This window comes from Anser cygnoides, chromosome 4 (assembly GCF_040182565.1).
Source record: "Anser cygnoides isolate HZ-2024a breed goose chromosome 4, Taihu_goose_T2T_genome, whole genome shotgun sequence".
NCBI classification, from domain to species: domain Eukaryota; kingdom Metazoa; phylum Chordata; class Aves; order Anseriformes; family Anatidae; genus Anser; species Anser cygnoides.
Window position 1 is genome coordinate 26,891,104 of NC_089876.1, and position 121,957 is coordinate 27,013,060.

Here is a 121,957-nt window from a genome sequence, read left to right on the forward strand (position 1 = left end):
CTTTATATATAAATATTTATACAACACAAATCACCACAGCTCCTTTAAGTAGGATGGATCATTACCCGGTGTCACTTCCCTTTCCCCATCTTTTAAATGTCCTTTTAAGTCAGTCCTTCAAAACTTCAGTGTTAACCCCATTCTTTTCCAATGGACTATGCCTATGCACTCTAGATGTCTGAAAAACAAACCAGTGCCCAGGAGTCCCTCAGGGTGGTGTGTTTTACCACAAATGCACTCACAGCTTTTGGACTACTTTGAACTAGCCTCTACGAGGTAGCTTCATGAAGTTCCCTCACTTGGGTTTTTTCTGTTTTTGCCAGAGAGAGGAAAAAATAAAAAAAAAAAAACTCAAAAACAATGGTGTTATCTGGCACAAATCAAGAGTGGCCGCCCTAACATTGGGCAATCACCAGAGACCATTTGGGTGCTTCATTTCACCTCAGTACAAACAACAGAAAGGATGCGAACAGTACAGAACACTGTATGTGTTTCACCTAAAACTCACAGTTCCTCTGAGACTCTGATGTTTTGCTCATACAACACACATTAAAGCAACATGACTGCAGGAGATAAAGAAAAGTATGCATACAGTTAATCCTTATAATCAGGAAGGATATAAAGAGTATTCTCTTAGTTTTCTCTTAAACTTCTGGAGTGCTTAATGCCCCCTGTCTGGCAGACATACCAACTTTGAAATTACTGAGACAGATCTGACATGCTTGTATAAAGAAATGATGTTCTAACAAGGCAACTATCAGCATAAATAGCTGTTAAATAAGAAAAAACTTTGTATTATCTTCAATAATGGATTATTTGGCTGTTTAAAATTGCTGTATTCAATTTTTGTGTGTCACCTTACTTCTATTTTCTAAGGTAAAGTAGCAATGAAAGGAAATGTTGCCATGTAGAAAAACTTCTCATTTCAAGGCATGTAAGGAAATATTTAATTTTGTGGCAAAAATTTATTGCAAAGCCATAATATGTGAAAGGGAAACAAGTTGCTTTGCACTACTGCTTGGCTAAATTGCATCTGGTAGCAGTGCCACACCTACCTGGGGCTAATGCCTGTAACTCACTTGGTGTCACAGCACATCCGTACCTTCCTGACACTGCCTTTCCACAATAGGAATTTATTTCTGATGGGATACTTACATGACATATAAAACCTTCACACTAAGCGCTGACATTTGGATAAAGCAAAACATTCAAACTCCAATCTGAATAGAAAGCAACTCTGGGAACATTAAACAAAATTTAAAAAGCATAAATTCTGTGCAGATTAAATTCTTTAATTTGTGCTGACACACAAATGTATTTAAGTAAGTTATACATGTATAAATCAATTAACTTTTTACTCACACAGGAAATATTTTTTTTCTTTTTTTTCCTTTTTTTTCCTTTTTTTCTTTTTTTTTTCTTTTTTTTTTTCTTTTCTTTTTTTCTTTTTTTAAGAGATTGTTAGTGGCTGGAGATGAACAATGAAATCAAGTAGACAAATCACTTGACTCATAAATTGCATGTAATAGCTGCTTTAAAATATGTCAAAGGGATATAATAATTCAGGAACCATTTCAGAGAATTTACGTCAGTTTTAAACTGGCCACTAGCAATGAAATCAGAAAACCAAAAGTATATCCACTTTTATGATGAATTTCATTTTAGAACCATCTGCATGAATACCTTCACCAATGCTGGTGGACTGTGATTAGCTTATTAAGAATCTTTAACTAATTTCTGCAACCTCTCTGGGACACCTTACATCACCCTATTAATCTTATACATTTTGACTTGCCACAAGAGTCATGCCCACAAGAGCACTCAAGCACACATGGTAAGCAAAAATGTGAGTCAATTAAAAAAAAAAAAAAAGTCCTGCTTATGTAAGGATGTAGCACATTGAGTTTTGCTGAGCTAAGGTCTTACCTGTCATAGGTGACAACACTCATTTGAAGTACATGATCAGTAGACTTCAATAATGATACCAAATGTGATTATTTTGTTCATATAATTCCCATTCTTTTGATTCTGATTTTTTCTTTGCACTCTGTTGTGGTAAACTTTCTCATTAATTTCATGGGTGTAGCTCTTGAAGAGCAGTTGCTCATGTGGTTAGATTTTGATTGCTTTCTCAGTGAAATGAAATATTCAAACTAATTAAAGAAATTAATATGTAATCTTTCTTCTAGCAGAACCAAAAGGGAATTCACTGTCTTAGCCATAAACCAAAGAGTACTCATTCTAAAGGAACGGAAATAATTCTGGAACGAACTTTTTTTAGATTTTGCATTGTTTGACATCCTTTGTTAAAACAAACATACAAAAAAACGGTTTATTTTGAAGAAAAAAAAAAGGCATTCACATTTTCACATTGTGGTACTATGGCTCGTATCATGTATGGAACATTTGGTAGGAGCTTTATTATAAGCATTCCAGAAACAGTCATAAATCTAAAAGTTATTTGCTCAAAACACAAATAGTACAAACAAGAGTGCCTTCTCATGATAAAGGGCACATCACTCTTGTAAAGGTAGCAGCACATTACAGATATAGCTTGTCAAAAAGGAAGGCTTATCCTTACACTTTAGAAGGGGATCTGCCTGTATATGAGATGGATATTGAACAGATAGCAACCACACAAACAGAAATAATGCTTATGGTGTTTTTTATAAACTAAGAACCATGTCACCTGCCTTTCTCATATCCATCTTTTTGGCAGGAAGAGAGGACAAGAAGTGTTACATCTTACCTCTAGAATTATATCTGTGATATGTTTAAAAAACAAATAAAAAAGCATAGTTCACGTTTTTACTGAAATAGGAGTGTCTGTTTTTTCTCAAACATTAAATGATCTACCTTATTTTACAATGTTTATAATATTATTTCTCTAAAAGCTTTCTTACAATTGCATGAGACCTTGGCTACATAAATGGTAAAATGTTGTACATACTAGTGTAATATCTCATAGTTCAGTGACATGTTAAACAGTTTTTAAATACAATTAAGTACAAGATTCATCTATGTTTAGTAAATAAATATATAAATGAGAGCCTAAAAAATAAATTAGCAAATATAAATAAAAACAGAAGTAAAACCAAAATTTTGTCACAAGGAATGAATGTTACCAGTAAATGTAGGATGAATTCATCAATTCAGAAAAAAAAATAAAATAAACCTTAAAGTATCTTATATCTTACTTATTTCTAAATAAGATAACTGGGAAAGGACCAAAATAATGTAAAAAGGAAAAAAAATCACATTTGAAAAATTTTGAAAGTACATGTAATTTAGAAAGAAAAACAATAAATAAAAATGGCAACTAATCAAAATGGATTATTTTTTGGTTAGGTTTCAAGAGTTTGAGATTGTCTTAAGGTTCAAGCCTTTCCTCATTTCATTCAGAGTTTTTTTTCAAGCAAAACTGAATGATATTTGCCTGCTCCCCTCTCCATCTTACAGTCACTGTGGTGCAGAAGGGGAACTCTTCACTCTGATAGATTGATAAAATAGTTCCCTAAGAAAAGGATGGAATAAGACTATTGCAAAAGTGAAAGGGATTACACCTTCACTGCATTAGCAGCACTGAATATGCATTTTTATGACCTGCCCTCTGCACTGAGTTCAGATAAAGTTCACAAGACACCAAGTTGTTCTCATCTTGAATAATCTGTCACACAATGCTTCACATCATACAGAATGTATGCAAGATAAAATCATTAATGTGTGAGCTACTTAGAAACTGTAATGACAAATGAAGTCCAGTCAAAAAACATGAGCAGTTTCAAGTACTATTACTCTGATATAAAACAACTCCAGTTAGTTTATAGGTAAAAATTTTAATACCATAATTCTCAGATTCCAGTTTTGTGCTTCTACAGTATTTTTATGGTCAGGTAATACCGCGCCTGACCTAATGTGTGTGTGTGTATATATATATATATATATAAATGGAAGAGACCTTTTTTCCTAGATGCATTCTCTATTGATAATAAATACAATATAATCTGCACAATGTCCAGTATTTCTCTACCCTAATAACCTGCGCAAGAATTAACATGACATTAAATTTCTCCTTTTCCAGATGCACCCTACAGTTGCTGAGGATATTTTAATTATGTTTAATTAAATTCCTCCTCCCCCCACAACAACAACAACAAAAAATACTAAAAATCTCTTCAAGAGAGAACTGTACTTGGCTGAACCAATCAGTGTGTCATTTTTGGAGTTTTTTTAAGCTAGAATTTTACCTTTTAAAAATTCTATATCAGTATCTTGCTAATTTTAGCATTTTCTCATATATATTAAGATAAGAGCAAGAAACTCGCATATCCTGTTTAAATAATGTTTGAATTTTGTTTGACACCACTTTAACCCTTGCAAGCAAAGATAATAAGGTTAAAAAACCCTATTGATTCTTCCTTACACATAGGAGACAACAGTTTGAAGGCAGTCCATGAAATATAAGGAAAAAATATCAAAAATCTCCAGTGTATGAAAGTCATTATATGGAGAGAAATCAAAAGCAAAGTTTTATGGAAAAGAAAAATTAATTTGACATCAATTCAAGGAAATAAACACCAATAAATCACAGAGGTAGTGACATAAATATGAAGCATACACTTCCCCAGTTTCCCCAATTAAAGTTGTAGGAGTCTTTTGACTCAGTTTCCCCATCTACTGATATGACTATCCAATATTAAACACCTCTGGTCCCATGGTTCCTTCCCACTCTCCACAAACACCTGGCACACCAGCAGTGGTCAGTGAAGTTTCAGACCCAGGCACCACCCTACTAGTCCCTCAGCTCGTGCATTCGAGAAGTGCATTCGTGGAGAGGTGCCTGTTGCTCACATGGCATTGCTTCTGGCTGTATCATGGCTCCTATGCATGGTCCTCCTCATCTGCTCCAGGTCTTCTGCCTTTAACAAAGGGCTAGAAAAGTCATTTTGTGCTCTCAAACTGCATAACAATCACTGTTTTACAAGCACTATGGTCCCTATGCCAGCCCTTTTATTATAGTTCACTGCATATTTCATTGTCAAAAGCCCCAGACTTCTTTTTACCTTCCCCCTACATCTCTGGGGCATGTGAACTCCCATACCCCACAGTCCTTGGTTATACTGAACTCTTGCTTGCCCTTCATCAAATGCAATTTATCCTTACTAACTGAATAAACAAATAGCTCTTTATTACCTCTTTAAACAAAGCTTAAAGATAGCATTAACAATAACGACCAAAGCACTTGCACAGACATTTATGACTGTTAGCTGCACCACGGCAGTCTGACTCAGACTGTCCTTTCCGTGGGTTTATCAATAGATGGCAGCAAGAAGCTCCTTCTTTCCTGAGTGTCAGGAAAGAAAGATGCATCCCGGTAAGAAGGTAGGACCGGCTTTCCACGAGAGTTTAGATACTAGATGATAACAGCCCGGTATTATAGCTTGTTCGGCGATGATTCTGTATATGCTGTAGCAACATGGAGTTAACATTTTAGTAAAGTGTCCTGCCACATTTGCAGAACACATCAACAACAGGAATTAAAATATGCATTCCAGTCCAGTTCACTTGTATCTTAACTGGTATGGGTTACAATCCTAAAATAAAGTGTAACAATCACTAAAAACAGTAGCCAAGCCAGGTCAGGATATCATCTCCACTGAAACAAAAGCTTTGGGGGCTGCAAATCACAGGCAGTGAGGTTTTTGTAACAGCCCACTACACCATTTGACCAGCTTGTGTATTTAGACATGAGGCACAATTTACATTACACACACCAAAATCTGGATCTGGATGCATGTTAAAAACAGTACTTCTTTTCCTAGTGAGAATGTGTCTTTCAGAAATCTCAAAACTACTTCATCCTCCTTCTTGAGTTCTATTTGACTTTTTTTTTTCTTTTATTTAAGCAGAGCATTAACAAGTTGTCAGACAAAGGACTTTTCAACTTAATTTTCTGAGCCAATAGCATCCAATAAAAGAGGAAATTATACCCTCTTTGAAATATTCAGACAAAACCTCTAAATATCTTGAATTTCATTTTTCAGTGTTTATATTAAAAAGATTCAGATCATCACTTGCAAGACTTTGTTTTCTGCATCATGCTACATGCTTTGAAAAAGTAATTAAAAATAAAAACTAATATTTGGTATTCTCTTCAGTAGCAGATCACTTCTGTTTAAGGCTTTCCAATTTATGGAGCAATTAATTTCTTACACAGCTATTGACTAAGAGATCAAATGCAAACCACTCTACAGAATCACTTGTGGATGCTTAAAATCAGCCCTAATGTCAACAACAGGGGCAGTGCCATGAACCTGAGAACATCTGTGTACCCATCAAAGTTCTTTCCATCTTCTGCATGACTAAGCAGAAAAGGCAGGGGGCCCCAATGGCAGTTAAAATTATATTAAACTCTAGCTTCTTGAAAAAACACTGTAATACCATCCAAGACCAGTGGTGTGATAAGCTGAGCTGGAGAAAGGTGGCTATATTTGAGGATTTTCTAACATTTTGTGGTGATGGCTGGGGGATTGTCATTAGTATTGGGCTGGCTGAGTGCCTTAGCACATCACCGTGCTATCGCTTGTTGGTTTTATTTGTTTGTTTGTTTGTTTAAATTATCTTTGAGGAAAACTTACCTTTACCACAGATTGTGACCTTTTACATCCAATATCATCTCATCTTTAAATTTAAGCTAAATGACACATCAAGTTGGTTTTACTTGCAGCCTTTTGTTTCCAGACTTTTACCTGAGAGCCAAACCTTCACAATTACCACAGGGGTCTTTCATTGTTTTTACTATTGGCATATCCAAAAATCCAACAAGTATTCTTACAGGCATCTCAGAGTGTGTTCAGCAAAACTTCAGGCTGTGGAGCACTTTCTGCCAAGTTAAAAAGAGGCAGAGCAGAGTCGTGAGCTTAGGTAGAAAGAGTTTCCCTGGGAGGGTGAAAACTAGCAGTCTACCTGTGAGGTTCAGATAACTGTGAGACAGCCCAAGGCTCCAGCAGAGGCAAAAGCCCTCATGGTTGTTAATTTATTCTCCCTTTCTAAGCCACAGGGATTATTGCAGAGAGGTGTGGCTGAGGAGATATGAATTTCTGAAGTTAATTTGTGGTACAAAATTTTATTTCAACTTATCAAACACATGCAGAGGAGTGAAGTGACACCTACACTTTCAGCCAGAGGGTGGCCGTAGATCTATTTCTGCTGCACTGGAAGCTGCATCCCCCTCTCCTGTCATGATTATTTGCACATCCACAACACAGCCAAAGTACAACCACATCCTAGCTATGTGGCAACAATCATGGGATTATAGCATGGAAAGGAGGCAAACCAGCTAGCTGATGCATTCCTCTTTGCAGGTTGTGGATGTCGCAGGGCCCACATCTGACACACATTGAAAGAGGCATTGCTTTTCACAGGATGGGCATGTTACTAGTCACAGCAGAAGCGTGAGCAGCATGCCTGACATGCTGCCTGCATTTTGGCTCCCCACGTTTGAGCATGGGGCACAGTCCCCAGATGCACCAGGATGGGTGTAACAGGAGCATGATACTAAAGGGAAGAATATCATCATGAAGTTTACCTGACACATGGGCCATATCTCAGCTGATGCTGGTTTGAAGAACAAAGGACCAGTCAGATTATTTTCCTATTTTATCAGGCAATGTAACTAAAGGAAAGGAGAGTTATAGCAATGATGAACACAAATAAAGCGTAAAGCCTCCTCTGAAAACTAATCCACTAAATAACATGGACTGTATAGCCTCCAAGAAAATATTTTCCTTCATGGAAAGTCTTTTCTACACAAGTTATGACAACATTTGGCAAGGCACAAACAAGTTCTGTCCTGGTATACTGCAGATAATTTAAAAATGAAAATAAAAATCAACATTTAAGGCTTGAAGTGGTCATAGTATAGGTGAAAACTCTGTTTTGTTATAATTACAAATGGGCATCAATGTTATATTTTGGTTATTCCTTAATCAAAGTAAATATTTATTACTTAAAAGATTCCATTCTTACAGTGACCCGAATGAAATAATGTATTAATATTTTTAATGTTCATATTAATCAGATCTCATACACACACAGACCAATTTCCATATAATTTCCTTGGTAATTCTTCTGCAAACTATACCTCACCTGAGGCTCCTAATCCTTCATTGATCTTCTTGCTGCTATTTGTTCTCTCCTAATGACACACAGGAGAATCTAAGGAGAGACTGCCATAAGTGGAAGGGATGGCCTTTCCCACTGCAGTTCATACAAGGCTTATTCCTATCTCTTAATTTCACTTCAGTGGCAAAAGTACAAGCCCACCTTTCAAGAATCATATGACTTACAAGTAATCATACCTATATCCCGCACCATATCTGAGATGCTGTAACACTCCCTCACTAAGTTACTGCTGTTCAGGCACCTTTTTCCTCAAGTAATGAGACTCTGCAAACAGGATAGACACAACTTAAGAGGAGGCAGCTGTTGCTTATTGTCTAATGCATGCACCAGGAGGCTAGGACTGGTGAGCCAGCAGGCTATGCTCACCATCTTCTGTGGTGTACCAGCCAGCCAGAGGTCAGAGAAAAGGTCAATCTCCATTGCAGCTCTGTTACTCAGTGTTGCTAGTCTGTTATCTTCTGGACTGCTAACTATTACCATCTCAAAAGTGACACTTCAGCTTGTGCTTTTACCTCTCTTATCTTGCATGAGTTTAACTCTCACTTTCTTACACCTTGCCACAATTTCCTGAGTAAAGCCAAGCCAAGGTTGCACACCTGTGCTTCATCAAACCAAGCCTTGGAACACAGGCAGTTAAATCATTTCATTGTTGTTTACAGGATGGCTATTGTAATGTCTTCAGGACATTAATCAGTGCTCCATTAGAGCTGTTTATGCCCCAGTATATTAATTTGGTGGGTCTGAGGCTCAGACATCTTTTGCTAGTTTCAACATTGTGTAGATTTACTACATTTTTTCCCTGAAGCAGTTCCTCACTCACCTAGCAGGATCACTGGCAGTTACTCTGTACAGATTTTACATACTAAAGACAGGATGTATGCCGTCTGAAATATTACAGGAAAAATAAATAAATAAATAAAAATCATCCCCCACACAAAAATACCCAGTTTTTTTTATTTTTGATGGAAGGAGAAAGGTAATGTCTCTCACTATACCTTTCTAAATCACAGATATTTTTAATGGCTTTGAAGGTTGATGGCTTTGGATTGTTCATAAAGGACATTTGAAACCAAGAGATTGTTCGATCCTTCCCCTGGCAGCGGAGAAGTATTCAAAATGGTCTTTTCTTGAAAGAGGGAGAAAAGGAAAGGTCATTTCATGACTTAGTTTACTGTTCGGGAATACAATCAAGCATTTATAAAATGCAATTAAAGAACTCGGTCAAATGCTTTATATCACCACTGAATTACCATAACACTTAAACATCTCTTTCAAAACACAGTATAATAGAAACAGAATATGATATTAAAGCAAAACAGATCTTCATAAAAATATTACAGAGCTTCATAAAAAATTCTTTGCAAACAGAGGTGGCATTTTCCTCCTTCAAACTGTAGAAAGAACAGTGGCAGAGAACAAAAAGTTTCCTAGGAATTTCCCCAACTAGCTTCACATTTCATAATTACTTAAGTATTAAATTTTGAACTATCACATTTTCCAAGTGTCGCAATATAAAACTAATATTTCTCTTCAGCCTTGGAAAAATCAAACATACATTTGTGGTAATACAACACATTCTAATAACTCAGTTGCTATTTTAAATTAATATTAGTCATTTCTTTATGGTACGTGGGAATACATGATTGTAAATACATATTATTTCCCCTATTTGAGGAGTAGTAATCGTAAAACTGATAAAGAAATTGTTTCCAAAAATTGAAAAAAAAATTAAGGTAATGTGAACAGTGAGGAATGTAAGCATTTAAAAGTTAGTCCTGGTAGACATAAAACTTTTATTTTTTCAATAAATCAGTTTGTTGTTAAGAGTCAGGCATGCATACAAGTGAATCATGGCTTAATGTTTTCATTTTGTATTATTCAGACATGTTTAATGACAAACCACTGAGGATGATTGGTGTCCCTGTGCAACTCACTTAGAAAGCCAGAGTTGCTGTATATTCTTGCTGTAGTATTGGGATCCAGGTAGTTTTTCTTTGGGATGTCCCCTACAGTGTTCAGTCTGGGTCAAAATCAACTTCCCATTTTATATGTCATGTAGCCTTCTGCTTTCTGCAGAAATTTCAAGTACTTTTCAATGGTTCTAGGAAATAACAGATTTTATGTCTACATTTATTATTTACTTTACATATTAACTTTGTGTTCTATGTTCTGATATCAAGGCCTTTTTTTTTTCCCCCTCTCAAACCTAGAACCAAAACCTTTGCAAGCTTCTTTAATCATGCATTTCAATTGAAAGCTTAGATTGGTAAGCTAAGTATTACTTTATTTATTTAAAAATATTTTAAGCAGCACAGTGATTGCTCTGATATACATAGCTTCCCTTTCCAACCGTTTCTTGCCTGGAGACAGTATGAACATTTAATTTTGCAGAGTCATACATACAGGGTAGATATAGAAGGCTTCACAAGTCATCAAGCTTCGTTTGATCTTCAGTTCAGCTAATTTCACGTAGCAATACTATCACATGTAGTTTACTTTGTTCTGAGATTTAACTCAGTTTTTTCCCTACAGTACTATAAATTTGTCTTTGTAAGGAAGCCAGACAATTAAGGATGTGGTCAGTGGCAAGACATGGAAGCTGGCTCCTCAGAAATATACGAGATGATAAGAGAGAATGTAATTAGCCCTGAAAAAAAAAAAAAAAAAAAACAAAAAACCTACGTGGGAAAAAGTTCATCTGGTGTATTTACAAAGAAAAAAAAAAAAATATATATATATATATATATAATCAAAATCTCACAGTTCTTAGGGAATGAAAAAGCAGGAAGCAGGATGGAAAGGAAAACAGTGACCTTTCAAATCTATGATGTAGGAATGGGGCCTGTGCAATATTCAATGAAGTAACGTGGAAAGGTTGTACTCACCATTTCCAAACAAACACATGCAACTTTTTGAGGAAAATTAAGTTTAAGAGTCTGGATGGGAGGAAAGATAAGAATTTAGATGACAAGATAAGTTTTATTTTGCATTATGGAGTTACATTTACCTAGTACAGAAATCCACAAACTGCAACACTCACTATTACAATGCCTAAAATTTTCCATTCAGTTTAATGAGCAAGATCTGCATCACTGCCTTTTCTGAAGGTCTTCACATCTTTCTAAAATCCCATATTTCATTGTCAGCTTTTGAATCCTTCAAAAAGAAGTGTGCATTCTCAACCCTGTTACCATTTCGCATTGTGCAGTGCAGTTGAGGTAAGTCAAGTCATTATAAACATATTTTCCCTGCTCAGAATTTTACTTATAATGCTAAGAAAGTTTAATTTATTATTTGTTTCCCCTAGAATTAGAACAGATGTAAGACTGCAAAATATGACCTATACAAGGTTTTTCAAAGACCAAGATAAAGATTAACAATTCCATCACTTGGTTTACACTAACCTTTTACACGTAGGGAAAAAAAAAAAAAAGAACCTCAGCAACTTCACTTTTTCCCCCTTCTTGTCTGGAAACCATAGAAACCAAAATGAAAGTACAGCCAAATGACGAACTTCTTGGCTATCTCTGGCTGATCTCCATGGAAACATTTCACTTTTTGTTGAAATGAAAGATTTTCAAATCAGACAAATGGCCACAGTCTGATGGTTTATGATATCTTTGGGAAAAATTTAAAGAACAAAAACACTGTCAAGTGTTTCTGCTTTACATATTCCTATTACATTTCTAGTTTATGTTATTCATGACTATTTTATTTCATTATAATAACAGCTTTTCTTTCAGTTATGTTATCAAACAAGACATTGAGTTTGGGAAAAAAATAGCTATACCCTGCATACAAACCAGGGTCTGTTCACTCTGGCATCCAACTCGGGTATAATTTGCTGTAAATTATATAGGTCACCCAATACTTTTTTTGCATGCTTTGCCTGGAAGATGGAATAGAGGCACTGAGTGCATAATAATAACTAAGACAGAGAGCTGAGAAAACATTCAACATGGCAAGTCACACTTCTCAGAGCTATTGTTTAAGGAACCCTGCAGACCTAGGAAGGTAGTTCTGTTTGCTTCCCATCCTCTTCACATTTTAATATTTATTACAACTACAATAAGAACAGGAAAACTGGGGGGAAGAAAATGTTATACAGAGAACTGATACAAAATCCACTTCCATGTGACGCAAGGCTTTTAATTATTCCAGGGAGGTACTTCAGCACTTGGAGTACAGGTCCACAAGCACAATTCTGACAGAAGGTGGAGTGACCTTCAGAGGAGGATCCTTCAAAGGCTTTGGAGTGCAAGTTGCTGCCGCTCAGCAGCTATTTCACCAAATTCCCTCCTCAGACACCTATATCCTCTTTATGATCAAACCTATAAGGTGAAAAAGTGCTATCGTTCAGCTGAACATTTCTGCTATTCACATGCATTTCTTTTACTATTTAGAATCTTCGATAAGAAGTAATCACTTAACAAAAAGAGCATAAAACATAAGTAGAATTCTTCCATTGGTAGGATGTGGGTAAGCTTTGCAGACACCCTGCTGAACTACACATTCAGCAGTGGAGATTAAAAATACATGTTATGAAGTGATCTGAGGCACATAATTAAAGGTATTTGTTCTTATACAAATCCAAGTCATTGTTGCAGCTATACAACTTCCATAAATTTTCATTTTCTCCTTTTAGAGGTAGCACTCCCAGTCCAGGTGAGAAAGCTTTTTTTTTTTTTTTTCCCCTAATATAAATACCTGCGTAAGCTCCACTCCAGGAAAGCTTAGACAACAGAAGACAGAAAATACTGATGCTATCTTAGCCCATAAATATGTATATAATCCATAATCACCCTAGCATTACTCAATATTATTCTCAATATGTTTATCAACATATATAGCAAAACAAACTACAATGCATATGAGATATGACTTACAGTCTTAAAAATCTCTCTAGGTTTCTCTGACTCATTCTGCAATGAAGATTGTTTCCAACATCAACATTATTGTATCAGGTGTGATTAGCTAATGCTTAGGATGGCACGTTATTACACTGCTCCTATCAGTGGTCTGCAAAGAAATAGTGATAACAGAGATTAATGTAATGGAAATATTGCCAGTGATGAAAAGACATCATCTGAATTCAGCTGCAGACAAACTGTCACTGAACAAAAGAGTGAAAATTTGCTGATGCTTCCTGAAATTTGAAAGAATGTCAAAAAGATTGCAATGAATTATAGAGACAGAAGTAAACAGAGCAGCAAACTCAAGGAAGTCATGAAAGAACATTCATAAAGAGAAAGTGACAGGCAAGATATGACTGCTGAAAGTTTTATCTAACATCCAAAGTAAAATAATAGCCCAGAGACAAAAGGAAGAAAAAGGTCACATCTGCCTTAGTTAGAAGAATTTACTTTAGAAACAAGAATAAAATCTTGCATGGAAAATGGTGGCAGAGTTTGGTCCACATTATTCAAATCTGCTTAAGAAATATTCTAAATACTTTGGCCCCATCTGGTTTCTCTGTACCTGCAAATTTCAACATTTACCATCTGGGAGATTAGTTGTAAGATATCATTTCTATTAAAAATCTTTCAATACCAAACATAATAAAGTACCAGTTGTGCAGGAGCAATTGTACAGTATAAAGGCAACAGTAGTACAGATTTTTGCAAACAAGTATGGTGAAGATATCAGTTCTTTAGACCACTTGATCTGTAACTACGCTAGAAGGAAGGCTGTATATTATTTTAACTTCACAGGTATAAAGGACTGATATTTTCCAGCTTGATTTTATTGCAATCTTGTTTTTTGGGTTTGTTTTGGTTTTGTTTTTTAATTAATTCTTGAGAACTCAAAATAAATCTCAACATATTTGTTAAATGATAGTGGGGAAGACAAATTTGTGGTTCTTATTTGTGCTTAGAATGGATCAACTCCCCAGACAAGAAGGAAGGTGATCACCTGAACAGTATCCAACAACACCAATTCTGAAAAGCTATCTGTGTCCCAGTGTATTAAAAGAAGGGTTAGATGCAAGGCTTCCAACCTGGTCTGCTCAGCACTGCTGATGAATTAGCAGAGCTACATTCCACAGAGTATCAGCTTCAACAAATCCATGGATCAGCTGGAAACAATCCAGAAGAAAACAAGAATAATAATCAGAGAGCTATGAAATGTCCTATAGGGGTAGTTTGAATCAATTGCAGCTACTTAGTTTAGAGAGGAGAAAGCTACAGGGAGACCAAGTCTTGTAATATGCAAAAGCTCCTTGTAACGAGAAGAAATTAATCTGTTTTCTGTGTCCACTGCAGGGAGGTCAAAGAATAATGGACTTTAACTGCAACTGGGGAGATCTGAGCTAGAGAACAAGTGAGAAGTTTTTCCAGCATTAAACATTGTGATAGATTTTCTTATACAAGTAGTGAACTATCCATCAGTAGCAGTTTTTAAGAGCACTTCATGCAAACATCTGTCTGGAAGTATTTATATGTAATCAATTCTGCTTGGGGCAGAATTTGGCTAAATTAGAGTTTATCTGCTTCATTCCCAAGGTCTGAGCCACAAGCCCCAATAACAGCAATCGAGGCACAGGGCAAGCTCCCATCCTTTCCTTAGCCTGGTAAGTGAGAGAGGAACTAACCAATTAGGTGGCCAAATTATTTTAGCTATGATAGACTGGACAAACTCCCCAGGTTCCTCAGCCTTGTTTCCAGCAGTTTTTCAATAAGGGGAAGTTGGAGCAGTAGAAACAGAGCACACAACAAAGCAACAACAGTTTAAAACCTAAGTTCTAAAATGTGACTCTGGGGAATCTGGTGAAAACTGATTTTGATTAAATAAATTTAATGAACATTTAATCGTCCCAGCTGGGACAGCATTTGGAAGGTTTAAAAACTTCATCTGGGTATTTGTAACTTTTTCATAGAAAAGGTAAAGCCCGTTGCATGCAAGTGTATATAGCTGGAATCTTCAGCTTATCATATTTTAATTTCTATGTGAGACCTCTTTCATATGATGCTGATGTAGGAAATCTTTCCAAAGGCTTCAGTGACAGATTTTAGCAATTTTATTGGTTCATTTTTAAACAGTGCCATCTCTACACATGGCATCTCTCACCCTTGTTATACTCAGATACTCTTTGTATGAGCTAGCCTGAGTTAGCAACTTGAAAGAATTTATATGTTTCCAGAATAGAAGATAACAAATTGTACTACCCCAGATTTATCAGGCCAGAGTGTATTTTACACTCTAATTTTGATGCTCTTGTCTATGCTAGTGAATTGAAATAAGAAATTCAACTTCAGACACAAGAAGGCTACAAAAGCAGGCAAGCTGCCTGTGCTGCAGGGTCAATGCAGCCCTGCACCTACCCTCTGCCTGCAGTATCTCCCCAGCCCTACTCAGCCAGTATACTTCCATTCCTCTCCCCTCATCCTGATCTACTTTGTGGCTACTAAGATCGTCCTCACATCAAGAGCTTCTTTGCTTCAATGCAAAAATACAAAAAAAAAAATCCCTTTGACTTCTCTTAGTAAAGCTTGTAATAAATCTGCATCTGGAAACACTGTACCATATTCTTACACTATTTTACAGCAGGAACTGCTAAGTACTTTGGCTCACTTACAAATTCCTCAAATCATGAAAATATAATTGCACTGTGATTCATGCCTTTGCTAAATCTATGCAAGTTGTGGGCATGATTATTAACATCATATTAAACCCTAGAGCTAAAAAGATTAACAAACAGATTTTTTTTTTTTCTTGGACATTGACACTTAGCAGATAAATTACACTGTCAAAATGTTTAAGGAAAACAAAGCACAGTTATGACAGGAATAATTTTATTTTACAAACTGCTCTACTTTAAAGAGTTTAGCGATAGTTATGTACATGCTATTGTTCTATAGCACAATTTCAATATTTCTTTATCCATGGAATATCACAAACACAGCATAAAATAACATTAAGTGTTCAATTCAGGAACTTACTCTGATTTCTTAATTTCAATAGAATTTGTCAGTTGGGATGTCATTAACCTCTGTAGTGACATGTAGTGGCATAAATATGCCACTGGATGCCACCTAGTGATTTGTATGGAGGGCATCATATATCTGAACTACAGCCATTGGGCCACAAATGGGCCCACTGACTTCATTTCAAGTTTAATGTTTGCTTAGCTTCAGACCAAAACTATTGCCTTTTCTTGTGTGCTTCTCTGTTGACCTCTGTCCAATGCAAGTATGCATCAGCTACGATCAAAAAGACTATTCAGCTAAACTGAAAAAATATATCATTTCATATCTCTAGACATTATTTTCCACCTCCTCAAATAGGTTTGACGCAGTAGATGTGGTTTTTAGGAGACTGCAGGCTTTCTAAGGAAAATAGATGAGGGGAAAAATAGGAAACTCTAGGCCAGGGTAGAAGGGGTGAACTTTAATATCACATACCATTGACTTCAGGTGACAGAAGGATATTGTTGCTGCCTCTCAGAAATCCCTCTTAACCCTCTAGAAGTCCTCTAGAAAACTTCAAGAAAGTTCAGCAAGAAATAAAAGTTCTTATATTCTTAATGACCAAAAAGATGATGAAGATGTCTTGCCAAGACAGCTGACACTGACCTCCTCTTTAAATAGGTTTGAGGTTCTTTTATGTCTTTTCTCAGCAAGGTCAGCGTAGTGAATTGTGCTGGAGGAACTGTGGTTAGGGAAAGTATACCACTATAAGCATCATCCATCACTAGAAATCTATGATAATATGACAATACAAGCAGTACAAGCTAAAGTTTAAGAGTCTGCTGTATTTATCATCATTTGTTTTATCACATGCATATAACAGATTAAAAAGAATGTATTTATCTGTAAAAGCAATCAGGAAACCTACCTTATTAACAGTGTCATTAAGTTCAGAACAAGTGCTGTTTCTCTTACCCCTTTTACAATTAAATCCTATTTCTTGAAAACTAAATGATTATAAAAATGTCAGTGTTTCTAGTCATTAATTCCTCACATCTAGCAGCCATCTTGTGACAATTTATTCTAGTGGCAATTACACACTAGGATATTTTCAGACACAATGTGTTAAAATACTTTTAGCAAAGAACAAAGGAGCTGAAAATATTTTGTTGTCATTGCTGTGAGAAAACTGACACATCAAGACCACACACAATTTTGTTGTCTGTTCATAGGTGCAGATCAAGGCCTACTCCTTATAAGGCAAAATTATATTGCCCTTCAGATTTTTATATCATCCAGCAAGACCCAGGAGTACACATTTTCCATAAGTCTGACCTCAGCAGGCAGACATCATCTCATTCCATGGGTGGAAGACAGAGAAGTCAACATGCCTAATGCTCAGAGCCAGGTTACTCAACATATTAACAGAATGGATTTCATCATGATAGCATTGATGCCATTCACATAAACTGTCTAGCAATCAAAGAACTACTAGAATAGTAATGCCTTGACTGACCTTCATAAGACTTTAAAAAGAGGAGCCTGAGTAGAAATCTCAAGCCTAGGCAGTCTGCAGTTGCCTAACAATCTTCTAGGAGGGGAGAAGCACTTCTACCCATACTTTCACCTAGTTCAATCTGACTTTATGCTAAAATGTTTTAAGTAAAGACTTAAAGCAATGCAAAATATTGACCTTCATAGCCACATACTAGCCAAACTACAACAGAAGAAAGAGTCATAAACTACAGGGTTACAAGCAGTAGCAAAGTAGCTGAAGGATTACGAGTGAAAAAAATAATCTCATTTTGAATAAAGATAGGTAAGAATAATTACCAGCTATATATATTTCCTCTCCACTCCCCCTGTCAATGTGCCCATCCCAACCCTCAGTCATGTTCATTATGACAACAGGCCTAATGGTTGTGACACTTCACAGCTGGGAACATGACAAGATTTTCATGACCATTTTCTTCTACAAATGTTGCTGTCAAAAAGAAGAGGACACAGCAGACAATGAACAATTTCTTGCTTCGTTTGTAACAATTCTCTTGTTAGCCACAGGGCTCAGTTTAATTACAGTCACAAGCATTGGGTCAGCTGATTTCTTGCCTCTGATAACTTTGCAATTGTTCATGTCTTCCTTTATCCAGTGCTATCATTAGCAAAAGCGCACAGCACTGAGCCTGACGTCATCTTCTAACATCTAAGCCCCAAGAAAGAGATTTATTAATGGTTTTTGTTTGTTTGCTTTAAAAGTAATGACTGTAGCCCAGGAGACTCGTCTAATTAACTTTCTGAAAGAGTAACTCATTAAGCTGATAATTAACAAATACACATCTCTCAGTCTCTATGATTATTACAATACCAGGCAATGTCTATGAGCAAAAGAGATAATTAGAGATGCTTTCTAATTTATCTTTTTAAAGGCAATCTAAACAAAGTTGCTTGTGGAAGGGAATGTGATACAGAGCTTGTCAAAGCAAGCACTGCAAGCCCCATTTAAGCACCGTTTTTTCTGCTTTTAATTATTTAGAGTTGAGGTAGCGCTTTTGCTTTTCACAAGCAAATAACAGGAAAACTCTGAACCACTAATATATTAATTTCTCCTCTCCTGGAAATAATCTTTGCTCCAGCTGTGATTCACTCTGTGTGCCTTGCTTTAAATCAGACTGAAAGAGGCAATAAGCAGTTTATTGTTGGTGGTGACTGCAGATTAAGTGCATACAAGCACCTGTTTAAGGGCTACAGAAGCACAGTTCTTCTGTGAAAAGCTCTCTTTTAATCAGGTGTTGATGCACCAATTTTATTTTAGTTTTACTCCCCAGTCATAGGTAAAATTTGTAGTTAAACACGAGAGCAACAAATACTGTGCGTCCCTACTGCACTGATCATATATACTTGAAAAGTCTAAAAGTTATGAGTGTGATTATGAAGCTATGATTAGGAAGTACTATTACCCTCTTACATTCCTTTAAATGGATATTATTTCAAATGTAACTGATTTAGTTAAATAAGTTTAACCTGATACTATGGTACAATTACATAAAGTAAAATGATGACCGTTTTAATACAGTTGAGGGGCAAGGAAATAGTACTGGCATATTCATACTTTTGGCCATAGAAGTGAGACTCCTGGGCTAGTTTTCAATAAGTGCACATATCTAGAGCAAATAACTATAGTGTGTATGTATCTTGTACCTCTTAATGCAGCATAACAGCATACACAAGTGTGGGGCAATATGATTCTCCTAGGTGTCCAGGGGACATTCTGATTTTCATTAAAACATAAATTTGAACATTAAATGCAGCAGGTAATTCAAAATAGCTATTCATATAAAAGTAACTTTAAAAAAGTGTAATGTTTATCTGAACAAGTTCACCAATTCCTCAATTTAAACACTTAAACAAGTTACTTTTATTTTTAATATTATTTAATTTGCATACACATGCATATTTTAGCTGCAAATTATCCTTATTGTATTAATCATTGTAGCTAACAGGGTTCATCTTATTAGTTGCTCTAAAGCTTATTTGTTTTTTATATCACAGATATTACCAAGAACACAAACCGACAAACAGGTACTTGAAAGTATCCTGAAAAATAGGGCTTGACTTTACTAATACCATACAAGAAAGTTTGATGTTCAAATGTGTTTGTTACCTACTTTATAAACATATATATTTTAAACATAATAAATAAATGCAAAATAGGGTTAATGTGCAGTTCATATTGAACTGTTATATAGTTTGTTCATTCTTATTTCTAAGAACTTGGTAAGCTTATATTTGCTTAAAAATAAATAAAAAAGTAGGTTTCTTTCATCACTACAGTTTTCTAGTAATACATCTCTTACATCATTAAGAAAATTAATACTGCCTTTACAGGACTACTGCTCTTCATACTTTAATATTTTTCTCTTCTTATTATCTGCCAGTTTTTCACTTGTTCTTTTTACATTTTATTCAGTAAAATGATATTTAATTTGTTCCTCTACTTTATCTGTTCTCTTATATTCTCTGTATTTTATCATATATGAATATCTGAAGCTCCATCAACCATCCTTTCAAGATACGTAATGATTTAAATGTTTTCTACAATTTTTCGAAATTTTCTTTCTAAAAGGGAAAAGAGAAGACTTTTGAAATTCTTTTCTTTTTACCTCAAATCTCATTAGATTGTTAAGGAACTAATTAAGCATTTTATGTGAGGACAGAATACAGTATATGCTTCAGATCATATCATACCAAATAAATTGTAACAATAATATGTAAGAAAAGCTAGCGAAGGACTTGTGGCCTGAAAATTATTTTCCAATATTTGAATGTGTGAAGTGAAGCAAATCTTTTAGTACATCATAGAAACATATTCCAGAAACCAAGCACAATTCCAAAGAGGACATTAATGAAGAACCAAAATAATAAAATCTTCATGCATTTTTGAGTGATGTTGGTTGACTGCCCTGCTGCACAAGAACATTTTGTTTCTGTTTACTCATTTACTTTCCAGTCACCTTCTGGGATGAAGATGAGTAGTTAGCCTTTACCACATACACATGTGATCTGGGTTTTATTAGTATAGTCCCCATGTGGAGTTCCCCAACTGGAGACCATATGAATGGGCTTGGGCAAAGAATGAAATAGCAGATCCCTGTTTCCTTTTCTGCATTCCTCCCCTCTTGGATTTAAACTCTTTGCTTTTCCATAGCTCACTGCTTCAGTCCCCTCCACTGTTGTGCACCCACGTGGTTTAGTCAAAAGTAAGGGCAGGTAGACAGTGTATATTTTTCTACTTTGGGTAATCCATCATTTACAGCTACCCAGTCAGAAGCAGTGCACCTGTGACTCTTCCCATCTATTCTGAAGTATTCCATCACTGTTGTAGCTGCACGGCCTGCAGCCTCGGTAGTTACGCTACTAAAATCCAAGAGCAACTTTCTGTGAAAATATTCTTTAATAAACCTCTGCCACTTTCACGGCTCCTCACATAAAACTGTTTCATTTTCTTTCCTTCTCCGAAATAGGCACGTCTCAATTCTCAATCTTCAAAATTTCAATTTAAACTTGCTTCTGGCCTATTATAGCATCTTTTCAGGTGTGAATGCTTTTTCGTTCCCAAGGATATTCTGATTTCATGCTGTGAAATCCATATTTCCCAAGGCCTTCCCTGACACAGCCTTTGCTTCTGCTGCTGCTTGTTCACTGTTATGTCAATCTGAGGTGAACATTTCTATTACTTCAGAAATCAGTTATCAGAAAATTCATTCTGGGTTACACCTGGCAAAGGAGTTACTAGCATAAGCATACACTTTGTTTTTGTTTTAAGATAATGGCATCTAATGTTAAAAGCTGCAAGTGAAGAACAAGCTATTACTGCACAGGAAAACTTTGGTTTCCTATGGACTTTATTCATATATTTCTAGAACAAACCTAACTCTTGTCTGCTCACACTATGCCCTCTGTACCTTCACTCTGACACAAAACTGCTCTTGATCTCCTCCCGATCTACAAACCCTCTTCTACCACACTCATGATCTCTGTGCTCAGCACAAGGACCAGTACTCCCAAGGTTCTGGTTTTGGTCAGATTTTCCTGCTTTGGAAATGGGAATTTGAGGAGGAAAATATGGAATGAGATTTTCCAAAACATACACTGCAGCCTTCCATCTATTTGAGAGATTTCCATAACCTGAAGTTGTATTCTCCTCAGTTCTCTACCCCTTGCTGCTCCCTTGTACTTCATGGAGAAAGAAGCAGACCCTGCTTATGTTATTTCTGAGAATTGCCCTGGGCAATCAATACACAAAGCAGAAGGTAAAAGTCCAGAGTTCAGAAACTACAGACTTTCAGATAGTGCACTAAATCCCTCATTTCACACCAGCCACCTACAAAACTAAAAGGAATTACATATCTTTGAGATCTCTACCCTTATGTCATGTTCAGTGGGCTCAAAAGTTATAACACCATTTGGAAAGTGGGGAGGGAGGAAAGAATTAAAGTTAACAACATTGTGGAAACCCACAGCTCACAGAGAGTCCGTTTTTCAGTTCCCACAGGAGCTGTGTTACTGCACAAGTGTACAACAGGCAGAAGTTCTGGGTTTGAATGTGTGCTGCCTCCCACTTTGCAAAGAAGCAGTGATGGTGGAGGTCATCTGAGCTTTTCTAGCTGAGCTGCAGCAATGGCAAACAGAGCAGCACCCCAGCAGGGCCAAGGGACTACAAATAACAACCAAGGCTCAAAATAGTTTCCAAGGATTCTGCCCAAAACTGGAGCTTTTCATAGCTGTTAAAGTTCTCTGACTGCAGTAAGAGTAAAGCAAAGGCAAATTGTTCTGATTTAATGAATAGTCAGCAATGGTCAGAAACTAACATTAAATATGGTCGAGAACAGGTATGGAGGAATGTTATAACTCTGGAAAAGAGTTATGGTCAAGATTCTCCTTAGAATCTAACAAGTTGTGTATTTGCAGTGTAAAAAATGAGACTCTTGAAGGGTATTTTAAGTTCTTGACTCCATTAAGTTCTTGTTTCCATCTGAATGTGATGGTTATTTAAGAGTGAGGGCTGACTGTTGTTTGAAAGAGTACTGAAAGAAAAGGTTGAAGGTGAGAAGAAATAAAATACTAGAAACTGAATTGTGCTTTGGTCAAGATAATCCAAGGACAAGTCCTATACATACATGCTGCTGAAACATTTATGCTAGAGACACCTGGATAAAAGCTTTAAGATACTGCTGTAAAAACTGCTAGTTTCCTATTTACTGTGTTATTACGGCACATGACCTTTGGAGATTGAGACAACATTTTTTTTTTTTCCCCCACAGGCTACCAAGACTAACTACTTTTAGTCATTATTCAACTGAACCAAATACAATTCACTGTTAAATTGTCTGTATGTCATTAATAGAATCATAGAATATCCTGAGTTCCAGTGCCTGAACACCCTCTCAGTGAAGAACCTTTTCCTGATATCCAGCCTGAACCACCCTTGTCACAGATTCAAGCCATTTCCTTGGGTCTTAATCATCTTAAAAATAAAAATAAAATAAAAATAAATAAATTTAAAAATAAATAAAATAAAAATAAAATAAAAAATTCAATGGTCTGTTTTAGATTATTCAGAAATAATGTAAAGTTCCGAAGAATAGTGACACTATGTAAATAATTTAAAACACTCCTAAATAATGAAATTTTGAATGCCTTTTCAAATTTACCTTTGCCTAGGAAAGGCCAAAAGTAGGACCTCTAGCATTTAGTCTTGGTTTGCAGAATAGCAATGTGAAAACTCCCATGCCCCACCAGTGTTCAGATGTCAGGCAGAATCATTACACTCAGCACAGCTTTAGCTCCTCTTTGCTCAGCTTACATTCCCTGTCCATTTCCTTCCCAATCAATCCATCCGTCTATCCATCTACTTGACCATCCATCCATTTTCTGAGCGATCCTCAAGCCAGACAGGTCCCAAGATGCAAACACCTTTGTGCATAAGTAGCAGTATGAATCACATCACTGCAGTCTTTCACCATGTTGGTGAAAGATCTTGGAGTTAAGCTTATATTGAGTGTTCTAAGCTTGAAAGTGTAACTTTACCAGGCTCAAGGGCAATCCTCACATATCCTGTCTAACCCATCGTGCATGCTGTACAGTGATCTAGTATTAAGCAGAGTCCATTGTGCAAGCAAGTATCTAGGGACCATGGCCGGCAGCAAATACATACATAAATAATTAATTAAATAAAATGAAAGGAAACAATCAAAAAAGCAATTCACAGAAAATGAGGCTGGAAAACAAAAAAATATATATTTTATTTTTGAAGACTCTTTTGATGATGTAAATAGCAAGCTACATTGCAATCCCTAAGTCTAATTAAGTTGGAGAATAAAGACAGTAAAACTAGGTTAGAAATTCTGCAAAAGTCTGTTTTTAGTGGAAGAAAAATAGTATGATTCAGTCCCAAAGGTATAACTACAGATGTCAAGGCTGACTAGCTGATCCATAATAACATTGCTCAAAGTATTCCTTTTCCACATGCACCCAGTCACAACAAAAGCCACTCCCATTCCCAGTTTCAAAAGGCAGAAGTTGCATAAATACAAAACCACTTTTTGGTGTCAGGTATGCAAAAGTTAAAGATCTGTCAGAATATTGTACTGAAAGGAATGTCACCACCATACCACTTTACGTGCACAAGACATTTGGCATGATCTCAGCCAGAGCAGAAGTTGCTCACTTGTTCATTGACTGGTCTGAAGTGGGAAAAAATAGACAGTAAATTCACACAGTATAAAAAAGAAAATACAGTGAAGTCCTCTATGAAAAGTAAAGCAGAAAACAGGGGATATCTGTCATTTATATATTCTGAAACACACAGGAAGTATTGTTCCATTTCGAAGACAAAAGAGGAAACAGTGACCGAAATTATGGGCATCATTGTAGGACTAGGTAGGCTTTAAGATTTCTCTGTTATAAAAGTGTGTAGAAACGTATTTGATCATTGCTGGCATTTCAGTTTCTATAACACCACCTCACTGACATGAACAAAGGACCCTTTATTGATGGACTTCATCTGAAATTTGACCTCCGTAATGCTAATGGAAATATTGCTGGTAAGTGGTTTCATTATCAGCAATAAATGTGAGGACTTGCTATTTGGCAATAACAATGTTTTGAACAACAACAAAAAAAAAACATGTTAAGATCTGATGACTAGAAGTTTTCAGGCTTTCTAGATAAAGATCCTTAAAATGTGGGATTTGGAAATATCTCCTAAGGCTTTAGGTGTAGCTCACATTTGCTTTTTAATTTCAGTACTTACCAGAAGACTTTGGACAGTTTGAGGATGATGAATACTGTAAGCCTAGATCTGACCTTCTTGGAAGGGAGAACGTTTGCCAGCAATTTGTCTTTCAAATTTATGTTTGATCATATCATCTGGTTAAATGTTAAGTCATTTCATTCTTAGTAGAAGCATAGTATCATGCATTAATGCAGCTGTGAGGATGTGAAGTGAGTGCAGGGGAACAGGTTAATGGCATTGCTGACCTAAGAGAGATTATAAACTGACTCTGATAAAGGTGATAGAATTTCTGAGACAGACTCTATTTACTCAATTTTAAAATGTTATTAGTATTTTATTAGAAAGAAGCAGCTGAAATAAAACATATAATGTTTTAGAGAATGGAAATATACACAGAGATACGAGTATTCTTAAATATTAACACAATTCCTGAGTCATTAAGGCATTACTTTTCCATTAGTCAAGAAGAAAAAAAGTGATTAAAAATGATGGATGATAGCTATTTATATGGGTGAATTCACCCATCTGTCTTGCTAATCACAGATGAACTCAGTTTCTCGCTGTCCATCTATGTGTGTGTATGCAAATGCATATATATATGCATATTGGACATTTATTTACAAGGAGCCTCTTTAGTTAGAGGAAGAGCTGTACAAACAAGTAAAAATGGATTGAAATCTTTGTAACCGAGTGGGTTAATGTGAGGTGGGTAGTGGTTCATATATGCAGTGGTTACTATAGTTACAGCCTCTCTCTCTGGCCCTTTAATAAGGAACTAATCACTTTATTTTCTGTCCAAGACATCACATTTCACATGTTTGTCTCTTCACCCACACCTGACATTATTTTCTCCCCAAGGGAAGGCAGAAAGATATTAACCCTCCAAAGATGAAGTTTCTCTAACTAGCTAATCCCAAAAACTGAGGGGAAAAAAATAGGACTTTCACATGATTTCTGTGGTTAATAATCGGCAGAAAACTGCCATGGCATGGCAGTGAATAATACTTCCCACCTCACAACAGCTCCCAGAAAGCCTTAAAGGCTGCCAAGGTCTGTATCATACACTTCTATTGACACCTGTCCTTGAATTAAATATCAGACATGGAAAAAATAAATAAAATTTACAACTGTTTAATGAAGAGCTTGAAACAAGACCCCCAAAATTAGTTGTTCCTAAGATTAAAGACACCCACGGGCTCTACATGCACACATGGTAGCTTTTTTCCCCTCTGAAATTATGTCTTAAAGTTGTAAGAGATGAATTGTAACCCGAAAACAGGAAGGGACTGGGGGGCTCACATCCAACCTTTAGGCTGCTGTGCCTCTCAAAATATCTGCCAGCTGCCATTGGTAACTCACCTCACAGATCTGTTCAGCTCTTCTCTTTAGGTAAAAAGGATAAAATTCAGGGACATAAATATAGGTGCCAAGTGCCCTTCTAGGCACAGCTGTGTTTCTGAAACCAGGTCTCATCCTTTCAAAATCTCACCTGGTAGGCAGAAATACCTCAGCATCCTGAGCAAGTGCTCCTTCATGAAAGGGCCAACAAGGGAAATTTGGGGTTATCTACTTTCACAGTACTTTTTATCTCTCTAAAGAATAGAACACTCTCCCAAGAGGTGGAATAGTCTGTTATCAATTGCTCGTGGGTAAGAGTCACCTGAAGAACGATGAAAGTATTAGAATAATCACTTACTGGTTGTTTAATATCACTAAGTAAATGTGGTAAGACATCTTTTCAGTTTCTATCATTGTGTGTTACAAACAATAAACATCAGTGGCACTTGTCAGCTTTGACAGCATGCTTTACTGAGAGCAGGCCCAAGATGAAAATTAACCAACAATAGCAAATGTAATTTACTGCCCCCAAACATCATGCATATCTATTACTTCTCTAAGCTACATCTTTTATCCTTTTCAGATGAACTTATAGCCAGGCTTAATGTTGATGAAAAAAGGACTGAATTAAGCTTCATCACAGATTTTCTTCAACTTAACTGACAAGCTGAAATTACCCATACTTGGTCTTTGCCTCAAGGAAATGACATTTAAATTCACCAAGAATTCAAGACTCTGTGTGAATATGTATGTTTGCCTGTACCTCTGCATGCTCCTCTTCTTCCTCTTTACTGTTGAACCCGGTGCCATTTGACAGATGGAAATGTGAAGATACTGTCTTTGGTACCATAAAGATATTAAGATTTATCTTGCCTTTAACACCTTATTACCTTTATATTTTTAATTGTATCTTGCCATTTTTCAGTAGCTTAATGGTGATGCTAAATTCTGTAAATATACATGGCCAGATAGAAAAGGAAAATTGTGCAAGTGCTGAGGCAAAGATTGTGTTATGATCTCAATCCACAGGCAGCAGAGAATCCAGACACAAGACACAAGAAAAGTGATTTAATAGGTTTCAACAATGAAAAACATTTTACTGAAACACTAAGAAGCAAACAAAGAGAAAAACAGTTTTATTATTTTAGATGTAAGACAGTGAAAGTATCATTATCAGTTTAGATTTCTCTTAACATATCTTTCAATTTTTGGAGAAATATATTTTAATTGAATATGTTAATATTTGGACATAACCAGTGGCATCATAAAACCTGTCAAAGATTTGACTAGCTTGTCAATGCAAAAATTCATTGCATTCCATGGGAATTTTTACATCTTTTGGGATCAGCATTGTAGAACAGAGTTTTTGGACGCAATACAGACAAAATAAAAGCTTCTCTTCTGTTTTACCTTCAACCTCCTTATTCCTTGTAATAAATAAATAAATAAATTCTAATTTATGCTAACATTGTTGAGGGTGAACTTCAGGTTAGTCAGTTCAATTTGGAGGCCTGCAGTCTAAGTGCTGAGTCGTCCTCCTTGGACTGACAATTAGAATACATACAATAAAAGGATATAATAAATGTTGATAGGAGCTGAGTTGGGGAGATACTACTGCTTGACCTTTTCTTTTTCCTTTTTTGTTTTTTTTTCTAGTTTCTTTGTCAGTTTGTAATTGGTCTAATTCTGCACAGTGGAGAAGGAAGCAAATAGCTGATAAGGAAAAAAGTACTATGCAAACAGGAGACTGAGGCAACACTTGGCTTCTTGTAGAAATGTTCTCTTAAAAGATCATTTTCCCTTCCCTTAAGATCTTTCTTCTTTTAGCAAATCAATAAAATAGAGAGGGGGAAAAAAAAAAAAAGTTTTTCAGACCATAAAGTGATACAGGCACATTAGCCAGGGTGACAGGCAGTTACATGAGCATAGGAAGAAAAAATATTTTAAGAAAACGTTAGCATCATTAATTCCTGTGACCTCTAAATATGTCCACCTTTACTCAAAGGCCCTTGTTGATGGCTGCAATTAATTGAAAACAATATTAAGTACACTCCATACATAGATACACAGATAGTGAACATAGTGATAAAGCAGGTGGCATCATCCCAGGGCTAGGCATTCTCTATCTAGTGAATTAAAAATTCCACAGAAAGATCTACATTGTACATACTATATCTGTTTCTCTGAATTTCAGTTAGGTAAGAGTATGAACTCTAAACTGCAATAACAGTTATCTTTGCAAAACCCTACTTAGAAAAATTCCCTGCAGTCTGAGGATGACATTTTGCTGAACTCTACTAACAAGGCAGCTAATAAGTTCCCCTCTGAGCTGCAAAACAGTTAATAACACCAGCAGTTGTCCATTTGCATATGAAAGACAAAAAGCAACAATTAAAATAATCTCCAGAAGAACAATTATTTCTTCGTTCCAGTTCTACATATAATTTGTCATATCATATTAGCTTTTCTTTTTTAAAATGTTGTTCAAAGCATAACCATTTCTTCCTGACACATCTTTCTGTGAGGAGAATGAACAAATAATATTTTTAAACACTTCTCCTCTATATAAAATAGGAAGTGGGTCACTGGGTTTGCAGATAGCACATTTAATTCTGAATTCTCCTGTACTTCTTGTTATCAGGATGAACATTAGGTGGTACTAAATCAAATGATGGTGCAAACAGACAACTATGTACCATGGCATGCTGCAAGGGATAGCAAGAACTGCTCACCCTTCCAACACCCCCACTTCCAAGCTAGCAGATTGACAAACCACAGGAATATGCAGTCCTTTTTCCTTCTTTTCTGCCTTTACAGAAGGATTGTTATCACAGCTAATCACTACAGTTGAGGTCTCCCATTTCAAACACCAGTGTTCCCACTCCTCTGCAAGCAGGTTGAGCATCTGAGCCGCTGAGGAATGGGTACATTTCCTCCTCCATGCCTCTTCTACCACAGGGATGGTGACATCAGGGCAGTTTACAAGGGCTGGTAGCATTAGAGCTAGCTCTTACTTTTGAAAGATCTGGTGCTTTCCATCTGAAAATAGAAAATTCTGCATTTTATGCAAATTCTCAACCTGGAAGTTAAAGCAATGGAGAATCAAGTCTCAGAACCCTTTTTTCCTCAAAGTCTTCATTACCAACCATCTGTTTCTTCTGGAGGAAAGCATGAACATATTCTACCCTAAAACACCCCACACAACAGAAATAAACAGGAGTAGCCTTTACTCCAATTTTGGCCATCCCCATTAAAACCAGTGATTTTTCTGACCCTATTTCCATATCCAGTGGCCAGGAGGAAGGGACATCCTGCCTCATGGAAGAATAGTTTATCAGGAAGTTATATCTCACTGATAAACCTGATCAATTTGCAAACCAATAATCTCATCAAAACCAGTGGTTATGATACCAACAGCAAAGTCAGTACTCAGCAGCCTCAAGGTAGGCAAGGAGAGACAGCACCCACAGAGGTGGCTGCACAGTAGAGCAGCAGCTGCAAGAGGGTCCCAGCACTGAAACAAGCATCTGATGTTCCTTCTCAGTTTATCACTTATTCACTAGAAACTTGGCAGATACACATCCCACCATTCTGAAAAAGAGGCAACTGTGGGGCAAGGGAGATGTTTAAAACATTTATAATGCCTCTACACCCTTACATGCAGATAATTAAATCCCTATCCTGATGTCAAACAAGGATGAGCATGAACAAGACCAGGATTGGAATGAGTTCTCAGTCTCCCAACCTAAGTGACATTTCTCAATCTAGGCAGAAGATGATAGTTTCAGAAAGGGGAGGAAGATGGAAATCTCCACTCCTGTAATCTTGTAACGTTATAAAAATGGGCACAGTACTGGCTACACAATTGACTAAAGCCACTATTTGCCAAATGAGGAGTTTTAGATAAAGAATTTAGTTTTGTATTAAAAACTGAAATCCTTGTTAGTGCTGCCTAATATTTCTTGGAGCATCTAGTTTTGCTGGAAAAAGCTATATTAATATCAGCAAAATTTCATTAAATTGTATTATATTGGTTAGTTTCCTCTTCCTCATCTTACAAAGGAAAAATAAAATAAGTGAGAAGGAATTTGGATTTAAAAACTTAATGTGCTTTCCTTTTTTTTTTTTTTTTTCCTGTATAGACATGCAGTTTTTATAAAAAGAGAAAGGGAGAGGTACAGAGCAAAAGTATTTTATTATTCTTGGGGTTTTTGCCATCTGGGTGTTCTGCAAGGTCATATTTCTGTGATGCCAATATAGTGCAAGACAGTGATAAACTGGGCAGCTATTAAGCTATCTTGTAAGTTCTTACACCCTTTATTTTTTGATATCTTGAATATAGCAAGAAGCTATGCAAAATATTATAAAGCTGAAGCAGGGTCAATAAGAAGCTGCTAGTCTAATAAAGATGGCTTCGTAACTCTACCTTTTCAACAGCTATGAAGAGGAAAAAAAGGACAACAAAATAAAACATGAAGCTTTTTCATGGATGGCTGGATTTGAAATTAGCTGCTGTCATTCCTTTATTGACTCAGCACCTTCACACAATGCTCTTAGATCACTCTCAGCTTGTGAATATGTAGTTGGCTTCATGCATATGCAGCATTTTTCTAAATGTCTTTATTTTTATAGCAGAGAATTTTTACAGCATCTTCAAAGGTTACTTTTTCTTTCATTGCTCCCTTTTGTGAAATACCTTTTTACTCTTATCAGGGTTTAATATCAATTAAAGTTCTGTTTCAAATCAGTGCAAACAAGCTTATCTTTTACACCAAGGTCTATCAACTCTCCAAACTGTCTTTTAAATTTGATTAATAAGTTTGAAGAGTCCTTACGCTTAAATAGTAATTTAAAAAGTCATTTTCCTTTCCCATTAGCAGTCTCTGGAAAGGCAGCTCCTGCTATAAGAAAGTTGCTTGGTCTGTGACAGATTGTCCATCCAAGTGACCATAAATATTCTCTTCTCAAATAATTTGTTACTTTGGATGACAGCTGACATACTATATATACACCATCTCACTACTCAAATACAGTGTTGAAAGTGAATTATCTGGTGGATTATGTTAAGACGAATAACATTTGCACCTACACGTCAGGAGGCAGCTAAAGTATTTGAAGGTGAGCTTCATTGACATAAGAAGCAGAATATATGAGATAGAAATTTTCTCACCTTCAAATTGTGTCTTTCTTAAAATTTGGAGATTCTAGACAAGAAAATATTTTCTGAAATGAAATTATTATTTCCTCTGTAGAAGAGTTTGAAGTAATGTCCTAGTCACCTCCAGGTACTAGTAGAGATTAGACTCTGCTCTACCTCATATGCATATCACTGTAGAGATCAGAACACTGGGGTAGGTTTTGTTTAAACAAGGAGCCCTCTAAATTCCCCCATAAAAGCAAATTAAGGAAAATATTGTGACTAGCAATAGGTGCCACATGCATTTTGGAGCTGTTCTGGCTTAAACACCTGCCAGAGTGGGGATATTCTACATTGCTATTTTTAATGTGGATGGCTCAGTAGATCTTACCTTAATCCTTCTGACAAAACCCTGATTCTTTTCATCCAGATCCTCAGGAAGACATGAATAGTATCTCAGGAATAAAGCCAGGTGCTCAGATGGATGTGCATCAGCAAAATTTACAGAAGAAACACATCTATCTAGGAATTCGGATATGCATCTATCCATCAGGATCAGTCCTGTATCTTTCTGAGCGATATATCATCTGTGTATTTAAACTTAATTAAACACATGAATTTTAATTTTTAGAACTGTCAAATGGTATGAAAACAGATTTGAGGAAAGTGTCTGTTAGAAAAACACAGCCTAAAACAAACAAACAAACAAAAAAAACCTTGAAATTGCTGACCAATTACAGCTTCTTTGACTATCTTTAACGAGCTTGGAGACATAGGGGCAATAAAGAGTCTGATAGTCTCATAAGTGCAGTCTGAAAAAACATATTTCTCAAATACAGAAAATAACAGATTTTTATTCATAGTTTGATTTTTAAATAGGTGTTACTTTCTCTAGGTGTAAACTAATTAAAAGGAGCATGGGGTATTACTTATATAGAATAAGAAAAGTATGGACAACTGTCTTTTCACTGGTAGTTTTCTATACTTGGGCACTTGTATCTGCCCAATGTAAGTGTAAATTAGCACCCCTAGGGTAAGAAAGAATCAGACTGTGATGTAAGTGTTTGAAACAGACTTCACTTTTTTTTACACACAAAGGAGAAAAGAAACCAGATCTCTATATTTCAAGGAATAAATAAATAAATAATGCTATTATTTAGTGGCAAGTTTTCTTTTCTGGAATACAGAGGAGTTTAAAGAAAGCCCCTATCTCCTTTTTGGTTTCCAAGTACAGTCACTGAACTGGAATTATAAAGAAAAAAAGAAAATAATGTTATCAAATTTAGCAGAAAGTGAACCAGGACCAAAAACAACCAGTCACTTACTTTCTCTTTCACCTGGTATTTAATCTCCCATGTATCAGATACAAATTACATTACCAGATAGCAGCTGTCTTTCAGCTTTAATCTGGCTGGGCCACATAAGCAGAGCTTCTCTCATAAAAAAGGCTCTTAGCCCCCTAGCCACCCTTGCAATCATACCATGCACCAGATATGCTTCAAATTTAACTTTCCTCAATGCAGGTGACCAAAATCACTTTGATCCTTCCTTCCCGCAGATGAAGTCCAAACAGTTTCTCATACAGTGGTATTACCAGCCTTTTATGCTAAATTCATTTACAAACCTAGGAGAACTAGGAGAGATATTCACCTGTTTTAATCAGCTTATTAAAGCTCTGAGAAGTTATTCAATCAGCTGAATCACCCAAACTGCATCTCTTTATCCAGTTAGTACAGCTATAGAGAAGGAAGCTATGCATAGCCTGGCATTACTTAGCTTTGCTCCATGAGAGGTTTCACAGGTGCAAATATTTTAGTCCTGCTTTTATCTGCAATTACTTGTGGCAAGCCTAGAATAATGTATTACTCTTTTATCCATTGTCACTTTTTGAACTTTAAGGTTTGGCTCCATAAAGACCTCTCTTGGAATTGAAAAAACAGGACTCCTGAATCTTGGACATTGCTATGTTAGAAGAACATTGGAATAAAACAGAAGTATCAACAAATGAACTGAAGATCAGAAGTTTGTTTCAATGTCTGCATAGATCCTGAGCCTTTGGTCTATACAACTAATGTAGATGAGATATAGCCTCACGGATAATGTATATGTCTGGAATTACATATGGTATTTGAGGAGATGTCACATGACATTTCAGCTGCTGAACACAGAGAAATTACAGTGAGGTTGAATGAGCATTTAAATATTTCTTAGACTTCCCCAATAGCCTTTTAAAGTTCCCGAGTTCAGAGACTGGAATCTTTTCCTGGTTGTATGATGCTGATGCAGCATAACTTAGTATACCACAGCAATATATGAGACTATGAGCCTGTCACGAGCCTTTTGTCTTGATGGCTGCTCAAGCAATTACTTAGTAGCACTGAAGATGAGATTAACCAAACTAAATTAGGCAAACACTCATATATTTAACTTCCATTCACCACCAATAATTGCCAGTCAAATTTAAATGTTCACATTCTGAATGATAAAGTAAAAATGTCTTTAGTGGAAGTATTTGACTACTTATCAACTCAAAGGGAAAATTGGGCTATTTATGGAATGTTAACACTCAGACCATTTGAAAAGAAAAGCACATATTAATCTTTTACATGTTAGGATTTCCGCTGTTTTACAAAAATGTATAAATCTAAAAGAAAAAATGAAAATGAAAATATCTACTAAATATACAATAATTTTATGTCCTCAATTGATCACGGAAGAGAAATAAGGCGATATACTGTATGAGCTATCTCTCAGTGAAGACACAAGGTCTTGGAATGCAACTCTGCAATAGCTTTATTTTTAAAAGTTAGGGTTATATAATGAGCAAAAATCAATTTGCAGTCAATGTACAGCATGTGATGTGACCTGGAGACAAGTAATTATCTTATAAAACTATAAATACTTGAAAGCTCTATAGCATAGGCATATATGCTGCTCACCATGAGCAGCAAAAAGGGAAGCTCAAAGTGTTTATTGCCACTGCGTGGCTTTGTTTATGCTGGGATCAATCCAAATTTTGTATGATTTGCGTGATGCAGACGAAGGAGAAGAGATACAAAACCACAAATAAGCTTGCTGACTGGAACCCAGTGCCTTCCTCTGACATCCCAAAGCTGGGTGTCCTCATTCTTCAACCAGTGTACCTGCCTGCTCTGTCGGTGGGTTGGACGTTGTCTAGTTGCATTGGAGTGGCAGTGGGCCCAATCTAATAAATCCTGCCCTTCAGATTACTTACTAGCCTGGTATTAGCAGTCTGCTATCTACACAGCTTTGGCTTAGAGTTTGCTCACATTCAGCCAGAATGAAGCCTGGAGAGAAACACCTCACTTCTACTTGCAAAACACTGAGTAGATACACCAAAAGACAAACAATTCATTTCTCTCTGCTCTGGCATTCACAAACCTTTAATTTGTACCTGCACAAAGGCACAGCTCTAACAGAAGTGACATCTTCCAAACACTTTGTGGCACTATTAGGAACGCATTTCCCTGGGAGAGGGCAGATTTGAAACTCTTCACGCTGCAGAAAATGTCCCTCATCCTCATGACATTACTGAACTTTTACATGTAAAGTACATCTTCTCCCAGAAACAAGATTGTATCGTTACATCCTATCCATTAGGTGCAACCTATAAATCTCCACATTTTGGTTTCTGTACATAAACTTATGTCCACATGGCACTTTGGAAAATTGTGTAAGGGAAATTGCCCTTCAAATGAATTGGAAGCTGTTCTGCCAAGATTAAGCAGTTATAAGCCATGAGGAGCCCCAGGTGTGATAATCCAGATTCAGCATCTCACAGATCTGTGCAACCTGGAGTCAGTTCACAGTGCAGGCTCTTACTGACTTGTTTACTTTAGATATCACTTCTGTCCACTGTTTGCTGTTATGTGCTTTCCTACCAGCCATCCTCTGGGGTACAGATCAGCTCTTGACTCGACTATATTCCTTTCTGATGTCAGATGAAGCAAGAGCTTAAATAAATAGAATAAATGAGACCTTTCCTGCCTGTTGCTGAGTGGGTCTCTGTTGAGTGTCTGCTTTGCTGACATTCCCATAGTGCCTCCTGGCTTCTGTGAGCATCGCGACCTGGAACTGCAACATCCCATGCCACCTAGGGGTCTCTGCAGAGCATTCAGTTCCCTGAGGCAGAGATTGATCACAGCTGGGATTGTTTTAGAAGCCTTGGCAGGTTTTAAATTTACATCCACACTACATTTCACCAAGTATGACACTATGTATTTTTCTCCTCTCTTCCCACTATATTAATGCTGCTTTTTCTGGGATGGTGAATTCCATTGCCAATTTCCCATCATAGGACAGCTTTACATAGGAAAATACTGAAAGTAGAGCATGTGGAGTCTCCCAATTTAGCTTTTTAAATTAAGCCAATAGGCCATGACAAGCAGTGAATTTCTTGAATGGTCATTGCACACTGTAGGGGGCATTAAAAGGTACAAGACAGAAAGCCAAATGGCTTTTTAAGCACTCAAGCAGAGTGAAGCTCAACTGGAAATGAATTACCTGGAGTGCATTGTTGCTACTGTAACACGCAATTCAAGCATCTAAATAAAGCAGGACAAACTATGTTTTAAATAACAAATAATCTGAAAGAAACACAAACTAGGAGGAGCTCATAAAGGCAGGCATTCTGCTGAAGGCTTATATATAATTTCAGACAGTTCATCCGTAATTTTCAGGCTTCTGAACCCTGAAATAGAAAACTTGCTAAATAGACTGTTCAAAGCTATACTACACTCCGTGGTCACGGTTTCACTGTGTACTGAGGAATGAAAAAAGTTTCTAAATAAAGTAAAACTATACAAGGGCATACAATTCTGGAGATATATATCTATTTAGTTGGTATTCCACTCAGCACTGTATTTTGAAAATTCATAGAGGTATTGCTAGCTACATTCAAATTTTGTTTAAAAATTTGCAATTTAATCCATTTAAGTTTGGCTATCATTTAAATATGACAGGCAAAAGCAAGACCGTGAAATTTCTAAAGTCTGCTGCTATACCCAGATTATTCTTTATCCAAGAGCACGGTTTTCTTTAAAAGGTCTTATTGGTCTCTGTGATCAAGCTGGGTGCTGCAAAACCTAATTTTAGGTGGTTAAGTCCCCACTGTATTTAGATTCAAACCAGTACTGGTGTCCCTTTTGTGAAGTTATCTAGCCTTTACAGTGACATGCTTGCTCCCAGAGTGTTTTAGTTTAGCTTAAGAACCTAAGCAAGAAATATCTAAAGCAATTACCATGTGAGTGTTTCAAATTGAACATTCAAGCTGGAATTGGCCCAACCACCTCTGTGGCACTGACAAAAAAAGCAGCTAGAAGATGGGAGCTCTGAGACAACTTCCCTTGGAAGAAGGCAACTGATTTCAAGGAGAAATACTGCATCCACCAACAGCAGCCTCCTGCCTGGTTTTCAGTTGAGTATTTCATTGGAAGAGCACCTGACTTAGCTATGTAAATTTGCAGGTAAGCTTGAAATAGACTCAGCAACTGCACAGCATGCTGAGCCACTGGCTATCCCCAAGAGGGGAAGTGGAATGGAAACAATGTGGGGTATCTTACGGTTTCACTGAAGTACCAGACTCTTCCACAGATGCTGTGGATATGAAAACCTTGCAGAAAGTCAGAAGTCTCTATGAAATATATTTTTTTAATTTTTCAGTGAAAAGTAGGAGAGGAATATTTTTTTTCTTTCAGCAGCAGAAAGCTGTATTAAGGGCAACAGGATTATCAAGGCTGGCATAAAAGAAGCCTGCATATGCTACATTGTTTTTTTGTTTTCCTTTTATTCTCCATTCCCACTTTTCTGCAACTCATTCCATAAGAAAAATGATCCACATCATTTTCAAGCACGGATTGTGATGCCCACAAAAGCTATTCTTATGGTAACAGTTTTTGATGTCTCTTTCACTAGCTCAATTCTGCATCTGCCTTGAAAAATCTCACCCTTTGCTGTTTTGATGCTTGATGGATGACCCATTGCCATGATGACAAGGTTACACTCATCTGGAATTGCAGAAACACGAACATATCCATTGCTTAACAAGATGTTTGGGGGGGGGGGGGGGATGAATATTCAACTTAAAAATTTAATGTTGACGCAGGTTTAGATGAAGTATTTTTTCAGTGCATACACTGCGTGAGCTTGACTGTAGTCCTCCCTTGCATAAACATTAGAGGGTGAAAGCAGATGGCTGTCGTTTGGAAGCGTGGTTATCTTTCTGGGCCCTGTGGCAGAACAAAATCTCAGGTCTAGCAGCCTCATGCTTATTGCACCTGATAAGCAATTGCCTTCATAGAGCAGAGAGATGAGCTGCAACCTGGTGAATATCATGGTGTTCTAGCAGTAGTTATACATCACAGAACAACATCCTACTATTCCAGCCTCACGATGTTTCCAGTCCAGGACAGAAGAAAGCCCAAGCCTTCAAAAGTTAGAAAGTGCATTCACACTGGCAGAGGACCAGCACATGGTGTGTTAATTAATGACGTTATTCCCTGTGCACCCTTTCACATTCAGAAAAGTACAGATAAATTTTTTCTCAGTTCCCTTCAACTTCTTTTTAGCTGGGGATCACATCAGGGATTTTAGTGAGCAGCAGCTATCATGGTATATTTTAATATCCTTTTATAACTCGGTAATTGCATTGATTCTGCCCTCACCACAAAATCTAGGATTCATTTTGTTCCTTTTGTTGAAAATGAATACACAAAGGTGTGAAAAATAAAATACCATTTTAAATTTACTTCTGATGATATTATGTCCAAGATACAAACAAACCAAGGCTGGTATCTGGATTGTACAGTTTAAGCAAATAGACCTGAATAAATCCTGAAATACCTGTGAAACACTGTTCACACATGTGCAAGAAAACAAAAAAAAAGGGGGGGGGGGGAGGGGGGAAGGGATCAGCAAGGTTTAGAAACCCTAGCATGGCTGAACACGTGTAATTTCATTTTTCTCTAATTTGTATATTTTATCAAATTCTAATCTATGCTATCTCCAGGCTAAGAGAATGAAAAATCACAAATTTATATTCTTAGTTTCTCAGATGGGCATTGAGATTTCTAGGTAATCATCACATTAACCCCTCCACACACACAGGATCAGATGAGAACAAAAGAAACGAAACATACTTTTTTTCTCTGTAAGCTTTCTAGAAAGTCTTTTAGTAAGGCTCTGAGGTTAAATCGTTGAAAAACAAGTCTTGATTTAACAATCTAAAGGTTCTTGGAGAAGTGTGTGGATAGAAAAATATGTTTTAGTCTTCAGGTAATGTTAATGTTGAGTGGTAACAGCTCAAAATAGAGTTGTTTACTGTATGAAGGATTTTTAATTGCCAAGGGGTTCATTCAGACTTTTAGTGTTCCTTATTACCTTTTATGCCTGTGAAGGGAATTACCCCCACGCCACCACCCCATAGACTCCCCACCTCAGTTTTGTTTCCTGGTTATTTCTCCATAAGTCTCTTAGGGTTCTCTTAAATAATTGGATTGTCACACATATCATCATTTTACTTAGAAACACTGCCTGAAAAGCCTTTCTTCCCTGCATGTGAAAAAAAACAATAAACATACTTGGAAGACAGGTGCAGTGTCCAACAGCAAGAAAAGCAAAGGCTCCAGCATGGACCTTAGTAACAACTACTGCATGTGCAAAGGTTGCATGTGGCCCATATTTGGCTGACCTGCCACTGAATTCTGGGATTGCCAAGTGAAAGAGCTAAGTGTTTCAGCAAAGGTTTTAGAGATCTGGGAGATTTAAGTATGCTATTGAGAGGAAAGTAAGAATAATTAAAAAAAAAAATGGAGAAAAAACTGAATTTAAATGGGAAATCCTAGCTTGGAAAAAGAAGAGTATTGTTGACTGACCACATGCTCCAAAAGAAGTACTAAGAAATACTTTGGCTTTTCAGTTGACTGTGGTATGCAGTCACTGTTTGTAAGTACCAATAATACGTTGGCTAAATAGACATCAGCAGCAAATTGACACTGAATCCCAGGCACAATTCTTTTTCCTCTCCAGACAGTTTCTCTTTGCAGTAATTAATGTCTTATTACAGCATATCCCTTTGGAATAAAAATGTGTATCATTAAAATCATTTAAAAAGCCCAAACTTTGGATTCTGAAAAACTTGGCTCCTTGGTGCTCAAGGTTTCATTTTTCCCTCCTATTACTTCTGCTTTGGAACAGAGCAGGTCTTAGTATAGACATGAGAAATGTGAGATTTAGTTTGTGGGAACTGAAATTCAACAAAATCATGTTCTGAGGAGAGTTCAGCAAGTTCATCACCTGCAGTCACAATTTATTTGGGCATTAGTCATGATTTTGATGACTGCAAACTGTTGACTGTAAGTATTCCCTGAACAGTTCAGGCATGTCCTCTTTGTCACACAGGTTAATAGTAAGTGAGTCACTGACTGTTTCAGTAATCCTCATTCACGTTGTGCAGAATTTCCACAACTGGGGAAAGGAAGACCTTTAGCACAAGGGAAAGAGAAGACAAGTAAACTTAGGTGAAAATGAGAAATATTTTTCATAAGGACATTTTTTCCTACCTTTTGGCAGCGTTTTCAATCATCTGCAATTGAGCTATTTGAAAAATGGCAAATTAAAGATAACACATTATAGTTATAGTGGGCTACTGCTTCAGTAAATATGAATGACCACTGGGAACCATTCCAGTGCGTAAAGTCGCCTTATTCCTGGTGCTCTTTGTAGCAATAATCTAGATGGACTGTTGATTCACAAACAGCTTAATGAATATGCAACATTTCAACAGAGGGACCCATTAATCTAGATGCATTGTCGTTACTGGCAAATAATTTGGTAGGTATGGGCTAGAGCTACAGAGAGACTTATGCACTAATTTTCCTTATCACTTTATTCTAGAGCATTTTCTTAGGCTGTGGGTGAAAAGGGGTTCCCTGTGCCCCAAACTAGACTTGGACCTAACACATTTTGCCTCCTAAGAGGCTGCTCTGAGATGGGGATATCGGTCCCTCTACCTGACACACTGGTATCACCCTGCCCACCTTTACCCACCAGACTCAATGAAGTGATTCTCATTTGGTCCCCCTCAGAAAGCAAAGAAGGAATTCAAAATCACCCCACCCCAAAATACCCCGGAGCAACATCTCCCCACACACAACAAATTACTGGATCCAGGCAGCAGTGATTAGACATTTCTTTTATAGCTTCACAATATGGTTACGAATGAAAAGAAAATGGCAAACACCTTTGAAGTCTTTTCCTGTCTTTTCTCTTAGCACTTGCAGTATTTCACGGCTCAGCAACTAATTAGCATCATGCTGACAAACAGTGCTGTGAGTCACTGCTAAGAGACAGGGATGGGGAGAGGGCTTCACCCTGGTCGAGACACACACACACACCCCTTCCTCTGCAGCCTGACCACCGGCCAGGGAAAGGGAGGAATCTGACTCAGAAAAAACATCGTGATTTCTGATTTATTGGCAGGCCACTGCCATGATCACAGCTCTCGCAGTGTTTCTCTCCTGTCTTTTGCAATACTTTGCAAGCATGAATTTGGAACTGAAATGATTAAACAACGTAATTAGACATTTATTTTAACTCTGTGGGCCAACGTGTTGGCTGAGGCTTTGCAAATGACGAAAACCACAGCTGCCATGTTCAGCTTTGGGAGCAGCTCAGCTGCACTGTGTGTCATCACTTCCCATCCTGCTCTCTTGTTTTAATTAGACTCTCTTGCAGGCAACAAATCAGACTGATATTCTTCCTAAGCACTGCAAGTACCCAGAGCAAACTGTGAATACTAAGGGAAAAACAAAGAGACAAACTAGATGTTTGCGCTCTTCAAGATACCAGAGCTTTGCAAACACAGCCAAAGCCATCAAAATAGCCACATTCAGAGGGAGATGGCATACTACTGTCACTGTAGTGTTACTCCAGAGTTATTAGGAATAGATACTGCTGGGCTCTCTGTGAGTACAGGCGTGGGTCATCTGAGGCTCCTGGCCCAGGTTCTACCTCCACCTTCCTTCCCCCACATTTCTTCCCACTGACAGGATAACGCCAGTGCATGGGCTATGGTACCTGCCAGGAAAGAAGGGGATAGCAGTAGGGTTGTCTTATCCATGCCTTCGTCCATTCAGACTCACAGAATCACAGAATCGTCTAGGTTGGAAGAGACCTCCAAGATCACCGAGTCCAACCTCTGACCTAACACTAACAAGTCCTCCACTAATCCATATCACTAAGCTCTACATCTAAACGTCTTTTAAAGACCTCCAGGGATGGTGACTGAACCACTTCCCTGAGCAGCCTATTCCAATGCCTAACAACCCTTTCAGTAAAGAAGTACTTCCTAATATCCAACCTAAACCTCCCCTGGCGCCACTTTAGCCCCTTCCCCCTCGTCCTGTCACCAGGCATGTGGGAGAATAGACCAACCCCCACCTCACTACAGCCTCCTTTAAGGTACCTATAGAGAGCGATGAGGTCTCCCCTGAGCCTCCTCTTTTCCAGACTGAACAACCCCAGCTCCCTCAGCCGCTCCTCGTAAGACTTGTTCTCCAGACCCCTCACCAGCTTCGTTGCCCTTCTCTGGACTCACTCAAGCACCTCGATGTCCTTCTTGTAGCGAGGGGCCCAAAACTGAACATAGTACTCGAGGTGTGGCCTAGTTCAGCTCAGTAATATCACAGCTACTTGAATTGAAAATCCCCAAACATCTCACTTTTCACCAAAAGCAAGGACTATATCAATTCCCCTTAATGTCAACACAAGAAAACCATTTTACCTTCTTTAGGTGGGAGTACAGGGCCTCTAGACCCTTCAAAATAAAGAGTCTCATTTGCTTTTATTCACCCCCTTCCACCTGTTAAAATTTCCCCCTAAAATCAAACCCCTAAACATCTCTTTCTGCTGCAAGCTCCTGCTCTTCTTAAATAGGAAGCCTTTTAAACTCTGAGATCTTCCCCACCACCTGTGCTTCTTAATATTGTCTGGCAGAATGATCTGAGTAATACATAAAAAGCGTATTATAGAGTGCCCTTCCCACATTTTCTGCTCTCATAACCTGTACCTTCTCCTATTCCCCAGCAACATGCAAAACGCAACAGAGCGTTCTGTGCATGGCTGACCCCCAGAGGGGACTGGGTAGAAGAAACAGCTGTAATAGGTAAGAGAAAATAAATATAACTCAGTGCAGAGGGAAAGGTTCAAGCATGCCAGGGCCTTGCATGGCATCTTGGGGTGAAGTCTTGACCACCAGCATTTTCTGATCAGCTGCAGATGTGACCTCAGTGTAGTAGGGAGGGAGGGGTGACACACAGACTCAAAAAACAAACAAAACAAAACAAACAAACAAAGGTATATGAGTATCACAGTACTTAGTTAAACTGCAATATTTGTTTTAATACCAATATACCAATACTGCCAAAGATTCAAGTCACAGACCCCATCACTAATATATATCTGAATGGAACAAATCCAGATATCAAATACATAATCATTCCATGCCAGACTGTAGCACTTATTTATAGCCATGTTATCTAATTATTTAAAGTACTCTAACAGCTACTTTGTTTCAGAAAAACACTTCCAGACGTGATATGAAAAGATCCATTGTAGCATTCATTCTTTGAAAGAGGTAGAGTAATGTCTCCTTTATCTGTTATCTTCTCATGTTTATAACTCGGCTAAGACAAGAAAGGCACCTTTTCACAAATCAGACTGTTTTGCATGAAGAATTGAACCATTCATACCCTGTATGAGCCATATAGTTACAAGTTAATTACAGAGTAAAGTGCAGTTTTGAAGGATGATTACACATGAGACCCTGGGTGTTCATATAGCAAGAGGCTTTAATTTGAAATGATCTTGGTTGGGGAAAACAGCAGAGCAGTAGCTTTTCTCCTGAGGATATGGAGACAAGCTGTTGTACTGAGGTAGGAATGCACTGTGGCAGGGGAATAGGAAATAAGAGCTAATGAAGATTAGCAAAATACTGTCTGCCGGATGTCAGCACCTGGTTTTACTGAGTATGGGATTGCTCATGGGAGTAATATCAATTGCATGATCCTGGCCCTGAAATTGTTAATATTCTACTATATTCTTAATAGAGCATAAGAGGTTGAATTACTATAAATCATTTGACCTGGGGCTGCATGGATCCACAGCTGAATTTGCCGTTCTGGATATCCATACAACCTCCTTAGGTGAAGGCAAACAAAAGAATTATTCAAGCATTGGGCCAGACTAATACAAACTGAGGTAACATACACTGCTTGAACAACTGGCTGTTGACACGCTGAAAAACATATGCATGTTTGCCAGGGCAGGCAGCTCCTAGGGATTATGCTTTTCCCTGAATAGCTATCAGCTTGCAGCATGTATCTGCTTTACAAAAAGAGGTTTAATAAAATGGATTGAACTGCAAACAAAAATAGTACCAAGAGCAGGCAGAGCTCAAACAGCTGCATTGCAGTAGAAGTTTGCTTTGAACATTGTGACAGAAAAAGCTATCCAGCGCGTGCTTTCAGCAAGAATGCCAGGATGTTACTAGTTCTTGTACTCCCACTGACTGGGATGACAGAGCAATGAACGTAACTGTCAGGCAGAAAGAAAAAGGCGGATAACACTGCTGAGGTACTTCAAACAAAGGAACATAAAGATTTCTATGATCAGCTTGCATCTGACTAGATGAGGGGTGGTACACGGCATGGAGAAGGGGAAGAAAGATCACAGAGTTACAGAAGCACTAGAGACATACACAGAGCACTGACAGACACACAGGACAAGAGAGATGAAGGCTGGCGTGACACTGCAGAACAGAAAAATACTGCACAGTAGTGAACATTAAGAGTGAGGAATATCTTACAGAAGAAAAGACAAACAACATAATAACACAGAAGTAGCGAACAACCGGTACGGTCTTTGGGTGAAAGTCTATGGTTCCATGTGTACCTTTTCAAGCATGACTGAGAATGGGGCCCTGGGGTTACAGCTAGATGGAAGGAGTCGGTGTTAAGGTGATTATGCTACTTCTGGCCCCAAGCTCTATCAGATCTCTCAGCAGACATCCCCCACTAATGAAATCAAGCCTGCTGAAAGAGCTTGCAATTTGTTTGTTGTCTTTTTTTAAGTAAAGGCTGCAAAGACAACTCTTGATGTGTTGGAAACTACTGATCTGAGCTAAAGGTTAGATATACTGAAGAAGAGGTAGGCAGGCCCCACAACAGGGCTTATCCAACCCAATTTTTCCCAGCATAATGGCACTCAGCAACCCTCAAAACCTGGAGATGCCCAAATCCCTTTGACAGCCCCCCAAAATCCACACTGGTACCCTCCTGCTCTCCTGCATGTTTGCTTCAACATGCGTAGTTCAACATCTAGCTCCCACCCGAGTCTCAAGGAGTCAGCCATTCCTTCACCAACATCTTGAAAGGAGTCTGTTTCAAACAGGTTTCATAATTTGCATAATTCACTCTGGATCAGATACATTTCAAAGAAGGTAACGTTCATAGGATAAGTGCCAGAGGGAACCCTTCCAGTAACAGACCACCATTTCAGCAAGCAGATCATGTCCCAGAAGAGCTTTTAGCTCAGGTACAACATGCTCCTAGCACAATTATGTAGTTTCTCAATTGGAGGTACAGCACATACAAGCAATGATCTCTTCCTGTTCAAATCTAAATAGGTATATCTGTATAATTTTATTACTTACAGCCTCTAAGATATTTTGAATTTGTAAAGTATCATGTTCCTATTTGTTTTTTTAAATTCCGTTTGATTTTTCTGTTGGAAACATAGAAATGAGAAAAGCTAATTTTAAACAAGCTGTTCTTATGGAGCTCAACATCCTTTTTTATTATTGTTTCTTATTAGAGAACCTGAATTTTCAGCTATTTTTTCTGACCCATTAGCTTTCTAAAAATTAATGGACCTGCTTTACTCATTTCCTTTCCTTCTTACTCTTGTCCAGTTAGTAAATCCTTTTAACAACTGATTAGGTTTAGCCAATGAAATCCGTTATTATTCTTATCTTTTCTATGCTGGTTTTAATAGTGCCTTAATTCTTGCAAATGTCATCTTTATTTTCTGCCTGTGGCTGAAGGTCCCCTCTCCTCCAACTCTGTGTAGTACTTTATGAAGCCACACTACTTCTTTCTTGTTTCACAAAGATGTCACAGCACCCTTAATGATGCTTTCGCCATTATCCTTACGTACAATTTTTAACTCTCAAAAATTATACATGAAGTATTTCTAATCCACAAACTGATATTTCAGTCCTTGCTGATGGATACTTTGTTCTCATGACTTTACTCATGTATATTATTTCAATACGACTCTCCATTTCTATTGTTCTATTTCTTTTTTTTATTATTATTTCTCCATCTGCATACTGTTTTAATACAATATGTAAAGTATCATTATCTTGTCATTATTTACTTAACTCAAACACTTTTATTTGTTTTAATTCCCTTTCAACAACTAATTCAGGTTGACTGCTTGTAGTTCTCTTTTCCCACCCATTTTCTGACCTCCAAGGTATCTTGCTTAAATCCTCAGGCCTTCTTTGACCATATGAGTGCCTACTCTACATACTTCCCCAAATCCTTTTTGACAATGTTTTTCACTTAAAAATATCTGAAGACCTTTCCCATGGTATTTTGGATCCCAAATCCCTGATCTTTCTTTCTTTCCTTAGGCGGCATCATCTTCACATCATTTTCTGAGCTTAGTTCAATTTTGTCTTCAGCTCAGTTTTCTCCACTCATCGTTTCTCATAGTTTAGTCTGCAAATTGAACATCTTAATTATAGGCCTACTTTTGTTCTCACAAAATCTAAAGAGAACTGACATATGTTAATTCAATCCAAGGATGTTTTCTATCACCAGATCTTCTACTGTGTTTTCAGTGCTTACCACACTACCTCTCTATACAAAGGTATGCCCAATGACAGAAGCAATGAAATACTGTTAGAAAATAGGAAGAGGGAAGACCAAAGAACAGACAATTATATGCAAACATCTATCTAATAAAACCAACTTTCGGTATCTATTAAGAAGATATGGCACCTAACCCTAAATAAAGACAACACAGACACAACCCTAAATAATACATCTTATAATAATAAACACAATACTGACTAAAAACAAACTCCTGTTTGTATAGCAGTTAAACGTGTTTCCAAGAAAATATGATGCTATTGCACCTCACCTCTTCTTGTCCTTTACCCCAGTATGTAGTTATGTCAGTAGGCAATTAACAGCCATCACTTAAGTACACCATAGCTGTCTTTTCTGAGCCGACAGTGTCCAGGCTTATTCCACGCCCCCAAATATTCATACTATTCATATTCATTTTTGACTGTAACACACTGCTTCACAGTTAATGCAAGTTCTGCTTCTTTGACATCACGTCTGCCCTACATCACAGACCTCTCTGTCACCCTTCTGCTGACAATCATTCAGAAAGGTGTTCACATGGACAGCTGGCAAAATGAGAAGAGCAGGAACTTTTTCAGCTACCTCTTTAGAAGACAATGGAGAACATCATTTGAATTGCCTATATAAGTGATAATGTTTCAGTCACACCTCTCTCCACTCTGTCACACATACTTCTTCAATGACGTAAAGCTAAGCTGTAGCACCATTATAAACTAAAGGCAATGTTTAGAGTATCATCAACTAAGAAAAGCTTTTTTCAAAAAATAACTTTTTGATACTAAAAAAAGAATAAATTTTGAGGGAAAAACATGTACTTGCAGCTCGCTCAGGCCCAGGCTGCTTCCAAGTTGGAGGGGTTTCTATCTTGCCTCTGCATGTAAAGCATCATGAGGATTGGATACCTTGGAAAACTGGGGTGCTTCATGAAAATGAGAGGTTTTTGCCTGCAGTACACTTCCAACTATCTTCCAAGCTTTTCTACTTGGAGATAACAGACCCTGGGACAAGTCACAGTTTTATCTAACAGTCAGAGAGGTTTCCTCAAGGAAGAAATCAGGAAGGTCCCATGAAATTCCAGCCTTCATCAATGCCGGCAGCCACACAAGGCCCTAATGGGGTCATAGCTACTCCACACAGTCTTACCAATGCCAGAAGGACTTCCATTGTTCAGCAGGAACCTTACCAACAAGCATACGATCAGCAAGCACTGGGCTCTTTGACACTATTAGCGAAGGGCTGTGAATCCTTTAGAAGATGATAAATGTCAAAAAGTAATTTAAATCAGGGTAAGAGTCCGTTTTCAGTTCTGCCCTTGAAGTAACTTGTTTGCAACAGCTACACCTTTTCAATAGAAGTATCTTCACTTTTAAGTTATCAGTAGTAGTATAACTTCATTTATTTGTTCTCAGCTTTTAAAAGGACTCACATCAGGGTTGTTATACAAGGACTGTCTTTATTGGCGACTGCTGAACCAGGAAGTCCCAAAATGAAGAAAGGTATCAAGTTTTTTTTCCTATAATAACACGAAGTCAACAGCATTTAGGATTAGCTTTTTTTATCCCTTAACATTTCCTGTTCAAGAATTGGGAAAGCTGTTCTCTTTATGTAATTGTTTCCTTAAATTGCTGTTTTCAATTTGCATAATGTATCATTTAAGTAAAGGTAAAGAAGCATTTCATCTTGATAATTTCTGCCAGAGCTGAGATTGCAAAATTGCTTCTTGTTAGAAGGAAATTTTTAAAAAGTGCAATCACTGCAACTTTCCAGATGGGAACTAACATATTTTCAGTGCACTGCAATAGTGTGTTATAGCTATTCAGTTCTGACTATGAAATGTTAGCTCCAGCTGAGGTAACTTTTATAGTCCCACTTCTTCACATTTTATCACACTTCTTGCCATTTCATGGTGGCTGTTGGTTGGTTTGTTTTTTTGTTTGTTTGTTTGTTTTCTTTTTAGTTTCCTTGGCTCTAAATTTTGTCTTGAATATAGAAAATGCTCTAAAAATTTGACTTTCCAAGATATGCTATTTCTCCACTGTTAGTTTGCCATTAAAGCTGATTAATTCTTTTTTTCCAGCTTCACCTAAGAATGCAATTCTTTAGCCAGAACATCATTCAACATTTATAGTCCTTACCTCTTCCAAAGTTAAATTATTGTCTACTACTAATAACAGATATAGACACCTGCAGTACCAAGCATACTGGATATGTTAGATCTACCCAGAGGAAAAAAAAAAAAAAGAAAAAAAAAAGATGTTCATGCCTGATACTTCTGTGGAATCAGTCTTTCATTGCTAGAAATATCACCTTCATTATATTGAATAGTACCAGGGAGTTCAAAAATCAGGCAATTGATCTATATATATTATAATATTATATTATTTATTATATATAATATATAATTATATATTATTTCTGTGGGTTTATTTCCAAATTTATCTGAGGTTCTGACTCAGCCAAGAATATAAGATACTTTCTTCTGTTTAAAGTCAGTGCTTGCATGCCTAAATTTTGGTTCAGTGCTGCTCAATACCAGCCATAGCCATCCAACTATTAAAAAAATAAATTAAAATTAAAAAAAAAAATCAGCACATTACAGGCAACAACAAATATACAGAAGATACTGGCTTATACAATTGCATTCCTTGACTTCAAACAAAGGTGACTGTAACTCTAGTCCATGGCTACCTACCAGAAAGGAAGAAAACACTGTTACTCAAGCTGAAGCTCTTCACCTGGGTATGACGATATCAGGAACCATTCTTGTTTACCTGAACTCTCCTCATGCTCTCTTCACACCTCAAGACAGGCAGGATACAGAGACATATTGTCTCTGTAGTGCAGTCCAAAGACTTGTGTAAATGGTCAGCAGAGTAGAACAATTGTGCTTAATTCAGTTATCTTCCTTTTACTACATTTGGAATGCTATCTCCACCACTTTCTCTATTGCCAGTACTAAAAATGTGAGTCTGCAAGGTCATGCGACCCTTCACTTGAAATTCTTTCATTAGAACAACTAATTAGAGTTAATTAAAACATGGCGTGCACTTCCCCTAAATTGGCTATTTCACTATTTTTTTCTATCAGAACTGGACAAAACTCTCAATTTTTTTTCACAGAAAATTTAAAAACCTTGGTTTTGTTGATATGTAAACCTAACTATTTTAGATTTATTTTTCAGTGTCTTTGTGTTTCAAGGTAAACTTCTTTAATGCAGTAGAAATGTAAACATTACAATGGAAAATAAAAATCTGTAATAATTTCATTTTTGATGACATCTTTCTCAGTCAAAGCAAGCTCTGTGAAACATTCCAGATGCAAACAACTCTAGTGGTTCCCTTACATTTAATGACAATTACATGGACTCAAGCGACCTGCAGGAAGATCTGCAAGAAGACAGTGATATCAGCCACCAGCACACAGGGGTCAGAAGGATTGTCTGTTTGCTGTCAGACCTGAAAGACTCTAAGTGCATAGCATATCCAGAATACATATGTTTCAGCCATGTGGCTGATGATTCATGGAGCTATCACTTTATCTCAGTCCCGGTGGAATAATTTGAGCTATGTCTGAGGTGATTTATTTGTATGCTACCACTTGGATGTGATCACAGGCTGTGAAGATCACATGTGATGGCACCAGCAAGTGCTGTGATGCCTGAGATGCTAAATGGCTTTACTGAGGAATGCCTCACGCTTATTTCCTAGACGAAAAAATACATTTGCAAAAGACCAAATTGCAGTAATACACATCATTTCATATCGAAATACAGTTATTAAAGTCACCCTATGCCATTAATAGCAGTTAAGTTTGACCTTCAGCTAGAACTATTATAACCCTGTGGGATAGTCCTATGTAACTGCTTTTTAAAAAGTCTCCTTTCAACAAACACAGTTTGCATAATCCATCCATACATTCACAATTCAATTCAAAGAAGCTCCTTTGCTGATTTTACCCCCTTAATAACTAGGTAAAATTACTGTCCTTTAATTAAGGAATATGAGGAGTCTTCTGTGCCCTGCTGTCACCTGGTGCACCTATGCTACTGGGCTAAACCTGTCCAGGACTATTGCCTGTTGCTGAGATCAGCTGCCATGAGACTGAGTAACACCATTAACTTCTCTTGCCTTCCAGTGAAGGAAGGCACTGTATTGAGAAAGCTCCCATCAGTAACTCCTTAACTGTGTCCTAGAACCACCTGGAAAACTGGGATGAGCCAAAACCACTCCAGAAACTAAGTTAGGTGTTAAATTTTTAGTACAGATATAATCAGAAAGAAACAAAATCAAGAAAGAAACAAAACTATGCCTTTGTTTTGCTGTCCAAACACTGTACTGCAAAGTGTAACTACTGTACCGGAGGATGCCAACAAAAGCTCCCAAGTGAATATGTAAGTTGGGTTTTTCTCTTGCACACCAGGTATCTGAGAGAGGTTTACCTAGCTGCCTGAATAATTTATGAATAAAGTCATTTGTGACAAAATAAACATGAAAAAATTGTTCTCGAATTTATTCATAACTCTGAAAACTCTTCATAAATGTTATTTACTTCACAGACAATTTCAGTCCTGATTAACTAGAGCATCCTTCTTCAGGAGAGCACTTGAACACACCCTCAAGTCCCATTGAAGTCAATTATTAGGTTAGTTGAGGGAATCAGTTATGGAGAGAGATCTGGGAGGAACATTGGACAAAAGAAAGAAGGAATTGAAAAGCAGAGAAGGAAAGAAACAGAAAGAGTCCATGGAACAAAGGCTAACAACAAAAAAAAAGTTGGTGGGGGGGGTCTTTGAGATTAAACCTTGTACTACTGTACTTTTTGTACTTTGCCCATTGTGGGAATCTGTACCTCACTTTTCAGTAGCTCCAGCACAAATATCTTCTGTACTTTTCTCATTTCTTCATGACTCCCATAAAGTGTTTTATTCTATACAAGTTTACCTAGAAAATCTTTAAACAAACATGTTAATAACACAATAAAATCTATTTGTAGCCTGAATTAACTCCTTGTGAATGCACCTAATTTAAAGACATTAATGTAATATGTATTAACTGAATATTGAGAAAAGGAAATATCTACTAGGGAAATACAGCAGCAATGCATTTGCAAGGACATAACAAATACTCTTGGGGAAGATCCATGACACCAAATTAAGCACATGATTAAGTAATGATTTGGTTGATTTGCTCAATTTAACACACCCTGATCTTATGATAATGGAAGTAAGATATGCTCACATTATATAAGATAATTTACTTAATGAATTTGACTTTCATGTGAACGAAGCAACAATAAATCACACTGCATGAAACAAGGCCATTTCACCCAAGGGAGCATTCAGACTCATTCCCACAGCTCTTGCTTTGAGCACCTGCAACCTATCACTGCCACGGGACATTTCTGCCCATCCAATCAAACAACCAGACCACAGCATAGGCTGGGACAGAGGCTAGATACCTAACCAAGGATCTTGTTTGGAGTTCAGTGCAAGTCTCCACATACACAATTTAAACATTTTAGCAAGACCTATATTCCACAACATACTTGTAAGAAAAAAGACATAAAATTAGTGACACGGAAACCAATGTTGCCAAGTGCATTTGTTCAGAGAATTGTGTTGGTTTCATATTTCCAGCACAGCTCCTGCAGTTTTGTCTCTGACAAAAACAGATCTCTCCTCTTCCTGGGAGCATTTATATAAGTCCATTGTTTTTCCGTTCCCACCAAGCACTTCAGTAACTACAGCAAGTACTTGTTGGCTAAGAATTTAAGATGTAGATACAGAATGTCAACAGAAATTTTCATGTCTAAGTTTTGATGTACCTAATAATTAGGCTTTGCTCACAGATGACTTGGAGAGAAATTTGGACAATACGTTAAGACTGGCTGTTTCCAAGCCTTTCTCAGCAGACAGACATGTATTTCACCCAGATTTCACAATCTAACCAATTTCTCTCCCCATCACCTCCTGCAATAGCAAGTTGGTCATTTATGCTCGTGATTTTTATTCATCAGTGACACAAAGAAGCCTAATAACTCATATTTTAGAGTGCACCTCATTGACAACAACCTGTAAAAATAAGGGCAAGATAAAGCACGTTAAAAAAAATATAGCAGATACAGTAATCTGCAAGTGGTTACAAGTTTTGTATCACTGAAAGCAAACAATAGGTAAACATTCAGAAGCATCAACACTGACAACTTAGCTAATCTAGTTAAGTGGATATTATTATGTAGCTGCTTGTTCCAATGATATTAAATCCCTTATAACAGGCTGAGTAAAAGGACAACATTTACTGAACTTTTAGCGGATAATAAAAGAGTAAAGGATCTAACTGTCTAGGGTGCGATCAATTCATTTTACTACAGGAAGACTAGATAAAAGTCAAATGAACTAAAATTATAATTTAAGAATAAGTAAAATCCATTAAGAACACTGGGAATTTAGGTTTACACATTAAATGGTAGGAATTGACTTATTCTGAAAAGCTGCATCCCTATGTTTCTCAGCTAAGTATTTCTGTCAGGAATTAGGTTTTCAAGATGTACGAAATCTTTCAGAGTGTCACATCACAGTTTCTATTGCACAGCCTGACAGCAACTTAAAAAAATAAATAGAAAATCAACAGATAATCCACTGAAGCCACTTGCTTTTGCAAGTTTGCCTGTACCTGTGCAACTCTTAGCCACTGCCACAAAGGTGGCTCTAAAACATTCATACCTTCTGCATGGCTGCAGGTACTACATCAGCAGAAGGCCCGGTGTTTTCCTTTACTCCTCCCCTCGGCCAAGTCCCTCCGATCAGAGCTACACACCTTCAAAAGCAGTCAGTACTGTAACAACCTTCAGAAAGCGCGGGAGGAGGCACCTTATCAAAGCTGAAGATGCTGATAGGATCCCAGGCTCTTGAAAACACAGAATAAGAGGCTTATAGTTAGAGAAGCGGAGCAGATGTGCCATTTCCTTACTTGTAAACCTACATTTATGAACAGTTATGATCTTTTCTCAAATTCACAGATAAAAGTTATCAGATTTGCTCTGCGAAAGTGATATTTATTTCAATCTTATATGCTGAAGTTAAAGCATACTAAAAAGGGGTTTTAAGGCTAATTCCAGAAGGAGCAACTGACAGACAGAGTGCTTAAAGAGGCTGGGAGCCACATGGAGAGCATGGAATCAGACCTCCTCCCATGTGCTGGTCAGGGTCCTGCTTCTGCAACCCCAAGGAATCCCACCTTCCCAACCTGCAGCTCTCAACATACCAAGCAGAGCCTACACACACCATCTCCAAGTCACCGCACTGCTTCATAGCCCACAATGAATCACATAACAAAGGTGCAATGATGTTTAGAAGAGCCAGAAATTTAGAGAAACCACAAGCACGACTTCCAGCCCAAACTCTCTTACAGATGTAATTGGTTTCCATAAAAGAAAATAACAATATTAAGGTGATTAAATAAAGAAATCAAAGTCAATTGCATGCTAAAATAAATAAATAAATAAATAAATAAAACTTCTATATTGCAGTAGCAAAAATTGTTCAGACAGGACCAGACCCATTTAAATAACGAGGCTGGGTGGATTTCTAAGTGGCTATGTACACCCTTACAAAATCTCCCTTTGAACAAAGTATCAGAACCGCTACAGCATTTAACCAAAAGCTGATGTGGAGTGCACAGGAAGGTTGCACCCCTAGGATAAAAATAGTGCTCCTGTAGCTGGTTCTGTGTCTATACAACCCATATAAAGCTTAACTCTGAAAGTTACCTTTTCAGTTGATTTCAGTCTACTTCTCATATTGCAACAAGCCATAAGCTGCTTTTATCAGCTGCCATCTTAACAGCGTTGAGGGCTGAATCCAATAAGATACACGGGGACTCTAGGCACAGACTCTTCATACAACGCTACCTGGTTCCTGGCTCCCTGTGTGTGTGTGTGTGTTCGTCAAACAAGGGATCCGGAAACACTGTGAAAAATGTGTCTGAAATCATCTCCTGCACTGCCAACAGAATCACACACCTTTGCTCATTCATGATCCAGGATAAACTCCTAAAGCAAAAGCACTTTCCAGTATGCTTCAAAGGACCCCATAGGCTTCTCCTTTGCTGTAATGGACTACTGGTTATGGTTACTTCCATGGCATTTGGGAACATGTATCAATATGCACATTGTAAATTGGGCAGGAGTCTTTGAAGGTCTTTTATGGGCAAGACCTCTAACTATTAGCCTAGTAAAGAAAAGGACATTAGAAGTACCTCAGACTGCAATCAGTTAAAAAAAAAAAAAAAGTAGATACAACACTGGGAAGAACCAAGTTGTTCGTGCTGTTTTGGCATACTCTCTTAATGTTGTGCACGACACTTCAGAGTGAGGAGCTCTTTATTCAGCTTCTTGTCATCTGAAAAAGAGAATACTTCAATACATTTTTAATGAGTTTTCTGTAGTTAGAAGTGAAATTTTCTCAGCTCAGAAAGTAAAAATCTCCACAGACCAAGCACAAAATGTCATATAGGAAACATAGCCAAAATTTAAATAAATACCATGGAATAAACCTGGATACATTTCCCCTCTTAGAATGCCTTTGGCATCTTGTTCCAGCAGTTTCATGCCTGCTGGTTTTCCAGAGAGATTCCTTTCAAAACATCCTTCAGGGCAGCAGTGTAATTCCAGTCCAAAGGCTTTCATCAGCGTTAAAGCCAGCTCAGCAGTACAGGGAAGTCCTCCGCTCCTCTTAAATGCTGCCCTTCAGCCTCACTTTCCAACAAAGTGAACCTTATAATGTTTAATATAATATGATTAAATAATTTCTCTAAATCTTGCTGGCTTTACCACATCAGCTCCTGTCTTCATCACCTAATAGGTGATCATCACAGCTGCAACCAAATCCTTCCTGCTCTCACACTAGGATGGCTTCTGCACTCTCCCCTGAACCTCTCCTCCAGACTACTCAGCTGTGCTCTCCCCCATGGTGAAGTCAATACAACTGCCTGTCTCTCTGTCTCTTCCTCACGTAAGCTGCAAAAAGCCACTTGGGTCACATCTGCCCTATTCCCAGGCGTTCATTCACTTATAACTGCAGCTGTCATCTGGTTGCTATCTTGGACAACTTTACTCTGATCACCTCACATGAGCTAACATGTAGAGCTGGTTTTACCTTTATATTTCGGTCAGAGTTTGTTCAGTAGATGAACAGTAATATTCAAGATCTGCGACTAGGACTTTTTATTATGTTAACAGCATACTTACATATCTCTTCTTCAGGACTGTTCAAACAAAGAATCCCAGAACACATCCATGAGACCAAGCCCTGCAGAAAGGAAGGACGAAAAGAGCAGAGAAGAGCAGCAGGCGAAAAGACAGAGCCTGACCACCACCACCCCCAACTGAGTCCCAAGCTGTGGTTTTTGCTTTATGAGAAGGATTGGGTTCTACGTACAAAAGCAGAACATTTTAATGGGAATTGAGAGCAGCCACTTCCAGCTCAGCCTCAGGTTTTTCACAGGCCTATAGACAGACCACTCGCATAGCAAACCCAGGCTCAATTCCCTTCTTCAAACCAGACCAAAAAACTTAGAAGTCTCACACTCCTGCCTATCAGGAATGGACGTCAGTGCTCTCAAGAAACATGAATCACACTCAAGCCCTGCACATGAAGGCATTCACAGCTGTGAATAGTGAATTTAGGAGGTGCTTTACGCCAGACAGAGAAAAGTTCCCAATTGCTTTCAGGCTGCATACTGAATTCCTTTTACACTGCCAGGAGCCAAAGCTCTGACTTGCATAAAATCGGATCCCATCACCCTCTGAAGCCAGCAGCAACTTTCCAGGGATGCTAAACAGGCCTTACAAGTAGTCTGACAGCAGAATCACCTGCCAAATCGATACAAGTGCCATTAATAAAACATGTGATGTGGGGTAGCATCATGCCATATAGCATTAAACGGCAGCAGCAACCCAAACAACAAGTTTGTGCATCAGGCTTAAAAAGTACACCCACAGAAGCCAGGAGAAAGGGACGCAGAATCTCCCAAATCTAAGAAATAACTGTGGTTGTCAAACACAGAAGATTTCTTGGTGTCAAAATCTGTCCCTGAAGCAAGCAGCAATTACAGCACTTTGCAGCACTGTAAGCCATTCTGACAGCTCTCATCTCAGCCTGCAAAAAAAGATTTGATGTTCCTGACCACCCTTAAGCAAAAGAAATAAGGGTGCCCCACTCCCTGCCCTGCACAGGCCACTGCACATACTGAAATGATTTCTCCATACATCTTTCTCCCTACACATATTTATTGCTAGGTATTTTTCAACCCTCACTGAAACATAGTTTCTGCAAGTCTACGTGTGCCTTCTGATGCAAGGGAGCTGTATCAGGCCCAAGCACAGAATATTAGAAAAATCACTTTAGGTGGTGTAATGAAGCAGACCAGCTGGCAACTGGACTGCTGGCAGGTAAGGCAAGGAGTAAGGACTGTTAGAGCACCTCACAGAAAGAAAGGAGAGAGAAAGAAGGCACCACTACCATGAGTATTATTTGTTTCTGTTGCTGTGAGAGAGGCAAGGCAATTTGTTTAGCTCTCAGCTGATTAACCTGGTGAGACATCTTGACAACAATACATCAGTAAATTGGTGTGCCATCCTAAGAAATTATACAACAAATTATCATTCATCCTATTACTGATTAAACCCATCCCTTTATCTGTCCATTAGGCTGACTGACACATTAACTAACATCAATGTCCCAGCACTAGCTGCGGGAGGATCCGTACCAAAGAAGTTTATGGCTTCTCCTCTTCCTGCTGCAGGCCACAATTAGAAAGACAACTGTTTAAGAACTCTCACAATTGTATTTTATTTGACATCAGCAATATACACTGGAGTATAATAGGAACAATTTTTGCACAATCTTTCTTGCAAGATGGATTTATTTTCCAAATACATAGATGTTCATTATACAGGAAGGTAACAGTTAAGCTGCACAATAGCAAAACAAGTTGACAGCTATCAAACCACCTTTTCAGTTTTTTTTTTAGTATAATCAGGTGACCAGCATTTAATATATGCATTCAAATAATTTAGTTAACCTCTGATTCTTCCAATCTTCCAGCCACATTGTTCCATGCAACAAAAATGTGCACAAAGAATGATGTAAAAGAACTCAACTCCAAGGCTTCCCTTGTTTTCATTTCTGTTTTTCCCCAGGTATGGGTCAACACAAAGGGATACACACCAGAATTTAGCATGGCACAAACTCTTGCAACATGCATCTAGGACAGTCACATATTGCAGAAGTAATAAATTATTGAAAGAAAAGTTAGGGGATTTGGGTCTTCCCTAAGTGGGTGTTAAAGAAGCATCTCTACTATGCTGCTTTAGTGGGTGTTTTCTGCATGCCACAGCTTTTACAGAAAACAAAGATTAAATACTTCAAAAAGCTTCATATCTTTCACTGGGAATATTTCTTACAATGGTCTAAGATTAAATGCAAATGCTTTGGTTGCAATGGACAGGGCTTCACAGGAAAAGAAAAGTTTAAAGTTAATTAAAATACCAGTAAATATTTTTTTCCCCAACTTAAAAATGACAGACAGCTATAGCACCTGCTGTAGCCACAGTAGAAATTCCCCTTTTCTTTTTGTTCCTTAGCTGGTACAGCCCTTACATTTTGAATTATTTACCAGCACAGAAATTAACACCTCCCAGCCTGACCCCCGGCCACCATGATTTGAGAATGCAGGAGAAAGTGTGGCCCCGCATTGTTTATTAGATGAACCAATTTTAGCAGCGAGGGGGAGGAGTCTTCAAGGCAACACTTCCCAACAAACCCCACAGCTCTCCCTCCCCATGTTCGTGGTGTCCCCCCCCGCCCCCCCCCCCCCCCCCCCCAGTGTTCTGGAGCATCCCAGCAGCTACTGGTCCCCTGCCCAGCCATGGGGCAAGGGAGCAAAGTCAGGGACAGGTCTGGAAGGAACCAAAACAGTACAAAAAGGAGCAGGACATGCTGAAGCATGGGTTTAGAGACTGTACATTTAGGAGGTTTTAAAATAGCTAACAAGCAGATCTTAAGCCTCAACTCTCATACCCTACCTCAGCAAAATGCCTAACAGTCTTTAGGCTCAGCTGTTCTTCCCCAGCGTAGGGATACCTTCTCCTGCTGAACAGACGGCTTTACCAGGACTAAGTTCAGGCCTATTAGACCCCAGTTCCCACTCAGCAAGGCAATTACTGACTGTGTTTGCTGCCTTCCCCAAATTTGCAAAACAGCCTGTGATCTCCATGTGTGCAGTGAAGAACCTTATTTTTTTAAAAATGTAAATAAGACAGCAGGGGGACAGCAGGGGGGAGTCAGCTCAGTTATTTTCTTCACAAATACACAGCATAATAGGGAATTTAAAAGAAGTAAGAGTCAAAGAGAAAGCAACTTTTCAATGTTTAAGCTACAGGACAACTGATGGGGCAAAATAACTGTGCCTTTAAAAATTGGAGACGTTATTTTGCTTTTGAGGAAGCCCACATGCTGCTAGCATGGGCTTCAGGAGCAGAGCTTGTACAGCTGGACTTTTTTTTTTTTTCCTAAACCACTGCTGGACTAGGAAAACAACTACAGAAACCATGGATATTTATCAAGCAGCTGCACTAGGCATGCCCAATTTCATGTCAGTCCCACCACTCTCCATACCAGAGCATTTCGCAGATGTGCAAGGAGAAGACAAGAGTGCAGGACACCTTGACCCTCCTCTGGGATGTTCAGTACTGTTACAGACAGTATCAGCAGTGCTGAGCTGAAAGAAGAGCTTCAGCTCTAGTCTGCCCTATTGGGTACTCCAAGAGAGCATTTTCCATCCTGCCCCCAGTACTCTGAGGGCCCTGATTCATCACGGTATGGCTTGGAGGCATAGCAAGATGGATGCACCCCAGCTGGCAGTCACTGCTTGCTCAAATCCTTCTAGTCTTCCAGCCACAGCATCAGAAACCTTAGGACAGACTAAGGGTGCTGATCTGCAGGCAGGATTTGCAGTTGGTGTTGAATTCCACATCACACTCAGCCTATGCCTAAGCTACCCACTTGGGAAGGAGTTTAGGGGGCACTTTCATAAGTGGCTTAAGCCAGCATAAGATCTGCATCATCTCTAAAAGAGGCAGTCTCACTCTCCTTCATCACTTTTCTGACGACAGGTTCCTACTTTTCCCCACATCAGCAACATCAGAGCTCTCAAGCAGCCAAATGACGGGTTACGAACTCATCTTTTCCTTTCACAGGATCCATGCTATACATGTACCAAGGTTTTGGATATGCATTTTCCAGCTACTTTAAATGCAGCCACAGCCCACAAGCTGTTGTACTGACCACATTATCAGAAATGCTCAGCACTATAAAGCTTCCCATGAATTTAGGTATATGAAGTCTTTAGATTTTGTAGGGAGGTGACACTTCCGAAAACTGGCTGTCACTGTAATGAAAGCTTTTGTTGTGATTTTTTTCCCTCCTTCTGTAATTGAGTTAAACCAGAGGCAGGAATCTCTCTATTTGGTCTCTTAAACATAAATCAGGTTAAACAGTAGAAGTTTCAAAGTGCTTCATTACTGAAAATGAAATATTTGGAGTCCCCAAAAGATAAAGAATGTTATTGTTTACATTTTTGGTTGAGAAATTTTCTAAATCAGAGTGAAGCAAGGATATTTAATAAAACTCAATCTTTTCCCTTTACTATTCTGCCTCTTAATTCTTCCTGGCTATGGAAATACGCTTTTTAATGAAAACAACTTCAATGGAACATAAACGTTTCTAAGAAAACATTAGCAACTTGTTTTCTTTATTACTTTCTCATTTTACTTATAATGAAGAAATAATTATTTCTAGGCTGTTTCCTGCCAGATGCTGCTCTAGTACCTCTAATAGGACATATCTTAAAATAACTGCTTGGTAGCAAGAAACTAAATTTTTCATCCTTGCTGATGTTTTCCCTTCTCTTCCTTTTCTCTCTCTTAAAAAAACTTGTTTGACTCAAGCTCTTTCATAAATTCTGGCCTTCATGTATTTTTTGTCCATTATTTGTCATTGATGCAATTGACAAAATCGCCTTTGTAGAGGAAAAAAATGACCACATCGGGCACCTAAGGTTCAAGGAAGGCTGTGAGCCTCTGCTTTAATGCCAGAGGAGGCAGGGGAAGAATCCTACAGCTGTGGTTTCACAATAATTTTAATCCACCCCAAAACATAATCCCAGCCACCTTGCCACCTCCTTTGTACCAGCATTAACACAGTGAGCGAGATCAGAGAACTGATTCAGCTGCCTGCTAACCCAGCCAAAAGACCAAAAAAAGACAAACTTGCTTTTAGCTAGGCAAGCTATTTCAGCCAGTTCGCCATGACCACACCAGTACTTCTCACCACACAAAGCAGACAGCAAGAAGAAGGTAGGAGCACAGTTAGATAGTTTTATGGTAGAGTAATAATGTAATAATATGCTCGGTCTGATGCAGACTGCTTCAGAGGCTGGTAGTACATAAGCTAGCTCCCATCCACGATCCCTTCAAATATGGCTCAAGTACTCAAGGCCTAGATTAAGCAGCAGTGGATTCATCTCCACTATGAATTTGCTACTGGCATTGATCTGCAAAGGCATCCTTCCACATTATAAAAGGCTGCCTTAATGTAATTCTACAGGAACTCTGGTTATACCAAACTCCTCAAATCTCCACCACCAGTCTGGTGCTAGAAAGTGTTGTCTTAAGTTAATAAAAAATGAAATGCATGTACATACAGAAAAACTGATTTACTTAAATATGTTATGATGTATATTACTCATTTGATGACCTGGTAAAGTCTAGCAGGGAGATTTTCAAGCTTGCAAATGTAAAACAGACTGTGAAGTTACTGTATAGTGAGGAGGTTCAAAAACTACTATTAAAGTGCTTTGAAAGCACTTTAATGACACTCTCGTACATGTTCTTGAGTTCATTGTTCTCCATACTTGTGCATCTTTACTTACCATGGAGATGAGCCACCAGCACAAGATGACAAGGCAAGACAAATCAGCACTTAGTTTTGCAATGCATTGAACTCACAAGTCCAGCTGAGTGCTTCATACAGTCACCTGCTTCTTCTCCCAATCTCCAGCTAAGATTTTTCAAAGGACTAAAACATATTCCCATATAAAGATTATTTCTTTAAATGCTTATTTATGCCAACAAACCATCTATGTGGTTACAACATTCACTAAAATAGACCACAAATGGTGAAGTAGATCAACAACGGCAAGAGCAACTCAGGTCTCTGTTCCAGTTGAGGGTTAATTCAGTAGTACAATATTTTTTTTTTCCCATCAGGATCTTTTTCCTTGAAAATGCAGATATGAAGATAATAATAATAATAAATCCTTACCTCACATGGTGCTTTGCATACAGAAAGGTACTCTTTCAAAATAAAATTGCTTGCAAGTGTATCTTGAGCCTGCTTCCGTTACAATTCAGAGAATTCATATTATTTGAATGTTTTTATATATATGTATCCAGGCTGTGATCACATTAGTATTTTTAAATACTAAAATTATGCTACTATTTAAAGAGATCAATTTATAGCTGATGGGAGTTTGGATGCTTTTTCTAAAAAGGGAGTCTCCAAGGCTTTTTTTTTTTCCCCTCTCCGTTATTTTTATTTTAAAGATGACATGACACTCTTGGTTTCTCAGGAAAGAAGGAAAGCAAATAGAATTATGACCAGAAAACATAGTGAGCTGCAGTGGATAGTAACTGGTTTGCTTTGAAGTAAGCTCTTTCTGGTGAAATAATATAAAAAAGAATAAGGAAGTGTAAGAGAGATCTGTAGATGCATTAAGTTATGGACTAGAGGGTAAAACTAATCAATTCTGAAAAGGATACCCACCGCATTTTCAAATCCACATGAAAATAAAGTATGGTTTACAAGTTCTATCTATCTTACAATAATTGCTTTTTCATTCCCTCCAGTTAAGAACACAGTAATTAACATTAGCAAAGAGAGAGCTTTTCCAAATGCTCTGTACTTCTCACTACTCACACTTGCTTAGAATGTGCCAAAAATTTACTTTCAAAGTCTGATGTACTCAGAACATGCTGAAACTGCAGAACCACACTCATATTCTCCAAAAAAGCTACGACTTGTTTCTGAGACCTACAAATGAAGACTATAAAAATTAGTGTGTATCAGACTCTTCCAAAATGATGCATTTTTCCTTCCAGGAGAACCAGTAGGCCTGATTTCCCTTCCACTGAACCATCTGGTTTTACCCATTGGATCTGCACTAAGAAGTTTTATTTATGCAATTCTGCTCCTTCAACTTCTTAATGTACTGATTTATGTTTGCCAGACCATCCAGAGAAGCGCATCCCATCCTCCACTTTCCACTGACCTCATGCAAACTTACTGAGCCACATATCTCTGCTGTTCTCTAATACTTCTAAAACTTTGATCATCCTTGGCTTTGTCCATGTCATCATTAAATGCTATATGTCACCTAGCTTTCAAAACAATGCATTTGCCATTTTTCTTAATCCATGATTTTAACTTTAGAATTAAACAAATCCAAAAGCAGTGTTTTTCAGCTGTCTGTATTGTAATTTATAACTTTATTAGCCATACAACAGCTATCCATTTTAGTGGAAGCTATTGGAATTTGGGGGGAGAGTGTGCTACAGAAGAAACCACGCTCCAGCTTCCCACACTAAAATTCTCCTAGAAAATCTCCTGCAGCACCTACAAGAAAGTGTCCCAGGTGGCCAGTATGTCTCTTACACAACCTGTGTGTTCTTTTCTTCTGCTTTGGCCTTCCCCTCCACTACCAACAGCACAAGGGATATACACTGTACATTCTGATGTTCTGACACAACATACATGCAACTTCACTACCTCATAAGGTGCACTGTGTCAGAATGACATACAGGAGGTATGCAAAAAAATTGAAGGAAAAAGAATTCTGCACTTATTAAAAGTAGCTAGTTCATTTTTCTCTGGAAATAACTGGTTAAATCCTATTACATATAATTAATTGGCTTTCCCAATTTTTTTTCCAAGTCCATCCTGAGTCATAAAAATGATGAGATGCCCAAGACTATGCTTGAGCTCCCTGTAATCAATAACTTTTAGCTCCTGTTAACGAAGAGCTCTAGTCACATTCCTTATTAAATTATTTGCTTCTTTCATTCAATTATCATATTGTCTACTTGCCTGATTGCAAGGTAATGTAGACTGAATGACTTAATTTACAAAGTCTGCTTTTTTTCATTAAAAACACATGGGAGAAGAAATCCAGAGCACCTCAGAAATGTGCCATTGACATCCATTCGATGGAGACAAGTCCCTTCTGTAGGGACAAAGACAGACTCCAGTACTGCTGCTGAGCTCTAAGAGGGCTGGGCTCTGGGTTTGCCTCTTTACTTGAGTTCATCACTTTAGAAATTGCAGTGAAAATTCTCAATAGCGTGCCGAGAGAAATTTGACCTTGCACAACTTGGCCTTACAGTTGACTATGAAATACACTTCAACACCTGTGAAGACAATCTTCTTGAACTGAGTTTTCAACCAGTTTTCTCAAATGACTGCATCACTGGTTGGGGCTGCATCACTGAAATCTGTGGGAGTTTTGCTATTGGTAACAATGTCTCCGAGGAAACAGCAGTTAGTGGAGATTGATCTCTGTTTCCTGGTAAGGAAGGCTCTCTATACAATTTACTTTCCTGGTTATAAAGATGACTATCCGAAGCGATCGGTTAAACGACTGTGCTTCTGTCAAAAAAAAAAAAAACGTTCGACAAAACCAATATTAAAAAAATAAAAATCCTGTAAAGCTCATCTCACTCAAAACCATCCCTAGTAACCTATCTGGTCACTGAAATGACACCTGCAACACTCTCCCTTGTGATTTTTGTTACCAGGGTTGAACATTTGGCCCTCTATATTTAGCATATTCCTGCCTTGCTTTTTTTTTTCTTGTGCTTCTAAATTACACAGTATTCAGAACCAGACAGTATTTCTGAGTATACTGCAGGCTGTTTACTGTTTCTGATCACTCCAAAAGGAGATTAAATATGATGGAAAAAACACTTTTAACAATAACCTCCTATCTACATTGTCCTTATGTACTTCAGAAAGCTAGTTATGATAATTTCTTCATACACAGGAACACAATAATGTAGCACAGTACAATAAATTAGTCCTAGACTCGATGAGAATTTTTATATCTCATTTTGAATATTAACATGCAAGTGTTGGAAGGTAATTCAGAAATATATTGACAGATTAAAAACATTTGTTCTGAGATATGATTAAAAATTTCTTCTAACATGGAAGCATAGAAATTAATAACTGGAATTCTATTAATTTTTGCAATCCTTTTCTCCTCCTTATAAGTCTTCAATATGAAACAGGACATACAAATGAATTCAAGTAGCACATTTAGATTGACCTTGGTCAAATAGGCTGAACCAGTGTTGATCCTACTGAACAATGCACCAAAAAAGCTGATTATATGAGCAGTATAGGGGGTTGGGTGGAAAGGAAGAGACAGCTATTTCTCGTGAATCGTTTAAAGCTCTGTCTGAGAGAAAACATCCTTGTTTTTCATCAGAGAGAAAAGCAAAGAATAACTTCAGTAACATCTGGAGCAAACACTAGGTTCCCAACACATACAAAGCCATTGTTCTTTATAGTAGGAAAAATATATCTCTTGTGCAATTATGATCAGCAATTGGCAAAGGATTAATTTTGTTTCTTCTTCACAAAATAAACAAACCATCTCTTGGAGAGTACCTTCTATTCTGACAATCTATAATAATGTGACTAAATTAGGGAAGAAACTGTCACAGGTCCTAGTGATACCTCCAAAGATGCAAACTACTGCAGCTAGACAACCTGCACGGGTGCTCCATTTCTGTTTCTGTGCTGTGGCACGTGTAATGGTTTTCCAAGGAGTGTTGTTGGAAAGGACCGTGCCTAGCCTCTTGAGAATATCACTTAACTAAACAAAAAAGATTAAGGTAACTGTTTATATTATTACATCTTAATAAAGTCATGTAAGACATCCCAAATCCTATACATCCTGTCATACACATTCTAATGCTATACATGAAGTAGTAGACTGGGATCCACACTACATACTGTAAGACACATTTCTTGCATTATCCCAGGTCCTGTAAGCTGGCAGGTCAGATCCACAAATATGAAAAAGCTATAAAATTTGGACAGATAGAACGAGGCACAGAGATATGGTCACTGTACACTGATTCTTGTCCCAACTCAGTCTAGGGCAGTCTCATGCGTGATCTCAATCATCAGATGCTTGTGATTTCCATCAGTCTCTCAGTCACTCGACCACTACTTGGGCAGAGAACCCCACAACACTCACCTTATCTGCCCCCCAGCATAAAACTTTGACAATGGGCTATCAATCTGCTACACAAATTAACTGAAGATAAGAATTAGCCCACTTGAAGGAGAATCAACTGCTTCCCGACCCTTTAAAGGCATGGTGAGATCACAGCTGAGAATTTGATTTTTCATTTGTCACCTGCACAGAAACAGTAGCCATTTGCCTAGCCAGATGGATCTGTGCAAACATGTTTAGATTTATTGCCAGCATATCTTCTACCCGTTCTAGTGAAAAGAACAATGCAGATAACATTTTTATCATGTTTAAACCATACACATTTTTGTTGTTGTTTTAATAAAGACAGGTAATTGCCTGCTTGCATATTGAGCCACTAAAGAAAGCACCTATCTATACCATAGCATAAGAGAAACGAATTGACCATAAATATACCTTGTGTTCCACCCTGCTTCGCCTAGAAGCATTCTTCTCCTATTTATGTCACAACGTTCCTTCAGAAAAGGGTGTCTTGCGTTCACTCAAAGATGTGCCATAGCCACGCTCATCAAAGCACTGGAAAATGTGTTTTGCTCGATTCTGAAGCTACTTCAAAATTTGTTGAAAATTTAACTTGAAACAAATATTATATAAAAGAGGGGGAAGAAATAAGTGTTCAAAGGAAATCAGAGGAGTGTGACTGAAAAATATGGAAAATAAATAAACAAAAAACAACAAACCCAAAAGCATCCAAAGGAAAGAACAAAATTCAAACAGTTGAACACTGTGGGCCTGGTTGCCTTCTACCTCAACAGATGTAATTTAGGAATAAATCCACTCAAGCTGGTCAGCAAAGTTTAAGAAGAATCACATTTAAGATCACCTTACCAAACAAAAAACTCAAATTTTGAGAATTACATCAGATTTCAGATTTTATAAGGTTCACTCATTCCTATTTTAAGTGAGAATTTCCCAGGTTGCAATGCAAAATAATGCTTAGTAAAAATATATGGAGCTCTACAACTCCTTTGCATAACTTTTCTGGAGTTGCACTCTCCCAGGCTGGACTCCGTTTTCTCGTTCCACTGCTCATTTTTCCCCCATTCTGCCAATTTTAATCTAGCAGGGAAAGTCCTTTTCTAGCAAGTACTGTCAAAATATTCAGGACATAGGCCTTGCACTCAAAGAATGCAATGCTGTGTCCAGACAGCGGTGCTAAGTGCCTCAGGGATTTGTGGTAATCAGCATGCATAATTCCTAGCAGTCAAGATGTGTTCCACTGCACAGTTGTGCACCTCTGCCTTTGATTTTTTCCCTCTGCATGTTCCTCCCAAAGGCGAGCAGTCTGTCTGAAGAGAGTGATGGTTCACTGCTAGCTGAAGGGAGGAAGACAATTCTGTTACCTTTTACTCTGGAAAGACTTAACTAATTATCCCCAATAACTCCAGCCTTTACAACGGGAAAGTAGCACACAGCTTTTATAAATAAGAATTGACTTCTTTTTTAAATAGTTTCAAAAGAAGAAACTCTGCATCAAATGTGAGTATAATTTAGGAACTACTACATAGCAGCAAAACTACATTAGACTTTCTGATTTTTCCATGGTATCCTTGGATAGATACACCACCCAGTAGACCATGTTAAATGCTCCAAAGGTAACAGGAAATAAAATGCGTGCATATTTGTCTATCTTACTAGTGCCAGAGTGGGAGGCAGGGGGAGCAGGTGGTGTGACAGCCGATGGTTTTGCAGATGCTCCTAACGTATTAGGTGTGGTGGTCTGAATCTGCTCCAGTCTAGATCCAAGCAAGTGCTGAATGGAAGGGGATCCAGCTGTGGCATGCTGGGATACAAATCCAGTTAAAATTGGGGTAGAAGGAGGAGCTGGAGGGGTAGCTCTTGCAGAAGATAATGTCTCTGATGCATTGATGCGTGTAAAAGGGTTGGGACTTGATGCAGAAAGAGAGTGGGGTGTAATGTCAGAAGACCCCTGAGCTACTGAGGGAGTCTGGATAGAGCTGTGCCTTGTGTCAATTCGGCTCCCACCATCAGCTTCTGACTGTACTGTGGCATTCGTTCTTTTCCTCACATTTGAATTGGCATCTGTACTCTGCAAAGTTACAAAAAAAATACTAGTCATTCCTAAAACAAACACTTAAACAGAAGCAATGGAAACTTTATAGTCAAGTATTAACTGAATAATACTCACAAATATCAATAGTAGCTTGATCCTGAAGCACAAAAATACCACATGCTCACGGAAATAGGTTTCATAGCATATAAAGTGATAAACAAGAATTCCTTTTACCTGTGGCTGTAATACCAAGGTGAACATATCCAACACTTCACACTCCATGTGATGCAGTACCTATGTAAACTTAGTAAGATGAGGCTAAGCATTCTTGGGTTGGGATTTTTTCGGGCTCACCACCAAATAAAATTGTCTGATGCTTGCTTATTTATCTGATAATATACAAATATTCTAGAACTGACTTACCAGCCATGATGGTTTAACTTCTGCTTTTCATCTCTGCAAAAGTAGCTACCATATATTAGGAGCTCTAGTTTACCTTATTTAGTAAATGATATTAAAATTCTAGTATTTACCAAACCAAGTTACCCCTTTCTTGTTCTTTCAAAAAAAAAAAGTCAATGCTTTTTCACATCAACCACAGGCAATAAATTATCCAGCTGCAACTGAACCAGTGAATAAATCAGTCTTTCATCAACTACTTCTTTCCATTAATTAACTAAGAAAAGTGGTGAATTCTCCATTACTCGATGTCTTCAGGCAAGTCCGGATGTCATTCTGAAAGATATATTTAAGCCAAATAGTACTTATTAGGCTAGATGAGAAACTAAAATACAGATAAGGATGTACAGATGGCAAATCCAGCAGGTTTTAATATTTTACTGACTTCTGAGACTGGGACTCGGGCTCTGTCCTTTGTATTTAAGAGGAAGCCTAACATCTCCTGAAGCCCCTTCAGGAAGGGTACCTGAAAAGCAGTCTTTTAAATCACCATCTCTGCACTTTTTTTAGATATATGAATAACGTTTTGCACAAAGGCCCACTGCTTTTCATGAAACATGGATTTATTCACGGGTAGGGTATACATGCTCAACAGCAGCAATGCAGGTGTAATGACAGGACTAAACAATCCCTTGTTATATGCATCAAAAATCATATTTTGCATATCTCTGATATACTCTTCCCAAGCATTGCCCTGTACCACCTCAGGCTGCTGTGTCTTTGGCTCCATTACTTCCCTTTTCCCCAGACCAAAGAACCCTGCCAAAGATCACAGCACAACAAAGAGAGAAAGCAGGCAGCAATCCCTCCTCCCTCCTTCATCCAACAACGATTCTCTCCACCGAGTGCCAGAGCAGTAACGGAGAATAACTGGGGTATTATTCAAGGTACTAGTGCCTTGAACAGTGAGAAGAGTGACAACCATGTCTGTCTGCTGCATCAGTTGTGCTTAGCTATTTTGCTTAAGAAAATACAGAAACAGGAGCTGAAAAATATCTGGAAAAAAAAAAAGAATACAGAATAACAATAATAAATTGCTTGACATGTGCAGCACTCCCGTTATGACCAGAATGCTGGTCCCAAATTCTGTTCATTGCAGTACAAATCAATCACTGGCAATACTGCTGGCTTGAATTTGTGTGAAGCTGTCGCATATACAGTCATGAATAGCAGCCAGTTCACGGCTGATGTATTTGCCAGCTCATGGTTGATATATTAAAGAATCCCTCTTAGGTTTCACAGTTTTCCTTCCTGCATAGAAGTGTGTCAATACGTTTTCTTTATTTTTATGCATCTGCAATCCAAAGAAGCAGAGGACTGGAATTACTGCATAAACACCAGAGGAAACGTGTGTTTCCTGAAAGAAACGCTAATGGTACTGTTTGAAAGAGAAGCCTGAGTCACTATTTGGGAAGCGCAGAAGCACACACAGGTGTGCAGTTTGGATACTTTCACACTAGGGTTATCAATGACCCAGGAATAGTAAAGCATCTTTTTGAGACTGCTAAATTTAAATTCTAAAATACAATCAGGACAGGAGTGTTTGCTATACATTTGGTAATACCTGACACAGTGCTGCATATCACTCGAAGGCTTGAAAAGGTAAGTAGATGCAAGTCATTGATGCTAACTGACCAAAATAACAGCTCTGTGCTACAGAGGGGCTGGCACTAGAGTCACTCAGAAGAGGTGAGTTTACCTGTCATGCACTGATCCTTGGACAACCTGGTTTTGTTTAGCCCTTTGCAGCCAGTATTCCAGCCCACAGGCTGGGACAAGGGTTATGAAGTAGACCTGCTCTGTAGCTTGGACAAGATGTGTCACCTGTTTTCAACAGCCACGTCAGTGTCCTTCCCTTCTGTGCATCAACTACAGACACTGGTATGACAGACAGGTAAGAGCCAGGCTCCTTTGCACACTGTAGTCACCTCTGGTTCTTCTGCGGGCGTTTGCTTCCATCCATAGAAATACACAATACCTCCTCTTCCCCTGCTACTCCAGCTGTCATCCAAATAACCAAATAGGGCTGGTTGCTACTTAACCCTCTACTCATGTCCCATTGCAGTGTTTGGTCAAGAATAAAGTTATATGTATACCATTTCAAATGTTCAAAATGTGTAACTAAAATCCTAGTGAGTATTTTTTTCTTGCCAATAGTACACAAAAAAGTCCAGTACTTCAGGAACCTAACATTTAGAGAAACCCAGTTTCTGCCTAAGTACATGTAGATGTACTAATGTGCATGTGGAACCAGAATAGACAACCTCATAAGATATCACAACATAGCACTGCATAATAAGCCTACAAAATAAGGGTGCATTCCTTGTTAATTCTCTGAAAATCGCCTTCCAAGTGCTTGGAAATATCATTTCTAACTTCTGTGCTCTAACTTGCTCCACAGTTAACAGATCACTGAAAAAGAGTTGTTCTTGTTTGATGTCATAGTTTGGATTTGTGTTCTTGAATTAAACCTTGTCCTTGAAATGCACTGGAATAAGCACCTTGTAGGGAGAAAGATATTACATTACACATGGAAAGGCAGGGGCTTTGACCATTGCTGGAGCAGCTAGTTAAGCAATAATGTTCTCTCTAGCAGTGCTGGGAGCAACTTCAATATTGGAGACAGAAAATCTCCTGGGGAGATGCTTAGCTCCAATACCTCACACATCCCTGAAGCCCTTTCTAAGGGGAGCATGTTCCAGCTCCTCCTGTACCCAGTAGGATTTGCAGAATCAGCATGCACTGAGGAAACAAAAAATGGAGCAGTGGGGAAAGCTGCCCACCTCTCACCAGCACAGTTGTGAGTGGTGAGCACCTAGCTCAGTGCCCTGCCAAAGCTGAGCAGGATGCAAGCTGATTCCCAGGGTGGCCTTACCAGTACAGTGCCCACCAGCTCTCTCCACAAACTGTTTCTTTGCACATGCCGTATTCAAGACTACCTCATGACAATAGCTAGTTCTCCTCCTTCATAACTCTCACACATCTCTCATTTTTTCTTTTCTCCAGTTGAAAAATTTCTAACAAAAATTCTTGTTACTGGTTTGTGGTGGTGTATCATAGTATAGTTGTGACCCTATATTCTCCTTTATCAAACGTTATCAAGATCATTCATTTCTTCCTACATTAATTTATTCCTTCTGTCTACTGATGCCATCTCACAGCCCTACATCATCTGAAGATTGCATCATTCTACTACTGCCTTGTGCCAAGGTCACTAATAAAAACGTTAAACAAGGTTGATCCCACAGCCAAGTATTAAAGAACCAAATTGCATTGACATCAGCAAAAGTCAGACTAATCACTAGATTACAAAACATACTAAAATGCTACATTTGGTTTGTATTAAGGAAAACATTCACAGATATTTCAGTTATGGTGCATATCCCTAGTAAAAGGACATTGTGATAATCTGAACAACAAAAATGATATATGTGATGTAAAACGCTTGCTGCTTCCTAAAAATATTTTACTTTTGTTTGTTTGCTTGCTTTATATAACAGTAAGAAACACAAAACTACTGCCAATTGGTAGCTTTTAGTTTGGAGGCATCAGAACAAGAAATAGAACATGAAAATCAAATGGAAGCCAAATTAAATGCAACCCAAGAAATGAAGGGAAAGACTCCTTTCCAAGGGCAAGTCAGGCAAACACTCAATTATCCTGAAACAACACAGAGCTGCTGTGCTACTCCAGATGGGGCTCCACAGGAAACACTGAGTCCACATTTTTTTACATTCTCACTCTGGATTCTGAAAGGAACTGATTTTCTAGAGACATTTGGGTGAGATTTTTGGGAGACTTTTAGCATGCTGTAGCTCAGGAATGACAAATGAGAGTCTGGAAGCTCTCATAAAATGCAACGTACCACAGCATACAAAACCTGCCTTAGTATGTTTGATAAAGATTGCCTTTTTATAAAGCAGGCCAACTTAATGCTTATGGCAACTGACACCTCACCCTTCCTTTGAAACAGCCTGTCATTCTGACCTTTCCAACCAGCTCCACAATTCACAACCACTAGCAAACCACAAGTGATACGTACTCTGCTTTACTGTATCTTACCCCAAGAGGATACCGTCTTTCATAAGAGATTCATAATCGCTATTCCTTTCTGTCCAAACAAGTATTTCATTAGTCCAAAAAAGTGTATATAAAGAGATTTAAGGAGCACCCACCCTATGTGTTAGCATACTCAGACCAGAGAGGCAGGGGGACATGGAACAGGACAGGAGGTTCAAATTCTGTCAGGCAGGGAAATAACTCATTCTGTTCATATCTCCCAGCTCTCCAACATGGGACGCACCTCTGCCTCCCTATTTGTTGAAAACACTAGAACACGTTAGTTGTAAATAGCAGTTCCTGAAGCCCAACTTTACACATCTGAAGCCCAGAGAAATGCAAATTAAAGGCCTCTTCCATAATGCTCCATCTGGCTGGGACTTGGCTCCCTGGATTTGAGATTTCAGCATTGCTCCCTCAGAGACCTCCATCTCCTGAGGCATCAGGTGCATACACAGGACCGAGATCCCACCATCTCTCTGGATGGTGTGCTACAACATCCAAGTTCTTTAGGTAATCTGTGTACTGAAACTAAAGAATCAAGCACAAACCTCACTGCAGCTTGCAACAAAGAGGTGTGATCGTATGATTTACAGCTTAGAGCAGAGTATGTCAGATTTTCGCCAAGATGTAGCCTTCCAATATACCAGTGCAAAAGCATGTCACACAAGTGACTGGTAATTCCCAGCACTTCAGCTAAGAATTGTTTTAGCTCAGGGGTTTGGTTGTTTTTACCTGCCCCAAATAATAATATTAGACATATCCTAATTTACGTGAGGTGATAACAGATTTCCACCAAATTTGATATTAACCCCATTAATATGGAACCAGATTTGGAATAATCTAAGCCCCACCATTCCATTGATCATTATATCATGATCAATGAAACAACATGCAGTATTGCAAACAACTTTAGAAATATTTACTGCATTAAAAAGCAGAGAGATCTTGCCTTAATTTTAAGCAATACATACTATTTTGCAGGGTTTTTTTTCTTTAAAACAATTTTAACTGAAATTGGGAAAAATACGTTCAGTATGAATTCTTCCTAGGTCGAGAGCCCTGATGCAAGATGCCTTTTTTTGCTAGTCCCAGAGCAGAAAGTCCATTTTATCTGACTTAAAGATAGGATAACTAAACAAACCTCCTTGCAGGCATGTGTAAAACGTGGTAATTAATGCTGCTTCCTTCCCTTGACAAGTAGATTCACAAGCAATTGACTGTGAATAATAAAATGAAGGATGGTGTTAGCATACTTTAAAATAAATCTATATGATCTATTGTTAAATACTATGGCAGATTCATGGAGCAAGATTGATGGTAAACTTCTGTGATAAAATGTATAGACGAAAAAGCTTCCTATCACAATAAATAAATAAATAAAATCCACTCACAGATCATTTCCTTTTACATTTAAGCTCAACTTCGATGGATACTGCTATTTACTACCACACGAGAATGATGCACAAACATGAGTCAATCTAACCTCTTCAATATTTAACAAGGTTGGCACACTATAAACAGCTGCTCACATAATGTGGAAATCCTGCAACATTCTCTAAGCCTATATAAATCTTGACTTGAGCCAAAAAGTAAAGTACCGCATTGTTTTGTATGTATTGCCAGTTTTTCGACAAGCGAGCCAACTTTGCACTTCAATGAAGTCAGATTGCAAATTTAGCATGAACTGAAGTAGTCTGCAGCAGCTCAGCTGAGATTCATGGGAATGGGATCATCAGCACAGCAATACACAATATTGAACTGACAAACTTAGTCATCTTGTTACAGAACAAAGAGAGGTGGTAACAGCCACAGTACATCTTTCCTATGATAAGGCCAACCTAGAATCTGTAAAACAAACAAGAACACTATTTAGAAGTCACATGCCAAGTTCTAGGGGGAACACGGTAATGATAAAAGCAAATGCCAGGATATCAGGCAACTTCATCCTGTGATTGTATTTAAGAACATGAACACAAAGAATGCTGAAAGCTTTGAGATATTCTTGTCTTGGTACCACTATACAGTTATCTCCTTCATACATCTCAACAGCATCTTCCTATATCCTATTTGTGCTCTACGTAGCAGCTTTCAATTATTCCCTGCAGTTTTTAATTTGTTTGTAATGTATACTATAGATACATCCTGTTGGGATTGGAGTCCAAAATAAAGCAGGTCCTACTGGCCAGCCTAACACAGATTCAGTAGTACTTGACATTAAAATCCTCTTCACAGGCCTCTGGCTTCTAGGGGACACAGCCATCACCAACTGCTTATGAGCAGGTACACGCTGGAACTAGGGCCACGCATTTGCAATGTAATGCAGAGCTGCTATTCTAATCAGCTCCAGCACACTGTGGAAAACAATTCAGCAGTCCTGGGGTTAGATACGTGGACACTTCAGTACCTCTGCTCAGCCTCATCCTACCACAGACTCTCAGAGGAACATTATGCAAGGTCCCAGGGCTGCTTTTACACCATTTGTTTACTGAAACAGGGAGCTCAGCAGTGCATGCCAATGCATTTTCTAGATCCTTAGCACATCTTTGACGCAGGATTTCACTGAAATGGTATCTCTTTAGGACAAAGTACAATATTTAAAGCAGTATCTTCTACCTTCTCAAGGATAAATTCACAGTGGAATTTACAAGTGACAACATCACCATCCGGTACCAATCCTAAGTATCCAATGCCTAGAAGCAGCAGAGAGCTAACACTTTGACATCCAGCAAGCAGCTGTCAAAGCTGGGGAGAAACGCCCTAGGTAAGAGCAGAGTTGAAATTACATGCCTTTAGAGTAGCAGGCATCAAACTCTATCCGGCACTCTAGGCTCTGAGCTCTTTCCTGAGGCTAGATAGCTAAGTCACTCTATGAAAAGATACACACAAAAAGACTGTGTCCCTCTCTACAGTAGCCCAGCACCCAGGATGGGAACCTGTGTTTGGTGAAAGATGACCACTTCTGAAATCTGCCCAGACTGTGGCAGGGATATCAGCCTAGGTCTCCCACCTCTCAAGTGCTTACCCACCAGGCTACTGGATATCCCATGACAAGTGGTTCTCATTTCCTTCCTATAGAAGTTGCGTTCTGCATGCTTCAATCTCACCCTCCCATTGCATTGAAAGCCCAGACAAGCTGACCCCAGAATCAGTTCCTCTCATTCTCCTCAGCCCTATATAAATCATTTAACAGAACAAGAACAGCTTTCAATAAGAGCTTAGCAAACATCCCATGCACTACCTCGTAAGTATTCTGGTTACTAAAACAGTTCTCTGAGACAGAACAGGCAGGACATAAGCCTGCTCAGACTCCAAGATGAAGCACAGTAGGTATTTCTCCCACCTAAGATTCATGGCAAATGCTCTGGAAGCAACAAGACAGTTCTGTACGCCTACCCAGGGAAATTTAGTAATTAAGCCTTTTAGGTGCCTAATCACCATTTTAGGCACTTAATGTCCTCAGATTAAAAAAAATAAATAGATTAATAGGGTACCATGATCAGAGCAGTTTTAAAGTCACACAGAAGAGAATTATTTATTAGAATAATCAAGCATAAAATGAAGAGGTATTACTATAATGGAATGAAAAGTGAACAGTAAACAAACATCTTTATGCCTCAATATTGATCTTGCAAGACTAAGATTAGAATCTTTTGTGACAGCATTATTAAGCCTTCAATATGACACAGGTAAATTAATATATTGGAAGATCAGTAATCTGCTATACAAAAGCACAGGTTTCCAAAACTGAGGGATCTCCGTTAATTCATAGAAAAACTCACACAAAAAAAAAAAATTGGAAGGCTTAAAGCAACCAAGAGTCTGGCATTACATACTGTTTATCTGCAATATGAATATTGTTTGTGTGGTAATTAAGTAATATTTTCCTATTAAACTCTACTACAGTGTTTTCTATCCTTTCCATTCCTTCCTAAGAAAACAGTCTGTTCTTTTGGGAGGACATTACATAGCCTGCCAAATTCACACCATTTGACATTTACCAGGGAAGTAGCATGTTGTCATCAGTGTAAATAATGCTGCTTGTCCCAATTCCCACTGAGTCACCATATTGCCATGCTGCTAGCAAATGCACAACTTGGAGGAGAAATCTACCATGTTTTACTATTATGTTGCAGAGCCAGTCAATCAAAATTTTACTGGAATAGTACTAGAGATTTTGTTTTGCCTTACGGAGCCCTGGAATATGATCAAGTAAAAGCTCCACCTGCCACAAAACACAATGAATTCCAGTTTATAGCTTTAGCAGTGCAAAGAGCAACACAGATTGCTCAGGGAGAAAAAGCGAGGGGAGGTAAGCTACAACAGCCAGTCCACTATCTGTGCTGCTGACTTTATGATCTGAATCATGCAAGAGGAGGAGAGGTAAGAAGAGCATTCTATCCTACATCGCATAGTTGCACATGCCTACAGGTGCGGGATGTGGAAGAAAAGCAAATTCAAAGCTAGAGAGACATAAATAAGAAAACTACATGGAGCTTTTTTTTTTTTTTTCAAAAAAATTGATGCCAAATACGCCCATGCCAAATAAACACATCCACCTGTACAGTAGTTAATAGCCATTAAAAGTTAAAAGCACACACACATATATTGTCTTAAAGAATTTGTTTATATCATGACATAAATGAAAGAACTGAAAACAGAGCTACAGGGCTCTGTTTTCTGGAAAGAACTTTAAACAGAGCTACAAATCTACTAGGATAGGTCATGTGCTAACCAGCTGTGGAGGTGCTCTGTAAAACATCTACAAAAGGAGGAAGAATGGGTGATTAGGAACCAAAGAACATTATTTTCTATATCTTTCAATTTTTGGTGACCTTAAAACCGTACTTAAATTTGCTTCAGTAGTTTGCTGAAAATGCTTTGAACAGTCCTCATGAACTTTCCGAAGCTTTTCAATGTTTATTTCTTCTGACTCCAATTTTCCCAGACTAAAAATAAAGCCAGCTAGAAATCTCACACACAGCAGTGAAACTCAACTGCAATTTGGTGTCATTGGGCTCACCAGTATTGAAAATTCTTTGTGGCGGACAAACAAAACTGAAATTTAAATATACACACAGAAAACATTTTAAGCAGAAAATACGAAGAGGCTTGAGTTCACAGGCATCATTTCATACCAGTCATCATGGGGAAACCTATAAACACCCTGAGATTTTGTATAATGCTGAACAAACTGAAAACCCTCCCCCTGACACCACAAAGGTCTATTCTGACTTGGTGTTTCTGAAATACTACCACCTTTTTTTTTTTTTTTTTTCCAAGTACTTATGTTTATTTATACGAAATAAAAGAAGAAAAAAATTAAGGAAGTTGGAATTAGGTCAATACAAGACTTTTCTTACTGCCTAGAACTGATATTAGCACAAAACTAATTTTTATTATTAAATGGAAACTTGTATTGTTTATTCAAATGATGAAACCTTAAGGAGTCTCTCTTGTCAGGGGACCAGCACAATGACAGAGAAAGGCACTTATGTTTTTTGTTTGTTTGTTTTTTTAATTAAAACAGTAGGTTTTAGTATTTTCTAGAATAAAAAGAGATTGACATTACTGAGCTATGCTTTAGTTTCCAAAATAAAAGCCTTATCCAAACTAAGTCTTCCCAATAACTACAGTAAACACCGTCAAGTCTTTGAGCATCAGACAAATAACAGCAGAACATATCCCTCATATTCCCTTGCCTACAATTGTGGTAGTTCATTATAATACTTAGAGAAAATTGAAGAGTGAGCAATTACCATATTTCCAAGTAAGGTTTGGAAGAGGTAGCACTCCAGCAGGATTTCTTGTTTAGTTATAAATCAACTACAATCCTGCCTTTTGTGCACATCAGTAAAAAAAAATAAAATAAAAAAATCCACTTTCAACAAGAAAACCTCATTCCGCAACTTTGAATTCCAGCAGTTCTGTTATTTTTATCAACACCCAGCTATTTTTTACCTTTGTTATAACTGAATTCTGGAATTCAATGGAGCTTACATTGCATTTAAGTTGGATCAGAATCTAGCCCCAAACCTAACACTACATTGTGTAGTTTTAGTAATTACTCTGCTCGCTTAGCTAAGAGAAATGTTCTTACTTGCACTATCAATTTATTCCACAACTGAAATGCATCAAAGGTAGAGCAGTATCAGGTTCTTGGAAAGAGATCTGAGCTTTTAATGTAACACTTTAATTTATGCTGTTTAGAAAGATATACCATGTAAAATATTAAGAAAAACATTTATAATTGTTGACCTCAAATTTATGCCCCAATCATTGTGTTATCTGGGCATTAGCTTTATATGTTGTCAGTAGTTCCAGTTCCTGGATAGGACTACCAAGTCTAACAAACAAAATTTAAAAAAAAAAAAAAGCAAATTAAAAAAAAAAAACTTTCGTACCTGAGCATTACAGGTAGCAAAATACTTTAAAGACCACTTTGTTTGGATACCTGAAGGTAGAATAGACCCAAAGCTCCCACTAAATCACTGCAGCATTACTCCAGGTAGCCACTCTCCTATCTTTCAAATAGGTTTGAGTATGTGTACATTATGACTCTAAATCATTGACAGCAAAAGTGTTGACTAATGGAACTAAAGCAACAGAAAATTGTTGACACGTCAAAGAAATTATTCACACAGCATAGTGGTACCCCTTCTTAAGGTTCTGTCCTTCCATTTGCATAAACTCCAAACAGCTCTTGAGCCTGAAGTCCTTTATTAGGATCTGTGATTTAAATGCCACCACCTTACAAATAATCCATAACACCTTAGGCAGTGAAGAAGTAATGAATCATTAAAAAAAAAAAAAAAAAAAAAAACACATTTATTATATTATCTACTGAAATGCTGTTCCATCTCCAACACTATTTAAGTCATGCATCCTCATGAGGTGGTCATTAAACAGAGCATCCCTTTGTGGTCCAAGTACCCCATTTAGATGTGGCTGTTCCTCAGATAACTCCCTCTGCATATGTGAAAAATGGGTTTAGCTGCACTTCTCTATTTGCTGGGAGAGGGGAAGCTATTATTCTATTAGCCCCACAGTAACCAGGAACATGACAGTGTTGCTTGTAAACTTATCAGGTACACATCACACCAGTCCTAACACCAGTTAGGACAGGAGTGTGCATCTATGCAGCACTGAAGAGCTTAACCCCTGAGTTTCTCCATTAAATGCTAAATGGCTAACTCAAGACAGTGTGACACTTAACCAGCTTCAGAAAATGGGAAGAAAGTTCAGGAATTACAATCTACTTGTTATCAAGCTTGAAGAAATTATTCCATTCAAAAGGTTTGTTTGAGTCTGACCTGTTTTTTCAAGTTTCCCACTCTTGTAACAAACAGCTGAGGTTGAAGCTCATGCTAACAGTGTTTAGAAGCCTGTTTTTGAAGAATATTTTTCAGTATCATTCTTCATCTCCAAAATTGGATAGGTCTTTAAAAATAAACTTCATAAGAATACAGTGAAAAGGAAATAGTGCAGAAGCATAAAAATAGATCCAGGAGTCCAATAACAACCTATAAATCATTCATTTCCATCACATACTGACTTGCAACAACACTTTTGCTTTTACTAAAGAAAAGAATTCAGAATGGTTCGGGACAGGTTCATTCCTTCCAACCTGAAAGCAATTTAACTTGGTCCCAAGACCAGGAAATCACAGGAGACCATGGTGTAAGTCATCTTTCTTAGCTTAGACAGACTTCAGCACTATCTCACTGGGGCTGACAAAAGGGATGAAGGAGACTGTCCAAGTCCCTTGTGAACTCAAGGCAGATATCAAATAAGCTTGGGTCCTACTCATGTGATGACAACTGCAGATATACATTCCTCCTTATGGAAATACATTAGTTTCTATCAGAAAGATATATTCTACAAGAAGAAAGAAAGAGTTAAAATAGAGGGAATAGATAAAAAATGAGTACAACAGCATGGCTAAAATAATATGAAGTGATAGAGGAGCACACACTTCACCTGCAGGCACTACAAAAGCTGTCTGCTCCCTCCTACCTACACCAACCCAGTAAATTAGCTTCACACAAGGAATTTTGGTTGGATTTAAACACTGTTCAGATTACTTAACTAGCCTTCAAGATTCTTTTAATGCTTAGTGCAACTGATAAATTGATCAGTCATATCCACTGTGTGGCTCAAAGAAGTCATACAATTACACAAGAGACTAATTCCGCAAAGCTTAGTTTTGTGAGAGTGGCAAATCTACCAGATCAGGCAAAGTCCATTTAAAAAAAAAAAAAAAGTTTGAAATACAACCTTTGCTTGAGCTCTGGTAACTGTGCTGCTAACAACAGAATTTCTAGAAGATTAGTGGCAACGTAGAACGAGCTTAAAAAAATATATATATTAACTGGGTCAAAAAATCAAAACCTACCAGTTAGCTATGGAGATAAATGTGTGGCATTTATGTTAAGAAATAATGCTTAGAGGTTATATGCTGCAGGCTATTGTCCTGCATTCTTTACGTACCACAGATTTGCAGTGAACCTGGGACTGTGTGATCTCTGGTAATACAGTGCTGATTAGACAGTATACATAGAGAAAAATCAGATTTATAAGATGACATAAGAAGATTTGAGATTATCCTTTTAGACCTAGAACTAAAAATTTTAAGGAGTAGCACTGTGTTACATGTCAGGTTGAAGTAAAAGTCACATTTGCTTCTAGTGACCTCTTCTGTGAAGCAGGACACAAGAACAGAAATTCTCCTCTAGTCATTGAAGGGACCGCATGATAGCTAAGCCCTTTTAACCTATCTGTGGGCTCACCCTCTATCCCACTCCTGGAAGAGCAAAGACTCAAGTCTTAACATAGACATGACTAGAGAAAGCACCATAAAAATAACAGTTCCAGACACTATCATCATTATCACTGTCACACATACTCACAACATTAATGCATAACCCTCCAAAACAATAGATTGCTTCCACGAGTGCTTTTAAAATCCCCAAACCTGTAAGCAGATTACTACACCTATCTCAGAGATAATAATTTAACAACAGAATAGAACTGTTCACATCTCAGTTTACCTAGTTTTAAAGTTGGGTGAATCTGCATGTGGTCTGTTGTCTTTGCTGTTGTGAAGTCTTGTATGTTTGTTTTAAAATAGTTTCTCCAAAACATTTGTGTAAATGTTGAAGTACAATACAAGACGGACACGCAGCAATTCTGAACATGAATCAAAACCAGTATTTTAAACCTCCATCATTACTACCTGAGAAAACTACTATTTCTCTAGTATTAAACTATTATTAATTAGTATTAAACTAAACTAGTATTAAACTATTATGCAACTTATTTTCCTACAGACTCAAGTAAAACTTGACTGTCTCCAAAAGCAATATTTATTACCACTCCCAGAGTGCTCGAGATGCTATATTAAACTGCATGCTCTACCATCAGGAAGATTAGCTAGATAAATTAATGGCACTAATACCTCTACGTACAAAGAGAACCACACGCTACTATAAGCATACTTTTTCTTGTTCCTGACTCTTACTAGCAGTGAACAGAGTGACGTGTAATAAACTCTTCAGGAGCATATCCATCCTTTTAAGTAGAATTGGGAGCTAGCAGAACAACACAGCCAGAAGATTGAAAACAATAATGATGTATGGTAGGAGAGCAAAGAAGAGGAAGAAAAATGGAAGTGGGTGGACAGCAGCTGAGGAGTGATATCAAATGGATTGGGTGGGAAGGCAAAAAGAGCAAACGAATAAGGAAGGAGACAAATGAGATGTGAAAAGAGACAGAAGACAAAATTACCAAGAGTCAGTCTAAAACAGTTGCTCTTAAATCATGGCTCAGTCAAAGGAAATTACAAAGTCAGCCTGACAGGAAGAGTAAATTACGATGTTGCTGTCAGCGTCTTACTTCCCGGTGTTGTCAAGAGAGCTAGCCATGACTGAGAATTATTGGCCTACCATGTGGCCAGTACAAGTGCTGTAATGACTTTGTTAGCCAGGTGTCTAATGAACAGGAGGAGGAACGCAGCAGCTAGTGAGGACAGAGAAACCAGCAAAGGGAGGAATGGAGAATTACTCATGAGCTCAGCTGGAAGCAAGATCAGGCCCTTATTAACTGGTCGGCACACTAAGATAACTACCTGTCCTGGTTCCAGTTAGGACAGAGTTAAGTAGCTCATAGTAGCTGGTAGGGTGCTATGTTTTGGATTAGGATGAGAAGAGCGCTGATAACATGCTGATGTTTTAATTGTTGCAGAGCAGTGTTTACACCAGGCCAAGGACTTTTCGGCTTCTTGCTCTGTCCTGCCAGCGAGCAGGCTGGGGGTGCAGCAGGAGCTGGGAGGGGACAGACCCAGGACAGCTGACCCAAACTGGCCAAAGGGGTATTCCATACCATCTGACGTCATGCTAAACAATATATAGGGGTGGCTGGCCGGGGTGGGGGGGGGCTGGCTGCTCGGGAATAGGCTGGGCATCGGTCAGCGGGTGGTGAGCAATTGCATTGTGCATCACTTGTTTCTTACACATTATTATTGTTAATACTATTACCATTATCACTATTATTATTATTATTGTTATTATTATTTTCCTGTCTTAATAAACTGTCTTTATCTCAACTCACAGGCTTCACTTTCCCGTTTCTCTCCCCCATCCCAGAGAGGGAGGGGGGAGGGTGAGCAAACGGCTGTGTGGTGTTTAGCTGCCAGCCGGGTTAAACCACAACACTACCACACAAGTCACACAATCCAACAAACTAAGATAGCTGAAAAGCATTCTGCTAAACAGAGCCCCAAAGCCTTTTCAGTTAGCTGAGCTCCTATGCACAGATACATAAGTTACATAAAAATAGCATCTATGTTGGACACAAAAGCTTCATCCAGCATTCTTCAAAAAATCCTGAAATTGTAACTGATTAAGAACAAAAACTCCATATGCAATGAGAGAATAACATTGATGGTGAGGGAAATTCTCTGAGGTACAACTGCAATGTTTTAGCATATTTTAATTCTGTAGAGGCATTATCCACAGAAGGGAATGTGCTGTCCAGATAACCTGTAATATCTTGGTCTGTATCATCCATCCAAGCAAAATCAATACACAAAGGGAAAGAAAGTTTCCTAAAGATACCCGTCCCCTTTGACCCTCATCAAAACACAACTAAATATAGAAGAAATGGCAGATATGGACAGATACAACCTCTTCCTCTCCTCCAAGTTAATCCAATCTCCAATAGTGAAAGTAAAAATTAAATAAAGCTTAACAAGATTTTGACATTGAATATGGTGGAGCACTAGTCTTCCACGATGGTGACTTATACTGCATGCAGGGCGAGAAACTGCCAGACACTTATACACCACACTGAATCCAGACTCAAGAATGAGGAAAATACTTTTTTATAACTGCTCTGTAGAGGGAGCTGCACACCTCCAGGGTAGCTGTCCCTGAGGGAATCTGAAATAGAATCTGTTGTTTTACAGTCCTGAGCAGGAGATCCAATTCTGTTGGGATGGGCCCAGATGGAGAAGACCTGCTGGGACACGTCAAGAACTTTGTTCGCTGTCTCCTCTACTAGTGTTGGGAGGGTGCTCAGAGGGAACCTGGGAGGAAGTTAAAGGCCTGATTTTGCTGAGAAACACTAGCAAAAAGAAAGATGGAAAATAATTTTATAAATTGAAAACATACCGTGACTGTCTCTTCTGTACTTTTTTCTCTTTGTATAGGAGCAACTGGAAATTCAAGGAGGGATTTTACTGTCTTCCTTTTGGCTCTTTCCATTTGAATATTAGTAAAATAGTTGACAGCAGCAAACTCAATAAGAGCAGAGAACACAAAGGCAAAGCAGACCGCTATGAACCAGTCCATGGCAGTAGCATAGGATACTTTTGGCAGTGAGTGTCTTGCACTGATGCTCAGTGTCGTCATTGTCAACACTGTGGTTATTCCTTCAAAGAAACAGAACAAAAGCACTGTTGAATCCAAGAAAACCAGAGAGAATAAAAACAGGCAAACAGCTTCAAACAAAGAATTTGAAAGCACTTAGGAGTCATTTAAATTACTTTGCATCTGCAAAACCCATTATCATGAACAAAAATGTAGTTACATTGTAAGATATTATAACAGAAGTCACTTTGCAGTGTTCCACTCATGATCTCAACAGTAAATGGAAGAAGATAAATCTCTGTGTTCAGTTAAAAAATATAGTACTATAATTAAAAATAATACTAGAGATTTTCACATTTAAATCAATACAGGAAACATGGTATAAGGTAACCCATCCATGTTTTCTCAGCACTGCAAAATGATGCACTCTGTAATTCTACTGCCATAAGCAAGATACAGATGTTGCTGTCAGACAGTGCTCCCCGTATTTGCTTAATAAAACAGTTTTAAGAAACTCCAAGGTCCTGCACTCGGACATTCACCTTCCATAAAAATGGACTGCTGTGTAACACAGAGAAGAAATAATTGACAAGTGGAGTAAAGACAACTCATTTCTCAGCTGGATTAAGAAAACAGGGCTAAATCTTTCTCTGCTGCTTCTGAGTACTGCATTAGATGTAAGTCACAGCAACTACCACGTACGTACGAGTAGTAATTATACACACACAGCAGTTAACCAGCATGGGAAGCCATGACTTTGTGACTTCAGTAGAACATCTACAGTTTACAAGCAGAAAATGTGGAAGCCTTAATGTCTTTTTTTTTTTTTTAATGTTAAGTTGTTTAGAATTTCCATCAACAATTTATTTTCCAAATATTTGAACATAATTTAAGTTGTTTAATAGAGGAACACTGTGCTCCTCAGATTGCAACAAAAACATTTTTCCTGTAACGGTTTTAGAAAGCTAACTATTACCCTGTGTCTGGTCCTCTGATCCCACTTGCAATCCACATGCCATTAAATCATGGCAAATTATTTTGGTGCTAAGGAAAACTATAATATTCTGTGAACAACACTGTTAATTAGCAAGCCATCACCTTATCTTTTAAACCCTTCTGCTACTACTCAACCGATGAAATTTAATTAGGATTTCATCTTCTGAAAGAATAACTTCAATTAAAGTGTACATGCATGAACACTGAGCTCAAATATGACCACTTCATGATAATACTTCAAGTGCAAATACCAGCTGTATACAACCAATAAATGAGCTTTTTTCTTTCATCTAAAATATTCCAAGAATAGTTAAAACATCAAGAATCCTGTATCTTTCAAATATAAAATACCATGTAAAGAGCGAACACTACTCAAGTCCTACCATGATAACCACAAGGAAGACTGAATGCAAATGTATACTTCTTTACTCTTATGAAAAGAACACTTGTACCCATTTTAATTCAAGAGGAAATGCATATACTGAGAAAAATTCAAAACAATTAAAAGCCTGTTTTCCAACAGGATCTTCACACACCCTCTTCCCTAAATGGCCATATCCCACCTGGGGAACCTAATATGAAAAAGCTTCATCTAGACAATGCCACACAGAGAACAGGACACAATTAAAACAGTCTCTCCTATTAAAAAAAAAAAAAAGACAAGAAAAGAGCAGCAGTTAGTTCATAAATGCACAAAGAATATCTCAGAGCAAACTCAGCAGGATAAAAAACACAGATGCAAGCTCACTAAACCACCTTCAGTGGGAAGGTGTTGAAAACACACCACTGAAAATGTTTAATGCTGAGAAAAAAATTATGGAAAGTTATTTTATCCTGGAAGAGGCACATCCATGCTTACCCAATCCTTCCCAATTCTACTTTTGTTCTCTTTGAGCTAAAGATTGTCTGAACTGTCTTTTTAAAAAGACATTTACTTAACAGATATAAGAATAGGATGAAGTGAACTGAGTAGCCAATGATTCACCAAATGTAAGGAGGAGAGGGCAGGCCATGATAGTGTTACACAGTTTACTGCCTCAGTCTTTATCAGTTTTCCCCCTATGAAACCATTCTGATGAAAGACTTGCAGTTGTCTCTGCAACTGCCCTTGGACACATGCCATAGTTATTTATAGGGTGGCAAATTATGTTCTGGTAAAAAATATTATACATACACATGAACTGTAGTTATCCAGAGCAAAATACTTGCAAGCTTCTGATTAGAAATGCACTGTCATATATAAATATATTAAGAGTATTTAAATATAAAAAATAATTTTAAAAATCTGTTTGAGAAAAAAAATTACCTCTGTCTTTCCTCTAAGAAATACTAATCCTCCACAAACATCAGATTTAGGGGTCTAAATCTTTGACTGCAGAAATAACAATCTGTGTACCTTATTAAGATTTATTTTACTATTACAATTAAGAATTCTGATACCAGAGCATGAAGTCGTTATAAAAAGTGCAAATCACTACTCCATGTGTAACTCCATATGCATAAACAGGTCTGGCTAATATGCAATAAAGCAATGTAATGTTCTCACAGGGTTCTCTGGTTCATAGGAAAAGTAAATCTGTTAGTAAATTGGATCCACAACTGAAGGGGCAAATTTTAGCTTCCTGAGATAGCTAATATTCATTAAAGTTCAAAACATACTGAGATGTCTCTACGATGATGTTGTGTTGGTGTCACAACTGATGTGATTTTTCAGAAAACGGGTAGCAACCAGTATGGGTTACATAACCAGTACACAACCATACTGGTTACATAGTAGTACCTAAACTACCATGTTTTAATGAAAACTTTTAACAAAAGCCTTAGCTGAAAGAGCTTGTAAGTCTGGCAGGGAGAACGAAGTAAACAGTTTATAATGTCTAAATGGTGATGGAGAAAATATAGCATCCTTACTGAATATGGGTCTCACAGCCATCACTTTTGCTCCTGCATTACTGATTCTGGCTAGTACAGATGAACTGGGCATCATGACAGTTCTCCCAACTCAGCCGTGCCTGCTCTGGTTCACTTGCAACACTGCTACCCAGTCTCTCACAAAGGAAACTGAAGGACATATGCTACAGCTCCTTGCCTACCTTATCACACCACTCAGCATTCACACACTGAAACTGGAATAAATGTGTGTCAGATGGTGGTAGTTTGCCCAGTCAAATGACTGAACACACAGATACGTGACTAGAATTTACTTGCAAGTCCAATCCCATGTCCAGGTAAGTTCTCCTCATACATCAGAACATCTCCATTTTGTTTTTTGAAATGCACATATGACAGCAAGAGGTCACACACTATCTGAGAAAAAGTGTGCTGGAAGACAGCTCCCAGTGAGCTACCCTCTTACAAGGGTACTCAGAAATAACAGTTTACCTCTAAGACAAACCATTCAGGTATAATACACCTGATTTGTAAGCAAGAGACTAAGCATCCCTGTCTCCTATTCAAGTGGTGTATTACAGCTACTTTTGAGGGGGAGCTTTAAAAAAAGATAGATGTTTTCTGGATCCTCTCTCCCAGCCACTCATGGTTAACCTGTTAAACATTCAGAATATATTGCAAAAACAAATCATTACATCTTTGTTCCACATGAAAAGCATCCATAGTGCATTATGTTCATCACAGTGCATCTTTTCCATAGTAACAGACATCTTGACAGGCAGAAACTCCCTAGATTGTTCCTTGTCTGTCCTTCCTCTGTTAACTTTGTCAAGTTCTCTCTAAACATGCAGGAAAGACCTTTTGGTTAGCCTCTTCTGACAGTTCCTCTAGAAAGTCAGTACCATAGCAGACATTCTGGCTTCATTCTTATCTCTTGCCTACAACATTTTTATCTTCTCTTAAGAATACCTTTACAAAACAGGGTCCCTTCTGGCATTTGTCTGAAAACTCAAAAAATACCCATACTTTAAGCCACTTGCTTTCAAAGCCATATTAGAGACTTAAGTGTAACTTAGTAGATGTCCAAACTTTATTATTATTTGTTCTCAGCTTTATATATGGATACAATGACATATATTACATATTGCTGTATGATTTCTACATTTTCAATTGTCACATTTTGTCTATAAATACAGATTCTACCTTACCAGTTCGTGGCACTACTCCCATCAAAAAGCACTACTGTTCAACATTACTGCAAAGACATTTGAAGCAATATGTTTGCCTAATATAATGCTCAAGTTGAGAGCTACTAGAGATCTTACTAGCTTCACAGCTTGTTTTCCTATAACTAATCATTAATCTTGTCTAATTTGTGATACCAGTGTTCAGACTCTACTTACATGTTTGAATGAGCCAGCATGTAGAAACATTAATTCTTATCACTCTTGCCTATCTATCTATAGCAAGGCTTTTTGTAGAACATTCTTTTCCTGATCAGTCCTGCTTTCAGCTATGGTATATTATAAAATCAAGACACTGCTCTATGAAGACTGCTTTTAAAATGTTTTTATCCTACTCTTTTTTTTTAGGAATCATACTTCCATTCAATTTCTTATGCTTTGTCTTCCATAGAAGCTTTTTCATTTTTTTATTTTCAATGTTCACTGCAGCATCACATTCAAACTCTATTTTGATGAGTTCAATTTTAATATCTTGCAATATTTTTTCCTTTTGAATTCATTTCCATAATGGCAATGGCAGACAGGAGAGAAGATCACTAAACGTGAAATTACAGTAACAGGATCTAAGCCTTGCTCATAGCAAGCTTCCACTGATGACACAGATATTTGGTTAGACATCTGCACATTTCACACATTACCAATCAAATTCTTTTAAAAGGATTTTAGAAGGCATGAGTTCAAGTGACTACACTACTGTTCACAGACAGAACTGCTCTGGATGCAGAGCAAGGTCTTGACTAGATTAGCCTGGGCCAGGTCTTCGCAGCTTGCTCCCCCATGAAGCTAGAATCCCCACCAATGTACACACACACTATCCTTCTGAATATTCCAAGCTTCTTTTCCCATTCCAAGGTTTCACATACTACTGTCTTCATACACTGATAACAAAAATTCTTCTGAATTTACCTTATTCCCTTCCTTCTGCACTAATACATAGGCAGTATACCCTGTGCACTAGAAAGTCCTATTCTAGAGAAAGTCATTAAAAAAGTGAAAAACAGAAATAGTTACCAAACACAGTTCTAGCTGGAACAGATTCCTTATTTATCCAAAATGAAACTTGAGAAAGGATGACGGTCATAATGCATGGGATATATGTCTGAATCATAAAATAACCCATTTTCCGTCTGAGGTGGAAGTAAACTGTCATAACAATATATTCACCTAAAAAAAAAAAAGAAAGAAAATATTTTTCTGACTGCACATAAAATTTATGTGTTGCAGAATAACTGTTTCAGACTATCAACTAGGATGATTGGTTAAGATGATGCTAATCACAACACTTAACATGTATAGGAAGATATCTGCCTTACAAGACAAGAACAAAGATAAGTTTTAACCAAAAAATCCTGGAAACAGCAGGTCCTTACAGTATTATTCTGAAGCTGCTTTCAAAAATACTACATATACACAACTAACACTGGATCACTTTGCATAGTGTAAATATGATTTAAATTTTTTTTTGGCATCTGCTGAGCAAAAGAGTTTCGAGACACAAGTTATCTACCTACCACCGTATCCAGAACATTGTGGTACCCACCTGCTAAACAAAACAATTATAACAATGATGCATATAAAATGATATGGAAGCATCTCAGCTTTTTACTATATTTATACACCAGCATCACTGTGATAGAGACATGCAAAAATAATTAAAAATGGCTTAAGTTTAGATAAAGTATCATTATTAATATTAAACAAAATAGTTATAGTTTCAGTTTAAACTGAATAAAGTATATAAATAGAAGTACTACAGAAAAAGCGTTTGGGGGACAGTAAGGAAATTGGGTCATTAACTCATAATAATAAATACACTAACAGGTCAATTTCTAATGTACTTCAAAATGCTTTTATCTTACAAAAATCATCCTTAGAGCAATACATCACATATATTTGCTTTATTTGTTTCATTTTGACCATCTCACAACACCCAAACTTGCTGATGTTTAGAAAATGATTCCAATTTTTAAAAATATTTTGGGAATATGCTTGCTTTATCAGCAAACTGCTCATCAGTGATACTTCACTCATTTAGGATGCCTGTAGTTGCCATTTGCCTTATTTCTTACAGCATAAATCAGCAGAAGTATCTATTGTGACTAATGCATTTGTGCCTATCCTTATCTGACTAGAGGGTTTTTATGGTTTTAATAACCCATTCTGTATGCTCTACTTTTATCCCAAGCTGTTTGTACCGCCAAACAAAGGAAGTCTTTTGCACATAATGTGGATACAGTGCTGAGAAATTACTTCCTCACCCAGGCATCCTCTTGACTCTTCAAACTGCATTTTAAGCAGTGATTAAATACTCATTTTGTCCCTTGGAGTAATGATCTCATTCTGGTTTTCTGAAAGACCTTCGCAATCTACGGTAATGAATCTGCAAATGTAAATCTGAAGGACAGAAACCTAATTCAGATTTATGTTCTCAGCCCTCAATATATACCCTATGACATTCAGTAGAATATCTTACAGGAAAGAAAGAAAAAAAGCCTAGGGCAGTATTACAGGGTTAGTTTCACCTCAAATTAACTCTTGCTGATGAGATTCCTACCTGTAATAGATTTAATGGTTTCAGTGGATACCGTATGCCCAAGCAGGTCATACTGAACTAAACTGGAAGACTCCTCAGGAACTTCCACTGACTTCTCAGGTCCTTTTGTCCAGGTATAAATCATTTCACTCTTTGGATATGCATCTACAACACAGCACCAGTTTGCATAAATAGGAAACTTCTCACACCTTACCAGGACCCCAACCCAAACCTACTGAAATTGAACAGCAAGACTCACAGTAACAGCTTTAGAAGATAACCTCCACGAAGTTACCCCAAAAAAACACCCTCCCATGAGAAAAAATTGGAGCTAAAGTCATATGTCAAGTGTCACAGATAAATTAACTTCACATTCAAATGCGAAGTCTGAACACTACACTTTCTGGATCAGTCCTTACTGAGCGTGTAAAGATTATCTTTACGTTATTTTAGAAATTTCTATCTAAAAATTTATTATTAAAATATATGGGTATCTAAAAAAAGAGCATGATAAAGGGGACACATTTTGGAGACAGGGTGCAAATTTCTTTAAAGGAAATATGATTAAACTAAAGTCAGAAGTTTAAGGGTATTTTTTTGCCAGAAACTAGAGGTCAGTAAAAGATTCACAGTAGCCCAGAAACAAGCACTCCCGAAGAAACATTCTAACATTTAACACAAAAGACATAACTTAGGGCTAGCATTCAATCCCTACACAGCCCAAACTCCTGTTAAAATTAAATTAAACGAGTCTTGCATTTGAAATTGCTATGTCTTATTTAAAGTTTCACTGAAGAAGACACCAGATTAGTGTGAAGCACAATTTCTGCTGACTGAAGAAATATGCTGGTGGAAAAGTCCCTAGTATTGAAGTTCCCCTACTACACATCTGATACTAAAGCCAATTCTAGAAGGACCAGGTTTCCAGTCTCACCGTAACTGAAAAGCCTTATCAGAGCAGTGTCTTTAATATCTCTGTTTTGCTTGACTGACTACCCAGCCGTATAAGCTCAATGTATGCTAAGGAACAACTCTAAGTAGCTTCCAGCCATTTCAAACTTCAAAATTCAGGGGTCAAGGAAAGCAGATTAATGTCCAGCCACTGACTATATCCCAGCGTAAAGCAGCAGTGACCAGGGACACTTAGAAGAGTAAAAAGATAGATAATGGAGCAAGTCAACTGTCCCCAGGTGGTCACAACAATCTCTGCTGTGGATTAAAATCAGGGAATCATAACTGCCTCCCTCTGTTGCATGCAATACGTCCCAAAACGTTCCTTCTAGCAAAAGTCAGGTATAGATTTTTTGGATACCCTTCAGACTTTGAAGCAGAAAAGGACAGTCACCTGCACTAAGATTCCTCTTGCTTACTCTCACCTGTCTAAAAGCTAGCTAGCATAAACTTGCCATGCAGACTCCCTCATATAGGCTAGGAGATAGGAGATAAGACAAACACAACTAAGATCAAATCTTCACACTTAACATACAAATCTATCTTAGGATGTCAGCTTGACATCACTGACTGTAGAGAAAGCCAAATAACCAGCTGCCCTAGGCACCTTTTACCTGACTGCTGTAAGTTGAGATGGATCCCACCCTCTTTGTCTTCTCCAGAGAATTTCTCACTTCACTGAGTGTTCAATTCATCCCTAGGAACCAAGAAAAACTACATATTTCAAGAAACAGTATAGCCAGAATAGGGGGATTTAACGTAATAGCTGAATCGCTGCCCGCTTTTCAATTCTCTGTCTGGGTTTAATTTTTCAGATCCTAAATAAAATTCTCAAGGAACTTAACAGGAGTTTTGTCTGCATAAGGATTGCGTATCAAGACTAATATTCAGAAAGTTTAGTAATTGATCAAAATCTACTTCTACTATTTAAATTCTGTAGTTACAAAAAATTTCATAATTGCAACTTACAACTCCCAAATTTGAGAGGACAAGCATGACCATCCATGGGAAAATCCACTAATCTCATGGGACACTCTGCACTTATTGTAAGCCTATAATGGAACAAATTAAATAGTCTCTGGTTGCCATTTTGTCTAGGCAGCATAACTTTTGCATACAGTAATTGTAAAAAGCTGAACAAACAAGCTAGATACCTCATTGTGTACAGGATGGTGCCATTTCTCATTATTCTGAAGAGTTTATTTGGGGCTGTCATATTATGTGCAACAGACTTTTTCCCATTCCTGAAGAAAGTGTCAGGAGTCCACACCTTCGAAACCATCAAGTTGTTAAGTCTTAAAATTTCAATAGGGCCATCATATTTTAATCTTTTGTCTACCCATGTCTGACGGAAGAAGACATCCATTGTATACTCCTGTATTAAATTGCAGAATAACAAAGATCATATTTTGCACATATAAGTGTTTCCTGTAATTAAAATAAATAAATAAACAAATAGAAATCGCTCAGGAGCAAAGAAATTAGTTGTAAAGAAAATGCTAAGTCCACTACACAAACATTTCCACCAATTAAAGTGCTGTGTACTTCTTAATAGCTTAATTTCCCACATTAGTAATATCAATAAATTGCTACACATATTTAATCATTAAGAAATAATTAATCTAATTAGATTGCAGGAAGCAGGCACTTTAACTTGTAGTCACGCATATAACTGGAAACAAAATGATCTGTGACAATAAGTGTCAACAGATTTTTAAAGAAAATACAGCCAGCAGCAAAAAAATCCATGGATAAATTAAAATATCAGGACAAAAAATTACCTCCATTTTAAAGCCACGAAAGGAAATTTAAATTCAACTTTTAAATAACAAAAGCGAAATGTTTCCTTTGTCATGTCACAAGACATATATAATAAACTACACACAGAGTTGCATAAATACACGTTTATTTTTAACTACATAACTGTCCTGCTAACTTCCCCAGAAAAGCCATTCAGATGCTCCATAGAAAACATGCAAACAACTGCAGAATTGCAGACACAAGTACATCATGAGAAATCACATGCTAGTTAATTGACAAAGGAATGCATTTCTCATCTTGGAAAGCTTAAATATTTCACACACCCACAAAAAAAAATAATATTGTGGCATTGAAAAAGGTAACATAGGAAGTTTGAAGTCCTTTCTAACTTACAGCTGCAATTCTGTGTTAAGTCAAATGATGTTTTTGACTTTATTTCAAACCTTTCTGCATGTTATTAGCATTGAAACTACTTGTTTGGTCATATCTATTCATATGGGCAAGGATACATCTCTACAGGTGTAATGAATTCTAGAATTAGGTTTGCTGCCTTCTGCATGGCTGCATTGTCCAGTAAGGTTTATCATGAATCTACCAGGTCTCTCTTCTATTGTCATTTCCTGCTGGTGACTTCATAGCTTATAGTAGCAGTTTCTGTTATCAGCTTCTACGTGATACATTTTGTAAAATGAGATGTCAATTCCTTTCATTACACTGGGTACCAAAGTAATCCAGTTCTTCTAAAAAGACATTCCGAGAGATCACCTCCTGTACTGAGACTATCTCACGCTTTGCTCTTCCAGTGAGTTTTATGAATGCAGCCACATACATACCACATTGGGTCACTAATGGATACACTAACTAAAAATCATTCCAAAACCAATTCCTGGATCCCTGGAATTGCCTTCTAATCAATCTCTAATGACAAAAGGGGAAATATCTGTCGTAAACTCTCCTTTTGCTGATTCCTTACCTACCTTCAGTTCTCGTTTTCACTCCTGCCTTCTCCAAGATAACTAATAATTTCCACGTGGCAGCATGTGAAATGCTTCACCAAAGCCTGGGAGATCACATGCAGCCATCAATTTAGAGGTGAGGCTCACATTACTAGATTTCCTTGGGACCAGATTCTTGTACCCCTTGTCACACTGACCAGCATCACACATATCCATCGAAGGTGTAAGATGAAGTTCAGCATGAGACTGGTACAGGAACCTAGCCCTTGAAAAAATATCTTGCTGTCACATACTTCTCCCTAGCATAGAACCAAATGAGGTGCACCAGAAAGTGCAGGATAGAACCATGTGGGAAGGAAGCTATTGCCCTGAAACTGCCTTTCCCTTAAAGAAGTTAAGTACAAACATACAATGCACATATGCCTCTGTTACGTCCATGTGATTTCTTGGATGTTTTATAAAAAAGAGAAATGGTCACGTGATTTAAGGGTATACTGCTGGATTATAGAAGTTGATGAGAGTTATGCTGGACTTGACCTCAAGTGGATGCAGACGCCTTTCAGGCACAAATAACAGCATGTGCAAATGTAACGTTTGTCTTCTGTGAGTATTTCATGCATGTCATTTTGACATTCAATTTCTGCAGACACTCATGAAAACTCCTATCAGTCAAACATTTACTGAAAGTGATGCTAAAAGGGGCACAAAGATTGACAAAGGGAATTCATTTGAAATGAAAATGTCAACAAGTATTTGTGAAATGATGTCATTATTATTCACCTGAGAATAACACACATTTCAGAAAGGGAAAGGCAATTTCAAAGAGATTACATATTTTCCCCACAGTATGCTTACTGAGATGCTCCCTGCAAGGCCTCTACACCATAAAAATCTGCTTTAAATCCTGTGAAGTAATTTCTTTAAACCAGTCAAAAACCAGTGCAAGTGTGACCAGAATCAGGCCTGCTGTATCTAATTATAAGCTATAAATTAAGCTGCTCTTAATCCTGTCTACTTTGCATGACTGACAGAACAGTACGGAGACGTGACTTAAGCATCCACTCCTGACTGCAGTTAATGGTTTCTCAGAAACAGGAAACGGCATTTTAATTCCAGAAATACATACCATTTCCACATCAGAAACAGGTCCAAAACTGGTGACATATATATCTGTTTTGACTTCTGTAACAGGACCTAATACATGAAAAGGAAGTGAGCAAGAAAACGTGAATTTTGCAGGTCAACAGTTCTCATAAGTGATCCTGGCATGTCAACAGTTATCGCTTTGAGGGTTCTGAGGACAAGCAAGAGCAAAATGCAAACACAGGTCATTTCAGCTAAGTCTCTAATAACAAGCACTGCTCAACTATCTTTACCACACAAGTAAGCCAAAAGCAGCATTTCAATGCAAATCCCCATTTAGGAAACCAACGTAGACTCAACAGATAAGAAAACAGGTACCGATAAATTAAAAGCCTTATGGAAAACACTATGCTGATAAACAACAAGCACCTCATTTAAGTAATCCACATTCCCCAAGGTATCTGTTGTTAACATTCAGTCTTACTGGTAATAACTGGGCTACAGATATTGGCATGCCATGCACTAGGCAATTTACTATTGCAGGATCAAGAATTGCAACCATATCGAGAGAAGTACTTAAGTGGCTTAATACTGACAAACAGAAGATTTAGGAGTCTCAGCATTTTGGAGTGTCTGAACCTTGGTCCACATGCTATTACAAAGCCTGTCTTGAAAGAGCTAGTGGTATTTATGACACAGGGCAGCAGAGGTCTTGAACATTCACAGCTGGGAATGGCAAGCAACCATCAGAAAAAGAGGTTTCATCTCAACATTATCATCTCCTTTACTACAGGACAAAGCACCTTGAAATGTAAAATGGGCAACATTCCACATTACTTTTAATGGGAGTTTTAGGGTTTCCATTAACCTAAGAACACATGCAGGATTTAGGTTCGTTCCCAATGTAAAACGCTAGAAAACTGCTAATTATTACCAGGTATGACGATGATTCTGTGATCAAAGCATTAGCTAATGGTTTAACTCAAGTAATGAACTTACATCATAAATTAACAATAAAAAAAAAAATCTACTGATGTTCCTACCAAACAATATCTGTTTGAAAAAAAAAAACTCACAACCACAGTTTCTACATTCCTGCAACTCAAACTTCTGAAGAGGAAAAGTGGTTCAAGTCTGTTAATTCAGGCTTTATCGTAGTATTTGGAATCTAAATACGAAAAGAGGAAAGACTTAAGACTGTTTGAAGCAGAAGAATATGTGCCTCTTGGAAAGAAAAAAAAATCACTTCACAGACATCACTCTGAATCAAATGTTAAAGGGATAAAAAGATAAGCAACTGGAAAACAGGAAACCCATATTTCTTGCACCTAGAACAAGTGTCAAACTGTGAACAAAAAGTAAAATAAAACCATGCAAAATTATTTCACTAAACAGTTTGCAAGTTATGTAGAGAAGAACAGCTAAGATTTTTTCAGCTAAATGTCAAAAAACAGACTCCTTGCTGGAAGTTAACAGCTTCACAGAAGGACATTTTTTCAAGATAAAATCTTAAGAAAATTCACCCTACAACAGTTGGTAGGCTCAGTGGTCCCTGGAAAGTTGGATCCTTCAGCATGTCTGTCTTGAAGAGGTTTTAAGAAGCATTTCCCAAGTTCCAGATAACACACTTTTATACCATTCTGCTCTTCTAAACATGTCAAATGGAAGCTGCTCCCCTTTCTACAAGTAATTACGTGTTCATCAGGGCACAGAAATCCACGAGTGGTTAGACCACTCATTTCACTGCCAATGTAGTCCAATGAAGTTTCCAGAATATAATTATTTCTGGAGAGCTCCAAGAGATCAGAAAAAAATCATGCAAGAGCTGTCAAAATACTGGAAGTGCAGACTTTCACCTGCAGCATTAAAAAAATAGGTGAGAAAAAAACAATCATGCGCACATAGAAACACAGGTGATCCAAATGTACCTGATTTCCCATAATCTATCTAAAGTCTATCTATAGTCTAAAGACTATCATTTATCTAGGGTAAACTACTTTGGGTTTAAATACGTATATATACACAAAATATTTCTTTATTTCATCTAGCAAATGTGAAATGTTTCTGAAATCCAAGTTCTATAGAAATGAAAAAGAGACATTGCTGCACACTGCTCTAGGGGGAAAATACAGAAACAAGTCTTTGTTACCCAACAATAAGAAAATACTAAAAGTCATATTCCTAAAAACAAAACAAAACCACCTTTTACTGGTTTTCTTTATGATATCTTCATTTCTTTACCTCGCAGAACACTGTAATTTCATAACTGTTGAATTGAACAAAGAAGCAGATTTTCCCCATAGGCATGAGCTGGTTTTCCTCAGAAACTGATTTCTTCTGTTTTATTAAATGATTACAGTTTCACAAGCAATAAGTGTTCAGAGTCTTTTTGCAAGTTTATTTTTTGGAGTTTCTTGGAAAGATGGAGAGATCTAAGACCAGGAAACTAATCTCAAAATCAGCAAGCTTATGATTTACTGCTATTAGAAACCCAATTGGAGTAACACAGGACTAAAACTATGCTAAAGTTTTGTCTTCTAGCAACTGCTATTCTGCTCTTAAACCTTTATTTACTAGTAGGACTCATGAGACGGAAGGAGGACATACAATTAAGAAGCCACAAAATAAGGTTGATATTAAAGTTTACTTTTGGATGAATGCCTGACATGATGGCAGTGCAATGATTAAACAAATGTTAAAATTCACATTTTAGGCCACTAGACAACGTGAGAGGAATGAGGATCTACCAACATCTTAGGCATCATAACAGAACAAACACATCCACCTAGTACTGATATGCAAATCCTTGCTTTGCATCCAAAACCGTGGTAAGCATTAAGATGTTTGGTAGGAGAGAAGACAACTGCAAGGGACAGCGGAGACTGATCATCTCTCTAATGCTTTTCCCAAAGTCGTAGCCCCATCACACTTCACATCTTTCACCGACATTGTCAGTCCACAACTGTTAAGGCCAAACACTGGATTTTCAACCACACCACAGTACTCAACACCAACCCAGGAGCATCTATGGCGACATCATATTCTCCTTGTAGGAGAAAACATAACTCCAGTACGTAACAATAGTGGGGGTAGAAAGAGTGAGTCATGCCTTTTTTTCTTCCTAATTATTACTAATCATGGGAATTCCTGTCAACGAGGAGGTGATTTGTAGTCACCTAACCTACTTTTACTGGTGATTTAAGCAGCCCTCTGAAACGAGCATGTTGCACCACTTAATCAACCTGGGCTGTGCAAGCAGAAGATCCTATTAGAAACCTTCACCTTCTACTACTGGCAATAAAATGCAGGGAGTTGTAAGAAGGCCAATTAATTTTAAATATGACCATTTGGGCTTATCCTTCAATGGATGTTCAGAAAGCATCTAATCACCATAAATCTTCAGGAACACTGAAGAACTATTTATAACATACTGGTGTGTATTTTTATGTCAATGAAATAGGAGGAGAGTCCTACACACTGCAGTGGGAACGGTTAAGTCTGAATCACCGCTTGCAAGATAATATATTTTAAAGAAGCTCAGGCAGGATTAAAAGCAACCCCTGCAAAAAGCCAGAATAGTTCAGCGTTCGGTAGAGATGCTGCATGTGGGCTGCAGAAGTGATGCCAGGCCCTAACCCTGCGAACAGGAACATAAGACAGCTCTCCCATGCGTTGCATGCCAACATATGGGTTGAACCGCAGCACAGCTCCCAGCGAAAGACTTTGGGCTCCATTATCCCCTCGTCTCCATAGGCAACTGTCACTGCAGAGATCTCCACTGTATGTAAACAGTCAAATCCTGCACAGGCTCTCCGTACATTGCAAATTTTGCCATCAAGAGTCACGCTGCCAAGCAGGAACATTAGCAACAAGTCTGTACAAAGGTTTCGACACACAAACTACAGTTTAAATGTTAAGTGCAGCTATTGCCACTGCTATGAGATCAGTCCCAGGATACAAAAACTACGTGAAACTACATTACATCAGTTCCTACAGTAACATCTAAAAAAGGGGGGAGGAAGAAGTAGTTGCTACAGATTTATTTTTTTTTTAAAGAACTACATGTGAAAGACTTGGTGCTTTTTCTAAATTCTCGCTGGCTGCTTATGATTGCTATCTTTCAATTTTAAAAAGATTCTATGAAGCATGTTCTTTGTTTAATTCTACAGCAGAGGACACCTGCTATATATGAAATTTCTGCTGGGAACTCAGAACCACTAGGTAGTGCATTGAATGTGGAATGTGGAGTTCAAACACTTGTGCTACATTCTTTATCCAAAGATAAATACAACAAATGCAACAGCACACGGTAACTTTTACATTCATCCATCAGTATGTCTGAACCCTGAAAAGAAAAAAAACATGCCTCCAGAAATGAGGAGACTACTCTGTTTCTTTGCCTGTTCAGCAGTTACTCTCTGCTGAAACAGCCAACAAGGCTGACACTCGTGCCAGTTCCCATGATGTGGACACCTGTCTGCTAAGGACTGGACCAAGAATATCAGCTAATTTTATACAGGTCACTAAACAACAGACAGATGGTAATGACTTCAAGCATTACAAACCTGGGCCAAATTCAGATCAGGCAACTACAGGTAGATAACACTATATCCTGTTAACAAGCCTTTGAGTCATCTGCTCTCACCAGCTGAGGAAGACTGGACAAGTGCCTGAGGAAAAAAAAAATGATAACTTTACAGTGCTCATGTCCAGTCCCTTTGCAACCTTAAAAAAAATATATATTACAGAATCTATTATGCTGAGCAATGGGACCTTGAAAGTATGCATGAATTTTTTAATAAGAGCAGATAATCATGTAGATATATTTCTATTCTCTAAAAAGAAAAAGATGTCTTTGCCCTTCAAATTTATTCTGCATGTATTTCTTGACTACACTCACTCCTTTTGCCTCCACAGGAAATGAAACTCTTCAGTAACAATGTTCATAAGCTGAACATTACACAGCCTAGTAGGGGCAGAGAGGCTGTCCCATACTTTTCTTAGGGAAGATGACAGCCAACATATTTAATTCCACCAGGTATTCAGCTGCACTTTCACAGACACAAGATCATGAGAAAGAGTAAGAAAAGAGGAAGGAAAGAAAAAGGAAAATGAACTAACATGGTTCTGTTCCTTCTACTCATGAGCCAGCATGCAGGCAACTTGTGAACAGAAAGCAGGAGAACTATCACCACTTCACTAGCTGATAGTAAGACTTGCACTTTGTGCCAGAGCGCACCTCACACAAATAAACAGACCCAAGAGGAGAGATTGCTCCAGCCTTCAGTGACTGATGGGCAACCACACCACAAGGAGACAGGAACATGCTGTGGGCAACACTGTCAGCCTCTGAAGGGACACACCTTCTTTCTTTTGGTCTGAACAAAAAGCAAGATGCCCAAGATCAAAGGTATGCCTAGCAGAAAAATTCATCAGAATTAGCAGACACAAAGGAATACTGAGTGATGCTCTTCCCTCACTTCAGTCATCTCATTTCTTCTTACTTTGCTAAGTACAGGCCTAAGTGTGATGAGCTAGCATGTCATGAAAGTTTTAAAAGATATCATAACATTGCAAAGTTATAACCTTATAATAAAAGATTATATACATAATAAAAGGTGATCCTTCCCCTGTACTCAGCACTGGTGAGGCCACACCTTGAGTACTGTGTCCAGTTCTACGCTCCCCAGTACAAGAGAGATGTGGACATATGTGGACAGAGTCCAGCAGAGGTCCACCAAGATGCCGGGGGGGGACTGCAGCCCCTCCGTGTAAGGAGATGTTGGGAGCTGGGACTGCTCAGCCTGGGGAAGGGGAGGCTCAGGGGGATCTCATCACTGCGTGTAAATACCTGAAGGGTGGGTGCAAAGAGGAGGGAGCCAGGCTCTTTTCAGTGGTGCCCAGTGCCAGGACAAGAGGCAGTGGGCACAAACTTTAACACCAGCAGTTCCCTCTGAATATCAGGAAGCATTTCTGTGCTGTGAGGGTGACCGAGCACAGGCTGCCCAGAGAGGTTGAGGAGTCTCCCTCCTTGGAGATCCTTAAAAGCTGGCTGGACATTATCCTGGGCACCCTGCTTGAGCAGGGAGATGGGACCAGATGGCCTCCAGAGGTCCCTTCCAGCCGTAACCATTCTGTAGTTCTTTAATCCAGCACAGGTTTTAATCAGATCTGTCAGGCCCTTCTATCAGGAGCTCCTCAGGTAAAGTCTAAAACCACAGAAGTGTTAAAATGGCAAATCAGATTCAGGCCTTTTATGTCAAGTGAATAATGCTCCTGTCAAAATGTCATCTGGAGTTCTACAACCATTTTGAAACTAATCACCCATGGAAAAGTAACAGATTTTTGGAGAAAATCAAGGTTTTGCAGTTTTCTAGAGGGTTTGCCTTTCTTGTGTGTCATATGTAAACTTTTAAAAAGCAGATGAAAACTGGAGTCAGGACATAAGTTGAAATGGTTTTCCTTCAAAGTTTTACAGCTGAATAAAAATAGCACTTAGGTAACACCTGAAGTTTTACAGCAGATAATGCTTTTCATTAATCACACTGCAGGTGACTTCTGTAAACACCCTATGCTTGTGACCTGTTAGATTACCAAGTGGTTTTGACTGGGAAATCCACATGCATTATAAACTACATCCAGATATTCAGGATAATGGCAAAATGGCACACACAAAGTAGAGAATGTAACTGACTTAGTTTCCACTACACTATTTTAAAACATCACACAGCATTACTTTTTTCTTTAGTCCCTAAATACTTTCACACCACTGAAACTCAACACTGTTATGCATTTAAAAAGTCTTCCTGAGAGCACTTGAGGATTTCTTTTTTTCCCTGCACAAAACTGCCTGTTCTACTTTGCTTAACTAAACTTCTGGCCAAAATATCTTTCCTTCTCTCTTGCTCCTTTTAAGGGCTTAGATTCCCACCCCCCAAAGTTGAGGGGAGCTTCCACTTAAAGAGTCATTAATAACTTTCTTCATGAACTCTTCTGGTTTTATTTATTACACTAGCAAAGCTCGCAATTATTAGTAACAGCAACTTTTTTTTTTTTTTTTACCTGTTTCATAAAGCAACTTTGTAATGCGCAGTGTCCATCCATCAAGTGACACTGGGGAACTTAGTTCTTCCGTTTACCCTCAACATATGCCATACTCCTGCGTAAGATGTACCAGGGCAAGCTTCCATGTACTCCACTACAGTTGAAAACCCTCTTGAGAGACCATAACTACATTTGTAAGCATGCTCAGGTGATTTCACTTCTCCTTTATAGCCACCAACAATTGTGCTAATTAGTGATAGAGAATTTGTATCCAATTTTAGGAAACCTCTAAAATCTAATGTTTCCTCCTTTGCTCTGCATGCAAAAATCTTCATGAATTGTTATTTGTGGTAACTCTGGAATATGCCGGCAAAATTCAGAATTTGGCTAGCTCCCCAAGTCTGATTTTAAACATCACTTTTGCCAGAATTAGAAATGTTTTCATCGATTTGAAGTTTAAAATCAGCATCGGTCAAACCTCTGTGAGGCCTTTTGTTCTTAAAATAAAACCTTCGTTTCATTTTGAGCCACGTGCAATCTAGATGGTGAATCAGCTTCAAGAATAAAACAAAAATAAATATTCTGCTGCTCATCAGAAAGTGACACAGCTTTAGCATTACTGAGGCACACTATACTTTCCATTTCTAAATATTCCCACCCCCTATGACATTTGTTTGCTACGCTCTATAATAACGAGTGACCCACTTCCAATATGTGAGTCCCATTTGGCATAAAGATTTATCAGCAAAAAACACGGAATATAGGGAAAACTGAATTTGGATAGTATACCTTTTAATGATTAATCCACACATCTTGTTGAGTTATGTCAAAAGGTCAGATCTGACCACTTCGAGAAATTTACATTTATGTTGGTTTCAGTTTTTAGTTAAAAGCAGTTCTTGTCAAATCAGGTGAAGATAACTTGCTGCAATGAGCTAGGGTGCTAGGCATTGTTTAAAAAATAGAAGTATTTTTTTCCATGTGTTATTTAGAAGTTCAAAACTCAAAGATGAGTAGTTTAGATATTATAAAGAAGAAGCAAGAAACAATAAAATATCAATTTTGTGAAATATACATCCAGAAGTGCCTTCCTCAGGCTGAAATCTGAAGGTTTTATCTCCCTGTACCATTAACTTCAATACTGCAGTTATGAAAGTTCAAGGAGATAGAAGGAACTTTTCCTTCTTGACAGCATTTTGCTGAAAGACTACTTTTGCAAAATATCCTGCAAAGGACAACTGTATCGAAATAAAAATCAGCATAAACTATATGTCACATCACATATTTAGTAGTTGTTTAATTTTGGAAATCTGATAATGCTCATAAAGCATCTTTGCTAGATGACTAATTAGTTGGCATTCAACCTAAAATGATACCAAACATAGCACATCTCTTGTACGCATGCAGAAGTGTCTGTAACCTCTCTGCAGAGACTGAATTGGAAAAGGCTACCTGTTCTCAATGACTCCTCTGGGTGCTCCAATAAATTTAGCTTTCTTCTCGCATAACGTTTAAGCTGAGCTACGGAAGGCCTCATTTATTCAATATACCGAAAATAATAAAGAAGTGATCAATGATGCTAGTGTTATCCTTTAATGATCAAGATCATGCATGTGAGCCCAGTACATGGCATGTGTTGGCATACATGTCAGTGTGGATGCATCACGTGTATGAAGAAGGTACTTCCAGGGGAGGAAGAAAGTATTTCGCAACATAAACCTACGCAAGGATCTCATTCAATTCCGTATAGGAGGCAGCCCATAAAATGTTCTTGCTGGCTTATTGCATCATGAGACAGGCTGTAGCGTTTCTTTTTAAACCTTTCAAAAAAAAAAAAAAAACTTTTAACTCTGTATTTTTATATTGGTTTGCCAGATTATGGAATGAATTTCATCCCGATCCTAGTTATTTTCGGTCCCGAGCCCCTACAGGCTATCAGCAAGCCCCACACCGACCGGCGAGCCTGGCTGCTTGCTCAGCAGCACCGAGCTGCGCCGGACCAGCCGGGGGCACAGCGGGGGAGCGGGACCCCGCGTCCACACGGCGGGTGCGGGCAGGCTCGGCGCTCCGCTCCTGATTCCTACCCTGCAATTAACTGCTCCTAAACCAGAGCTGGACCCGGAGCAGCCGAGCGCCGTTCGTCCCCAACTCGCTGAAGGGAGGGCGCCCGCCCCCGACCTGACCCCTCAGCCCAGCACCCAGCCCCGGACCCGCTTCTTCTCGGACCCCATCCGTGGCACTGAAAGGGGGGGACAAAAGCCGCCGGCCCCGGGCTGGGGGGCAGCTCCTCCCTTCCCTGCCAAGCCAACACACGCCGGCTCCCCGGTTTCGCTCCGGCACGACGGCAGCACCCCGAGGACCGGGCCCTTCTCCCCTCCGATCCCCGGGGGGCTCAGCGCCGACCCCGCGCCCCCCGCCCGCGGGCACGGCGGCCGTACCCCCGAATCCCGGGCGCAGCCGGTTGTCATAGCCATCCAGGAGGCTGTTCAGGATGCTGGTGAAATTCTCCGGCCACAATTTCTCCTCTTTTTTGCTCTGTCCCGGCGGCCCGCTGAGACTACGAGGCAAAGAGGGAGCGGGTGAGAGAAGCCGCCGGGAGCCGGCTCGGCGGCACCGGGCGGGGGTCGCCCCGCCGCCGGGGGGTACTCACCACGTCGCCAGGCACAGGCAGTGCAGGAGGGCGATGGAGAGACCCGAGGACATGGCGATGGCTGGCTCCTTGGCAGAAACCATCTTTGCATGCCATACTTCACGCCTGGGCACGTTAAACGCCTTGCTCCGGGGCGGGGGGGACGGGGACGGCGGCGGCAGCCCCCCGGCGGCCCTACATGCGCGGCTCCCCCCCGGTTGCCAGGCGGCGGCGGCGGGCAGGGGCGGAGGAGAGGCGACTTTCCCCGCGCCGTTAACTCCCTCGGGGCAACAGGCGCCGGGCCCCGCCGCTCCCGCCTCCGCCCCGCTCCGCCCCGCCTCGCTCTTCCCACCCGGGGCCGCCTCGGCACCCTCCGGGCGGCCGGTGAGGCGAGGAGCCCGCCCGGTAGCGGCCTCCCGGGGGAGGGAGGAGCCGGGCCGAGCCGAGCAGAGCCGCGGGTGGAGGCGGATCTCGGCCCCGGCCGCCCTGAGGGGGCCGGTGAGCCCCGAACTGAGGGCGGCCCGGTCTCGGGGTCCCCGGGTGGCGGGGCGGTGAGGTGGGTGTCTGTGAGGGAAAGGTGGCAGGGGGAAGGTTTCTCTCCCCTCTGTGTTCTGCTCGTGACTGAGGTCTAAAGTCTTCGCTGTCCCGATCCTCTCTTCTCCCTGAGGGGGAAAGAAAGCCAAAAGCAGGGGGGAAAGAGAGTAACTGCCCTGCGAGGAGGATTTGGGAGCAGGAGGGTCCCTCCACACCAGCAGGAGGCATACCAGGCGCTGGGGTGAGGAGAGGAAAGAGCCGTGACTTCAGGGTTAAAACACACCCGAAATGGATGGGAGCGAGTGGGTTATCCCGGCTTTCTGGAAGCAAAAATGCTAGAACAAGGGAATGGCTTCACATTGTATTTCTTTTTATCCTTTCCTATAATTAGGAAGCCAGGTTAAGTGACCCAAATAATTTCCATTATACAAGGTCCAAGGGATTCTTGCATAAATTGCTGTAAAACCCACTGTAAAATGTTGCTTTTCTGTCAGAGACCGCTGGGATGGTTGGAGCTTTGGGGGAGAGGGAAGAGAAAGGTATGGGCTGTTTTTCCCCCAATACAACAGGTACTGAAAATAAACTACTTGTCCTTCTAATCAGGTGTGCTGCAAAGTTGTTTAGGTTTGGTAATCAGTGCGCGTGTCAATTTTAATGAAGCTGGTGAAGTTCATTGTGCAGGAGCACATGGAGCAGGTATTGTAATTGACTTCAAGACTACAGCCCTGCCTATGCTGACATAAAAAGGCTTTATTCATTACGTGCTACACTATCTCCAAGCACTGAAATGCCTGATTATCTTCAAAACTACTGGACACTTGAAATCTTCCTGATTATACTTCAGAGCTTGTTCCAGCTAGGGTGCCCTTTGCTGATTCCTTTGAAAAACAATTAAAGCTGTGCTTCAAATCCATTTAGTTTGCTGATACTGTTTATCTTTCAAAAAAAAAAAAAAAAAAAAAACCTCTGTCTAGGCAGTCAGCTCTGCTTCCAATTTTAAAAGCCCTATTTAGGCCTCTGCAGATTACTACTCTGCTCTCTGATACTTTGACAGAAGAAATGCAGGCATTTCCCATCAGCACCCTCCTCTCAGGTATGACCGCTCTGTTTTGCATCTTCCTTAAAAAAGAAAAGGTACTGGGCACTGAGTTGGTCTAATCACAACAGAAAGTACTGATTTTTTTTTGGCTCGCAGCTTTATCTTCTCAGAATTCACCACGCCTTCAAGACAGCCTGAAAAATAGGGCTGAATGACCACTTCAGCCATAGCACTGTGATATTTAAGCCAAGCCCTGACCAAAGCTAGGCTCAAGGAATTCATTGGCTTTCAGCTACTCCAGCCTTTCCTTCCCTATTTAAATCTTGGCTTTTTTTCCTCAAAGTTCTGCTAGATCCTTATCCCCTTACTGCCTTGCTGCAACAATGAATGCTCTGCTGAACCTAACAGAGTGGGCAGCCTGCCTACAGACAGCACACGTGCTCCATGCAGTATTTACAAGCTTAGACAACTCAGACAGTAGGATGTCACTCCAAGGTCATTTAGCTCTCTTGATGATGCTGTGGGAGCAGCCTGTTTAACTCCAAACACAGGTGGAAACCAACATGCCCACAAGAGCCCACTGCCCTGGCTCCATTAGCAGTCTGGTCAGGAACAACAGTGGGATAGATCAGCAGCTCTTCACGAGTCTAATTTCCCCACATCAGATAAGTTTGCCTGAGTTAATCAGACACTTTTTATCTATAAACAGATGTAATTTGTTTTTCTGGACTAGTTTTTGTCCCGTGTTATTGCATGGACTATGCCAAGGGAATACTTACAACTGGCCTTCAGTAAATAGAATTGCTAGTTTTACTGTCCCTTGCAAGAAAAAGTAATCCCTTGCTGCAGAGCAATGAGATTATCTGATCTAGGAATATCTCAAAAACTTTTGCTGGCAGAAGCCAAACTCACAAATTTAAATGGAGAGCAATAGATGGCAATTCAGAAATGGGAAGAATTCTGCTGGCTGGTCACAGATACAGAACAAAACCCAGCTCTACAGCACTGCCTCTTCTAGCAGCTGCTGTGGATGGAAGCCAGCAACATCCTGGCAGAGCAGGGGACACCCTTGGGTTTAGATTGTTTTATTACCTTCTGCGTATGTACAGACACCTGTGTGAACTGAAATAGCAAAATTGAGTGGTATTCACCAGTAATAATCTTCCCCGTGTGAACGTCCTGAGAAATGTTATCAGTCGCCCCCTCTCAGATCCATGCCTGGAGTAATAGGGAATGTCGATGCTGCAGATCCAGTAGTACCGCTGCAGGTAGAGATCAAAGAAACTCAGTTATTCCCCTCCCAGTGATTTTACAAACTGATCTGATCTTTGCATGATTCCCAGATTCTTTATAACAAAAGAATAATAATACTGATATCTGCTATCTTCTCAGTAAAGGTAACAGGTTGAAAGATTTGTGGACATACCATGTCAGGGCATCAGGAAATAAGTGCTCATGGCTTCTAAGAAGATGCTCAGATTGTTTTTGATAAGAAAAGTTAGACATAGTGCCCTTCCATCACACCCTGCCTGCCACGGGTTATACTGATGTAGGATCAGGTGCTATTTGGCTGCATTTACTCCCTACAAGTCCTAAAACTAAATGAGAAATCACTTTCTCCAGATCTAGAAAATCAGTTCAGACACTTCTCAAAGGTATCAGCAGTTCATATCTTCCTTATATCCCGCACTATCAAAAATTCACTAAGATGAATACTGAAAACAGAGACTGCTGTCTGCGATTTCTGAGTGCATCATTCGCATGTTGCTGAAACTTTTACAAAACTAGGCTTAAAGGGAACATAAAACAGTTCAGAAAGACAGTAAACAGTCCTGTAAGTCAGATATATCACTTTTGAGTACTTGCTTATGCCTTTTGGTATATCCATTGCCCTGGCTACTTTTCAACATTTTTGAACTAAGTCTTGAGAGAATTCCAGATTCTTTTGTAATGTCTTTGTAGCATAGATACATACAAAACCTCCCAGGGTGAGTGTTTGTCACCAGCAGATATACGCTGATTTTAAAAATACTACTTCAAATGGTCTTTGATCACTTCAAAGAATTTCTAGGTTATATCATCTCTAAAAGAACTTGACGACTCGAAGAAGGTTTTAGTGGTCACAGTCTGGATTGATGGTCCCTAAATATGTTTTCTGAATTCAGCATTTTCTCAGCTTCTCCAGTTTTTACCACCAATTCTTCCAAGATTTCTCCCAAGATATCTCACCCATCATGGACTATTGTAAGAAGGGGACTATTTTTGCCTGGCACCATATGCTCAGAAAGCACTTGAATAACTTAAATAGACTTTTTTTTTTTTTTACTGCCCCTAAGCTGATGTACCCCCCCCCCCCAATTATTTTTGATGAAGCAGATATTCTGGCCATGCTTCAAAAGCAGTTTTATCCAAAGATATGGATGGATTTTTTATCTATCACAACACACAGAGAAGCAGGAAAAAAAAATCAGCACTCTTCCCATTTCTACTTTACTATCAGATTAAGTAGAAACACAAATAAAGTCAGTACTTTTCTTGTGGAAACATTATCTAGCCTTTCAGGGTTTTTTTTGTTGTTTTTTTGTTTGTTTTTGTTTTTTTAAACCCTAGGCTCCATCAATGTTGCAGGTTCTAGAGGCAAATTTTAGTTTGTAACCTTTTTCCCAGGAGATTTCATTATTCTGCAGATTTTGACATGATTTAGTCCTGGCATCAAACCCATAAAGACAGCCAAGCTTACTTGGAAAAGACTAGGAAAATCTTTAATGCCCAACTATAAATTGCATAGTTAAAAGCCTCTAACACTTAGGAAAGAGAGGAGATAAAACTGGGGTCACTGCCAAGCACCTACATGTTTCTTTATCTGAAAAGCTAAGTCAATAATTTCATAGGTTTTTTTTTCAGTTTCTGCCCATATCACTACAGTCAGTTTCTTACAGTCCTGGTCAAACAGCTGGTCTTCCCATACATCCTTTTATAAGTTCATTGGTAGAAAATCCATTCCTTGGGCAATTTATACCCCAATTCCATTTTTGGTAGATGACCAAGAAAAGATACCTTTTTCAGTATGGATAACTAGAGGATTCCCTTCTTGCATCTCCTCAAGGGTGCAAAGGGTCTTTTATTCACCTCTTCTCCCACATCCACACACATTAAAGAGATCGTGGGAACCCGCAGAAAATACACCTGCGCTTGGCTTTATCATGACTTTAATCTGGAGCTCAGGAGAAGCCTGAACTATCTATTAAGGGACAAGTATCAGTGGGGAAGTCTGTATTCTATGGGCCTTGACTTTACCTCTAGAGACGTGGTTATTTTTAAGCAGTCTGGGTTCTAGTTCTGTTGACTGCAATTTAAGTTCTGCTCTGGGAACAGTAAGATAGATGCTGCAGCTCTTTGCCACTCTTCTTCTAGTCCAGCCTTCCCTCCCCACTGTTGTTCTGCCATTAGAACATTTACTTCAAGACTGCACCAGCTTATTTCAATGTCTGATCATGAAGTTACCTCCAGTTTTAAAAGGATCCTATTGAATGCATCATAGCCAACACATTACCAGATGCCGTTCCTTCTTGCAAGAGCTTGTAATCTAGCTAGATAAGACTAAGGATTGGGCACAATAAAGCGTTATTATTTCTATTTTGCTGGAAACCGAGATACAAAAAAGCTTAAGTGGTAACCCAACACCACAGAGGAATTTGCTTAATATCAGTCTGCTGGGTCCCAGGTCAGTTCTCTAATCACCACCTCAGCTGTCCTCTGAAAGCACAGCATAAGCTCTGTGTAAAACTGTAACCTTCAGCTGGCCCAGCTTTGCTTCATTTCCATGGCCAGAACTCCTACGGAACTGCAGGAACTGTTGCCGACATGCATTTAGCTGTATATTTTTTCCTCTGACATATGGTATTTACAAGACTGTTCTACAGTACCATGGTTATTTTAACACACATGTCCTCAATACCTTGGAATAAGGCTAGAAAATCCTTTGAGTACCAAATATATATACATATATATACACAAGCATACACATGTATATATTGCTATTACTGATTGCAATAGGATTTATGTGGATCCTTCTAGTGATTGACACACGGATGTCTAAGGAGGTAAGCTGTGAGCTTCATATTTAAGGGGAGCTCCAGTCTACACACCACGTTGGAAAAGTGCTAGTGGAAGCACTGCTGGCAGGAACTGGGGCAAAAAATGTCCTCAGCAAGAAAGCATTACAGATTTCCCGTACCTCTCCCTCCCATTTCTCATCTAGCCCTACTGCTACCCTGGCATACATGCTTATGTATTTGGGCACATCACTGACCTACATCATGTCTGCACCAGGACTCCTGTGCTACTGGGGCCAGCAGGGCAGGCCACAGCCACCTCCTCAGTGGCAGAGTGGAGGACAAAGCAGGGCTCCTGAGTTCTGACTCTAAAATGGGCATCCCCAGAAAATACGTGAACATCTCTTCACGCAGGGAGAACCAGATTTTTTTCTAAAAGCAGTGTGAAGGACAGGGTATCCAGGGTTATGGGGAGGAATCTAGGAAGCCACTACCCTACTCCCTGCCTTCCTCTGTCAAGGCTGCCAAGTTTAATGCAAAATGTGTCAAAAATTTTGGTTGCCCTGAGCAACAGTAGCAAACCTTCTGCAGCTTTCAGAGGCAGCAGGCAGGGCAGAGAGAGGGGCAGGGGGCACAGAGGCAGATAAGATAGCTGCATCTCACTGCTGGTGTCTGTTCCCAGAGGCAATGAGAGAGCAGAAGCACCAGCAAGCCCCCTCCTTGGAAGGCTTCGTGTTCCTGCTCACTGCACATCTATTAATCTCAGAAGTACGTGAGTCATGGGCAGATGCCTGGGGAATGACTTAAACTTGCCACGGGAGCCATAGGTCTGGCTGCTGACTCACGCTGAAGCCAGTGGCAACAGCTCTAGTGATTTTCTTCTTACTGGCACGGTGCCTGGCTTGCTGGGTCTCTTGAAGGCAGGTGAGCCTTTTTATCTTTAAAAGCGAGAGCACAAAGTCTCTGGGTTGTGAAGTAGTGGAGAAAAAACTGCAAAATTGAACCAGGTATTTTAAAAGGTACTGCATGAAGACCCCCTAATCCCACAGGCAGAGAGAGAAGTAGAACTTGGACTTCTGAACCTTGTTTGCTCCGTGGGGCTGGCTTCTGATTCTCCCAAGCCTCGGGCTAGCAGTACTGAGGAGGCTCTGCTTGTGCTGCTCTTCCCACTTGTCGCTGTGCTGGAGGGTGGTTCACCGTGCTCAGCACCACCTCTGCACTGACAGTGATGCTCAGTAAAGACACGTTCGTTTTGTTTGCAGGGAGAGGACAAGAAGCCCATTCCCACTGCTGCTCTCTTTGCAGATGTCAAACACACACGTTAAAAGAGAGACCTTCCTTTCTGCCTTAGAAGACATGCAACTTTTATGTTATAACATTTTGAGAAACATTATGGCTCCAGAAGGAGCAAGGCATAAAGTCACCATAAAGTGCTCTGCATTTATCTTCTTACAAGAAATAGCTTGCATGGTTGCACACCAACTACAGTCAAAATCTTCCTTTTAATGATAGCATTATCTGTACCAAGTAATCTTATCAGCTAATAACACAGGCACTCGTGTCAGGTGAAAAACATCCCCTTTAAAATGCTTTAGTATAAAAACAAACACAATGAGTTCTTTATGCAAACAGAGCTGCTAAGCAGACTTTTGCAGTGACCCAGGAGCCTGTAAAGAGCTGGGCAAATTGGCATTTACAGCTGCACTTGTAATCTCTGCTTACAAAGGCAAAAATTGCCATTGCAGTAATACACTTAATCTAGAGAGGACACATAACCAGTCTGCTCTTCATTACCATCTGGTGGTTGCTGCATGGAGTGGCATTACTCATGTCTCAAAAAATTACTGAGGGGAATTTTCATCTCATCACCATCTTATCACCAAAAAGGGAAGGGTGCTGTGGCAGCAGTGGGCAGCACAAGGGGGCTGGTTTTGTCTTACAGGCATTGTGACAGCAGCATCAGGCCCAGAACACTTTGACAAAATAAGCGGGTGGAAGAGAAAGACAAAATTCATCACTCCATCGAGTAATTTAAGTGTACCTGAATATTGTTTGCAAGGAGCTGAGACCTGCTTTGGAAAGCACAGTACCCTGTTCCTTCCCACTGACAGCAACGGCAGCTGAGGCTAATTTGCGGGGTGAGGTACCTTGTTAACCACTTTTAATAGCTGGTTCCTAAATCTCCTTCAGTATTTAGCCAGGGAGGTATCCTAGCAGGGGCATTATTTCCTCTGCAGTGAGCAAGAGGGAGACAACCCCACTGTACAGCTATGTGGGGAGCCAGCTAACTTCTCACACAGTCTATGGTCTCATTCTTAAAGCTAGAAGCACCACTAACTATGATAAAGATGCCCCTACCCCCAGACACTCAAATGCCTTTTCCTCCAGACAAAACTTGCTTTGAACAGGCTAGGATGTCTCAGCAGCTGGGAGCTGCTGAGTTTGGTCCGCTGTATAAACTCTTCTTCCCACCCAATGGTTTCATCAGAGGGAATCTGTGCAGTGTATTTCAGCTTGGAAGAGACTTTTTAAAGTCATTGGTTCAAAGCACAGCCACCCTCAAAGTTAGAGCAGGTATCTCTGGGGAGATCCTCACCCTTTTCGAGTTTCTTGGAGTATTCCTTGTCCAGGATAAAGGGCATTCTGCTTTTATACCAAATAAAAGTACAACAATTATTAATGAAGTACGATACCATCTTGCTTTTACCTAAGTGTGTGGATCGATGGAGAACTGATAAAGCCTAGGAAGAAAGTTCCCTAAACAGACAAGTCCACTGAACGTATTTTGCACCACTAGAAATACCTTTTGTCCCCGGTCATACAGGTGCTAGTCTGGATATACCACGGGACTGATCCAATGCAGCTGCAGTATCTCTCATCTTATGCACTAGATTGAATATTCAAGAATAGCATGAAATAAAGTAAAATCAATTCATTATTGTAATTATTAAATTCCCAAAGCATAATACACTTAAAAACAGAAGTAGTTTTATAGCTCAGTTACTTTTTATGTTTAAAGAAGGACACTTCAGTTCCTTTCCCAGCTCTCCCACTGATTTCTGTGACCTTGGATAAGTCATTTAGGCCAAATCTTCCCAATAGGAGTAGCTAATATTAAGTGCATAAACGCATATGAAGGCTTTTACAAGTAGGAGTGACCCAGATCTTGTGAAGACCAAATACCCAAATCTGCATTTAAAATTTTGATCCACAGACCTGCGTGTATGAATTTTTTGTTCTGTAAATCATGGATAAGGCTTGCATATGTCGCAGGGATGTTTGAAGTATTAATTAGTTCAAATGCGTGCAGTGGCTTAAAAATGTAAAATATATAAATACTAAGCATTATTATCAAATAGGTCAGTATTTAAACCATATGCACATCCCTGTTTAGACATTTTGTCGACTTTGTGTCTCATTTGGGATGTTTAACACATAATTGGCTTTCTAAATATTTCTCTCCAGGACACAGGCATCAGAGTACGTGAGATTAACACTAAGAAATAAACACTCCTTAGCTAATACACTGTCCACATGAACAGTTCTCAGCAGTCACTCCCTGACCTATTAGCTCACTTATACATGAGAAATAAAGCACTTTCACTGTTGATGGTGAAAATGAGTGACCCAAGGGACAAAAAACGAAGCTGAATATTCTACAAAGATAAATATACGATTCCAGGGGGCAGCCTTCAAGAGATGAATGGTTTTAACAGGATGGATGAGGTCTGCACTCATAAGCACTCTTTTATCTCACAGAAAACCATTTGTGTATTTCCCCTTCCTTGTCTATTACCCCAGAGCAATACATACTCTTTTTTCTTCCAGCTCACAGCCCAAAAAGATGAACAAATCTTTTCCGATTTATGTATGATTTAGATACCAGGGTCATTTAGGTCCTGTTCCAAAACTCACTGAAACAAAGTAAAAACCTGCCTTTCACCCTGAGGATTCTGGAAAGGAACCAAAAAGCATTTTTCACTCTGGGTTCCTGAATTACTCAGTTGTTGGGTTTTTCTCTATGTTTGTAATACTTTGTTTTTGTTCAGACTCCTTTTTGTGTGTTTTTTTTTTTTTAATCTATTGTACACATGTTCTGATTCCTTTACTCCTCAGCTCCCCAGCTGAGAGACTGGTAGACAATATTTTGCCTTCATCAAAGGGGGGTGGACAGGAACTTGACATGGCTGCCACTCCTTTGGCCAGCTCCTCAGATTTTCCCAACACAGAGAAAATACCAAAACACATTTTGCTGATTTTCTGAAATGGAAACCTTGATAATTTCCAGAACCTAGAGTAGGCCTTAATGTACTAGGTGAAGGGAGAGAAACTCTCTGAACCAAGGAAAAAGCCAACTAAGGAGACATTTGGCAAGACGAAAACAACAACGGAGAGCTTAAGAATATGAGAAGGACCTAAAAGTCCTCCCTTGTAGTAGGAAGAAATGAAAGGGGAATGCTTCCAAGTTATAAAATAGTATAAAGTATAGTCATGTTATTTCTTTTTTTTTTTTTTGTCCTCTTCTGCCTGTGAAGCTAAGTCTTCTTTCAACCTCTTTTATTTCTGTCCAGAGATGGCATTAGAAAATATCTGAAGCTGACACAGTTGACATCACATAAATGCTTGCCACTACTCAGAGGAACAAGGCGTTGCTCCCCACCCTTATTTCACCCTATAAAGTTTGCTCAGTTTTCATGTTCTGCTGATTGCCCTAAAAGTGACATTGGGATGGTTCCACCCTCTGTGGTGGGCTCTTTCCCCAAATGCCTGAACAGCGAATAAACCAATAACCCTGCTGCTCAACCATTCCTCCCTCGGGCCTCTTCACCCCAGGTCATGTCATCCCTGGTGGATCTCTGACCCTGTCCCCACTTTTGTGGGGAGAGGTATCAACAGGGGCTGCACAACCAGTAGTGTCCCAATTTTGTGGTCTGGCCGAGGAACCTCTATCTCACACCTTTGCCAGTTCTCCTTCTTTTGATTTCTTTTTGTCTTCCAATTCTTCTCTTTGCACTTGCTTTAGGCTTTATTTTAGGATTCTTCATCTACTAGCTAAAAACAGCACAAATGACAGGGCGTAATCTATTTCTCAGTTTATGGACCGCTTCCAGGGACTGCTGCCAGCCCACGTGACATATATAAATCACGGATTTTAGACCTGCACCCCTGCATCAGTTAAACAGATAAGTAAAATTACTTGTTGTCTTACACTTCACTGTTGACAAAGTGACTCCCAGCTGAAGAGATTCACATGTGCTCCTTATTTCAGCAAGCAAGAAGCATATATCTCACTCGTCAAATGTGCTCCTCTGACAAGAAAGGAGAGTGCAAGCAGCTGTTGTGTAGGACTATTGCATTTGTTAAATTTATGCCCACTTTGTTTTCTCCCAGCGTAGGTATGACTATACATGGTGATACATATTTAATGCTGTCATTTTCATGGCTGTAAATCTGCCTAACAGAATTCCAGAGGAATTTGCCATCAGCAAAGAAATCAGACAGCCTGTAAGTTTCCAGTCTGGCAGCTTTTATTGTCATATTTTGCTGTTGTTCTTTTAAATGTGAGAGGTGAAATGTTTTGTAAACATATTCTTGAAATATAATGCAAATTTTCATTCTTGCCACCTTTGTCCTTGGAGGCAATAGACAACCTCTATAATGAAGTGGCATTACAAAATGCCTACCTTTCATGAGCTGGGTGCAATGGCAAGAGGATAGAGAACAGTTCCTATTTGCGGTAGCTCTGCTCTGCTCTTTACTCTTTAGGGTCTTACAATATATAAGCACAGCCTCTTAAAAAAAGCAAGTACTATACAATCTTAATCAAAATATGTTTCTTTTCAACTGAAGTTGGCTGTTTGAGATGTATGTGATATTGGCGGATAGTTCTCCAGTGCATTAAGGATATTTTCATATTGATCCAATTTTAAATTGGAAGACCTGGCCAATGGAAAATACCAGTGTTCAGCACCATTCTTTATCCCAAATCAGACCAAAGTTAAAAAGAATTAAAAAATAATAATATTAAAAAAAAAATAAAACTATCTTTGAGGAAAACTAGTTAGGACCTTCATTTTCCCCAGCAGTGTAGAACAGCCAGTGAGCAGGGTCTACTGGAGGTACCAAATCAGCTGGAAACTCTTTTGTTTCCATAAAAACTCAGTTTGTTTTATGGAAACTATACTTTGCATTAAAGAAAGGCAAACTATTAGTAGAGGCAGAAAGTGATGTTACCACCCTTTAGAGTATCAAGATTTCAAAAAAGATTGGAAGGGCAAGTTACCTAGCCTACCTCCTGTCTATTTTCAGAGCAAAGTTCAGCTCTTTCTCCAACCTGAACTAACCTCAAAGATAGATCTGGTTGCTCAGGGCTTTGAAAGGAATATTTTTTAATTCTAAATTTATTGAGAGTAAATAATGCAGAAGTCTATCTTTTCTCAAAGAAAAGTTCATTTTGATTAAGTATTTTCTTTCTTCTTCCTGATGAAGGAACTCTTTGATCAACGTGCTTATGAATCTCCATGTGAAAATATCCCCAGAAAAGTTGCTTGTGTGACTGAATTCAGCTATCCTGTCTCCTTATTGCTGGAAGCAAACAAGCTAGGCTCTTATTTACATGAGTCACAGATTCATAAGCATCTGTATGCAGTGAGCGCATCACAACAGTGAAATGGGACAAAGAGAGACATTGCATTCTAGTGGCCCAGTGTGGTAAAATACTTCTGTTAAGAAGAAAAGTTGTATTTCTCTATTCACTGCATTTAAAATGGTATATTTAACCTGACAATTTAAGTAGAGTTTTGCTGTGAGCTGCTTCAGAAGGTGACACAAAAGCAAAGCTAGAGAAAATTAATTCCATTTATCAGAAAAAATAATCTCTGGGCCATTATAGTAACAGTGTTTCATTTCTACAAAAAATTACCCATACAAATAAAGACAGGACCGCGCCTAAAAACCATTGAAGCAAAGGTCTCAATCCTACAAATATGTACACAGCTTTCTGCAGTATGAATCAATCTGTTAAAATAAAGGGAGCTGCTCACAACAAAAAGGTGTATGGGCACTCAATTTCTACAGGTGAGTTTGCACATCAGGTACCAACTCTTTCTGTTGTGTTTCTGACATCTCACCAGCACTGAAAAACCTCGGCTTTGGGGAACCATGTAAAAGAACGTACCTGAAACACTTTTTAACAGGAATTGTAACAATATCACCCATCATACTTCTCCCTGTTCTTTAATTTCTCCTTAAAACCTACCTCTGCAGTGCTGTCTATAACTGCCTGTCTTTTTTTGGTGACGCTAAAGACTACTGGCTACTTGTAGGTAACATGCCCATTTAAGGCCATCGAACTACGCAAATGCATACAGATTAACTGCTGCATGCACCTCCTTCATGTCTATGTCAACACTTGTTGAATGTCTTCCTAACTTATCCTGGGTGGCTTGTTTTCTGAAGTCAGAATTGTCTTTTTTATTAATCTCTATAGCATCTGACAAAGTCCTTAGTCTCCAAACTCTACTCTTGATGCTCTTGAGATAGCATCAGCAGAATTGCTTCTTGCAGGTAGCAAGGAGGGGGGCCATGAAAATGTACTGACGGCGGGGTTTGGGCATTAGACATGCAGTACTGGACTAGCGTGCCTCCAGAGGATGCAATGTTAAGGATGTGGAATGAGTGTAATAGACATACGGCTGGGAGATCTGAAAAGGGACTTCAAATAAGCATTACAGATGTTTATCTGAAATGATTAAAGACTCCCTAAATTATTCTGGCTGGAGATATTGCAGGACAAATAGATCCCTACAGTTCTTATTCTATATTTCCTTCTCACTTTGATTATTAAAGGTGAATAACTACAATTCACAGTCTGAAGATCCCAGGATAAAATGCAAATTTACTGTGTCACTCCACAGCTCTTCTCAGTCGCTTTCCTGGTGCACTGAAATCCCCAAAGCACACTAAATGTACCTTCAGCTTGCTATTTTCTGCCATCCAGGAAGACAGTTCACAAGCCACATCTGACTCAAGAGATTACTGTGGGTATAAAATGACAATAGCATTATCACTAAGCAGACGAAACGTGTGACCTATTTTGTTACCTACCTTTTTAAGTATAAATAATAACTTTTTTTTTTACCTGCATATGTAATCATTTCACAGTTCCTAGATTCCATTTCATAGTATTCAAGCCCATTTACCTTAACTTTTATAAATTTGAAAATTTGATCTAAAATTTTGAATACACTTTATCAGTACAATTACTGAAAAAGGACACTTGCTGAGTGCCAAATAAGAAAAAATGTATATCCATCCTAACTCTCATTTTTCTTTTACATGGGGGGTATGCAATATGACAAGCCACACAGCCAAGCAACCAGTGGGGTGCAGATGTCTGACAATGAATAATCCAAAGAGCCTGAGCTCTGTTTTGCCTTGTTTTCTGTGCACGCTGTTTCACTGTCATGCAGTTTTGCTAATTAATGATGCTGCTTGCACACTTAACACCAGTCCTGCTTTCACGCAGTAGTTCTCCCCACTGACTGAAGAACTGCAAGTCTGGTTAACGACAGGGTTTTTCAGTATCCCAGTTCTGCAAGTCACCTATTTCCAATTACTCAAACCAGTCAGCACTACAAATATCAGCCTTCAGAGTCTTTATCTCCACATACGAAGAGCACAGATCTACTTCTCTCCATTTTGAGCAGAATCAAGGATACACACCTGCCCTCATCCTATATTTAACAAGGCACAAAATACCACTAGAGAGTGGTACTTAATTATTGTAATCAATGCTTTTGCAATGTTATTTTCCCTAGTTTCATTAAAAGTCGTGATCTTCCTCACTACAGAATCCAGCTAGTGGGAAACAAGAAGATTTCCCTTTTTTTTTTCAGTGATCTCACATTCTTTTTAAGCAGCCAATATTGTCTAAGCAGGACATTGTCTTTTTACTGTGTGCACTTTCTGATTTCCACGTGACAATGATCACTGCAAAAAATGAGCTTTAATTAACTGGAAACATTTCTTTGTGTGGGAAAAAAAACATTTCCTCCTGAAAGTTTTTGCACAATAAAAGTGAAAAATGAATATACAATTGGCCCAGGGAGGTTTTATAAATTACTCTGTGAGATTTTATTATTTGTGTTGCTTCTAGTAAGCAAACAACATGTCTCAGAAGATGCAAAAGAAAAAGAAAAAAGTTAAAACTAGTGGATCTCAATTGTTTCACATTGCTGGTGCTTATGTATGCTTATCAAGACAAAAGTTTTCCCCACTCAGAAAGTCTGTTTCAACTAACACAGCCCAGAAAGAATTTCCAAAAGATCTTATTCCCAAAATTTGTGTCTATATCATAGACCCTATCAGTACTAAGCCCACAGCGGAAATGAGTGGGAGAGGAATTTGCCATTATTGTTAGAAGTAAATTATCATTAATTATCATTAATTGGGGAGGAGGTGGGCAGGCTGGGAGCATCAGGAAGTCAGAGAAGTAGACCAACTGGTGGAATCATATTCTACTGTCCCTGGGACAGATGCATCAGCCAGCCACAACACAGGAAACAAAGGATTCCCTGCCCTCTCAGGACCTGGCAGAAGGAGGGGACCAAAGAGACTGGGGGGAATAGAAGCAGGTTTCTGCTCGGGGCAGAAGGCAAATCCCCTTCCTGCCCACTTCACCCTCCCAGGTGCCCTTACACAACAGCTACAAGGCTGCGGAACTTGATGGATAGGCACACAACGATGTGGATGAAGGTCCATCCAGGCTGGAGGGGCTGCCTAAGGCAATTAGCCTACCTCCTGTACCATGACCACCTCCATCACGAAAAAGAAAAAAAAAAAAATGGGGTTGTTGTCATAGGTGACTCCCTTCTGAGGGGAACAGAGGGCCTGATATGCTGATCAGACCCAAACCATAGGGACGTCTGCTGCCTCCCTGGGGCCCGGGTGAGAGATGTTACTAGAAAAGTCTGGTACGCCCTCTGATTACTGTCCATTATTGTTTTTTGATGTCAGCAGGAATGCAGTAGCCAAGAGAAGTCCAAAGGCAATCAAAAGGGACTTCAGAGTATTGGGGCAATTGGTTAAAGGATGAAGTGCACAGGTAGGGTTTTCCTCTATCCTTCCAGTAGCCGGAACAATATTGAGAGGAATAGGCAGGCCCAGTTGATCAATACATAGCTGGTGTCACTGGCAGAAGACCCTGCCGAGAGATTTTGACCAATTAGAGGGCTGGGCAATCACCATCCACATGAAGAGCAAGCGCTGGATTCTGCACCTGGAATGGAACAACCCTGGCTATACATACAGACTCGGGGACAAAAGGCTGGATAGCAGCCCCGCAGAAAGGGATTTGGGGGTTTTGGTCAACAGCAAGTTGAATGAGAGCCATCAGTGTGCCCTGGCAGCCAGGAGGGCCAACCGTACCCTGGGGCACATCAGGCCCAGCACTGCCATCTGGGAAAGGGAAGGGATTGTCCTGCTGTGCTCTGCGCTGGTGCGGCCTCACCTCGAGCACTTTGTGCAGTTTGGGGCACCACAACATAAAAAGGACATAAAATGATAAGAGTGTCCAAAGGAGGGCTACAAAGATGGTGGAGTGTCTAGAGGGCAAGACGTATGAGGAGCAGTTGAGGTTACTTGGTTTGTGCAGTCCAGAGCAGAGCAGGCTGAGAGTAGGCCTCATGGCGGCCTGCAGCTCCCTCACGAGGGGAGCGGAGGGGCAGGTGCTGAGCTCTGCTCTCTGGGGACAGCGACAGGACCCGAGGGAACAGCAGGGAAGCATTCAAAAGGCAGGTCCCCATCACGTTGCCATGATCCACCCCAAGGGGCAAAACGAATCCTTCTCACTGCCCCTGCAACGCCATGCAGCTCCTCTGTTGTGTGGTTATTCACAGTCCCACATAAACCTCTTTGTTTTCAACCCCCAACCACTAGGGGATCTTTCCAGCATTCTGTCCACTCAGCAGGATATTTGCAGTTGTTTCAAGATCCCAGTTTAGAGCACAGATGTCCCAAGATAAGCTCCAGAAGCACACCTAGCACATTTCAACCACTAACAGGCATTCAGTCTAGACTACTGCTAGTCTGAGTACGGCAGCCTTAAAATTTACAGAGAAGAAAGAATTCAT

At 38.9% G+C, this 121,957-nt stretch overlaps 1 protein-coding gene and 1 long non-coding RNA gene across 6 annotated transcripts; both read right to left on the reverse strand.

The window, feature by feature from the left end:
- Positions 1 to 12,328: 12,328 nt before the first annotated feature.
- On the reverse strand, positions 12,329 to 16,751 carry LOC106030852 (uncharacterized). The gene is made up of 4 exons (XR_001203985.3): positions 16,587 to 16,751; positions 14,183 to 14,260; positions 13,071 to 13,203; positions 12,329 to 12,515 (listed from the first exon to the last, which is right to left on the reverse strand). It is a non-coding gene; the product is annotated as an uncharacterized lncRNA (long non-coding RNA).
- Positions 16,752 to 57,115: 40,364 nt separating this feature from the next.
- Positions 57,116 to 108,015, reverse strand: GABRA4 (gamma-aminobutyric acid type A receptor subunit alpha4). Of its 5 annotated transcripts, XM_048072919.2 has the most exons (11): positions 107,922 to 108,015; positions 105,219 to 105,859; positions 105,007 to 105,125; positions 95,568 to 95,635; positions 92,879 to 93,099; positions 92,694 to 92,776; positions 90,795 to 90,938; positions 89,252 to 89,404; positions 83,913 to 84,172; positions 73,388 to 73,463; positions 67,500 to 67,761 (listed from the first exon to the last, which is right to left on the reverse strand). In XM_048072919.2, exons 2-11 carry the CDS (start codon positions 105,299 to 105,301, stop codon positions 67,700 to 67,702), a joined length of 1,269 nt encoding a protein of 422 aa, XP_047928876.1. In that variant the 5' UTR covers positions 105,302 to 105,859; positions 107,922 to 108,015; the 3' UTR covers positions 67,500 to 67,699. The 5 variants fall into 5 exon arrangements, with proteins under 5 accessions (XP_047928874.1, XP_066851932.1, XP_047928875.1 ...); XM_048072917.2 differs by lacking the exons at positions 73,388 to 73,463; positions 107,922 to 108,015 and adding an exon at positions 102,587 to 104,388 and having other exon boundaries at positions 57,116 to 67,761; positions 105,219 to 105,235; XM_048072918.2 differs by lacking the exon at positions 73,388 to 73,463 and having other exon boundaries at positions 57,117 to 67,761; positions 107,922 to 108,012.
- Positions 108,016 to 121,957: the final 13,942 nt, after the last annotated feature.

Excerpts from the sequence above, each read along its gene's own strand:
- GABRA4 (XM_048072918.2), bottom strand. The coding sequence starts at position 105,301 with ATGGTTTCTGCCAAGGAGCCAGCCATCGCCATGTCCTCGGGTCTCTCC. Across the intron at positions 93,100-95,567 it reads CTGTTTCTGATGTGGAAATG|GAGTATACAATGGATGTCTT; the intron begins GTATGTATTTCT and ends AATTTAATACAG. Across the intron at positions 90,939-92,693 it reads TCCTCTCAAATTTGGGAGTT|ATGCATATCCAAAGAGTGAA; the intron begins GTAAGTTGCAAT and ends GCTGTGTTGTAG.